This window comes from Octopus sinensis, linkage group LG10 (genome assembly GCF_006345805.1).
Source record: "Octopus sinensis linkage group LG10, ASM634580v1, whole genome shotgun sequence".
NCBI classification, from domain to species: Eukaryota; Metazoa; Mollusca; class Cephalopoda; order Octopoda; family Octopodidae; genus Octopus; species Octopus sinensis.
In genome coordinates, this window is record NC_043006.1 from 68,185,756 (window position 1) to 68,329,934 (window position 144,179).

Genomic DNA, 144,179 nt, shown 5'->3' on the forward strand with positions numbered 1-144,179 from the left:
TCTACTGTTCTCCATGATATGTCTATAATTCTGGATAGTTATAAAAGCATGGACACCCCAAGCAAAAAATCAGTCGGTGACGACTCAACGAGTCCAGTCACATGCTGACGACTCAACCAGGTAGTCACTTGGCGACAACGGAGCGAGGCGGCTCGTGACGACTCAACCAGTTAGTCACTTGGGTAACAACGAAGTCTGGCTGACCAGCTAGAACCTTGCTCAGGGGGAAAAAATGAAGTTTACTGTCAGCAACTATGAGACAACACCCTACAACTCTCACTAGCTCTAATTCTGTTCTCTTACAACATCATTCTCTCTCTCTCTGTAATTACTACTAAACAATGAAGAGCGCACAAACACAAACTTTACTTCGCATGCTTTGGATTTATCATAACCTGCCTGTCGAGGCTAAGTATTGTAACGTAACGGTAAATAAATATTTCCTTAAAACTTCATGCATTGTTCATCTTTCACATCCTACAACATGCAATTATAACAACAAATTTTTATCGTCACAGCTGCTGACTCCGACATTTCATAATATTGTTTACTAATCAATTTTACCCGTTACTATTGGTAACTGCAACTGTTATAAGTATGTCCGATCAAGGTTGGCATGGTGCTAAACGATAATATTTAAAGTTAATGAGAGAACCTCTCCGTAGTTGCTTTACTAGCAAGAAACAGTAGCCAGTCCTCCGTGCCGTCCTAAAAAGAAAAAGGAATGACATATTGGTAAGTTTAGTCGCTGATATAAAAAGGCAGGATGGTCATGACTAGAATACCTTTGCTCGTTGGGCAATGCATTTATAGTTGAGTGGGAGTAACGAACAGCTTCCTAGCTACATTTTTCTACCAGTTCCTTTCTTATTGTCCTCGGCTTTTCCACGTAGAAAATTATGAGTCAGTTCTATTGTTTAAGCGACTATTTCAAGTCAGACTTGAGTCAGAGGCAGACAAGAGACGGAAAATCCGTTGTCTAGCCTGACCTAATTTAGTTAAGAAAAATATAAATACAGAACCCAAAATCGGCTCTGCCTCTTTTCGCTTGACTCCTGGCCAAAGGAACACTTTACGTATGGCCTATCATCACGCAACTATACAACTTTCACCCTCTTTACTTGTCTAATTTCTTTTACTCTTTCTCTCTCCTTTTTCCATCCGTTCCCTTCAGCAAAAGATGACTTTAATCACCTGCAGAATGGGTAACAGAACGGCAAATAACCTGTGTATAACAACAACTCGAAAAAGTTGTATCTTACATTGTAACGATGAAGAAAAAAGGGTCATTTGAACGAATAATATTTTTCTTCCTCTTATTTATTTGCAACATACAATCATTACACTGGGATTAAGACAACCGTACGTTAAAATTTTTGTAAAATAGGTTTATTAATTTTTTTTTTTTCCAAAAGATACCCTCGGAGCATTGGTTGATCCGAAAAACATGCATGCAGGAGTTTATATGTTATAAATGTATATAGAAGAGTATGTTATAGGGTTGCATATTATAGGAATAAGTTATAGATTTTATATATAGGAGTTTCGTATAGTGTTGCAGATAGGAACATCTTATAGGGTTGTACATACACGGTATTCGGTCTAAATTTGACAGTTTGTATAAAAGTAAATTTTTTTTTTTTAAATCGAAACTATGGCAGGGAAATAGCAGTTTACGCATTGTTCTTCACTGTGTCTCTGGAAGACCTTCGAACACCTCCTTGATCTTAAAGCCAGCATTTGCGTTACTATCTAGACACAGTAGACAGTCCTCCGTGCCTTCCTAAAACAGGGTGGATGGTGTCTTTCTCAACTGCGCCCCACACATAGTAATCCATGGAATAACAACTGAGGGAATTAGGAGGCCATAAATAAGGGCTGATGAAGTTGTACAAATTCTCCGACAACCACTTCTGACTCTTTTCGGTGACATGGCATGGAGTCGAATCCTGCTGCAAATATATGGCCGTTCAGTAGCAATACTCTCCAGCCAGGAATTGATCACATTCTCCTCTAGGTTCACATAGTCGTCTAAATTGAGCCTAAGGCTCTGTCTTGTCGGATAAATTGCGGCGTGCGGATGTAGTCAAAAGCCTGCTGTATCTTTTCCTGCTGGTCACAGCTTCGTAGTCTCCATTGCAGCTGTCCATGTCACATCTTACAGCCTTTGGAATATTCACAGACCATTGGGTAGCAGTCATGATGTCGGTATTTTAACACCCAGTGCGAATCATCATGATAAAGGTAACTCTTTTTCTAATATTCAGATGGTTTCCAGTCCTCCATGTCAGCTAATTTTTTCTCAACTACAACTTTAATTTTTATGCTCTTTAAAGCCGTTGACCATTAAGCAACACATGAAGCTGTTCCTAAAAAAGAACGACATAAAAATCGTGAAATTTGGCCCGAACGCTCTGAAGGAGTATCTGATAAATATGAATATGACGTATCTTATAAACATTTATATATAGTATTGTAAAAGGCTGTATAGTGTATATTACGCGGATGTATACAGACTATCTAATACACCTACATATAGGAGTATCTTAATGAGTCACAAATGAGTCGATTCAAACTACTAATTATTGCTTCAAAATTTCGGAACAATGCCAGCAATTTTGGGGGAACGGTCACTAGCGTAGCTAGCGGGAGACGGTAGGGGCGGTCCGCCCCGGGTGGCACTTTTAAAGGGGCGGCACTTTTGGGTCTGCTCAAGGCAATATGTATTTTTTGTGGGGTCCGGAGGCGGCAAACAGAAGGGCCGCCCCCGGGCGGCACACACTCTAGCTACGCTAGTAGGAACGGTAGGTCGAATATATTGATCCTGTGCTCAACTGGTACAAATTCTATCGACCCAAAGGGTTAAAAGGCAAAGTCAGCCTCGGTGGAATTTGATCTCAGAACGTAAAGAGCTCAGACAAATAAGCAATAATATCGAGGAAACAGAGAGAACTACTGTAGGGAAGTTCTAGAAGAGGCCACACATATCCACCCAAGGTGGTGACACAGATCTAGGATCTGGAATCCCAAAGACATAACAGTACAGCATAACTTCTCCAAACTCCTCTCTCTCTCTCTCTTTCTCTCTCTCTCTCACGCTCTCTTTGTGTGTGTTTCCCCTCTCGCTTTAGGTTTATTAGACAAGGAAGACGAGGACCTGTTGGAAATATTGAGGGACTGGGATGAAGTCAAATTGCCGGATAGTTGGGATGAGGAGGAGTGTATGAAGGTGCCTTTAACGGGAAAACAAGTGAAAGAATTTGGGGCGATCCTTCGGTATAGGTACACACGTGACTTTGTTTACATTTCTGAAGATAAGAGAAACTCTTTTCTCCGACCCCTAACCCCCCCACCCATATATAAAAAAAAAACCCACTTTCTTGAAATGTATCCGGTACTTCCGGTACTTATACCGAAGTTATGCCAAAAAACAGTACGGGTTGACAATAGAGGATTATTTTTCGAAAGAAGAGGACATAGGGAAAGAGGACAGGTAAGTGATGTTATCCGATGGGGCGGGTAACATCACTTTCATCTTTCATTTTCACTCACTCATTTTATCATAAGTTTTGTTTTGTTTTTGCGTTTTATGTCCCCAATGTGTTATTTGTTTCTTATCTTTGTCGGCTTGTCCTGGGTAATAAAGAAATTGTGTGTGTGTGTGTGTGTGTGTGTGTGTGACTATCTTCCAGTTTCATTTTCTTTAAAAACATCGACTGCGATCTCACGAACCTGCATCAGTCAAAGATGTTCAAACATGTCTAGGGATTTTATTATAGACAGATGAACAATTTTCTGACAAAGACTGGCGATAGTGTGTTATAATTAATACAGTATTGTGTTATAATTAACGTAGCAATGCAAACGGAGAGTTGTGTAAATGTGGAGTGAAAAAAAAAAACCAAGTGGCTTAAAAAATATGACGTCAGTTAATAAGTGTCTCCGTCTAATTTTTTAACTGACACAGTTAAAATAATAAATACAGACGTTCCTGTAAATGACAGACTGGTTAACTTTAACGTATTGAGGGAAGAATGTAGAAAATTATATTTTCGTTTGCACGCGAGGAATCCGCAAAAATTTGTTGAATTTCAATCTCTGATTCACAGGATCTTTCCTTTTCCTCAAAACATGAGAACGCAAATTTCTGATGAGCATGTCGGGTGAAATGCTTAGCACCATTCCGTCCGTCTACTATCCTCCCTCCTCCAAAATTTCAGGCTTGTGCCTACAGTAGAAAGAATTATTATTGCTGTTGTTGTTCTTCTGCTAATATCGGTTAGATAACAAATACGTACCAAGCGACAACCAGTAGACTAGGGCAAAGATTGTAGTGTAATTTAATTGTTCGATACAGCTTCCGGTCCTGTTGTTTTTTTTAAAGAAAAATAGTGGCTTTCAGAATATAGATTACAAGGACCAAGGACTCGTAGAGTATGAGCCATATTCCCTCCCGCCGCTTCGGTCTTTGTTACTGTTTTTATTGGTTTCATGCAAGGTTAGTGCACCTCTGTCTTTCTGTGGGTAGAACTTATTATAATCTACCTTTCGGGATCGATAAAGTAAGTACCAGTTGAGAACTGGGGTCGATGTAATCAACTTACTCCATCACAGTTCTATATTTAAGAGATGAGGAATTATGTACATTATTTACATCCAACCTTCATCCGATGTCTTGGTGAAATTTCGAACCTGGGTTCGAAAGGTATTTTTCGATTATTATTATTATTATTATTATTATGATTATTATTCAAGTCACTGCCTGGAATCGAACTCGGAATCTTGGGGTTAGTAGCCCGCGCTCTTAACCACTACGCCATATGTCCACGGGCATATAATAATAATAATAATAATAATAATAATAATAATAATAATAATACACATCCCACGCAGAACACTTTCCATACAATAACCATCAGAGCATCACAACAAATCACAGCACATACCTAAGGCACACACAGCTGCGCTCGGTAGTGAAGTGAAAGCACGCTATAAAAATAAAACTACTGAATAATAATAATAATAAAATAATAATAATAATAATAATAATGATATTAATAGCAACAACAACATCGAAAAATACCTTAGGAATGAGAACCCAGGTTCAAAATTTCCCCCAAGACACCTGATGAAGGCTGGTGGGCATATCAGCCGAAACGTTGTGTTAATAACAAACAAGATGAGGACAAATATCCGTCAAATATAAATAATGTAAATAATGAACTTACCCCATCATTGTACCTGCTGACCGTGTGCCAAAATTTTAAACCATCATTATTATTATTACTACTACTACTACTACTACTACTACTACTACTACTACTACTGAAAGTCAGCTGAGTTCCCACGGCCCAAATACACTTCAACAACTGGCTCCCAGTCACACTGTTTCTTCTCCCTATATAACTCCTACCACTTCTATAATGGATTCAGCTAATCTTTTCTAGAAAGTTCTATGACAACTCCTTTCATACGACTTAACATATCCATCATGTCTCCCCCTACTAATCTTATAATACCTTATCTTTCAGTTCTCGTGAGCCCTAAGGTTCCGCAAAACGTTTCTAGGGGTTCCGCGAGAAAGAGTGAGATAAGCTAATGCTAATTTCATGATCGTAATATCACTATATATGCACAGCATATTGGTTATTGTAATATTGTAATATAGACATCATCCTATCTAACCTATTGTGTTATCAAAAAAAATATAGCAACTGTATATATATATGATATTTACCACGTGAACTACGATAAAAAAAATATAAGTAAAAATTTGGTATATAATTCCTTTTGTGCAGGGGTTCCTTGAGAAAAGATTGAGGAAAAAAGATTGAGAAACACTGATCTAATCTAAACCTTACTCCCCAGAAAAACCACCTTCTAGGATCTCCTTATAAAGACAACAATCTACAAGGGTTCAATCTACACCAATGCCACCATCTGGTCGATTCTTCAAAAGTCATGGCTATTTCGCTTTTTCATTTGAATGACTTCTTCCAACGAGGAATCTCATCTAAATCGTTATAATAACAAGAGTTATCTCAATGCAGATTCACTAAAATAGTTCTTTACTTCAATGTTATGGTATAATATTGTGGCCCTTACGTCTTTCTCGGGACAATTTGCCATTTCGGTGAACTGAAAGTCACCGGAAATCGAAACTGGCTCCAGACTCAAGATTTCCACTACACAGTAAGGAATAATAATTAAGCTGACTGAGCCTGTCTTTTCAATTAATCCAAGAGCAAAAGCGGAGCTGATTAAATGACTAAAAGACTGAATTCATCATCTGAAGAAATATTAAACAAGAAAGCAATGAAAAAATTTGTTTTAACTGTGGACATCTTACTTATGAAGTTTGTCTAATCTTAGGAAAAAGCCTAAGCGTCTTTTGTTACATTTTACAAACAGCACAGATATCAGAGACGAGAAAAGTTCACGTTGTTTATACTGTTAGGATACGTTGTAGACTCTGAGGAAAGGATGATTATCTCAAATTACAGATGTTCTCCGTTAATGCCAGGTCGTACGTTGTTTTTTTTTCTTTTTGCCCTCTTCAAACCTAGTAAGGCTCATGGGCCCAGTTTCCCGGTTTCTGTGGCGTATGTGTTCCCCCCAGCTGGACTGGACGCCAGTCCATCGCAGCATTACTCAAGAAACAGGAAGAGAGAGAGAGTGAGAGAAAGTTGTAGCGAAAGAGTACAACAGGGGTCACCACCACCCCCTGCCGGAGATTCGTGGTGTTTTTAGTGTTTTCACTCAATAAACACACACAACACCCGGTCTGGGAATAGAAACCGTGATCCTTCGACTGCGAGTCTGCTGCTCTAACCACCGGGCCATTGCGCCTCCACCAGGTCGTATGTATAAGCAGTTAATCAATTATAAAAAGAACAAGAGAATATAAAAACTGATACTAGTAGAATTCTTTGAAATTTATAATTGCTGAAGACCAATACGGATCAATATCTCAATTTCCAGCTTTCAAAATATTCTGCATTTCAGTAGGATCACAACTCAATCATTCCCGGAAGACACGAAACATCACAAGAAATAACAACAAATACTAACTTTGTAAGAAGAGAGATAAACAATAAAAATCAGTATTAAAAATATAGCATTTATTCCTAATAAAAAAATATGTTAAAATTCATCATCGTCTTCCTCTTCCCCTTCAAATGTATCAATACCAACTTCTTCATAATCTTTCTCTAAAGCAGCCAAATCTTCACGTGCTTCAGAGAACTCACCTTCCTCCATACCTTCACCAACATACCAGTGAACAAAAGCACGCTTGGCATACATCAAATCAAATTTATGATCAAGACGAGCCCAAGCTTCAGCAATTGCTGTGGTGTTGCTCAACATACACACAGCTCGTTGGACCTTAGCTAAGTCACCACCAGGAACACTAGTAGGGGGTTGATAATTAATTCCAATCTTAAAGCCAGTTGGACACCAGTCAACAAACTGAATTGTCCTCTTTGTCTTGATTGTCGCAATAGCTGCATTGACATCTTTTGATACAACATCACCACGGTATAACATACAGCATGCCATATATTTTCCACGACGTGGGTCACATTTGACCATCTGGTTTGATGGTTCGAAACAAGCATTTGTTATTTGGGCTACATTTAATTGCTCATGGTAAGCTTTTTCAGCAGAGATAATTGGAGAATATGTAGCCAACGGGAAGTGAATCCGAGGATAAGGCACCAAGTTAGTCTGAAACTCAGTCAGATCAACATTGAGAGCGCCGTCGAACCTCAGAGAAGCAGTAATAGAACTCACAACCTGAGCAATCAAACGGTTCAAGTTGATATAATTTGGACGCTCAATGTCCAAGTTTCTTCTGCAAATATCATAGATAGCTTCATTGTCAACCATAAAAGCACAATCAGAATGTTCAAGAGTGGTATGAGTAGTTAGGATAGCATTATAGGGCTCCACTACGGCTGTTGCTACACGAGGGGCAGGATAAACTGAAAACTCAAGTTTAGGTTTTTTTCCATAATCAACACTGAGACGTTCCATCAAAAGCGATGTAAAACCAGAACCAGTGCCACCTCCAAAACTGTGAGTAATCAGAAAACCTTGAAGACCAGTACATTGCTCTGACAATTTGCGAATTCTATCAAGTACAAGATCGACAATTTCCTTTCCAATAGTATAGTGACCTCTGGCATAGTTATTAGCTGCATCTTCTTTACCAGTAATAAGTTGTTCTGGATGGAACAGTTGTCTGTATGTCCCGGTACGGATTTCGTCTGCAAAAAAAAAAAATAAAGGGGAGAAGAAATTAACCCTAGTAGTTTCAGGGAATATTATTTATTGTTTCATATAGAATGGGAGAAAAATATCATAAAATTAGAGAAATGTCGCAATTAACTCCAGTGTCTCTGATAACATTTTTTTAGTCCTGTGTTCATAGCAATAGGTTGATGTGAAAAATCAATTTTCTGGAGAGAACGCTAGTCCAAATAGAAGCGGGTGATAATGCATGGAGCTTGAGACTGTTTACAGATGTTGAGTGTGTTTGTGTATGTTTATATATGTAACGGTTGTTTGTTTTGTAACGGGAGAAATTGATTAGTAAACAATGTCATGAAGTTTTAAGGAAATGTTTATTTACCGTTACGTTACAATAACTTGCCTTGACGAGCAGGTTTTGATACATCCAAAAGCATGCGAAGTAAAGTTTGTGTATGTGTCCTCTTCATTGTTTAGTAGTAGTAAATACAGAGAGAGATAGAATGATGTTGTAAGAGAACAGAATTCGAGCTAGAGAGAGTTGTAGGGTGTTGTCTCACAGTTGCTGACAGTAAACTTCATTTCTCCCTCTGGTCAAGATTGTAGCTGGTCAGCCAGACTTCGTTGTCATTGAGTCGTCACCGACTGTGACTAACTCCGTTGAGTCGTCACGACTGCGACGAACTGATTTTTGCTTGGGGTATGCTTGTTTATATAAAGAGCCAGAAGGGTAGATATATCATTGAGAACAATAGATTTAGTTGGTGGTCTTGTTATCTCTATTCTAGCTTTTGGTGAAGTAGAAGAGATTAGAAAGGGTCAAGTAGTGAAGACATTATTTCGGCCTAGCTAAAGGCATCTGGAAAATGAAAAACTGCTGTCAGAGTAAAACCTCTGTTCCCTCGTGGGAAAAGTTCTGTTGCAGCGTTGATTTGAATTTGGCTATAGTGGATGGAATCCACTTCATGCATGCAAGATTCACTATATATATATATATATAACAGTTGCAGCGTGGAAGGTGTTTGTAAGCCATTTAAGAAACACACAAAAGCCGTTCGATTCACTTCAACATTTAAGTTTAATTTGTCAAAATATTTTCGTCGCTTTAAGACCGCTACCGGTTCACTGACAAAAACCGTGCTGCAAGTACATCTCCGTAATATATATATATATATATATATATATTTATACAGAGAGGGAGAGAGAGCAATAAAAAAATGGAAGAGATCAATAGGTGGTATTCATCAACTTTTAGACATTATATTATGTCAATTTATTTATTTATTTCAAGAAATATTAGCACAACGACTTATCAAGTGTTAATTTTATTAAATTTTCTATTTTTTTTTTAATTCCCAAATATTCACCGTTCAAAATCAAAGATTAAAACACAATAAACAAATGAATCCATTCAACAATCTGCCTGTCGGTCTATCTGTTTTTTTTCTCTCTCTCTCTCGCTCGCTCGTTTTTGTCTCTCTCTCCCTCTCTCCCCCCTCTCTCTCAATATTGACAAGAAAATGTATATTATGGATCTCCCAAATTGAGTCATGATAGTAAAGTTTCGGGAAATACAGCTAAGTTGACTGAAGTATGCACAATTAGGTGAGTAGCCCCAAATCCTGCAGTAGAGATGGACATAGATCCTGTAAGTGTGTAGCAGTCTCATAGCTAATTTAATCAATTATTTCACGTCTAGGAAATGTGATATAATATAAATATCTAAAAACTCACCGACAACTGTAGGCTCGAGGTCAACAAACACAGCTCTGGGAACATGTTTTCCTGATCCTGTCTCACCAAAGAATGTACTGAAAGAGTCATCCACAGCACCCACTGCTTTCTCAGACATCAAGTAACCATCAGGCTGGATTCCATGTTCCAGACAGTAAAGTTCCCAGCAGGAATTCCCAATCTGGACACCAGCTTGTCCAACATGGATACTTATACATTCTCTCTGAAATGATAAAAAGATCACAAAATACAGGCATTAAAACATGCTTCAGACGGTTAGTTTTGGGTTAACGGGAGCTCAAATAAGAGTCAGGAAATATTTCATCTCTCCAGCGAACATATATATATGTAGCCTGTGCCGTTTGAGACGTTTGGAGGTCAGGCTCCCTCATTGTGTGACTGTAGTGTTGTGATTGTCGTTGCTTCACAGTCCCTAGTGCATATAGGCTACATTTTAATGTAGCATATATTTTGTTCCACTTGTTCTACTATCTCTAGTGCGCGTAGGTTATATTCCAACCGTGTGAACTTCGCATCTACATAAGGAGTAGTTAACCAAGGTTTGCAAGTTAAGAAGACGTTATCCAGTGGTAAAGATGCACATCTGTAAAATATATATTTATTTACAGAAACAATATAGATTGAGTCTAGACTTGTTAAATGTTAGGCTTTTCTTTCTCGGTCAAAATTCCATGCATATTTAGGATACTTTATAGATAGGCGCAGGAGTGGTTGTGTGGTAAGTAGCTTGCTAATCAACCACATGGTTCCGGGTTCAGTCCCACTGCGTGGCATCTTGGGCAAGTGTCTTCTGCTATAGCCCTGGGCCGACCAATGCCTTGTGAGTGGATTTGGTAGACGGAAACTGAAAGAAGCCTGTCGTATATATGTATATATGTGTGTGTGTTTGTGTGTCTGTGTTTGTCACCCTAGCATTGCTTGACAACCGATGCTGGTGTGTTTACGTCCCCGTCACTAGCGGTTCGGCAAAAGAGACTGATAGAATAAGTACTGGGCTTACAAAGAATAAGTCCCGGGGTCGAGTTGCTCGACTAAAGGCGGTGCTTCAGCATGGCCGCAGTCAAATGACTGAAACAAGTTAAAGAGTAAAAGAGTACTAGTACCGCCGTACTAGTACATTATTTTATCAATCCCGGAAGGATGAAATGATGGAATACAGTACTTAGGTTAATTTCAACATAGTTGATACAGTAAACATAAAAGAAGATGCAAATGGAAGTAATTATATGTTTAGGAATAGTCAACATCAAGTCATTATGTTGAAACCAGTGGCGAGCTGGCAGAATCGTTAGCACGCCGGGACAAATGCCTAGCAGTATTTCGTCTGCCGCTACGTTCTGAGTTCAAATTCCGCCGAGGTCGACTTTGCCTTTCATCCTTTCGGGGTCGATAAATTAAGTACCAGTTACGCACTAGGGTCAATATAATCGACTTAATCCGTTTGTCTGTCCTTGTTTGTCCCCTCTGTGTTTAGCCCCTTGTGGGTAGTAAAGAAATAGGTATTGCGTCTGTCTTTATGTTCTAAGTTCAAATTCCGCCGAGGTCGACTTTACTTTTCATCCTTTCAGTGTCAATAAATTAAGTACCAGTGAAACACTGAAGTCGATGTAATCGACTATTCCCCTCCACTCCGATTTCAGGTCTTGTGCTTATAGTAGAAAGAGTTATAATGAAATCAATACGTCGCGACGTTACGTTAATATTTCAGGGAGAGAATTCTCCTTTACGAGGCGAGTCCTCTCCCTTGGCTTAGAAGCTCATGAAATTCGATTATCTTGCGGTATTTCTTTTGACACGTAACCTTCAAAATTCAAGTTCGCGTGCTATCCTAAGTATTTCAGAAATAGCAGCCAAGGTACACCGCTCCAACGTTAAAAGATCCAGCAATGAACACCATCATTGAGAAAGAAGGCAGTTAGGTCGCTTGCATGTCGACGCATGATAACCACCACAGTTACATATGGACCATGCAATAATCCTGCATGACCACTGTGTTGTAGAGAAGGAACCAATGGAAGTGGTGGCATTGCTCCTGTCGATTCACGTATTATACATAGATTGTTCACAGGAAATTATCAGATTTCATTTTCATCATTTCCATTCAATTTACTTTACTTTATTTTATTTTTTTTTAGTCAAACCCCTAAACTACGTGTTAACCAAATAAAGTACCAGTCAAGCTCCGAGTTCCATGTAATGAACTAATTCTGTCCATCGAAATTGCTGGCCTTGCTTCAAAATTAGAAACGATTATTATTATTATTATTATTATTATTATTATTATTATTATTATTATTATTATTATTATTATTATTATTATTGAGTGAGAGAGCAGTGCATGCCATCAAAGTGACATTGAGGTAAAATATACAAAGCCCAGTATACCCATCATGACTACCCGTCTGATAAGAGTACACCAGGCACATGCATCACAAACATATGTGCACAACATGGTGATCTCATATCAAGATAAATAGCGCATGACCTTGTAGGTGGGGCCCAGTTAGAATTTTCTTCTGGTTGAGTAAGCCATACTGCTCAAAAAGTCTATTATTATTATTATTATTATTATTATTATTATTATATAAAGGATTGATGTAACTCCTCCTGAAGATATAGAGTCAAAATTAAGAGTGCTATTGTTATCTAGAGAACAATATTTCGATATCTTGTGTGTCTTCAACAGGTTCAAAAAATAATTTTGTCAATCTACTCCAGAAGACAATGTATTTTTTGAAATTATTTTTTGAACCTGTTGAAGATACACAAGAAGAGTGCCATTGTCATCTAGTGAAATATCGTTCACTGGATGACAATGGCACCCTTCTTTTAATTTTGACTCTCTATCTTCTGGAGAAGTTACCACAATCCTTTATATATTAACCAAAATGAAGTAGATTGACAAAATTATTTTTTGAAACTGTTGAAGACACACAAGATGTCGAAATATCGTTCACTAGATGACAATGGTACTCTTCTTTTAACTTTGACTCTATTATTATTATTATAGTGTTGAAATATTGTTCACTTGATTACAGTTACACTCTTCTTATTGTATTTTTGGTTCAGCTCAGGTTTGGTTTTATTCCTGGTAAGATTTATGTGGATAGTGGGTTACTACCTGTAACCTTGTGTATCCACAAGTTTTTAGCAGTCTTTCAAGTGCTTAGAACCCTCCTGACAATCCTTGCTATTCCTAAGAGATAAACTTTCTATAGGAGCTCCACTGGGCATTATATTTCAATTTCCTTCAGCCATTTATCCATATCCTTGCTTATTGTTCCCAACACACAGTTATTATAGGCATAACCTTTACTGTTTGTATACTCCAAATTCTTCCTATTTCAAATTTTAAGGGATTGTATGTTTTTTTTTTTGTTTTCCTTCCTCTTTTTTTACAATCCTGGAATCAAATAGGTATGATGCATCAATAAATAAGCAATTTCATTTTCCCTTATCTATAATTGGTTATTATTATCATTATTATCATTATTATGAAAGGTGGTGGGCTAGCAGAATCGTTGCATGCTTGACAAAATGCTAAGTGGCATTTCACCTGTCGATATGCTCTGAGTTCAAATTCCACCATGGTCGATGTTGCCTTTCATCTTTTCAGGATCGATAAAATAAGTACTGGTGAAACACTGGGGTCAATGTAATCAACTAGTCCCCTCCCCCCAAATTTCAGGCCTATAGTAGAAAGGATTATTATTATTATTATTTAAGGAGGCAAGCTGGCAGAATCATTAGCATTCCAGGCGAAATGTTTAGTGGTATTTTGTCTGCCCCTATGTTCTGAGTTCAAATTCCACTGAGGTAAGCTTTGCCTTTCATCCATTCAGGGTCAATAAATTAAGTACCATTGAAACACTTGTAATTGACTGCACCCCTCTCCCAAAATTTCAGGCCTTGTGACTATAACAGAAAGGATTATTATGGTTATTGTGGTAGTGAGCCATGTATATATATATATATACACACATACAATTATAAATAATAGAAAAAGAAAAAATTTTCTTTGCCATTATACTGAAATAGATACAAAATTGCTTGTTTAGAACCATCCCATGAAGTCCACTGCATGCACAAATCCACTTGTACACACATACACACACACACACACACACACATACATACATACAATGAAGTTGACATCACTTCATATCCCTCACAGGCACCTCTCTATTTGGACATGTGTCCTCTTTCAACAACAGCTCTTAACCATTATACACTGATAAATCACCATTCTCCAAGTGCCCTGAAGATATGGCTACCAGGGCCCTCTTGTTTTGAGGCCTTTCTTAGGGTTTGTTATTTCTAATCCAGAGGGACCTGCTTGTGCAAATCTAGTTAAAAAATGTTGGCCTGTGTGGTACTCTTGCTGTAGCCATTGCTGCAGTTGTCTCTGGCTATCACAATGAATATGTAATGATGGGGGGGTATTGCTGTTCAACAGAATCAAGAAGGTGTGGGTAAATGCCATTGCCTGTCGTTATCATACTGGTGTCATTATCAGCTTTAAACACTAATTCACTGAGTAATAATTCTTTCTACTATAGGCACAAGGCCTGAAATTTTGGGAGAGGTGGCTAGCCATTTACACTGACCCCAGTGCTCAACCGGTACATATTTTATTGACCATGAAAGGATTAAGGGCAAAGTCGACCTCAGCAGAATTTAAACTTAGAATGGGAAGACAAACAAAATACTGCTAAGAATTTCACCTGGCATGCTAGTGATTCTGCCAGCTTGCCGCCTTCACTGAGTAATAATAGTTACCCCTATATAACCAGCAAATGAGAAATATGGCTACCAGGGCCCTCTTGTTTTGAGGTCTTTCTTAGGTTTGTTATTTCTAATCCAGAGGAACCTGCTTGTGCAAATCTAGTTAAAAAATGTTTTCTCAGGAAAAATACAAACAATGTAATAAGATTTGAATTAATTTACATTAGTTAATTTGTAAATTATATGGATACAGTATGAACTCTGTAAATATCTGAAACATGTCAAGCTGATGAGAATTCCATACGTGTTGCTGTGTGGTAAGAAGTTTGCTTGCCAACCACATGTTTCCAGGTTCACTCCCACTGCATGACACCTTGGGCTAATGTCTTCTACTACAGCCTCAAGCTGACCAAAGCCTTGTGAGTGGATTTGTAAGATAGAAACTTAAAGAAGACCGTTGTATACACATACATACATACATACATACATACATACATACATACATACATACATACATACATATAAAGTTAATCCAAACAAGAAAGCACAAAAAACACAACGCGAGGACGTGGAACAAATATAGTATTATTGGACGCTCAGGAAAGAAAGAGGGTGTAACGTTTCGAGTGGAGCTCTTCGTCGGAAACATAGGAGAAGGAAAGATCCAGAGAAGGGAAGACAGAGGAAAAAAAATCGCCAACGGTACACATTTTGAAAATATATATATATATATAATATTAAGTATGTTTTAAAATGTATGGGCTATTTACAGAGTGCTCATAGAGAAACTGGCATTCCATTGGTTATGATGATGAGGGTTCCAATTGATCTGATCAATGGAACAGCCTGCTTGTGAAATTAACATGCAAATGGCCAAGCACTGTACAAACACGTGTACCCTCAACATAGTTCTCAAGGAGAATCAGTGTGACACAGCGTGTGATAAGGCTGGCCCTTCAAAAAACAGGTACTGCTCATTTTTGCTGGCTGTATGGACTGGAGCAATGTGAAATAAAGTGTTTTGCTCAAGGACACAATGCATCACCAAGAATTGAACTCATGATCATATAATCATGAGCTGAATACCCTAACCACTAAGTCATATGCCTTCACAAAGAGGGCTATAAAGCAGCTGGAAACATGCTAGATACCTAGTCTTGTTTTCACTCATCTCAGAACTATAAGTCTGTTAAAAAGACAAACTCAAGGAAAATGTACCTGCTCACTGTCTAGCAATTTATGTAGATGCTGCAGCCTCAGTGCACATCTACAAACCTATAGCCATGGCATACTGAGTCTTCTATACTGAGGGTGCTGGCAGTGTGTGGATTGCCTGATTATAGGAAGGGTGTTGGTAGCAGAGACTGTTGTATCACGAATTGTTATAATGATACTTTTTTACATTATAACTGTGTAGTAACAATAAATATATAATGAAGCAGGATAACAACAATGTAACAATCCAATAATTTCCCTGTGAACTATACACGAACCAGCAAATATTGGGTTCAAATTTTGGCACAAGGCCAACAATTTTGGGGGGAGGGACAAGTTGATTGCATTGACCCCAGTATTCAATAGATACTTATTTCTTTATTACCCACAAGGGGCTAAACACAGAGGGGACAAACAAGGACAGACATAGGTATTAAGTCGATTACATCGACCCCAGTGCGTAACTGGTACTTAATTTATCGACCCCGAAAGGATGAAAGGCAAAGTCGATCTTGGCGGAATTTGAACTCACAACGTAACGCAGACGAAATACCACTAAGCATTTCGCCCGGCGTGCTAACGTTTCTGCCAGCTCGCCGCCTTATTCAATAGATACCTATTTTATAGATACCTTATTCAATAGATACCTATTTTAGTGACTCCAAAGAGATGAAAAGTAATATTTGAACTCAGAATGTAAAGTCAGAAGAAATGCGGCTAAGCAATTTTTACCGGTGCAGTAACGATTCTGCCAACTCACTACCTTAATAGATAAAATTATAACTAAATATGTATATTACTACATGTGTGTATGTCTGTGTGAGTGTGAGTGACAGCTGTACTATAAAGAATTTATCAATATAATGTAGAAGAATTTCATGTTAAAACTTACCATAATGTTGGATAATATGAAGTTTACGAAGACGATTTAAGATGAAAATATGGGAAATATTCCTGTCAGTATAGTTGCTGATGAGGGAAGTTGGTGCTCACTCAGATTTGAAGTACCTTATGTGAGGTCAATCTGTATCTGCAATGCCTCCTGCTTGTCTCCCACAATATATACATGCACGCGCGTATGTGTGTGTGTGTGTTTTAACAAATTTATAACCCCTTCACCTCCCACCATCATTAGATATTCAAATGAAGTTAGTCATTTTGTCTATCTCATTTCTGACTCACCACCACCACCGCCATTAGCAATTTCCTGCCTTTCTGTCTTATCTGTTAATGAAGCTCAAAGTCTATCTATCATACCCGAGATAATCGTCTTCTAATTAAATATTTGAACAATTAGTTATCAGTTCCTACAAAAGGTAGATTGTTAGTCAGATGACAACACAGTCTTTAGCATTGTCTCAGTTCTGAGTTCATACCCCACTGACATCAACAGTGTTTCTGTTTTCCCAGGGTTGATAATTTCCTGGGGCTTCCACATCACTATACACCTCCACTGCCTAACAAACATTGCCACATGATTAAACAATCTGTTAATCATTATCAAACCCGTTTTGTATCTGTATGGATATATTTCTGGTGTCACATAAAAACACCCATTTCAATGCCACAAAAAAAAGCATCCATGTCAGTGTTACATAATAAGCAACAAGTAAAGTAGTTGGTATTAGGAAGGGTATCAAACCATAGAAATGATGCAAAAACAATTGGAACCTGGTGCAGCTCTCTGGCTGGCCAGCTTCTCTCAAACGTTCAACCCATACCAGCAGGGAAAACGAACGTTAAATGATGATGATGATATGCATGTTTATATCCATATAGATGTGAAGGGGAATAGCTCAGTGGTTAGAGCATCGTGAGATTGTGAGGTCGATTCCTGGACCAGGCTGTGTGTTGTGTTCTTGAGCAAGATACTTTATTTCATGTTGCTCCAGTTAACTCAGCTGTAGAAATGAGTTGCGACATCACTGGTGCCAAGCTGTATCAACCTTTGCCTTTCCCTTGGATAACATCAGTGGTGTGGAGGGGGGAGGCTGGTATGCATGGGAGACTGCTGGCCCTCTACAAACAACCTTGCACGAGGATGTGTGCCTTGGATGGTAACTTTCTAGGTGCAATCCCATGGTCATTCATGACTGAAGGGGGTCCCTAGATCTATGTAGATTTATGCGAATATCTTTGTATGGGGAACAATCTTACTTATAAACACACAATTATAACAGATTCTACACACTTCTAACACAGATGTTTATTAAGTACATTGTATTTTTATACACACACATGATGTAGGCTAGTGCCTTGGATGCAAACAATCCTAAAACAGTCTTTTATGACAAGCTTACACCCACAAAGTGACATAAAAACTCTCTGAAGAGAAATCTGATGACGAGTCATGTGAATGAAGTAGTGCCTTCCTTCACAGATTTAGCAACTGATCATGATAACTGGAGATCTCACTACATTAAGGGCATTACTTTAAAAAAAATGAATGCTCTCACTCTTTTACTCTTTCACTTGTTTCAGTCATTTGACTGTGGCCATGCTGGAGCACCGCCTTTAGTTGAGCAAATCGACCCCAGGACTTCTTCTTTGTAAGCCTAGTACTTATTCTACCAGTCTCTTTTGCCGAACCGTTAAGTTATGGGGACGTAAACACACCAGCATCAGTTGTCAAGCGATGCTGGGGAAACAAACACAGACACACAAACATACATACACACACACACACACACACACACATATATATATATATATACACATATATATGACGGGCTTCTTTCAGTTTCCGTCTATCAAATCCACTCACAAGGCTTTGGTCGGCCCAAGGCTATAGTAGAAGACACTTGCCCAAGTTGCCACATTGTGGGACTGAACCCGGAACCATGTGGTTGGTAAGCAAGCTATTTATCACACAGCCACTCCTACGCCTGAATAGAAAATAAGATAACATTTTATTTTTTCTTGGCCACTCTGTTGTCTGTACTTGTACTTACACACACACACACACACACACACACACATGCACACATGCACACACACACATACATATACCATCATCATCGTCATCATCATTTAATGTCCATTTTCCATGCTGGCATGGCTTGGATGGCTTAACAGGAGCTGGCAAGCCAAAGTGCTGCACCAGGTTCCAATTGTCTGTTTTGGCATAGTTTCTATTGCTCGATACCATTCCTAACACCAACCACTTTACAGTGTGTGTGTGTGTGTGTCTGTTAGTTTGTGTGTGTGTGTTGTAGTGAAAACACAATTGTGTTCTAGTTTTTATTTTTTGTATCAAGTTTTTTTCTCATATTTCCATTTGAGTTTCTTGTAGCTTGTTTGAAAGACTGAAGTTCTGGACCACATGGACATTTCTAGGCCTTCACAGTCCCATCTTCAAGATGAAGTGATGTTGCTGTCTCTTTATAGTTTGTAATCATCATCATCATCATCATCATCGTTTAATGTCCGCTTTCCATGCTAGCATGGGTTGGACGGTTCAACTGGGGTCTGGGAAGCCCAAAGGCTGCACCAGGCCAGTCAGATCTGGCAGTGTTTCTACAGCTGGATGCCCTTCCTAACGCCAACCACTCCGTGAGTGTAGTGGGTGCTTTTTATGTGCCACCGACACAGGTGCCAGACGAGGCTGGCGAACGGCCACGCTCAGATGGTGCTTTTTACGTGCCACCGGCACGGAGGCCAGGCGAGGCTGGCAACGGCCACGATCGGATGGTATTTGTTACGTGCCACCACCACGGAGGCCAGTCGATGCAGTGCTGGTTACAGCCACATTCAGATGGTTCTCTTATGTACCACAAACTACAAATTCCATTGATGTTGATCGATTTCGATTTTGATTTGATTTTTTGATTTTTACTTGCCTCAACAGGTCTTCACAAGTAGAGTTATGTGTCCCAAGAAGGAAGGTATACACAGGTGGACTGACTCCATCCCAGGTAGGGGCCATGGGTTATGGCCTCATTTGTCCTGCCGGGTCTTCTCACGCACAGCATACTTTCAAAGGTCTCGGTCTCTGGTCATTTCCTCGGTGAGACCTAAAGAGCGATGGTCGTGCTTCACCACCTCGTCCCAGGTTTTCCTGGGTCTACCTCTTCCACAGGTTTCCTCAACCGCTAGGGTGTGGCACTTTTTCACACAACTATCTTCATCCATTCTTACCACGTGTCCATACCAGCGTGGTAATGTCCATTGTAAAAAACTAAAACACTAAATTCTCAAAAATCTCTGAAATAAGATTTTTGAGAATCTTTCATACATGATGATACAGTGTTCCTGTTAGCATACCAAAGAGTAGGAATGTAATATGCTGGTGTGTTCCCAGTTTTTAAGGGCTCCACCTCTTGTTATTTTTTGGTGAAGGATTTTTGTAATCTCCAGTTGGTGAGTAAGGCCTGGCAGTAGGGTAGCTGGGGGAGGACATGGAAGGATTGTATGAAGGAGAAGGTCCACGCTAGGTGACACTTTTATTGGGGTGGCACATTTGGGTCTAAGGTATAAAACTGCATAAGGGACAGGTAGACAGGGGCTGTAGACACAAGATCTGTCTTGGGACATACACACATTCTAGCTAAACCACTGAAGCCTGGGCTACTAGGAGACCATAGTTGTGAGCAGTAATCCAACTGACATAGAATAAAGGATTTCCAGTGTCAACATCCTTGTCATGTCTTTCATAATAAATGTTTCAGTTTCCAGCCACTGAGCAGTTGACAGATTGTTGACAGACCATTAACATGTCTTGAATGATAAACATCTGCTAAGACAGGCCACAAACATATTCAGTTTATGAATTGTTTTCTGTTTAGAGCACTGTTTCTCAACTATATTTCACCTGTGAACCCCTTTGATTCCTGTTTTATGTGGGTGGACCCTCTTAACCATTCGATGTTTAAGAAAAATATCGTATTTTAATAATTAAATATTATTAGGAACTATATAAAAAAAATTGCTAAAATATTTTGTGTATTGTAGAAGTATACCCAATGTTATTGTAGATATTTTTAACAATAAAATCTTATATGGTCCCCCAAGGATCATATGAAGTCCAGTTGAGAACCACTGGTTTAAGGCAAAACAGACCCATTATTACCATATCGGACCCGATTTCAGAGTTAGTTCATAGGAACCTTCCCTTCATCAGTGATAAATGCGGCAAAGGGTATAGGTAAGTATTTCACTTATTTCTTTGCCACATTTATCACTGATGAAGGGAAGGTTCCTATGAACTAACCCTGAAATCGGGTCCGATATGGTAATAACGGGATTTTTCAGAAATTTCTGTCGGCTTTCTTCGAGACGCGTGCTTGTAGTGATAAATTACATGGTTATTGACGTTGTGTCTATTTTCGGCATATTTTGGCATTAGAAATTTTTTCTTTTGCCCTTACTTATAAATTATATATATATATATAATATATATATATATAATATATATATATATATATATATATATATATATATATTATATATATATATATACACACATACATACAGTATAATATAACCTGTTGACACATTTATATATTACATTTATTCTAAAATACAAATATGTCATACATTTTGTACTCTATGTCACACCCTAGTTGTCCTTACTATGTCCCCTCTACATCTAACTATAATCTTCTTTTGCAGTGCAACATTATCAAGAATGTTATACTACCTACACACTTTATCAACAGGCATGGCTGTGTGGTAAGAAGTTCCAGGTTCAGTCCAACTGTATGGTACCTTGGCACGTGTCAGCTACTATAGCTCCTGGCTGACTAAAACCTTGTGAGTGGATCTGGTACACAGAAACTTGATGAAAGTCAGTCGTGTGTGTGTGTGTGTAAAATTAATCAAAGGACCTATTAAGTATGTCTACCTGCTGGAAATAACAGTCAAAACTTTTATTTAAATCTTATTTAAATGATAGAGACTCACAACCTATCATCTTGAAGTCTGCACTACAACTGATTTGTTTTGCACCAAAATCATGGCAGCCACCAGTGTGAAAATAATCTCGATACAGGGGCAAACAATTTGCAAAAACGTGAGCTGAAGAACTATTTTTAGCTAAGGGTATTTTTGCCAGTGAAGAAACCGGTCCATGTGAGTTCAAATACTTAAATGTACATTGGGAGATTGTCTTAATCTGATTTGCCCTGAGTGTATTTTGGAGATTTAAATAAAAGTTTTAACTGTTATTTCCAGCAGGCAGGTATACTTAGTATGTCCTTTGATTACTTTTAATTCTTCAGCTATCTGATGCTTTTTTAGGGCCTGCAATTGCATATTATTTATTCTGTTATCATTTAAAAAAATACTTACATTGGATAATAACAAAATTAATATCTTTGCAAATTAAGTTTTCGTGAATTATTTTTCTTGTGAATTGTTTGCCCCTGTATATATATATATATATATATATATATATATATATATCGACCCCAGTACACAACTGGTACTTAATTTATCGACCCCGAAAGGATGAAAGGCAAAGTCAACTTCGGTGAAATTTGAACTCAGAATGTAATGACAGACGAAATACTGCTAAGCATTTTGCCTGGCATGCTAACATTTCTGCCAGCTCACTCTCTCTCTCTCTATATATATATTGTATGTATCTATGTGTGTGTGTGTGTTTGTCTCCCATGGCAATTGGATAACCAGTGTTGGTTTGTTTATATTTATGCACCTGTAATTTATTGGTCCAGAAGGAGAATGATAAAAAAAATGTACTGGGGTCAATTTGCTTGACTTGACCCTTCAAGGTTGTGCCCCAGCGCAGTTTCGGTATATATCTTTATAATGTAAGTTTTATGTACTAGATATAAAACCTATTAATTGCTATGTAAAATATATATCAAGTAACAGTTCCAAATAAAATTCTCAAACTTTAAACTTTGACATTATGATAGTCTAGATATGGGTCAGTGAATGACATAACAAGTAGAATCACAAAATGTTTGGTGCTATTTGGTTACATCCCTTCATATTTAAAACCCAATGAAGGTATGTGGCTTAGTGACTTGGGTGTTAGCTCACAATCCTAAGGTCTTGAGTTTGATTCCTGCCAACGCATTGTATCCTTGATCAAGACCCTTTATTTCTTGTTGCTTCAATTAATTCAGCTGGCAAAAACGAGTAGTACCTGTATTTCAAAGGGCTACCCTAGTTACATTCTGTATCATACTGAATCTCCCTGAGGTCTATGTTAAGGGTACACACGTCTGTAGAGATTGCTCGGCCACTTTCACATTAATTTCATGAGCAAGCTGTTCTGTTGATTGAATTAACTGAAACTCTCATCATCATAACTGATGGAATGCCAGTATTTATAACCCAGACGTGTCAACTTGATCTTTCATCTTGCCTCCATCAACAAAAGATTTAAGATTAATAAAAGATTTCTTTTACCCAAAGATTTAAGTGCTGGACTTAATTTAACTGCACCCACCCATCTCACAAAATGTTTGACTTGTGTTGATATTAAAAATCATGAAAATATTCTGGCTGCTTCCTGTGGAAACGGTATGCTGCCAACTTAAATAGAATCTAATCCAGTGCCCAATGAAGTCAGTTCAGTTTTAACAGTTGAAGATGTTGTATAGATCCAGGTCAGTCCTGAACCAGCAGATGTATAATTTAAATGCTTTCTAACTGTGACTATCTCATGTTATTTTTTTTTCCAGCATAATGTATTTAAGAATACATTATCCTATGTCCTACACCTTTTTTTTCAGACAGTAGATTGTGATTTGGGGGAAATTTGGCTGGCATTTTTATCAGGTCAAATAACTATTTAGAGGCGTCCCGGTTTTTATTGTTGCTGTTTAGCCCTGGACCAGCTTTGATCCAGCAGACCTAAGCTATATTTTCTTCAGAAAATGCATCTACAACTTCTAAGATGGTTGGAGTGATTTTAAGCAAATTTGGCTGTTATTTCTAAAAAACTGAAGTGAGCACACAGGAACCCTTACATTGGAATTTAGTAGTTTCATGATGTGCAGGTAGACTGTCCTAATATTTGAAGGTTAATGTAGTTGTTTTTATTTTTTATTTTTTATAAAATGTTCATCAGTGTACAACTTTCAAAGCTTGTTAGACCAGGAATATAAAGTACTCCAGATTAGACCAGTCTTACAATCTTATCACATCGCATTGTAAATATAAGATTAGAAATGTGTTCTATATATATATATATGTGTGTGTGTGTGTGTGTATATATATATATATATATATATACATACATATATATAGACACATATATACAAGGGAGTGCTGGAAAGTACTTGGCTTTAAGGGTATTGCAAAAGGCCTTGTTGGAGGCTCAACCTTCTGAGTTCTTTTACAGGGCTTAGAAAAACTGAAGGACTGCTGCAATAAGTGTATGAATCTGAGAGGAGAATATGTTGAATAAAATCATAATTAACTGTTCTGCTTGTATTTACTTTTATTCAAAGTTAGGAACTTTTCAGCAGCCCCTCATACACACACACACACACACTGTACTTCTGGTTAGACCCGTGTTGCATAAACATCACATATTTCAGGTTAGATCTGTCATAATATACAGTATATTTTATGTTAGATCCATATACTATGTATTGCAGGTTAGACCTGTCTAACATATATTATGTATTCCATGTTATCGCAGAACAGTTGCATTTCAAAGAGAATGATTAAATAAAATGTTTGCCCAATCTTATCATCACACAAGTGTACGTTGATTGTTTAATGAGATACCCCTCTATACAAACACCAAGGTACACAAAGTATATGTGTGTGTGTGTGTGTGAATCAGTTGTTTATATATTCTAAAATTTTGAAGAGTGATTGTTATCTCTTGCTATGACCTGATTGACTGTCTGTCCTTGTGAGTCATTGAAACGTTCTCACTGAAACAAATCTATTGTGATTCATTCAAATGATAGCAAAGAGTTATAGAGAACTTCCCGCTAAAGTAATGGATTCTGTGTGTGGTTAGAGCACTTATATTCCTAATACCAAGAATGCATGCAATAGAAAAAACAAAGATATGAGGCTTTCAAATATATTATATTTGAAAGACTCAGATAACTATAATTGATTAAAATTACCTTCCTCCTCTGTAGTGACGAGTAAAAATTATTACCTAAATGACTTAGTCATGAAAGACAGGGGAGATAACCCTAGAATTTCTAATGAACATAGACTATAGAGGAGTCTGAACCCTTAATAGTAAGGGTGACAACTCTGGACATGTTTCTATCTTATTAAATCCATCTCACCTCAACATCTACTGTATTCTATATTTAATCAGTTTATATTCTGGGGTTGTTTTCCCACTTCCCTTAATTAAAGTTAATCATTAAGCTACTTTTTTTTTTTTCATTAATGTAGCTGTCATTTTAATTAAAAAAAAGAAAGGTCTTATCTTCTTACAAATAAGTATTTACTATTAATATGGGTACTGCCATTGTAGATGAAAAATGTTTGCTACTACAAGGCTCAGTTCTTGGTCTTCAATTATATTTCCATTTACATCCAGAATATGTTATAACCATGATTTTTATAGAGGGAAAGAGCTCCCTCTATAAGAGAGGATTGAAAAGGAGACAGACAAATCATTGTGTTTCAAAGACAAAAAAAAAAGTTCAAGGTCATTTGAAGCATTTAAAGCTTCTTGAGTTTCTCGTTTCTTGTTTCTTGTTCAACAGTATGGTGATGAGGTGACTTGTGGTAGGATTGAGGTGTTCCTAGAGAATACAAATGTGATCAGACCCCTTTTATTTCGGGAACTCATATATGCTATACTGCTTTCTGACTGGCATCATTTAATTCATATACTGTTGTTTTATTAGAATTACTCCCTTTCATCTCAGATTTCTCATAGGCATTTTTATATAATTTTCTCTTTGTCAATTTATAAAATTTACTTTTTTTTTTATTATGGTGTCCCAGCATGGCTGCGGCCTTCGGGCTAAAACATTTTTAAGGATTTAAGGATATAGGTGTAGGAGTGGCTGTGTGGTAAGTAGCTTGCTTACGAACCACATGGTTCTGGGTTCAGTCCCACTGTGTGGCATCTTGGGCAAGTGTCTTCTGCTATAGCCTCGGGCCGACCAAAGCCTTGTGAGTGGATTTGGTAGACAGAAACTGAAAGTAGCCCATCGTATATATGTATATATATATATACATGTATTTGCATGTATATGTTTGTGTCTGTGTTTGTCCCCCCAACATCGCTTGACAACCAATGCTGGTGTGTTTACGTCCCTGTAACTTAGCAGTTCAGCAAAAGAGACCAATAGAATAAGTCCTAGGCTTACAAAGAATAAGTCCTGGGGTCGATTTGCTCGACTAAAGGCTGTGCTCCAGCATGGCCACAGTCAAATGACTGAAACAAGTAAAAGAGTAAAAGAGTAAAGAGTATAGTTTAAAATTATTGAAATAAAATTAATTTAATTTTTATTCTTTCTGAGTTTTTTTCATATTAACATTTGTTTTGGCTGTAAAATGTGTTGCCTGTTAAAAAAATGTGCTAGCAGGGAAAATGTAATAATATTCTTTATAAATTTAAGCTGGAAAAGTGCAGAGCAAGAAGAAATTGTTGCTGAAATAAGATTTGAAATAAAAAATATTACTCTTATTGTAACTAACCCCATGAAAAAAGTTCTTTGGTGGCTGATAGGAGGGGCTGGGTTTGAAGTCCTTATATTGATGAAAATGCAATCTGCCTTCCAAAATTTAAAATTTCTAACTATAGCTGAGCTCACATTTAAGAATACAGAAATATGAGCTCATTTAGTTTCTCTGATGCTGGTGTGTTCACGTCCCAGTAACTTAGCGGTTCAGCAAAAGAGACCAATAGAATAAGTTCTAGGCTTACAAAGAATAAGTCCTGGGGTCAATTTGCTCGACTAAAGGCGGTGCTCCAGCATGGCCACAGTCAAATGACTGAAACAAGTAACAGAGTAAAGAAGAAGGAAAAGGATGTACTCTAACTTGTTTATTAACAGTGAGGTAGGCTATTGTATCCTGTTGGCTGAGAAATAATGGTGTGGTGGTTTTAGTGAGATTTAACTTTCCCAACTGAAAAATGGAAATTCATTCCCACTAGGGACAAAAGATTTGGAATCTCTGTTCATGAAATTCTATAAATCAACACTATTGGACTCTTGATACCCACCAACACTCATGACTTCTATAAAGCTTCATCAACAAACCTCTTTTTTCCAGTGTGCTTAACAGTTATCTTCCTCAGACTCAGCATAAAACCATTGAGTATGATCTCAGTTAGATATGTTCATGGAAGGGCTCTAGGAGGTGAAAAAAGTGACCCTTGAAATCTAGTCACTTTACCAACATGCAGCTTAAGTACACATTAGTCTTCTCTTAAATCTCTTCCTTACTTTCTTCATCCAAAACCCACTTAAAGGCAAATTATTTAAATTCAAAATCCATTTTCAGTTGTAATATTTTTAAGCTTCCACTTTTTCTTGTTATGTATTCTTCCAGGTTTAATTAAAAATATTATCACTCCTGCATCTGCATTTTTCCTGCTTGTATAGATGTAGTACTTTTACAAGAAGAGGGGTGACAGTGACTTCAAAGTTTTTCTCCTACCCTCCCATCTTTGTTGTCCCACTCATTACAGCCATTCTCACCTACCTCTGCTACTATTCCTCGCCTTCCCCTCCCTCTCTGTTCTTACACACTGCACATCAGCCCCCTACTTTCTGATCTATCCACAGATTCATGATGTTGCTGATCTCCACATCTCTTGTACAGTTTCTTGTCATCTCCTTCTTCCTGAGTCAAGTCTATCTTTCTCACCTCCCCATCAACCACATCTCTACTCTTTTTATCATTCACTACATCCAACTCTGTGGAGGCGCATGGCTTAGTGGTTAAGGTGTTGAACTCATGGTCGTAAGGATGTGGTTTCAATTCCTGGATCGGGCGACGCATTATGTTCTTGAGCAAAACTCTTCATTTCACATTGCTCCAGTCCACTCAGCTGGCAAAAACGAGTAATCCTGTGGCGGACTGGCATTCCGTTCAGGTAGGGAATTTCTACACCACTGAAACTGGGAAACCAGCCCTTATGAGCCTGGCATGGCTTGAGAAGGAACATTTATTTTTTTTTACATCCAACTCTGGTCCCATCTCTAACCATCTGTCACTCCTCTCCCACTTTCCTATGAAATTTCCCATCCTTTCCCTTCCCCACTGATCTACAGGCTATATGTCTCTCACAGGTTCCCCAACTGTAAGCGATGAAGTTTTATTTTTGTAGTTTTATTTATGGTGCAACGTTGGGGTCGCCAGTTGTGACTGTTGGTAATGCAGTTTCAGAAGGCAGTGATTCTTTTGTTCGGGGTCACCAAATGTAACAGTTGAGATTGATATTAGTGTAGTTACCAATTGTAATGGGTAAGATTGATTGGTAAACAATATAATGGTATAATGGTGTTAGCAGTTGTGACGATAACAATTTGTTGCTATAATTGCTTACTGTAGGATGTGAAAGGTGAACAATGCATGAAGTTTTAAGAAAGTATTTATTTACCATTACATTACAGCTACCTTGCCCCAATGGGCAGGTTATGATAAATCCAAAAGCATGTGAAGTAAAGTTTGTGTTTGTGTCCTCTTCATTGTTTAGTAGTAAATACAGAAAGAGATAGAATGATGTTGTAAGAGAACAGAATTAGAGCTAGTGAGAGTAGTAGGTTGTGGGACGTTGTCTCACAGTTGCTAACAGTAAACTTCATTTCTCTTGCTGACCAGTATCTTTAGTAGCTGGATTCCTTGTGATCATGATTCTAGCAGTCTGTTCCCTAACTAATTGAGTTGTCACAATGTGACTAACTAATTTTTGCTTTGGGTATGCTTGCTTACATAACTATCCAGAAGGATAGATATATCATTGAGAACAATAGATTTAGTTGGTGATCTTGTTATTTCTATCCTGGCTTTTGGTGAAGCAGAAGAGGTTAGAAAGGGTCAAGTGGTGAAGATATTTCGGCCTAGCTAAAGGCATCTGGAAAATGTAAAACTGTTGTCAGAGAAAGACCATTGTTCCATTGTGGGAAAAGTTCTGATGCAGTGTTAATTTAAATTTGGCTATGGTGGATCGAATCCACTTCATGCATGCAAGATCCACTACGTGTATATATATATATATCTGGGTAGAAGTAGGGGTCCACCAAAGTTCAGCCCTCAGCCCCCTCTTATTTATCATAGTCCTCCAGGCAATAACAGAGGAATTCAAGAAAGGTTGCCCCTGGGAGCTCCTCTAAGCTGATGACCTGGCCCTCATAGCAGAATCACTACCAGAACTAGAGAAGAAATTTCGGGTGTGGAAGCAAGGTTTAGAATCAAAGGGCCTTAGAGTCAATATTGCGAAGACCAAAGTTCTAGTAAGTAGGAAGGTGAACACATCACACACCCCTTCAGGTAGGTGGTCTTGCTTGATCTATTGAAAATGGGTAGGTAGAAACTCCATAATATGTACCCAGTGTAAGCTATGGACACATATGAGGTGCAGCAACATCAAAGGAAGATTAACCAGGAAGATAACGTTTGTGTGCGGCAGATGCACAGGGGCAATAAACACCACAGATGCTCAGAAAACAGATTCCATCACATGCCAGGGGGAGAAACTAGAAGTAGTTGATAGCTTCTGCTACCTAGGTGACCAAGTCTGTAGTGGGGGTGGATGCTCAGAGAGTGTTACCACTAGAATAAGAATAGCCTGGGTAAAGTTCAGAAAGCTCATACGCCTACTGGTGACAAAAGGCCTCTCACTCAGAGTGAAAGGTAGATTGTATGATGCATGTGTGTGAACTGCCATGCTTTCCGGCAGTGAAAAATGGACCGTGACTGCTGAAGACATGCATAGGCTCGAAAGAAATGAAGCTAGCATGACCTGCTGGATATGTAATGTCAGTGTGCACACATGACAGAGTGTAAGCACCCTGAGAGAAAAGTTAGACATAAGAAGCATCAGAAGTGGCATGCAAGAGAGATGTTTGCATTGGTATGGTCATGTACTACGGTGGGATGAGGAGAGCTGTGCAAACAAGTGCCACTCCCAAACAGTGGAAGGAATCCAGGGTAGAGGGAGACCCAGGAAGACATGGGATGTGGTGGTGAAGCATGACCTTCGAACATTGGGCCTCACAGAGGCAATGACAAAAGACCGAGACCTCTGGAGATATGCTGTGACTGAGAAGACCCAGCAAATAGAGTGAGTTCACAGCTGTAACCTACACCAGTGTTGCACAATCAAGCCACTCAAAAGTACCTTGGATCGTAGGGTGACATGCCATGCTTGAGGAGTCAAGTACATCAAAACCAAAATAAAATGGATATTGTAGTTGTGATCCCTGTGCTGGTGGCACGTAAAAAGCACTATCCAAATGTGGCTGATGCCAGCGCCATCTTGACTGGCTTCTGTGCCGGTGGCATATAAAAAGCACCAACTGATCATGGTCATTGCCAGCCCCCTCTGGCCCCTGTTAAAAGCACCCACTACACTCTTGGAGTGGTTGGCATTAGGAAGGGCATCCAGCTGTAGAAACACTGCCAGATCAGACTGGAGTCTGGTACAGCCTCCTGGCTTCCCAGACCCCAGTTGAACCATCCAATCCATGCCAGCATGGAAAATGGACATTAAACGATGATGATGATATATATATATATATAGGCATGACCTTCGAACTTTGGGCCTCACCGAGGAAATGACTAGTGACCAAGACTTTTGGAAATATGCCGTGTGTGAGAAGACCCGGCAAGCCAAATGAGACCATAATCTCGTGGCCTATGCCAGGGGCGTTACCAGCCCACTTATGCATGCCTTTTCCTTCTTTGGACACTAAAACTCTGCTTGTGAAGACCTGTTGAGGCAAGTGAAATCAAAAATCAAAATCAAATTCGATGACTGGCGTCCATGCTAGCAGGGTGCAAAGAGCACCATACAAGTGTGATCATTGACAGATTGGCTAACCGGCTTCCATGCCAGTGACACTTAAAAGGCACCATTCGAGCGTGATCGTTACCAGCGTCGCATTACTGGCACTAGAGCCCCGTGCTAGTAGGGTATTAAGAGCACCATCCGAGCATGATCGTTGCCAGAGCGGCTGTTTGGCCTTCGTGCCGGTGGCACATAAAAGACACCATTCGAGCGTGATCGTTACCAGCATCACCTTACTGGCACCCGTGCTGGTGGCATGTGTAAATGATTCAAGCAAGGTCGTTGCCAGTGCTGCATGACTGGCCCCATGCCGGTGGCATATAAAAGCACCCACTACACTCTCGGAGTGGTTGGCATTAGGAAGGGCATCCAGAAACTCTGCCAGATCGAGATTGAAGCCTGGTGCAGCCATCTGGTTCACCAGCCCTCAGTCATACGTCCAACCCATGCTAGCATGGAAAGCGGACGTTAAACGATGATGATGATATATATACATATATATGTATATATATCAAAGAGTGAGAGATAGAGAACGAGTGAGGTGTTACTCATCTCATACCCTGAAGTTCGATGCATTGTCTTTATCTGTTTTCTGCTTCACCCCAGTCATTCCACTCCTCTTTTCTAAAATATGAGAAGCCATGTGGCTCCTCTCCAGGGAGAAACCTGTACTGCTCTGTACCACTCTCTCATACTATTGCCTAGCATATAGCTGCTCCTCTTGAGGTTCATAGTCTTACAAACTGCATAGTGGCATGATAAAGGAATCCAGTATATACTGTAGAGTGGTCAGTGTTTGGAAGAGCATCCATCCATAGGATCAAGATGATTGGCAATTTTTTGGGGCTTGAGAAGATCAGTCTGTTTCAGTAAAAATGAGGCCTTAAAAGTATATAATTCATATCTATGCCACTGCACCCAATCTGTCCCTTATGTGTCTCTTTCCCTCAACTTATCTTCCAAATATCCATCCTTCCATCACTCATGTCCATGGCACTATTCACTCAGCTGCTGTAATTATATAAGAGTGAAACAACACCAAGTTCTTCCTCATCTTCGTGTACTCTCACCCGTCCTCCATGGAACCACTTCTCTCTGTCTCTTGCATTCTCAGTGTCATCCATTATCATTTTATTTTCCACTGAACACCCCTTTCACCTCCATTTTTTCGCCTGTACACCCTCTCATTCTGCCAATGACAGCCCCCTCTACCTATGTTCAACTGATATTTCCACCCCTCTGTACCACTGACCTTATCCTTGGTACTGTGCATCTCTTGCACACCACCCACATTTCACATCACCTGTGCTACCTTCTATTACTTCCACCATCCCCACCATTGACCATGCCTCTATTCACTACATTCGCCTTATCTCTACCTCTATTCATCTGTCACTCTCCTTTTGCACTCTTGCAAACTTGCCTGCCAGTTCACCCTGTCCAATTCTCTGGACTACTCTTATATTCACTTTCCAGTAACTTGAATGTGTACCCTAACACATCTTAATCACCATCTCTTGTTTCTAACTGGTTAATCATGTGTCTCCTCTACTGGAAGACACGTGTCTGTTCCACTATCATACTGTAACTTCTCATCATCCATCAATATTACATGTACCTCAGTTGAGAGGGTCTTGTCTTGCAGTTTACTTGATCACACTAGTGCTGGTGACATTTAAATAATACCCAATACACTCTGTGAAGTTGTTGGTATTAGGAAGGGCATCCAGACAAAATAACCATGCCAGAGAAAAAACTGGAGCTTGCAGTCTTTTTGGCTTGTTCGCTTCTGCCGAACTGTCCAACCCATGCCTACATGGAAAATGGACGTTAAACAATTGTGACGATGACGACGATGATGATGATTACCTATCAATGTATCAACTATTTTCAAGTTTCACTACTTCAGTACATCTTTCATTATTACATTTTAATGTTATATGAAACCATTCACTCTGAACTATTTAATTCAAAAAGTCCCGAATTGAAATTTTAAATTTTTACTTGTTGCTGTCATACAACACGACACCGATATGTTGGATCACCACTCAAATATCTGTTTGCCTACTTCATCACACAACGTGTAAACAGCCAATGGATTAATAAACAGTCTTTCTTTAAGGCATGAATCAAATTAGACCAAAAATGGTTAATACGGTATTAATGTCTGTCAGAAATAATATCCACATGAACTTGAAAGTAGCACAGTAAATAATTTTTTTAGGAAGGTATAAGTGTTGAAAAAATAATCATATATGACAAATAATTATAATTAATATTTTAGTGCCATTAAAATGTGAATATAACTGTATAATTACACTAATTGATCACTGATAAATATATATTACTACATGTGATGTAATACGGAAAACGAAAATACGGCTAAGAATAGTTAGATAGAGTCATAACTGCACTCGTGTCTCCGAAGAAGTTTCTTTCACTCGTCTGTTTTGATCTTCATTCTTTACGCCAAAGTATTTCTTCCAACTTTTTAACTATTTCTGTTCTGGTAAGTTACTTAATTCTTATTGCCCACTCTTTGCTGCTTTATTTAGAGATTTTTGATATTCAGGCTACTCGAATATTCCAGTATGACAAGAATGATGTCTACCATGAAAATATTTCTTCAGAAATACCAAAGATAATGAGAGAGTTTAAGCTGCTTTGTGTATGTGTATATATATATATATATATGTATATATAGGTACTATTTAAGAAGAGCTATGTTTTTTTATTTACTTCTTAAATAGTACCTATATATATTAAATACGCACACTACGACACTCTTATTTTACAAAGAGTTTATCTGCGATGAAATATTGCACATTTCAGTAATATTTTCTCGGTTATACTTTATCTTTTCATGACTACCTAATATTCCTACATTTTTTTTCTTTTAATCTATTTTATTTACGTCGTTTTATATCATTTCTGTTACTCTCATCCTATTTAGCCCTTGGTCTGTTCATTTATATTAGTCTATATCACTGTCTAGGTAACAAGAGACGCGATACTTGTACAGACACAAAGTTCCTTTCTTTTCCCTTATTTTCCTTCAATAATTCTTCAAACTTCCCACTCCGTTTTTTACAAAACACTTCCTCTACAAAATAATAATAATAATAATAATAAATAGAAAGAAAACTCAAAATTCCATGAGTCATGTTTCACGACAATTACCTAATACGAAAGAAATGATTCCTCCGAGTTCGACCTTGCCTTTCCTCCTTTTGGGGTCGATAAAATAAATTACTAGTCTTGTACTGGGGTCGATGTTATCGACTATCCTCTTCTCCCTAAAATTACTAGCCTTGTGCCAAAATTTGACGCAATCATTAAAGAAACTGTTGTTCCTATACTTTTCAATCGAAATACTCCCCACACGCCTCAACAACCCTTGTTTATTGTAAATAAAGGGTCTCTAATCAGTTTTGATTGGGAAAGATCAATAGAGGAACATGTATTTGCTGCACTGCAACGGTCAATCTATTACGTCGAAGTTGTTTGTTTTGACCTGGTTTTGGAGCTGATATTGCACCACATTGGGAAATTTATGTAGACTTTGTTTGTTTGTGTTAGTCTGAGATGGTCGGGGCAGTACCTTTAATTGTTGTAAGTCCCTCATTGGAATTCTACGCCTAAACACTGCAATGTTAAAGGATAGAGTTTTAGATAAAAAAAAAAAAGGAGGTGGGGGACTCTTCCTTTACATTCTTTGCACCATTCTAGTTTCACGCAACACTATTTTTTCATAGACCTGAGGATCTTCCGCTTAACAATAATATATATATATATATATATAATGCAAAAATACCCTGCAGACTCCTATAGTCAATAAAATAGGGGGGGGGGTGTTCTTTCTCTGCCATGGCCGGGGGTTCCAGCTGTAGAATATTTTGTACAGTGTAGGTAAGAGTAGAGAGGAGGATTACTTCGAATGTTGTTTAGCCCCGGGTCAGTCCTGATTGAGTAGATTTATGATTAAAAGTATTCCAGTCGTGACTATCCTGCCTTGAATTATTTGGTACTTAAGGCCGGTGCACATAGTGAAATAGATTGCCAGAAATATTTGAATGTATTGACTTTAAAATAAAATAGTTAAAATATGGAGTTATCTTTCTTCCATCATCAATTTGTGCTTAATTAAAAAAAAAATGATTTGTATTGATATATCAAACAGCTTTTCGTTTTACAGCTGGTAATTACGGGCATTGATGTTTTTTTCCCTTTTCTTTAGTTTCATGCTTAACTGTCACAATTCTTTTACCAAATCATTCATTTATTTGTTTTGGTTATTGTATAGCCACAGGAGAGCATTTAAACTGGCCATAGCTGGGCCAAATATTCTACCTTTTTAATGTGAATGTGACCAAATCCAGCCTTTCACACTTAATGCTACAATGTCATTGTAAAAATAAACAATCACATCATCAAAATATCAAAGCTGTATGATAAAGCATGATTAAATGAAAACATGAATAAATATTATATTTGACAGAGTAATTTGAATGCTAGAGGGCTGAGTGAGAGTATTTTTTAAAAGTCAATCTTTTTTATACGGCATGTTATTACTAAAAGTAGTTTTGGGATTGTTTTGAACATCAGACATTTGTGATCAGGCAAATTTCCAAAAAAAAAAAATTATGCCACTTTCTTGTGTCTTATCTCGGTTGTAAGTATTCCCTCATTATTCTGGATACACTTCTTATCGTTGATACTCTGGTTCTCTCTCTCACATTCTCTAGTAATCCTGAACACTTCACACCTCTGATGCTTACATTGTAGGGTATGTGCAAATCTCTTCCCATCTGCCTTGCCCTAAACCAAGTTTATCTGTCACTTAACTGCTCTTCTAACAATTTGATAATGCTCTCTGCTACATCTTCCTTCCAGGCTTCCCAAATCTATCTCTTAACCTTTACTATTCTTTCAATCATATTATCTTCAGTCTGGCAGGGTCTTTGCATGTCTGATTTGTAGCCCTTAGGTTCTTTTCATAGAAAGTCTTGATTGTCATTGATGCTACAGGTATCTTTCTCTCCATACAGTCATATGCATCAAGCAGAATTTCTTTAGATCTATTCCCTCCTGCAAGCTCTTTTAGTTTTCATATCTTCCTTCTTCACATTGTCTTTTGCATCTGTGTCTTCCTGGCTCTGACTCTGAAATTACTAACCACTAATCTATGTTGCATAGTGCATTCTTCCCCTGGAAAGGTTTTGGTATTTACAATAGTCTCTCTCCCATTTCCCGGTGAAAATATAATCTATTTGACTTATGTGTTCACCAGATTGGTAGGTGATGAAGTGACTGGCTGGTTTCTTAAAGTGTGCGCTGCAAGTCGTCTTAAAGTGTGCGTTACAGAACTCTCAGAGCTTTACATCCTCCTTATTTCTCTCACCATAGCCTCTATGTATGTCATGGTGTTTTGGCTTATGTGACCCTTGAAGATGCCAGCCACAATAATGAAATTACTGTCATAATCATTGAGGTAGTTTCTTTCTTTTCATCTGTTGATCCTGCTTGTGGTGTGTATGCAGACGTAAATATTTCTGAGTTATCGCTAATTGGTTTCATCCTAATTGGAAGAGTTTGTGTGTCTTCAGTGATAAATCTGTTTGATCATTAGTTCATTACAGTCTGTACCTATGAAGAATTAGAAAAGTTGTGTGCTTTGTCAGCAGTTTGTAGATTTATACATGATTATTTTTTTCCTTTTCAGATGATTAACCATTCTTTCATTTTCCAATATTTGCTACATATGCTGCAATAAGTGCTGTTTAAACTGTTATCAGTAAATAAATGTGTGTGTGTGAGTACACACGCACAAACAATGTGCTATTGTGTGAAATTCGTTAAATTGCAGTAAACAACTCTAGGTTTTGATTTTTGTATTTGAATAATTTATTTATTACACAGTTTTTTTAGTGAATTCATATAATTTATCTATTCCAGTCGGTAGTTTCACCTACCAGTATGCCACTGTTCACTTGTATCTCTTGTCGAGTGGTGTTTGCTAACTCAGAACTACAAAAAGCTCACTACAGAACAGACTGGCATCGATATAATCTGAAACGTAAAGTAGCAGACCTGCCTCCAGTAACTGCAGTAGACTTTCAACACCGAGTTTTAGAACGAAAAGCACAGGTAAGTCTTTTACCTTTCATACAATTTTGTTTGTGAAAATTAAAAAAACTTCTATACAGCATGTGAAAAACATTTGAGCGAGGTCGTTGCCAGTACCGCTGGACTGGCTCCTGTGCAGGTGGCACATAAAAAACACCACTTGAGTGTGGTCGTTGCCAGTACTGCCTGACTGGCCCTTGTGCTGGTGGCATGTAAAAATACCCACTACACTCTTGGAGTGGTTGGTGTTAGGAAAGGTATCCAGGTGTAGAAACTCTGCCAGATCAAGATTGGGAGCCTGGTGCAGCCATCTGGTTTGCCAGTCCTCAGTCAAATCGTCTAACCCATGCTAGCATGGAAAGCGAACGTTAAATGATGATGATGAGACGAAACAATGTGCCATTTGTAATGGAACCAAACTAAATATGTGGATATTTTAGTAAAGGAATTGCAAGATGGATTCTTTAAGCTGAGCCAACTAGCTGGAGGCCAAAAACAAGGTGGTTTGATATTATCTACGGTCTTAGTTGGTCATGCTTGGGAATCAAGCCAGAACATCTAGGGATGGTTGCTTCTGATAAGACCCTGTTGAGGAGGTGCCTGAGAAATTGAACCCCCCCCCTACTTCTCCCAGGAATAGGGGATGGAGAGGACGGGTGAATGGATGTTATAAGATATCTCTGAGAAAGTCAGTTTAATTGATGTTTCTTCATTTTATGTTTATTTTCCATGCTAACATGAGTTGGAGACAGATTTATTTGAAGCAGCATCTAACAATCAGATGCCCTTCTTGTCACCAACCCATACCTGTCTTTCAAATAAGAATTTCTTTTTCATTCCACTGGTCTTTGAAAGTGCAGACTGATCAGTTACATTCTCAATAGGGAATGTAAACATCACATCAGTGTTTCACTCAAGAGGTGAAGACTGTAGACTTTGGAATGTCAGCATGCACTCACATTATGGGCTTCCATACAGTTTCTATCTACCAGTTCCACTTAAAGGCATTGGTTGGTCTGAGGCTCTTGTAGAAGATGCCCAGGATGTCATGCTTTGAGATAGAACTCAACACCATGTGGCTACAAAGCCAACTCTGTAGCCACTTAGTTAGGCCTATGGGAAGGTGGTACCATTTTGCAGGCTTATCCACACATGTAGAGTTGATGAATGAAGTAAAAATTGCAGAGGATCATGTATCTGAAGATGAAGTATTGAATAAAATGTCAAGTGTTTTGTGAGATAAAGTATGAAGTGGTGAGGTGTATTGTATAGAAAACTTACTGGTTTAGAAAAGCAGAAGATATTGTATTAAGAGTAGTAAGGAGTGATGTGAATGATTGCAGTAGTGGAACAGAGAAAAAAGAAACTCTGTGGTTTAATGGTTGATGTGTTTGTCAATCAATCGAATAACATTTTTATAGAGATAAGAATATTCCTGTATGCAGCAGCATCAGTGGCACTGCTGCTGCTGCCGCCGCCTGATGTAGGTCTTATACCAGTAGTAATAGCTCTACTACTAGAGACGTACTCTTTATTTAAAACTTGAATGTGCTCTGTTGAGGCCACAAAATGATCAGTATAACTCGTAACATTATAGTGATTACAGTTTACATGGGACTGCAGAAAATCTTTGTGCATCATTGGGGTCCTCTGTTACTAGGAAAGTCTATTTGAACTGGGTACCCACTCCCAATTATCCAGTGACTAGCATGGATAAATATAAGAGTGTATGTTTAAAAAAAAAATAATAAAAGATATTATTTTTAATGATTACTCTTCCTTAATTTTCAGATTTCTGAAGCTGGTAAAAGTCAAGGTAGCTATTGTAAATTGTGCTGTAAACATTTTGGCAGCACCAGAGCTTACGGCAACCATGTTCTGTCTAAGAAACATCAAGAGAAAGAGTTAAAAGAAACCCAAAGTCTTGTACAAAAGGAAAATGAGAAAAATACTGAGAAAGGAATTTATGAAGAAAATATCAAAGAGTTACCAAACAAGGCTTCAAAACTTGAAATAATAAATGAAGGTGCCAGCAGCAGCAGTGGTGGATTGGGCATGAAATATTGTGTACCATCAACAAAAAGTAATTTAAAAAAACCTGCTGATCCAGTAGCACAAGCATCTACATCAGCTGATGATGAAGGTATGATTAGTTGTTATATATGTTGTTCTGTAACTGATTAAACTTTTAATATGTAACAATTTGTCTTCGGCAGGTGAAGGGGTTAACCTATTTACCTTTTGTTAAATTCCTGAAACTTATATCGATGAAACAATATCCCCTGACCATTTAGATTGTTGGGTCACCTTTGATGGCTTCATTTTTATGAGGTTTCCTTTAATCATCTCTAGTTGGATTGTAAACCCAGTGTTGCAATCTTTATATATTACCTTTTTCATTAACATTCAATGGACTACCTTTCTTGGTAGCTATTTACAGCCATTGTCACCTAGATTACAAATAAGCACGTATACTCAGTCACATTTCCATGGGTTTTATAGATCTGTATTCTGTCTTTGAAACTAGTTTAACTCTTTAGCATTCGGATTACTTTGTCAAATGTAATGTTCATTTATTTATATTGTTTTAAATTATTATCTCGAAGCTTCAAGAGTTTGACCATGTGATTGAGTATTTTTAGAATAACATTGTAGGGCAGGGTACATGTGAGAGGCCAGATCTGTCTGGTCTGAACATAAAACTGGTAAAATGTTTGGGCTGGATATCATCATCATCATCATCATCATCGTTTAGCGTCCGTTTTCCCTGCTAGCATGGGTTGGACGGTTCTACTGGGGTCTGTGAAGCCAGAAGGCTTCATCAGGCCCAGTCAAATCTGGCAGTGTTTCTACGGCTGGATGCCCTTCCTAACGCCAACCACTCCGTGAGTGTAGTGGGTGCTTTTTACGTGCCACCCGCACAGGTGCCAGTCATAGCTGGTAAACGGCCACAAATGGATGGTGCTTTTTATGTGCCACCGGCACGGGGGCCAGGCGAGGCTGGCAACGGACGGCCAGTTTAAATACTAAAGGGTTAATGATTCACTCTCAAAAACTTTTAGTCGTTTCAAATTGCATCTTCTATTAAAGATTTATCAGTAAACACTTGTATCATTATCTGATACTCAATTGTCATCATTTAATACCTGCTTTCTGTGTTGGCATGGATTAGATGGTTTGACTGGAACTAGCAAGCCAGCGAGCTACACCAGGTTCCATCTGATTTGGCTTGGAACTGTCATTTTATTTCAAAGTCTAATACTGTGATGATTTTGAGGCAGCTATTCTGGTGATTATTTAACCAATATACCTCAGTGTTCCATCAGATATCACCATCTTTGTACTAATCACATTCATCCTTTTATTTACATCTTATTTCTGGTTGTCATTGAATGACTAAATGTTTAGCCCTATTGCAGTCATTTTTGACTGTAGAACCAGAGATTTAATTTTACATACTTTAATTTATTTTGTTGGGAAATTAGTAAGTTAGCTGCAATATGCTAGTGTCTTATCCAGGAGAAGCTATATTTAACATTTTATATTTCATGAAGCTTTTGCAGTTTATGAAAATATTGGCTCTTTTCAACTATTTCTCAACTAGTTTGCTATAAACAAATGTTTTTTAATTAATGTTTTCTTTTTATTAAATTTAAATTAGTCACCATCCATACATTATTTAAACATTATTTTCAATTTATAAATCTGTAAACAAAATTTGTTGTTTCAATAAGAGCATCACTACTTTCATGATGTTTTGTTTGAGATGAACAGAAAATGTTTTATGTTAATTTCTGTGTGTGTGTGCAATCTCAATTCTTTATATTACCTTCTTTCACTTACCCCATCCATAAAATAACTGTTTATATTCCCAAACTTTCACAGTTCTTTTAAGAGATGACATTTGATTTTGCCTCAATTTGTGATTGCTTTTACCCATTTTATTGTATACTTTCTCTTAGATTCTGATTGTGAATCCGAAGGCTCCTGGGAGAGTGTTGAGGGAGAAGCCATTCCTATTGAAGCTTGCCTTTTCTGCCCAGTGGTCAGTAAATCACTGGAGAAGAACATGCAACATATGACTCAAGCACACAGATTTTTCATCCCTGATGCTGAATACCTTGTTGATGTTGAAGGTTTAATTGCTTACCTTGGTAAATCACTTTCTTTTTTTCTCACTTTACCTCTCTCTTATCTACTCGAAATTTGTCTGGGACAGAAAAGGTTCTATGTAGTTTAGACTGGTCCATAGTAACGTTTCTGACTACTGTTCACTAAAAACGGTGTCTCCTGGTGATGATTGGGTTATTTATAATAATGCACTGACAAATGTCCATTAGAAATGCTCAGTGTTTGCAGCTGAAATGCCTCATATTGTCAATGTACAACAGTTTTAACTTTTTGAAATTTATCAAATGAAGGACTCAACACTTTATGAATTAACTTCCGAGATTCTAATATACTATAAATTATAAATTTGCTATTGAAAAGATTTAACAAGTTTCCATTAGCCAAACTAGAACCCTCTATCTGTTGGTTACCAGACAACAACATTACTAATTACACTAAGCACTGATTGTATTTCCTTCCTCCTTTTGTTAGTTTCTATAAATAGTTTTTGCTATTTTTATTATACCATTTTGTCACCACAATTATTCCTGAAACGAATTATTTGCTCATATTGTCATTAATAGTGTCTATAAGCAACAATACAAGACGACGTACAATTATAATCAATGATGTCTTCCTCATTTCCTTCTCACATTACTATTTATAATATCAAAGAGACTGTTCCTGTTTACAGGTGATGTGCTTGATTCATGTTTTATTCAGCAGATAATAATAAATTAATCTCCCCAAAATGGAGGCATTTAACTAAATACACTCTGTTGCAAGCATTCAAGCCAAGTCTCTGGCTCCTTTCTTTTCACCAGTCTCAGCGACCCTAAAAATACACTTGGATGCTACCCTTTCTTCTTTGCTGGCTTAGCCATAACAGGAAATCTGAACCAACAGAGTTTTTATTTTATTTTATATAAAATGATTTGGTCTAGTTGCTGGAGCATTGCTCACAGCCTTTACAGCCTCTCTGAGACCAGTTTAGTCTGGTGGATGGCATTGTGGTTATGGTCTTTGCAGAGCCTCTTAGACTGTTCCTATGCTGTGGAAGTTCTTTTTGAACAACTACAAGTATAGCTTGAGACAAAAACATGATCAAGGAAAGATTTCCCGAGGGGGTTACATTTTGGTTAGGAAGGATTGGGGATATTTGTACTATGCCTGGTAGAATGCTGCCTTATTAAGACATTACCAGCTCTGACCATCTCTAATTTTTGTATGTCTACAACTACATTATCCACATTCCTTCATATTTTTTTTTCAGACAGCAGTAATTTGAGGGAGATTTGGCTGCTATTTTTAGAAGGTCAAGTGATCATGTAGAAGCTCCCTCATTGGTTACTCATGTTGTGGAAAATAATTTCACTGTTACTGTAATGGAGTTGTGGGTAGTTTGACATTCACCTGTTGAGATTGAGGTTATTAAGAATTTACGAAGAAGGATTATGTCTGCTTTGCCATCATATTTTTGGCAACAATAGGCAAAAGAGGGGACGTTGACTGCTGCATCTTGTATGTTAATGTTAACTTTTTTTTACTTTTCTGTAGAGATGGTTTATACATCTGGTGCATACATAATGATATACTGTACTCCACACATATGGTGTGTATACATTGTTATATTGTGGTCTGCACATGTGATGTATAAACAATCTGTTATGATACAAGGTTTTCTGTTTTCAATTCACATTTATTTATTTGATGTGTCTGAAAGATTTAGGTAGGTCAACTTAGTTTTTGGTACATCTTCAGACTTGTTTATTGTGTTTGATGCATAAGTGAGTTCTTGTAGAAAATTTAATCCCTTATTTGCTGAAATTATTACAGCCTCTCTGTGTTCATTGAAAACCATTGTGCTGTGAGTGCAGTTTTAGATAGTAGTCGCACAACCTAGATGTCATTTCTGACTTGGTTTACATTCAGTCCCTGTCTGTAATTATCTGTTTTGCAATAAAAGGCTTCCTCCATACACAGAAACTATACTGAAGAGCTTGCTGAATTTTATCTGTAGCTAAAAACTTGAGAAAGGCATGTATGTAACAGTTTCCAGTATGTCCAGTTTAACACAGTGTTTCTTCTCTGTATTTTGTAGGTGAGAAAGTTGGTGAGGGGAATATGTGTTTGTGGTGCAATGATCGTGGTAAAACATTTTATAGCATTCGATCTGCCCAGCAACACATGACTGACAAAAATCATTGTAAGATATTACATGAAGGAGATGCTTTACTTGAATACTCTGACTTCTACGACTACAGGTAAGTTCTGATGACTTTCACTATTCTACCTCAGAATCTGCAGCCAATTTTAGCTCATTGTCTTATATGTAAAGAAACTATTATAATAGTTTTTAGTTAAACCAAAGCCTCTTACACTTTCATCATCATTTAATGATCACAGGTAAGTTCACCGCTGTCAATTCACTGAGAAAATATATCCATAGTATCTCACCATTAATAGTTTTAAATTATTTTATTGAAATTGAAAGGTTATGTCAAAAAATTTGTACAGTGCACTTTCTCTGTAGTGAATTGATGATGTTGAACTTACTGGACATGTCGTTTAAGATTCTCTTTTCTATGGACAAAGTTTAGTTCAGGTAAGTTTTCTGTGTCTGGATGGCCTTCCTGTTGCCAATCCTCACCTGTTTCCAAGCAAGGTAATATTTTTCCGAAGACAGACATGTTCTCACAGAATTTTGGAAATGAATGACACTGCATACAAGACCATAGCACTCATTTACAGTGGTCATGTGGTGTCAAGACAAGGAGACAAATACACACACACACACTTATATACATACAGGAGGCTTCTTTCAGTTTCTATCTACTAAATACACTCACAAAGCTTTGATTGGTATGGGGCTGTAGAAGACACTTGCTCAAGGTGTCATACAGTGGGATTGAACCTGGAACCAATTGGTTGGCACACAAACTTCTTACCACACAGCCATGTTTGTGCCAATTTGTTTATACTAATCTACATATATATCTCCCCTAATGGATTAAGTTAATCTACTGATGTTCCATGGGGGAACACCAGTTGTTTAACTGTAGTTCTTTTTTTCCTATAAAATATAAACCTATTTCAGTGCATAAATCTTGTTTTCATTGAGATGATTTTGTATGTCATCACTTCAGGCCAAGCTATCCTGATTATAAAGAAACAGAAGATGATGGCGATGATGATGACGAGGAGGTGAATATTGAAGAACTGGCATCAGATGGCTATGAACTAGTTTTACCTTCTGGTAAGTTTGTATTTACTTTATTGTATTTTTGGAGTTGCTTTATTGGGATGTGAAGAAGAAAGTCACCTTGTATGACTGTCTAATTTTTAACAAAACTTGCTCTTTTGTGTTGTAGGTGCAACTATAGGCCATCGATCACTCCAGGTATATTACAAACAAAATCTGCCACCTCGAAAATATACACAAACAGGAAAGTTATTACCACGGCTGCTGGCTCAATACAAATCACTTGGATGGACTGGTATTTCTGGTAAGTTCCATACAGTTTTAATATTTGACGGACAAAGCAGCCAAGAGTCAGAATATATACACTGCTGTATTTAGTGTTTACTCTATTCCAATTTGAAATTCTGTTGGAGTCAGCATTACCTTTCATCACCAGCATTATTAAAATACCTGTAATATGATAGTGTCAATGGTAATTGAATTATATTGTTTAAGTAATTTTTTATTCCCTAATTTTTAGGTCCTGCAGCACAGAAGAAAGCCAAGGATGTAGCATATGTCCAGCATCTTCGTTCAAGACAGCATCTCAAATTAAGTATAAAAGCCAATAAATTACAGAAACACTTCCGTCCGCAGGTGGTATTCTGAAGAATATTTTATTTCCATGTTACAAATAAACAAGTTTATATAAACATTTTTGCATATTGTTTGTATTATTTGGAGTATTTTTTCATACATTTCTATATAAAATGAAATTTAATATATAAAATTAACATAATTTTGGAATGTTCACATTACAGTTAGTTGACTGTTATTCAGAGATGAGCCACTTTGGTATGGATTTCCAAGAGGTCCTTCATTTCATTGAAAACTTCAGCAAGGAGGCTGCTGAATTTCTCACAGTCAGTACAGTCACTGTCTTTAAATGATGAAGAAAACACGTAGATTCTGGAAAAAATATGGAATTTTATCCATTTAGAATTAAAATCCAACATTATTAGATTTGTTTTACTAACAACATTGGTAACATTTTTCACACGTTTTCTCTAAAGATATTTCTACAAGTAATGTTATCTTAAACCCAACAGCCAAGTGATATCAGCTAGTGACATCCACAACTGATTTAAAAAAAAAAACTTTTCCTGTAAGTTACATACCCCCCCCCCCACATTACAATGTTTACACCTCCCTACCCTCTTAACACTACTTACATAGTACCCCATTCCTAGTTGCATATCTCCGTTTTTTCTATAACAAAGCTAAAATGAAAATGTCATTACTTACAAGTCTTCTTCAATGTGATAAAAGATTCCATAACCATCTTTAACCATGGGTAATGTCCCTCCTTGAGCTGTCGTGTAACCGAGGAAACTGGTAGACAGGTAGAAGTTACCACCACCACCGCTGAATTTAAAATTTTAAAGTTGAATTTACTCTTATTTAAAGCAATATATCTTTATACCCAACAATTAAAAATTAGGCCTTTTCAGCCATTAATTATATCTCACTTGAAAATTTAAATTTTTTCTTGTGAATTTGCATTTGTTTTGTTTTTTTTTAACCTCATCACCTTTGAGAAATGCTTCAACTTTCAAACAATTGTGCAACTAAGATACACCCACATAGTAAATCAGGTGGTATAGAAAAGTGTCTTGAGCAATAACTGGCCTAGCAGGGTCATTAGCTGCTAGAAGGGCAAGAAAATGTGTTAGAAGAAACTACACAGGTATTAAACTGCTGGATCAGATTATGAAAGAAAGTTAAGATGAAAATAACATAGGTGTGGTGCTGGTTTTGTACCAAGAAGAACTAATGCCATCTTTCTGGTGAGACAGCTGCAGCAGAACAATCTAACTAGGAATAAGTCTTTTATTTGGCATTTATTCATCTAGAGAAGGTCTTTGATACAGTTCCCTATGATAGACGGTCTAAACAACAGGTATACGCAAGAGATAGTGAATTCACAGGCTTGCTAACAGAAAAGGTAGACTACATATGGGGTAGGTCTATAGACTCAATCCAATGCCCAACCAGCTTTCTAAAAGTAGTTGATAGCTTATTTATAGGAGTAGCAATAGGTATTCTGAGAGCTTGTCAAATTAAGAACTGGTTCAAAAATACATTATTTACATTTGACGGATATTTGTCCTCATCTTTGTTGTTAACACGTTTCGGCTGATAAACCTTCCAGTCTTCATCAGATGTCTTGGGGAAATTTCGAACCAGGGTTCTTATTCCTCAGGTATTTTTCGATATTATTATTATTCATGTCACTGCTTGGAATCTTGGGGTTAGTAGCCTGTGCTCTTAACCACTATGCCATATGCCCATAGTTCAGGAAGCTATTATCTCTGCTGGCAATGAAAAGCTTTTCACTCAGAGTGAAGAGTAGATTGTGTTATGACTGTGCACTGTGACAAAGCATGATAATGATATGCAAGACTTGAATGCTAAAAGCTGTAGGAAGACTAGGAAAGAAATGAAGTGAGCATACTCTGTTAGTGTGTATGAACAATGGACCACAAATGGGCTGAGACGCCCCCCTCCCCCCAAAAAACTGAACCAAAGAAGAATGTGTGCAAGGGAGATGACTATTGGTATGAACGTGAATGATGGTCTATGTGTATAAATAAGTACAGAGTGGGCCAAAATCCATGCACAAAATATGTTCAAGAATTGTCAAAGACCTGCTTCAGTTTTTCTAAAATTCAATAAAATAATGAACGCACACATACATGAACAAAATAATAATAATGCAACAAATAAAATGTTTCTTGGCATGTGACTTTTGGCCCAACATGTATATTCAGTTTCTTTTGCACTGAAGGTGCTTACTGGTTAGGAGTGCTCATCTCGCAGTCATGGATTTGATTCCTGGACTGAGCAGCTCGTGTCATTCCATGGTGATCTAGATTACTCAGCTGAAAATGAGTACTAGCTGAGTGCTGGTACTGTCCTCTCCCTCCAACTGTCACATTTTCATGTTCCACTGGATCGAGGGCAAGTCTGCTTGTGAGTACAGGGACATGTAAAACAATTAGCAGAAACGTGGTATAAACTACCAGGTCATTGTTGCTTGCCAATGATGGCTAAGCTATTTTTATCTTTTTTAAGTTTTGAGAAACTGATTTTGGCTGCTACACAAACACCAATGAGCCAATTTATTTCAGTGATGGCCCACAACCCAAGGGGGTCAGTAACTTCAAGTATTTTATGCCCTATGCTGCTAACAGTAAGAAAGATTTCCTGATGTAAAGAATAAGCCAAGAGTGCTTGTGACCAGTTTCACAACATCTTTCAGTCATGTCTCAATGTCAACAAAGCTAGCCAAGGAAGGAGTTTCAAAATAGCTTTGATGGTATTTACATAAAACTTCTCATGGTATGAGTGCAAAACCAAAAACGAAAATTTATGAATGCATTCCACCTATTGTGAAGGCACATGGCTTAATGATTAGGATGTTGAACTCGTGATCATAAGATTGTGGTTTTGATTCCTGGACTGTGTTCTTGAGTAAAACAATTTCATGTTGCTCCAGTCTACCTAGCTGGTAAGAATGAGTAATCCTGTGATGGACCGGCACCCCCTGAGGGAGGAATATATATGCCAGAAAAACTACAAAACCAGCCCTATGCTCCTTACGGAGTGCTGTGGCCTAATCATTCCATCCATTACTATTGTCACTCGATAAAGAGTCGAGTTTACTGGCCATAGCTGTTGTACTGACCAACAGGCAATATCAGACATCATGCTTTGGAGACTGCTACACCCTAATAGAGGACTACATTGGTGTTACTAACAGAGACACACAACATGAAATTGAGGACCTCCCAAAACTAATAGTGGTGGGACAGATTCCTAGTGCAGCCACTTGAAGGAGATTATGTGTGTATATATATATATATATATATATATATATATATATATATATATATACACACACACACATTGACAAGTGTTTTGATGTAGCTACATTAGAAATCATACACAAGGTTCTGCCAGTTATTGAACAGATGACTGCAAACAACTGTTTAAAATGTAAAATTTTCATAGACAAATATATTATAAACTGACCTTTTTGTGAAAGCTGGGTCTGTATATATTGCTGGAATGTCTTCACCATTATCTCTTGCCAGAACATACAGTGCCAATAAATGCCTGTCACAACCTACGGTGGAATACAATGAAGAAGAGTCAACTGAATGCAGTCAGTGTTGGTGACATGTAGAAATGTAATGGATTTAGAAACCTCCAGAACTTACCTTCCAAATTCTGAGCTTCATTTCTCAGTGTGTTGTGTTTCTGTGCAGCTGCTAACATGAGGTTCAATTTTTCTGCTTTCTGTTAATAAATTGGAATCAAATTCAGAAATAGTGATGAAACATTTAATCAACTTCCTGAAGCAGCTCTACTTAACCTTCTAGTTTTGAATCCTGATTTATAGTTACAACGATTTATTAACATCATGCAGTTTGTCATCCGTCTTTGTCATCTACCAAAGGCTTGGTGACTATATTCTTCCCCTGTGATAGAGTGGAAGTAATTGTCTGAGAGTGAAAGGGAACTCGAACATAAATGCATATATACATACATATAAGAAAACAGATATATATATATATATATATACATATAAATATATGTGACTTCTAATCTGGAAAAAAGGCCATTTTCACTGTGGTTTGCCATAGAGAAAATTCTTGCTTTAGGCATAGGTGTCAAAACAACATCAGTCATCCCAGGGTCTCCTGGTTGATCAATAAATGCATTTGCAACTATTTGGTTATCCTCAGTATCAACTACTTCACAAGAGACACTTTGGAAGCTATAAGCTTTGTTTATAGAAGATCAGTGAAAGCTATTTGTTGATTTGAGTGATCACCTGCCAGGTTAGAATAAATTATATATTATGCATGCTAAGTAGTGTTGTGAACTAAAAAAATCTTTTAAATCAGTTCAGATATGATGGTGTTCTGAAACCTATTGCCTGAAATGAGAATTTTCTCCATGGCAGATCACAGTGAAAAATGACCTTTTTACGGGTCAAATATGTCACAAACATACTTGAACTGGTTTATAAGTTTATTACTTCACAATACTGCTTAGCATGCACAATATATAACAAAGCAGGAAAAAATACAGCAACACCCTATACACTTTTCTATGAACATGCATAAACAATTAGCAGTTATCCAAATTAAATAAAAATTCTCCATACAATTTTGCTACCACAACCTACAGCCTAACAACCATTCAACAGAATTCAGATTACCAGAGAAAATTTTAACTTAACAGTGACTATATAAAGCCAAAAGGAACTTAAATGAACAACATTCCAATGGTGGATTAGGTAACTAAAACTTCAAAAGTCACTGTCAATACTCTCCTTGTTAAAGAATTTATTTTTTATTTATATATATATATATATATATATATACATACATACGACAGCAAACCAGGCAAAATGCTTAGTGGTATTTCATCTATCTTTAAGTTGTGAGTTCAAATTCTGCTGAGGGTTTGATTAAAACAAGTACCAATTGAGCTCTGGGGTTAAAGTAATCAACTTACCCTCTCTCCTGAAACTCTTGGCCTTGTGCCAAAATTTGAAACCTCTCTCTCTCATATATATATATATATATATATATATTTCTTAATTGCTCACAGGGGGCTAAAAATAGAGGGGACAAACAAACAAGGACGGAAAAGGGGATTAAGTCAATTACATTGATCCCAGTGCATTACTGGTACTTACTTAATCAGCTATGAAAGGTGAAATCGAACTTGGCAGAATTTGAACTCAGAGCGTAACGTCAGACAAAATACTGCTAAGCATTTCATATATATATATATATCTATACATACATATATATATATATACATACATACAAATGTGCACACACATACATGTGAAATATTTCTTACCGAGACTTTAGCATCTAACATTGCTTGGCACCACTTGATAGCTTCCACAGAACAAGATCGGATTGTTTCTGTACGCCCATGCCAAAATACACGGATTGTTGCAGTTTCATATGTCGGAGCTGGCCTGAAATAAAAGCATTACGTGGCAATTATTACTAATTTGTGAAGTCTAAATTGTAATCATTAAGGTACTAGATCAATAGTTGTTATTCTAGAAGTTTAACACTTTAGCATTCAAACTGGCCATATTCGGACAAAATATTCTACTGTTTTATATTGAAACTGGCGAGGGTTCAGCCTCTCACACACATCCTACAATGCCATTCTAAAACTAAGCATCGGCATCTCTAAACTACAAGATAATGCATAATTAATTTTATACTATTTTTTAATTTTTTTTTTTATTTGTGTCAGTTATTAGACTGTGGCCATGCTGGAGCACTGCCTTTAGTTGAACAAATCGCCCCCAGGACTTATTCTTTGTAACGCTAGTACTTATTCCATCAGTCTCCTTTTGCCGAACTGCTAAGTTACGGGGACATAAACACACCAACATCGGTTGTCAAGCGATGGTTGGGGGACAAACACAGACACACAAACATACATACATATATATATATATGAAGCTTTGTAATTGAATTTGGTAGATGGAAGTTACTGCCGTTACTGCTGTGTGTGTATATGTGTATGTAGGTGCTTGTGCCTCTCCGAGATATATATATGTATGTATATATATATATATATATATGACAGACTTCAGACTTCTTTCAGTTTCCGTCTACCAAATCCACTCACAAGACTTTGGTCGGCCTGAGGCTATAGTAGAAGACACTTGCCCAAAGTGCCACTCAGTGTGACTGAACCCGGAACCATGTGGTTGGTAAGCAAGCTACTTACCACACAACCCCTCCTGCTCCTGTATAAACAAACATTACATTTGGCAGCATAATCTGAACACTAAAGGGTTAATAGTTATACTCACTTGCCATACAAACGGTAGTAGGTGTACTGCAATGCAAGTTGGACATGTGTATCTGGATGAAGATTAAAACTTCGCAGGAAAGTACGGCCATATTTATCATACCACAAAATGTTACATTTTATTGTCTTGGCCTGAAAATGACATAAAACTGTTACAGAGAAAATGTAGCAAGTAGAGCAGGCTGGTTGACTGAGACACTAATAAATTAATGGTTGAGCCATTCTATTGTCTCTTTAGTCTGGCTTCAGTCAACAAACTACAGAGAGATGACCAACTTCCAGCCAGAATTATCCTTTTATATGAAACCTTCATTGCTGTTTCCTAATCACAATAGATTATGGATCTCAACACCACCCTATGAGATAACGTCTAAAAAAATTTTAAACCTGATAGACAAGTTCTATAAAAAGAGACTTCAATATATATATATATATATAATATATATATATATATATATATATATATATATATATATATCATCATCATCATCATCCTCGTTTAACGTCTGCCTTCCATTCTAGCATGGGTGGGACAGTTTCACAAGAGCCAGTCAGGCAGAAGCCTGCGCCAGACTTCTGTGACTGTTTTGGCAGGATTTTTATAGCTGGATGCCCTTCCTAACACCAACCACTCAGCAGAGTGGACTTAGAGCTTTTTACATGGCACAACCACAGGCGAGGTCAGTTTTAGCAAGGTTTTTACAGCTGGATGCCCTTTTGAACACCAACCAATTTATAGTGTGGCCTAGGTGCTTTTAAGTGGCACCTGCACTGACAGGGTCACCAAGTACTTGCAAGCCAAAAAACAAAAAAAAATTTTAAGAGGGGAGGAGGCATTGGAGTAGATGATCTTGTTTTGGATGATGAAAGGCTAAAGTGAGACAGAGACACAGAAACAGGTGTCTTGCTGTAGAGGAAGAACAAGGTTACCTGGAGAGAGATCAGGAATGAAGGCAAAAACAGGTGCACTACTGCAAAGGAAAGACATGGTTACCCAACCTGAGGGAAATGCAGGAGAAGGTGCGAGAGAGTGGGAGACAGCGGAATAGAGATGGTGGTAAAATGCTGGGCATACTCACAAGGGACGGGGATCAGAATATAAATGGGACGATTGAGTAAAGGAAGAGAGGGATATTGATGGTGGTAAGTGCCAGGGCATACCCTTGAGGTTCGAAAGCCATAATATAAGTGGCAGGATATTGCAAAGGTAGTGTGAATAAAGAGTGCAGAGGGGGGAGGGTGGTGAAGACCTGGGTAGACATAGAGCCGGGTGGGGGCTATATATATATATATATATATATATATATTATATATATATATATATATATATATATATATATATATATATATATGCCTCTTGATGGTTGATCCTTGTGATGGAGGGCCTTGCATGGACCAATAACTCTGAGAGCGATGCTGACAGGAATTCTAAACTCCTGGTAGGGCCACCCTTGGTAGTAAAGTTGAAGATGGGGAACCAGGCTAAGAATGACCAACTCCCAAAGACTCCAATGGTGGAACAGGTAGATGATAATTACAACAGATCTCAATGGTTGAAACAGCAGATGAAGAGGGCTATGTATGATGGACATGCTACAGAAGGCACCACTCAAAACTGTAACTGAATCAGCAGCAGTCCGTTGCAACTTCATAACTGGATCTTGTATGTGTCATTCCATATCTGCTGCAGAGGAACGTCATGAAATTAAGTGTGTATGTCGCATCCTGACAAATTGAAGTTCACTTTAAACAAATCCACACCATTGGCACTTTCTTCTACTCTGTCTTTTACAAGTTATCTCTACAGATTTCCTATAGAAATTCCAGCCAGTGCTGAAAGTCACATTTCATATAAAATACATGTATGTAAACAATGTGATCTAAAACAGAAAAATAGGTAATGAAGGCAATGAATGTATATGCATATTCCATGAGCTCTTGCTCCTTCTTCAGTACCTCATTCAACTCATTGACCATCCGTGCTTGAGAAGACCTGGCAAGCGAAGTGAGACGATAACCATGGCCTATGCAAGTGTAGCATCACTGGCCCATTTAAGAGTACAATAAACTGTGCTTGAGAAGACCTCTTGAGTCAGGTGAAAACATTGTCGTGGCTGATGCTAGTACTGCCTAACTGGCATTCATGCCAGTAGCACATAAAAAGCTACCATTCAAGCATGGTCGTTTCCAGTACTGCTTCACTGGCATTCATGCCAGTGGCACATAAAAAGCACCATTCAAGTGAGGTCGTTGCCACTATTGTCTGACTGGCTCCTGTGCTGGTGACACATAAAAAAAGCACCATTCAAGTGTGGTCGTTGCCACTATCGCCTGACTGGCTCCTGTGCTGGTGACACATAAAAAGCACCATTCAAGTGTGGTTGTTGCCAGTGCCGGCTGACTGGCTCCCATGCTGGTGGCATGTAAAAAGCACCATTCAAACGTGGTCGATGCCAGTACTGCCTGACTGGCCCTCGTGCCAGTGGCATGTAAAAAGCATCCACTACACTCTCATAGTGGTTGACATTAGGAAGAGCATCCGGCTGTAGAAACCATGCCAGATCAGATTGGAGCCTGGTACAGCCTTCTGGCTTGCCAGTCCTCAGTCAAACTGTCCAACCCATGTCAGCATGAAAGCGGACGTTAAATGATGATGATAAGGAAATATAGTGTTCCTACCAGCAATTAATTAATATACTTGGTGGTATATTATGGTTGCAAGATGAAACACAGTGTCCTTACCAGCAACTAACATGTATGTACCAGTTGTTAGGAATGTGTCTAATATCTAAAATTAGTACATCCTATTGTGTTACTGTTAAATTTAGTTAGCTACTAGCCTACCTGTGACCTGTTTAAACACCAATTGTTCAAGGTACCCAAAATAACTGCATATCTTGAGAAACTGTGATCTGATTTATGCAAAACTTGTTTTATTTCCTTTGTATTCACATTTCAATGGTACCTTACTTTCAAAGCATTTTTGCAATTATGCACTGATTTGGCTATTTATAAAGGTACCCATAAAAACTGGATATCTCAAGAATCCATGGTCCTATTTAAGTGAAACTTGTCTTATTCTGTTTGTATTCCCATTATGCACTAGTTTGGCTATATTAAATTACAGACAGGAACACACAAGCAATCACAGACTTTTAGTAGTATATAGATATAAGTAATGTTTGTGGATAGTTACTGGGTTGGATGTGGTACTGAAGAAGGCACAAGAACTCTTGAAATATGCATATACATCCATTACCTATTTTTCTAGCTTTGAATGCATATTTACATAGATGAAAGTTTATATGAAATGTCAAAATGTTCAGTGCAGGCTCCAATATCTGTAGAAAATCTGTAGAGGTAACTTTAAAAAAAAGTGACTAAATTGCACAGCTAACACAGGTGGGACAGAGTATTGACTTATAAGCCTTCAATATACTTGACAGTATATGATGGTTGCATAATGAAATATAGTGCCCCTACTAGTAATGTATGTGTGTGTGTGTGTATATATATATTTATTTCAATACGGAGCAAATAATTCATGAGAAAAATAATTCATGGGAAAATAATTTGCGAAGATATCATCGACTATTATTATCTAGTCTAACAATTTAAAAATGATAATAACAGAATCAATAATGTAGGCAATTGCAGCCCCACCTCCCAAAGCTTTAAATAGCTGAAGGATTAAAATTAATCGAAGGACATACTAAGTATGTCTATCTGCTGGAAATAACAATCAAAACTCTTATTTAAATCACCAAAATATATGTATATATATATATACACACAGGCATACGCACTTTGCGTTTTATCCTTTTGAGATTGATGAAATAAGTACCAGCCAAGTGCTGGGGTTGATGTAAGCAACTTCCTCCTTCCCACGAAGTTGCAGGTCCTGTACCAAAATTTGAAACCATCATTATTATTATTAAGGTGATGAGCTGGCAGAATCGTTAGCATGGTCGATGAAATGCTTAGCGGTATTTTGCCTGTTGCTATGTTTTGAGTTCAAATTTTGCTGTGGTTGATTTTACCTGTCATCCTTTTGGGATCGATAAATTAAGTACCAGTGAAACACTGAGGCCAATGTAATTGACTCATCCCCTCCTCAAAACTGTTGCCCTTGTGACAAAATTTAAAACCATTATTATTATTATTATTATTTAGAGTAAACAACCTGAGCTGTGAATGCAGTAATTCTTCCTTAAAATAAAATGAAAATGTAAACTTACAGTGTTCAAATACATTTTTTTTGCATCTTCAATTCCTTGATAAATGCTTTCATTCAAGTGAAGTACAATTTCTTTTGGTGGTTCCAAGTCTCGAACAGTCATGTTTCCCTGCAGTGATCAAGTTATATATTTTACAGAAACAGCTGTTGGCAAATTATTGAGAGCAAAATGGAGTTAAACAAGAGATACTATGGAAGCTGGTCATTCCATCATAAATCAAACCTTGATGACAATAGTTTATTCAGTGTTAATGGAATGTAATGAGCAGAGAAAAGTTAATCAAAATTTCTTCTGTAACAAGGAAAACGAATCATTGGTTTCATGACTAATTTCTTTTTTTGATAAAGGTAACAACAACAACTCTAGAATTTAGATTTGAATTAACCCATAAAGCGCTGGGATTTGCATTTACATAGCATTGACTGCTGAGCACATTGTATGAAAATAAACCTACCATGCACACATAAAAAACAAAAAATAGTTAAAATATCTTCTAAGTATATAATGGTGGCAAGTTTTACATCATCCGAAAAGTCATTAGTTGAACTATTAGTCATTTTGCATTCTGGGGGGTATTGGAGTGTTTGAGTGACATTAGACCCCAACAAATGCTCATAAATTAAATGCATCTATCTGGGTTACAATCATGGCCTGTCATGCTTTATGTGTTAAATATATTTATGTGTGTGTGTGTGTGTGTGTGTGTGTATATATATATATACACACACACATACACCCATGCACACATATATATATATAAGTGTACACACACACACATTTATATACACATGTATATGTGTGTGTATGTATGCACATAAATATATGCGTGTGTGTGTGTGTGTGTGTGTATTTCAAAGTATACAGTATTATATATCCATTACAAATGATCTTGCCAATTAGTTTCACACTGGATATTAATTTTGGATAAGAGCACATGAGGCAGAAATAACATCAAAAGGACCACATGAGCAGCCAAATATGTGAATGTATGTGGGAGTGGCAGAAAGTCTCTTCAGGATCAGATTCGATACCCATAAGTCCCTCTTCAATATGCTAAAGAGATAAAATGTCACTGCCCTGGCCAGGCACAAACGGTCATTAAAGGAAAGTGCAATGGAATACAGGATAAAGTGAAAAATCTTTGAGAAGTGCAAGGCTTATTTTATTATTATTTTAATAGCAACACGAAATGCAGATTATGCTGAGCTGAGAAAGAAACCATATCAAAAAACTTTCAGGACCTTGACATCTATCTAAACTGCAGAAGTGAGATTTTTAGCCCTTGCCCACATGAAAGAAAGTATATTTCAACATAGCTACAGGCCCAATTATGACTATAGTTACTAATTCTGGACCTTCAGCTCTTTCACTACCATATCCTGAGAACCCAACAAAGAGTTTAACTAAAACACACAGATGTATATGCACCCTCATCCCACCAAAACATCTAATCATGTAAACCCCCACACACATTTCAGAAAACTTTTGCAGCCTAACAGCATCTCAGAGAATTTTCAGTTCAAGAGATATAACTCTTAATATAACCCTTGCTCATTTCAACGTCTTTGTTCACAGCACCAACAAACTGGATTTGATTTTTCACTTCCAATAACGTAGAGCAATTGCTATACATCTTTTCCATACTTGTTGGTTCTGATGAATATGTAGTATTATTTAACCATGCTGTCAACTAACATCCAGTTTAATATTCAGTGTGAAACTGATCTGTAAGATCAGCCATAATGGATATATAATACTTATATGTAATCACTATCGCCAAATATAAGTGTATATATTTTATAACTTACGGATTCTTACATAACTTTATATATATATATAACGTACATATGTATGTGTGTGTGTGAGTGTTTGTGCATGTTTGTATGGTTCCTTGTCTAAACATGTGGTATTTGCAAATGAAAATTAGTGTCTTACAAGTGAAGTTCTTAGTTCCCAGTCTTCTGTGAAAAACATATGGGAAAATATGACCTTGCTTAGAAGCAGGTGATGGTTGTTGATACATAGAATAATGCAGTCCAAGATACTCATAAAAAGACGGAATAGTCAAAATCATACTACTTTTGATCACATATCTACTGTCTTGATTTTGAGTTGAACAACAATTCCCTACTCTATGAGCAGCTAATACATTGACAGTCCATTACTGGGGACATTATTATTCCTTTTTACAATATTCCATTTACTGTGCTTTTATAAATAAAAAATATAAGATATAATGAAAATTTAATCACGGAATCAGCTTTGAAGCTTGGTGCATCAGTAGTAGTGGTAGTAGATTTTGTGGTTTCATAATAGTTAAGAGCCCTACTGTGCCTCAATAGCCAAAATTTAACTTGGTTTCAATAACAACTTCTTCAATAGCTATGGGCCTGTCTTGATCTCTGTCATACCATAAAATGTAAATTTGAATGTCAGAAATGAGTAAAACTTACTGTCCATTTTCCTTTTGACTCTTTGACACGGCAGTCAACATAATACGTCATGTGGACGGTGGTCATCCCATCAGAGGGTGCGTGCTAACAGAATAAAATGAAGAATAAATTATTTATAAAGTGAAATGCTACATCATATATGAGAAGTTGAAGGGCAAATAGTTATTTTCTACAGGCAATAAATGAGAAGGAAACAAGAATTAGATGTTTAATATAGAATTTGAAAACTTGAAGTATTTGAATAGGAAAGGAGCTTCTAAAGATAAAGGGGAGCACTATGAAATGGTGTATGTTATAATGTTGGAGGTGAGTATCAAAATAAGGTTAACAATAATGAGAAAAAGGATTAGGTGGCAAGCTACCAAAATTGTTAGTATGCTGGGCAAAATGCTTTCTGGTATTTTGTCTGTCTTTATGTTCTGAGTTCAAATTCTACCAAGGTAAAGTTTGCCTGTGCTTTAACTCAGGTGTTCTGAGGATCTGCATGTATACAACTATTGTTGAATCATATTAATGCAATACTGCATATAATATACATAACATTTAAAACAATTAACCACCGAAAATGATGCATTGAAACAATTATAGTGATTTGTAATAAAACCTGTTCAATCCATCTTCTCATATTAAAATTTGTTTATATAAAGATATATATATATATATAACAGTTATTGAGGTGTAGATAAAGATTGAGGTGGGATTGTGGAGTTGATGTGGCCACAGGAGAAATAGTGGAATAAATGTAGTCCTAGGAGAGATTGTGGCATAGATATAGACATGCCAGAGATTGTAAAGAAGTGGTTATGTCTGGTCTGAGAACTATTGTACAATCACATGGCCAAAGTTGATATAGTTGTTTGTCCAACAGAAATTAATGTTGTGACAATTTCTGTTGGAGTAGTTATGTCATAAATAAATTTATGAACATCACACCATGGTGAAAGTAAAGTTTAATTTTTATTTATGTAGCCAGTGACCCCTGACTGGTGGCACATAAAATACACCATCTAAATGCGGTCAAGGCCAGTGCCCCCCGACTGGCTCCTGTGCCAGTGGCACGTAAAAGGCATCATCTGAACGTGGCCAATGCCAGTGCCTCCTGACTGGCTCCCGTGCTGGTGGCATGTAAAAAGCACCATCCAAATGTGGCCAATGCCTCCTGACTACCTCCCGTGCTGGTGGCATGTAAAAAGCACCATCTGAACGTGGCCGGTGCCAGTGCCCCATGACTGGCTCCCATGCTGATAGCACATAAAAACACCATCTGAACGTGGCCAATGCCAGTGCCTCCTGGCAGGCTCCTGTGCTGGTGGCACGTAAAAAACACTATCCAAATGTGATCGATGCCAGGATAGCTTGACGGGTTCTTGTGCTGGTGATATGTAAAAAGCACCCACTACACTCTCAGAGTGGTTGGTGTTAGGAAGGGCATCCAGCTATAGAAACATTACCAGATCAGATTGGAGTCTGGTGCAGCCGCTGGCTTTCCAGATTTCAGTCAAACCGTCCAACCCATGCCAGCATGGAAAATGGACATTAAACAACGATGATGATGATGATGAAAATCAAAATGGAAAACAAAACTACTTACATCAAGGTTAGAACCAAAAAGACCATTTTTGAAACTGATAAGGTTAAGAGATTTATCAAACCATCTGTTAGTTGGATCACCGGCAATGGCTTTTGTAAACAACTGGGAAAAAGGAAGAAAGAAATAATGTTAAATAATATGGACAAGAAAATATTAATATCTGGGCTACCACTACCATCATCATCATCTTCATCACATTTATAGAGCAACATTGCTTATATAACTTCTTGCCAAGCACACAGAGTTTTTACATAATTCATTTTTCTTTTTCCTCCCTCCACACACATTCTACATCCAATACCTCAGTCCCACCACATGCACATATCTCTTGCTCTCTCTCTCTCTCTCTCTCACACAAATACACACACACACCACAATACATATACCATGCTATAACTGTGTATCATAATTCTCTAATGTTATCTAAGAGACACTAAATCTGTTCTGAAGATGAAAACAGGTAACATATCTTATCGACACCTACCAGTTATTATTTATGGATATCAATATTTATTTTCAATTTTTATATTATACTCTTGATGCATATATCTATCATATAAAATCCATTCTGTCTGTCTATGTGTGTGTGTGTGTGTGGCTTTTAGGATCTCAGGCATCCTCCATCCGATTGCGCTCAAATTTGATATGTAGATACTGACGGTATCAGGGCGTGTATAAGTCTTGAAAAAATTACAAAAATCGATTCCAGGTGAGAATGCGATTGATAAAGCCGTGGGAAATCGTTTTTCTTTGGAATAGAGAAAAAGTCTATCTTTATTTCTTCTTTTGCTGGTGTCTCAAATTTAGGTTAAATCAGTGTTTCTCAAAGGGGAGGCCTATGGAACGGTCAGATAAGTTGTTTTCAGAAAATTTGGCTTAAATGTTTTACAACTCAGCACCGTCCATTGGACAGGGTGTGTTTTGCTCATATATATATATATATATATATATATTATACAACATGTATTTATTTATATACATGAGTATATATAAATACATGTGCATGTATTTTAAGAAATATAAGCTATGGAGAATATATAAAGAAAGGGGAACATAAGTTCATTTCTGTTTATTTGTTACTTACTTACATGCACGTGACCATGCATGCACACACTGACTAATAAGGAAAAACTGTAGATGATGGAATGATAACTGAACCTTTATTGATCATCTATTTGCTATACATTGCATTCTTTCATTCATGGCTATTTCTCATCTCTCGATCACTCCCTCCTCAATTCTCACTCTCCTAAGCTTCTGATGTAACTGGTGTAGACAGTGGATCTCCTCTGCTCATTATGCATTGCTTCCACTCAGTGTAACTAAACATGCTACTGTACCTATTCTGACTCTTTTCTTCCTACCACTCCTTTATATTGCTCACCAATACAGGACCCATCTGCTTTCCATTTGCCATGTGAACACCTCCATTATTCAATCCCTTCAGCTCATCTCATCACTAAAGTATAAATGGCTACATTGGACAACTTCTGCCACTTGCTTAATCCTCCACTCTTTACTGCTTGTCATCATCCTCTGTCACTGCCTGCTATCTTATTCCTATTCTTTTTTTCCTAGATATACTGGTTCTCTGTCATTGTCTATTCCTTGGGTCCCATAACTTCTGTCACCTCTCTGACATCTCAGTCATGTCTCATATACACACACCTACCTTAAAATACTGAGCGCTACCATCACTCCTTTCCCAATCACACATCCCTCTCATCAATATCATTTTTGCCTCTGTCACTAATGTTTCTCACTCTGTAAAGAGGCTGGCAAACAAGGACAGATGTGGTTTTATGAGGTCCCTTTAGTGATGTTGTGACCATGGCTACCCCTCAAGTGCTGGTGTCATGAAAAAAGCACAGCCAGTACACTCTGTAAGATTGTGAGAATGTTTCGTTTTGTGAAGGTCATGACATCTCTCTAGTGTTGGTGCTGTGAAAGAAAGCAGTCAATATATTCTGTAAAGTCAATGTTAGAAAGAGCATCTGAAAGAGAAACCAAACTAAAAATGAAATGCAGCCATGAGATGAAGTCGCATCTAAAAATGAGGTGAAGTCAGCTGAACAGTCTAGATAAATAGACCCAATCACTACATGCAGGTATGGAAAGCAGATGCAAAATAATGATGATACCATTCAGATACACATTGCACACAAATATATACACTATGAACCGAACTACATAAAACAAAAAAGAATCATACCTCACTGGTGTCTTGAGGACAGTCTTCATCCAAAGAGACAGCCATTATGCTCTTCTGAACCAATTCCAGGGTGTGAAAGTTTTCTGGATGGATTGCTAGTAATTCCTTGTAATACTGAAAATACAGAAAGTAGTAATAGTAGCAGCAGTAATAGAAATAAAGATGTAGCTTGCTTACCAACCACATGGTTCCGGATTCAGTCCCACTGTGTGGCACCTTCGGCAAGTGTCTTCGACTATAGCCTCGGGCCGACCAAAGCCTTGTGAGTGGATTTGGTAGATGGAAACTGAAGGAAGCCCGTCGTATATTTATATTTATATATATCATCATCATCATTTAGCGTATATATATATATATATATGCATGTGTGTGTATATGTTTCTGTGTCTGTGTTTGTCCCCCCACCATCGCTTGACAACTGATGGTGGTGTGTTTATGTCCCTGTAACTTAGCAGTTCGGCAAAAGAGACCAAAAGAATAAGTACTAGGCTTACAAAGAATAAGTCCTGGGGTCGATTTGCTTGATGAAAGGTGGTGCTCCAGCATGGCCGCAGTCAAATGACTGAAATGAGTAAACGAATATATATATATATATAGTTTACTTTAGTATTTGTTTTACAATACTCCTGAAGTGAAATTGTCTGTTAATTAGACATTATTGTATTAATGGCAGGTTATTTTACCAATTAAAACACATGTACTGCTTGTAATTTTACTGCCTTCTATTATTACCAGTTAACATGTTAACTAATTAGCTAATAGACTGCTTGATTAATCAATCAGTTGGGTAGTCAGAATCTGTTCATTATAGCTTCTGATTTTATGAATGACACATGCTCATCCACTCATCTGTAACTTTGGCTGCAGCATTTTGTGTGTGTGTGTGTGTGTGAGTGAGTGAGTGAGAGAGAGAGAGAACTTAGTTGAAAGGTTTATACGAGACAAGAAAACTAACAAAATGTATTTTGAGGGCTGATATTTCACAGAGTTAAAAGGTCAAATAGATTTTTGTCTTGCAGATCCCTTATAAAGGATTTTGGTGAGCCTGTTCCTTTCAAAAATCAAATTGAAAAGTTAACTCAAACCACACACACACACATACACACAAAAGAGACAGATTATGTCACCTTTTGTAGATAAGTACCAGGAATAAAAATTGATGAAGAATTAAAGCAAACTTTGTCTTGTTTCCAAACCAAGAAATGTGAAGTGAAATCTTACCTTTGCCCAACTTGTTCTATCATGTGCTGTGAGTATCCCAACAGATGGTCCCGCTTCTTCGTTGATACACTTATCATAAATAATTTGAAGTTGTTTCTGCATCTCTGGTGCAGTGATCAGTTCATTTGTGTCATCAGTGATTCCCATTGTAAACATTCGACCACGACACAAGACCAAAATATGCTGGGGTGTCTCCCCTTCGCTCTCTAAAACACCAAAATATTAGAGCTTAACTTTAAGGTTATGGTCAAGGAAATTGTTATATTCAAACAGATTGTTGTTATAGAAAACAGAATAGAGTTGAAATGATGGTATTGCTGAATAACTGAGATCAGCATATCATACAGATGTATAATGTCAAAAAACATAGAAATATATCAGTAGCGGATGTCTATATGAGATACTTTGAGTGATGATGAAGATGATACAAGTACGTTGATGTTGGTATTAATAGTAGTAATGATGATGATAATAATAGTGACCCAACCTGTTTTAAAATAATGCAAAAGATGGTCCTTCTTTGTTCCAGGGATGCGACAGGTGGTAAATATCTTGTGGTATTGGTTCATACACAAGAACTGACCATTTCTGTTTGTCTGAGCTCGGAGAGTTTCACTGCAACAGTGGAAATAGATATATATATATATATAGAGAGATTGCTGTAGAAAGTGGGTTGAAGTGATGAGAGAAGAGGTATGAAAGTGAGAAGTGAAAATTTGTGGAAGTATATTGGAAATGTCATCATAGCATGAAATGAAAGACGACAAAGTGGACTCTTGAATGAGATGTTGTTGTTGTTTATTCTAGAATAGGAAAGCAGAAGATAGATTTAGCTGCAATTGAACCAAAATAATTTCACTTGACACTGTGAAAGAGTTAATAGCTGTTCAAGTACAGACTCCGGCTTTTGATATAAGCAGTTCAGAGAGCTCCCATCTCTTCTGGTAACAAAGGCCTCTCGCTCAGAATGAAAGGCATTATACCACCAAAGGTTTCAGTCACCTGTCATTGCCTCCTTGAGGCCCAACACTTGAATGGTGCTCAGAGTGAAAGGCAGACTGTATGGTGCCTGTGTGTGAACAGCAATGCTACACAGCAGTGATACATAGGCTGTGACTGCCAAGGACATGCGTAGGCTTCTAAGAAATGAATGCTTTGTTGGATGTGTAATGTCAGTGTGCATGCATGACAGTGTAAACATCCTGAGAGAAAAGTTGGGCATAAGAAGCATCAGATGTGATGTGCAAGAAGGACAACTATGCTGGTATGGTCATGTGATGCATATGGACAAGAACAGTTGTGTGAAGAGATGTTGCACTTGAATGGTAGAGGGAACCTGTGGAAGAGGTAGACCCAGGAAGACACAGGATGAGGTGATGAGGCACGATCTTCGAATGTTGGGCCTCATGGAGGCAATGACAAGAGACTGAGACCTTTGGTGATATGCCACACTTGAGAAGACCCACCAAGCCAAGAGAGTTGTAGTTGTGGCCGATACCAGTGTTGTGTAACTGGCCTGTTAAAAGTACCCTTCAAACATTGGGCGATATGCAGTGCTTGTGAAGATCTGTCGAGCCGAGTGAAATCATAGTCATGGCTGATGCCAGTGCCATCTGACTGGCACCCATGCTGGTGGAACATAAAAAGCACCATTCAAGCATTGGGTCTCAAGGAGGCAATGGCAGATGACTGAAACCTTTGGTGATATACTGTGTTTGTGTAGACCTGTGAAGCCATGTGAGACCATAGTTGTGGCTGATGTTGGTGTCAGGTTATTGGCACCCATGCCAGTGGCATGTAAAAATCACCCACTACACTCCCAGAGTTGTTGGTGTTAGGAAGTCTATCCAGCCATAGAAACCATGTGAAATCAGATCAGAACCTGATGCAGTTCCCCAGCTTACCAGTTTTCAGTTAAGCCATTCAACCCATGCCAGCATGGAAAGCAGACATTAAATGATGGTAATGATGATGGGACAATGGAGAAGAAGAAAGTGAATAAGGAGGAAAAGATAAGGAGAAGAACAGAAAGAGGAAAGCAAAGAAAATGGAGAAAGAGTAGATAAGAAAAAGTGAAGGAACAGATAAAAAAAAGTGAGAATGAGAAAAGGGAAGAGTGGTATGTGTGTGTGAGAGAGAGAGAGAGAACAATATCTTACCGTCTAAGAAACTGCCAAAATTCAAGAGAGTAATACAAACACATAGCACACCGCTCTATCTGGGTCCCTACTTTGGCTGGCCAGTAATGTCTGTAATAAGGTCCTTCTCCCCCAGTGTTGATCATAGGTGCACAGGGACTGCGAGTCTCTAGGTAAGCAAGGTCTTCCCACCATTTTTCCAACTGTGGAACATAATTATAGATTTATAAATTAATAATTCATTATTTCCTTAATTAGAAATATAAATTACTCTATGGTGATGTATACACATCATATACACTCAAATACTGTATATGCACATATCTACAGGCTGTGTATTCACATACATTTACACATTATATACACATATCTATACATCATATACATACACCATCTACATATATATCTATGCAATGTATATAAACATATATCTATAAGCTATATAAATAAGTAGATAGCTCTCAATAGGGTTCAACAATAAGTATCCAGTTGTTCAACCATCTCGACTATTTAATCACTGAAATATAGTGTAAGTGGCAGAGTATTCCACAGATAATTATAACATTAATTAGGTAGAATCTTGTCTCTTGGATCTCCATGAGTGGGTTCTTAAGCAAGGCACTAATTCGATTGATCCCTTTCTCAGCAGGCATTGAAATATGATGACCTTTTGCAAGTTATTATGAATGTGTAAGTTTATGTGTGTGTGTGGTCCAAAAAGACAAAAAAAATACACAAAGACAGAGTGAATGGACAAATAGTGTGTATTAATTTAACACCAAGGGAGAATGGAAGAAGTCTTCCTCTTTTTTTGTTATCTTTTCCATCATAAGGGAGTAAGGTTTAAACTGTGTTTGATTAATACCTAAATAATTCATGTGCTGTACTTCATGCTTTTCTCAAAATGGTATGTTAAGTATACAATTTTGAAAGACCACTGTTCAGAGAAACATAGACCCCATAAGTGTTTATGAAACAACATGATAACACTAGTCCAAATACATCAGTGTTTAACAATGGCAGAGGTAACACATTTGTGTTGTTGAAAATTACATCTTTGATTTTTATAATCCTGACAAAGTTTGTGAATTTTCTTTGTAACTTTCTTTGAACTTGTAGAATAAAATGAATCACTGCAAAATGTTAGAATCAGGAAGGTAAAAGAGGCAATAAGCATCCCCCACTTTTCATATAAACATTACAATAAAGACAAAATGTCTGAAGTATTAAAGATCAAAGTTAACTTACCCAATTATTCTCACTCTTAGCTTTTTTCTCCAAGAGACTATGTAGTCTGGGACCGGCATTGCTGGCAAATTCCTGCACAATTTCCGTGGTCTGCTGGTATTCTTCATCAGATACATGTGGTCGGACTAAAGACACAAACAATAATTCCTCTTTTATTTTGTAGAAATCACATTCTATTTAATAATATTCTGCTATGCAGGTAAATATGCCAGCCAGCATTATGGAGGTGTTCAGGGAGTCCCAACCTCCCTTTACCACCCCACTTTCATGGTATGTATGGACAGCTGCCAACTGCAACCAGCCAGTTCTACTATAAGCTCCTGTATCCACTTCTAGAAATGCATACACTTCAAACAAACCCACTGGCTCCATGCCCCTCCCATCAGTTTTCTGTAAGCACCTCCCTCTCCTTCCCTCCTTTACTATGTAATAAGTGAACACAATGATATTGGTTTCAAATTTTGACACAAGGCTAGAGATTTCAAGGGAGAGGATAAGTTGATTACTTCTACTACTGGTGTTCAACAGATGCTTATTTTATCGACCCTGAAAGGATGACAGGCAAAGTTGACTTTGGTGGAATTTGAACTTGGAACATAAAGACAGACAAAATGCCAGCAAGCACTTTGCCCAGTTTGCTAATGACTGACAGTTTGACAGCTTGCCACCTTAAACACTTAATAACAATACTGAGAGACATAAGTCATACTGAAAGCACCACAAGAGGAGCAGAAGCCCTAAATTAAGATTCTGTTTTGGAGGAGAGATGAACTCAAGAAGATGCAGGAAGGAAACATGTCTGAAGAGAGAAGTCACTTTGAATAAAATCTGACATAGTGCAGAGAGGGCAATTAAGTTCCATCAGACACACTTTTAGGGCTGGTGGCATGATGCAAAGCACAGTGTCTATGCTGTAAGGTGGGTCGTGATGGGAAAGGCAGCCAATCGATAAAACAAGGACAAAAATCCTGACAATCACAAATGAGACGTAAAACCCTAACTATATATAGAAGAAATGTACAACCTCATGTTGGTGCTGTCTGTGATAGTGGAGTAGTCAGGTGGAAACATCTGGCTATAATTAATAGCCCCTAGATCATCATCAAACAATTGAATAAATTGTCTTCCTTTCAGACACAAAGAATAGACAAATATCAACTTACCTACCACTGAAACCACCCCACCTATTCTTGTCAGCTCAGGGCTTCCACCATCAACATTGACATAATGAAAGATAGGTAAGGATTGGGGAACTACTAGAGCAGTATGCTGTATACAAGTGGTAAGATGGCGGGAGGCCTCAGTAGGATACTATGTGGGTAAGGACACAAGTACTCATTATTTTAAGTTGGTAACAGTAGTAGAATAAGTATATTATTGGGAAAAAAAAAACAAAAAAAAAACATTGGAAAAACCAATTATAGCAGCAACTCCATCAATTCCTAGGGATATCTGAAGAAGGAATTTTATATTCTGAAATATCATATCAGACTATGGATGATTAAATTACAACAGTTATTATAGTCCATTGTTGTACTATTCAAAACATTTTATTCTTTACAAAGGACAGATAATATAATTGAGGTAATCAGAGTATGTGACAGAATAATTAAACAAATTAGTCAATGAGCAACAGTTACCTCAGCTTATGTACCACAATTAGGACTAACACAAGAAAAAGGAGCATTTCTACAAATCTTTCTTGCATACCATCCCAGTAAGGAATGACTGAAACCTTGTTAGCTTGGCTGGTCATCACTGCACTCATTATAATTGTTATTGTTGCTGTTGTTATCATTGGAATACATCACCTTGGGGTTATATCTGATTCCTTATCTCCTCTCTACTGTGTATATATGTGTGCAATTGTATGTACATCTGCTTGAATATGTATGAAGGAGGACTGGCCTCCATTGCCCTCCCTGCATCAACTATTAATCTATCTCCTAGAAAAACCCATCATTCTTTTACTTTCTATTCTGTCTTAGCAGTGCTGCTAAATATAATTTGCATAGCTGGAATATACATAAGGACAGCATACCACCAAGCTTTGTATTTTTCGCCGTGAAAGTTGGGGAAATAATTATATTATATCTGATTAATTGTTTTGTGTAATAATGATAGTTGATTTACTAAAACAGGTGTAGGTTTTATAAAGCTAAAGATACTAATTACGTTTTCTGTGTTTATTATTTATATATATAATATAAGCAAAAAGATTAGGAGATGTGAGAAGCAAAAAGAGTTTAGATATTTCTGTAGTGGCTACAGCTGCTTCATAAGTTATGCTGGACTAGCTGAATTACCTGGCATTGCCTAGGTTACTGCTGTTCTTATTCAAATTAGTAAACAATAAATATGAAGATATATTTTTTTCCTCATAATTATTTCAAAATATCTATATTTTATTTAAAAATATCCAAATTGTAATGATAACAGAATTTAGAACTGAAAATCTGTCAATCTTGAAGCACCTCAAAGTAAACAATATTCATTGTGTAATTTTTTGTCAGTGTCCAAATAAATAAACTGTTGCTGCTTCCAACTCGTGAGCAACAACATAGAGTTGGCCGTGGGAGGAGTATGTAATAGAGAGATGAAGTCCAACTACCTTGAGGGATTGACTCTGAAATTTGTTAATTGAAATACCATAACTTAGTTTGACTGGGAACTGAAGCTTCTTAAATTCAAATGGAACATCTGTAGGTATGAGAGGAAATTTTGGTATAAAGACAACTTCTTCTTTGTGACTAGCTGATATGATTGTTGCCTGTAGGACATGGGCCTTCCTGGAAGTAACAATTAAACGAGTTCCATTACACAGGCAAGGTGGGTCAAAATTCCTAAACAACATAATAGGAGCATCCAACATTAGTGTGAAGTTATGCGGTGGTACTCCAGTGTGTTTAAGTGTGTTCAGAAATTCAACAGGGTATTGAACTGACAAATCTTGATCGACGGCTGTGTGGATTGACTGAAAAGTCATTTCTGACATATCTTAACTTTTGAAGCTCATGATTGAGCCAGTATAGCTCTTTCACAATAGCCAGTCTACAACAGGGTAATTGACAATCACACATAAATTCTTACATACATATACTTAGACACACACAGACATACATTTCCATAATGAATGTGCAAGCATTTGTGTCGTCATTGTCTTGGTATAAAATGTCCTTTACTATATCATATATAAAGAATGCACAAACGCACACACACTCACAGACGCATATACACTCATATTACAAAATGTGTTGTGGTGGTGATGATATAAAATGTCTTTTAGTATCTCATGTATCAAAAGTGCAAACACACACTCATATACAAAAATGTCATTGTCATGGTATAAAATGTCCTTTATTATGTTGTATGTAATAAACACACGCACATACAAAATGTGGTGGTGGTATAAAATGTCTGTACTATAATTGACTACAGAAAGATTATTTTCGAGAAAATGTTAAATTGTTTTAATGCAAATGAAAAACAAATGGTTAATATACAGTTTAACTCCCAGTCACCGAAACAAAAAAAAAAAAATCAAATAGGTGTAAAAAGATGTGTAGAAAATTAATATGGAAACAAAAATTTGTGCAAATAAACGGGGAGAGGACTTTCAGAAAATTAACATGACCCAATTTTTTCCCTCATAACTTTCATGAAAATGGATATCTTTTAATGAAATTTTATATAAATACTTTTCAAACAGTATAGATTACGATTATAAAGAAATTTGTGGGGAAAATGTTTTCCGAAGGGGTAGGGAGAGGACTGTCAGAAAATTCCTTTTTTTTATCATCGTAATCTATGCCATTCAAAAGGCCATGGAGAGGTTTATTTGAAATCGATCCTTCATTTCATTTCATTTCCGATATCGTCACATTTGAAAACTAGTGCTCGAGAATGGAGAATTTCAATATTTGTGAAAATTGTAATTTTGATTACTATGAATGCAAAAGCACTTTTCATTGTAATGATCAAAAGTCAGTTGAGTTCCTTTGTTCATACAGAGTATTACCAAACATAGTGATATGCCCACATGGAAACAATGATGAGAAAATACCTTGCTCTAACAATTTTGAAGATAGCACACATAGAAACATACACACACAAAACATTGAAAGACTTTCGAAAAACATAAAAGAATCAATCCAAAAACCAGGAATTCAATCAAAATATCTGCAACAAGATATTTATTTATAACTTCTCAACATGAAGAAAGTCAGTTGCACAAGTTCTTCATAGAGGCAACCAAATTATACCTTCCTCTCTTGAATTGTTGCTGTCAAATAATTACCAACCAAGATGAAGGTATATATGTTTGTGCAAATTTTTGTTTTCATTAAACATTTTTTTTTTTACACTAAGTAGACTGTTTCTTTTCTTTTTTGTTTAGTTTTGTTTTGTTGACTAGATCCTGAAAGTTATGAGGGATAAAAACTGGATCATGTGAATTTTCCCAAATCCTCTCACCACCCATTCGGAAAACATTTCCCCCCACAAATTTCTTTATAATCATAATCTATGCCATTTGAATAGTATTTCTATAAAATTTCATAAATATATATCCATTTTCCTGAAAGTTGTGAATTTTCTGAAAGTCTCTCCACATCCATCCCAGCTCGTTAACACAAATTTTTGTTTCCGTACTCTTTTACTTGTTTCAGTTATTTGACTGTGACCATGCTGGAGCACCACCTTTAGCCGAGCAAATCGACCCCAAGACTTATTCTTTGTAAGCCTAGTACTTATTCTATCAGTCTCTTTTGCCGAACCACTAAGTTATGGGATCGTAAACACACCAGCATCAGTTGTCAAGCGATGTTGGGGGGGACAAACACGGACACACACACATACATATATACGACGGGCTTCTTTCAGTTTCCATCTACCAAATCCACTCACAAGGCCTTGGTTGGCCCGAGGCTATAGCAGAAGACACTTGCCTTAAGTGCCACACAGTGGGACTGAACCTGGAACCATGTGGCTTGTAAGCAAGCTACTTATCACACAGCCACTCCTACACCTATATTCGTTTTCTACATATTTTTTTTACACCTATTAGACTGGTTTTATTTTTGTTTTGGTGACCAGGAGTTAAACTATATATTAACCAAAAAAATTACATGTTGACACTCACAGGTTATTTGATTTGATTTGGTGAAGCCTTTTGAGAATGCATAAGGAACAGACAGACAAAGAATTTTATATAGAGAGAGATTACATAATTAAACTTGAAGCCTGAGGTTAGTGATGTAACCCAGAGCAAATTATGAAATATTAAAACTCTTTAGCTCCTCACATCTCTTGTTTTTTGCTTTGCTTATTATATACCAGTGCAGGTGGCACGTAAAAAGCACCCACTACACTCACGGAGTGGTTGGCGTTAGGAAGGGCATCCAGCTGTAGAAACATTGCCAGATAAGACCGGAGCCTGGTGCAGCCTTCTGGCTTCCCAGATCCCCGGTCGAACCGTCCAACCCATGCTAGCATGGAGAACGGACGTTAAATGATGATGATGATGATACTCAACAATGGAGATATTACTATTAATGTATCTTGGGTTTTCAGTTGTATAGCCCTGTTAAATTACACAGTAATTTATTTAGTGTGTGAAGGTTTGTGTGTGTGTGTATAGACACACACATTTATAAGCTAAAAATTTGAACCAAGCTTACTTTCACTCGTTTAATATCTGTTTTCCTGAAAAGTCAGAGGAGGAGATATCTGAGGCAGAATTTTTAGGGTCAGATACACTTACTGCTGTCAATCTATACCCATTTTCCAAGTAAGTGATTTTTTTTTTTATTTAAGAGGATTTCAAAAATGCAAGCTAGCAGACAATATGCTAACAGGAAATATCAACAAATGTCATCAGTTCCAACCCAGCTACAAATGATGGCATTTGTAGCCATAACTCAGTAATGATTGTAAACATTCACAGACATACACATGCACGCACATACACACACATGCACACACAAGGACTTTTCCAGTATTCTGTCCATTATTGCTCTCACAAACCATAAGAATGTTGCTAGAAATAATTCACACACATTAAAAATTCAAAATCTGGGAAGTTGCCAGAAACTAGCAAAAAATTGTAAAACGTATAGCAGCAAAATAATAATTTTGGTGGAGGAGGGGGTTATTCTAATTTTTAAAAAACAGCTTTTAAATCATTTTTATCATAAATTCTTATAGGTGCAGGTGTGGCTGTATGGTAAGTAGCTTGCTTCCCAATCACATGCTTCCAGGTTCAGTCCCATTGTGTGGCACTTTGGGCAAGTGTCTTTTACTGTAGCCTCAGGCCAACCAAAGCCTTGTGAGTGGATTAAGTAGACGGAAACTGAAAGAAACCTGTTGCATATATATAGAAGGGCAGTGAGCTGGTAGAACTGTTAGCACGCTGGGCGAAATGAATACGTTCTAAGTTCAAATTCTGCTGAGGTTGACTTAGCCTTTCATCCTTTCAGGGTTGATTAAATAAGTACCAGTTACACACTGGGGTTATGTAATTGACTTAATCCCTTTGTCTGTCCTTGTTTGTCCCCTCTATGTGGGCAATATAGAAATACATGGATGTATATGTTTGTGTGTCTGTGTTTGTCCTTGACAATCGATGTTGATGTGTTTGTCTTTGTAACTTAGTGGTTTAGTAAAAGGGACCAAGAGAATAAGTATTAAGCTTACAAAGATTAAATCCTGGGGTCGATTTGTTTGACTAAAGGCTGTGCCCCATCTTGACCACAATCAAATGACTGGAGCAAGTAAAAGGATAAAAGAGAAATACTTCATTCTTAATTTTGAAGTCCCATACTTCACCTTGAGAAACACTGTGATAGACTTTATGCATACTACACACATTAACACATATACACATTAATATATTATATATACGAGGCGGTGAGCTGGCAGAAACATTAGCACGCCAGGCGAAATGCTTAGTGGTATTTCGTCTGCTGCTACGTTCTGAGTTCAAATTCCGCTGAGGTCGACTTTGCTTTTCATCCTTTTGGGGGTCGATAAATTAAGTACCAGTTGCGTACTGGGGTCGATCTAATAGACTGGCACCCTTCCCAAAGATTTTGGGTCTTGTGCCTAGAGTAGAAAAGAATATACTATATATACATACACTACAAGCACTAATATACACACAAATATACTATATTGTGTGATCACATGATCAACCAGACTATTGGATGTTGTTATATATCACTGGTCACAACGTGCTTTGCATTGTTTTAGCTTTTGAATGATGCAACCCCACTGGCTAGGTGAGCAAGCCAACATTCTCCCTGACCAGAAGGCTATTCTGTTATAGGGTCACTGAATGGACTGGAGCAATGTGAAATGAAGTGTTTTTCTCAAAAACACAATGCACAACTAGTCTGGGAATTGAACCCATGATCTCACAATTGTGAGTGAAACACACTTAACCACTGAGCTACATGCCTTCACAATATAATATAAACACACTGTACAAGGGGATGCTGAAAAGTTCCTGGCTTTGGGTAAAAGAAAATACACGAGGATCAGTTAATTATGATTTTATTCAACATATTCCCCTTTCAGATTCACACACTTTTGGCAGTGGTCCTTCAGGTTTTGTAAGCCCTCTGGAAAAACTCAGAAGGTTAGGCTTCCAACTAGGCCTTTCGCGACACCCCTAAAAATTCAGAAACTTTTTAGCACCCTTCCATATTACATACACACTCCGTTTCATATTCAGAATGAGAAAATGAGAGGAACTTTACCTGACTCCAAGTATTTCTGGAGAGTTTTGCTAAGATCTGGACATGGTAGAGGAGGCAATGTATCTTGATTCTGGAAGGTCTTCTCTTCTGTTGAAGTTACCTGCAGAATTGTCGCAGACATCTTTCTGTCAACAACAATTATAATAACAGATGCAATAATCCGGAGTTTAGTAAAGCAATATAATAAAGATTCAGAGAAGTACTAGAGAAAGAGATAGATAGATAGATAGATAGATAGATATAGATAGATAGATAGATAGATAGAGAGAGAGAGAGAGAGAGAGAGAGAGAGAGTGAGAGATGTATGACACACAGAACAACTAGGCATTTCTATGAGACACTACAGGCCATGGTAGGGTTCCAGACAGACAGAAAGTAACTTGATTGGGAAGCAATACAGCAGATAAAACCATTAAAGCTAAGAGACAAGCCTACAAAGACTGGAAGAAAGAGAGTAGCAGAGAATTATACCAGACTGCTAGAAGAGAAGCTAGATGTTAGGTCATAATCATTATTCAATGTCTGTTTTTCCATGCTGGTATGGGTTTGTTGGTTCAACAGGAGCTGGTGAGCCAGAGGAGAGAGAGAGCCAAGTTCCAATGTTGGCTTTGGCATAGTTTCTATGGTGGTGTGTAGCTAGCACAGCAAAAGAAAAAAACAGAAGTAAGAGTTTTCCAATGTTCTATGGCACTGAGACCAGAGGCAGGAATCCATTCTGAATTGCAAGACTGAATTGAGATGTTGTGGGGTGAGTGTATGGAATGATAATACAGACATTGTAAAGAAATAATCTTATAAGTGCTATAAAGAAAGGTTACAGGATGATGAGAAAGTGTTTTACCAGATTAGCTCCAACTAAGACACTGGCCATTCAAGTTGATAGCAGCACACACACACACACACACACTCTCTACTAATCTTTCAGTTTCTGTTAAACAAACCCACTCATCCCTCAGCTTCTATGCTACCTTCCTGTGTCTCTTTTATTCATCCTTCTCTCACTGCACCACTCCCTCCCTCCTTAACACACTACCCTCCCCCCTACACCTCTCAAATTCAATCTACACTGCCATTAATATAAAGTGGGATAACCCTGAATCTCTTCCAACTAACTCCACCCCTACCCACCGTTTTTATCTCTACTTCTCTCTCTCTTTACAATGATTGTGAAAAGAGGGGTCTTTTTCTTTACAATCACACTTTTGTTAGGCATCACATTCTCTCCTCCCCCAGGTTACCAACTGACACACATTATTCATCTCTTACCACCTCTGTTCCTTGTTTGGTATCTCTTCTTTGTCACAAAAGGATAGGGTGGTACCACTGGAAAAGAATCAATCAGCTTTCTAGTTGTCTGTTTCTTGAGGGGTCATTAATTTTGAGAACTGAGGACAAATAAGTTTCACGACCATCCTTGTCAAAACAACAGCTTCTGAGACCTGTTGTGGTTACTGATTCAGCTATTGTGTGCCCCTGCCTCTTTTTCACTCCCTACATTTCTAGTTTATCAAGGAGAGAAGCCCTCAAATGTAACTGCTATCCTGCCAGTCTCTTTTTCTTCCTACATCCAAGCTGTTCTAATTTCTTTAGGGTTCACCAGGATTCCACAGAACTACATGTCATTCTTGATTACTTGAACTGTTGGGCAAAACAAAGTAACCTAATTACATTCTAGGTAACTAATTTTACTTTTTCATTCTTAGTTCATTGTTGTCATGGGTACAACACTTCTAATCGACATATCAGTCTCAACAGATGACAAAATATCTCTAAAAAAAATGTGTAAATTATCTAAGTACAAAAACATGGAAATAGAATCAACAAGAATGTGATGATTAAAAGCAGTAACAATTCCTACAATAATAGGTGTCTTGGGAATGATTAAAACATGTAGAGAAATAGATAAACAAAACTCCAAGACCTATAAATATAGCATACTGAAAATAGTACAACTAGGCACTGTATACATACAGGTTAATATCTAGTTTAACACCTAGCTACCAAAACAAACAAAAAAAAGTAATAGGCATAAAAAAATGTGTAATAAATGAATCTGAAAACCAAAATTTGCTCAAACAACTTGGAAGGTAAGGAGAGGACTTTTGGAAAATTTACACGATCCAATTTTTTTCCTCATAACTTTTAGGAAAATGGATATCTTTTAATGAAATTTTATATAAATACCTTTCAAATGGCATAGATTACGATTATAAAGAAATTTGTGGGAAAAATTATTTCTGGAGGGTGGGGAGAAGAGTTTCGGATCAGGAAGACCACATAAGTTCATTTTTTTTTTACTCCCTTCCATCTCCCCTCCAGACCAATTTTGGCCAATTTTTTGCACTTAAAAACTATGGGAGGAGCTTTTATGATAAAAAAAGAAAGAAAATTGTAAATATTTTCAGAGGGAAAAGTGTAATTTAATGGAGATTTGGCGGTCATCTCTAGCACATCCCAAGACAACCCACCTTGTTTCTGCCTCACTGGTGCATGATTTGATGTTTTGCCATATTTTTCTCCATATAAACACATTTATGCTATTAAAAAGTATTTGAAAATTTGATTTTCAATCCTACTCCCTACTCCTGATTGTCTCTGATTATAATCTATAATAATAAATGCCAAAACAAATTTCTGTGTGTCAGTGTGTCACACTTTGATCCCCCCTCTCTCACTATTCAATAACATTTCTTCTACTCCTCTTGCTGGGATGAGAGTAATAGTAGGCATAGAGACAGTGAGGACAGTAGTACATTGACAGTTGAGATGGTAATGGGGTGATAATAGCATGAACTGTAGTTGTGATAGAGGCAGAGGCAACGGTGATGGTAGCTGGGGTGTCAAGGGACGTGAAAGACAGAGGTGATGGTGGTGGAGGGTAAGGTGGCAAAGTCAAATGTGTTGGTGTTGGTGGTGTCAGAAGTCTGAATGGTGTGTAGGGCAGTTGTGGTGGCGATGGTGGTGATACTGCTGATGGTGATGGTTGAAAACAATCAACAGAAAGAGAGAGAGACAGGTTAGACAGAAAAAAAAATGTACCTAAGTTGGAGGTAGGCCTTGAAACCGGTTTTATATTATGATCAGTAAAACCAAAACAGATTCGCCAAAATCGATTTTAATGCTTGCTGTTTCTATTTATTTTTTTTCGCAAAACATTTCTCCATTTTTTTCTTTTCATGAAATATCATTGAAACTGAACTAACTGAACTGTTGTCGGTTGCCTTTAGTTGAGAGTGCTGGCTGTTTCATTGAAACATATCGCAACATATCAATTCTCACCTTCTCTCCCCTTGAACCTTAGATCAGCACCTTGTCATTTCCTTCGCTGACTCTTTGAATTTGGAGGTAACAGAGTTTATTCATAGAAAGTCAAGGGGATGCTGTTAATCTTCAGTCAGTTGATCTTTCTTGTTGAGCATATGTAATAACCAGTTCTAGATCCATTTCAAGGAAGTAATACTAACTAAATTTTTTCTTAATTACTTTCATTAGCCCTAGCATGATAAAAAGAAAATCAACTGTTTGGAATTTTTTTGATAGGAAAAACAAAGATGAAGCTCAATGCAATAAGTGTGATAAGATCACGAAGTCTTCTGGAGGATCTACTACATCTCTGATCTTGCACTTGAAGAAAATTCATCAAATTGACATATATCAAGATGCAAACCAGCCTCCAGTGAAAATGACAAGAACAATGGAACACTTTTTAACAAAGAAATCAATGGAAGAAGAAATTTCAAAGTTAGCTGCTATGGATGGATTCTCTTTCAATTCAATCGCGAAAAGCGATTTTGTACAGAGAAATATCTTCATAGTCAGAGAGGCAAATATGATAAATTATAACCAACATCTGCAAACGGAGTCAGGAATATGGTAATGAATTATTACATAACCAAGAAAGAAGAACTTATTCATTATTTCGAAAGAGAAGTAGTGCTAGGGATTCGTTACTCATTGACATTAAATGAATACACATCAATTCAAAATAAACGATATATGAACATAAATGTTCATGGGAAAGACAATCATTGATCATTGGGTCTTATTGAGATCCATGGCTCCCTTAATAGCAGGAGAACAGAGCAATTTGTGAGAGGACATCTTCATGAATTTGGATTGGATTTGGATATACACATTGTTGGCTGTACGACGGATGATGCTTCTATGATGATGAAATTCAGAAAAGAAATAAGACCTGATCACCAACAATGTCTCACACATTGCATACATCTGTCTGTGATTGACATTCTCTATCAAAAAAATATTGAAAATATTGCCTCAACTGATGAGACTGATAAAAAAAGTGAAGAGATTGCTATAACAGACGATAGTGATGATGAAGCTGACATAAGCCAACAAGACATACTTTTTCAAACAGATTTGGCTCACGAAAATGCTTGTTTTCCCCAGCTAAAACCTGAATTTAACAAAGTTTTAAATAAGGTAAGAAAAATTTCAAAACTTTTCTGTAAATCTCCTACAAAAAATGAAATTTTGCAAGATTTTGTACGAGCGAACTTTGATAACAGAGAATATAAACTTATACTGGATTGCAGAACTAGTTGGAACAACACATTCCATATGATTGAGAGATTTTTGAAATTGAAAAGCTGCATTCCAAATGCTCTACGAGCAGTACTTTCCACAGATGCCGTAACTGACAAAGAATGGAAATCTCTTGATTTACTATATGAAATTCTGCATCCAGTAGAAATTATTTTGAAGGCTATTTGCGCTGATGATATGGATTTACTGAAAGCGGAATATTCTATAGAATTTTTATTGAATAAACTTAATATCGTCGGCAACCCTTTGGCTCTAAATCTTCGTGAAAGAATTATGCATAGATATAATAAGAGAAGAAATGTCAAAACCTTGACTCTCTTGAGGTATTTACATAACCCAAGGAAGTTTAAAGGTGAATCAATTTCTGGACCTTTTCTTTTTTTAACGAAAAAACATTTAAGGAAGAATGCTGAACAAACATATAGGAGATTATTTCCTGAACATGATGCTGAGCACACAACAGAATTATACAAAGAAAATGAAATAGGAGGGAACCTAAAAACAAGTGTTACTGTTGTCCCATCTACTTACAGAGGTAATGAACTCATGCATGAATACACAAGCGCAATGAAGAAAATGAATGAAGAGCCCAAGATAGTAACAGATGGATTTGAAATCTCTAAAGAATTTGAATATTTTGAAGCAACTTTGAACAGAAGTGAAAAGCTCGAGAAACTTTATATAGCATTGCTTACAACTAAAGCAACTAGTGTCCAGTCAGAAAGAGCTTTTTCAATTACTGGACTTTTCAACACAAAAATTAGGACTGGTTTGTCAGGTAAAACACTGAATGCATTGTGTTTTTTAAAAGATTATTTTGGAAGGAAAGTGAATCATCAAGCAAGTCAAGAAACTTGATTGATTCTCAAATGTACAATGACTTGGAAAAACGTTGCATTCCTGATTAAATAAATATAATACCATTATTTTTTGTTATTGTTTGTACATAGATACAGATACAGGCACCATCAACATATTTGTGGATATCAGTCAACCTGTTACTTTTTCTCTTTCTGTGTATTTATATAAACAAATTGCAATATACGACAAACTTCTTCATTACAGGGACACCACTCTAAATCCATGAAAACCGGTTTTGAGAATTACTTATACTTAAACTCAGTTTTGGGAATTATCGGTTTTTTGCAAGCCCTCATTGGGAGTAAAAATTTTAATTACCATTTTTTTGTTGATGCAACCAATGGAGCATGCATGTGGTCCATTGGTATCATCATTAAGCAGGGAGGGGAGTAAAAAAAATCAAATTTCCAAACCATTTTCTAAAGATGCTCCCCATCATTTTGAAGGCTGTGGTGAAAGCAATTGGAAAAATCCCTATCAAAACGGAGAAATTCCAACTTATGTGTTCTTGATCCAAAACTCTTCTCCCCACACCCTCAGAAAAAGATTTCCCCCTACAAATGTCTTTATAATTGTAATCTATACCGTTTGAAAAGTATTTGTATAAACTTTCATTAAGAGATACCCATTTTCCTGAAAGTTATGACGGGAAAAAATCCCCAAATCCACTCCCCACCCATTCGGAATTAGGAAAATGGGGTTTTTTCAATGAAATTTTATAGAAATACCTTTCAAACGGCATACATTACGATTATAAAGCAATTTGTGGGTAAAATCTTTTCCATGGGGCTGGGGAGAGGACTTCTAAAAATTCACAAGATCAGAGTTTTTCCCTAACTTTTAAGAAAATGGGGGTTTTTCAATGAAATTTTATATGTATCCTGGGATCGATATATCCAGTTATTTTAGCAGGTATGTAAAAGATATTTTGTTTTAAAACACTGACTTGCTTCACACAAACATGTTTTTTTTTGTGTCCAGACATCGTTACCACTAATTTTTATAACTTCAGCAAAGTGCACCTGTAAAAATTTAATGTGTCTGTGTATATATATATATATATATATAAATAATATTATGTGTGTGTGTGTATATATATATATATATATATATATATAATATTATGTGTGTGTGTGTTTATATATATATATATATAATATTGTGTGTGTATATATATATATATATATATATATATATATGTGTGTGTGTGTGTGTGTGTGTGTATAGATGTATATAATATATTCATATATGTATATCTCTCTCTCTCTCTCTCTCTCTATATATATATATATGTAGTTAGATAGATAGAGAGAGAGAGAGAGAGTAATAACGAGTGGATGAGAATAACGCCTGAATGGTTAAAAAAGTGTAAAAAAAACTGAAGCCAAAGCATTAAAAATTATCGAAAGTGGGTAGAAATAAACACTACGTAGTGTAGTAGAACTACGCTAGGGTATCTGTAGAAAGTTGAATGTGATTTCGGAATATAACGAGGAAAAATTCGGATGTTGAGAATTTTCCGAAAGTCCTCTCCCCTCCTCAAGATTTTCCCCACAAATTACTTTATAATCGTAATGTATGCCGTTTGAAAGGTATTTATAGAGAATTTCATTGAAAAAAAAAACAAAACAAACAAGATTTTCCTAAAAGTTACAAGAGAAAAACACCCAAAGAAGTTCATACAGCTGTATAGTCCGTGGGGTAGTAAAAGTATACAATACGTAATAATTGGTTATATTCCAAACTGTATAAAATATTGGGTGCATATAACTTGACTCCGGTTTTCATCATGAATCGATACATTTTCTTAGAGTCAAACGACTTAGTATATATTAAAAAAAACAAAAAAACCTTTTATAATCACATTTGGGCGGAGTTCCGGAATAGGCACTGTCGCTACTTTATTATTTTTAGGAAAATTTCCTTAGCTTTCCATACCTAAAAAAACTAAATAGTATTGGCATTGATATAATCGAGGATATCTCGGGAGATATGAACAAACGGCAACAAATGGGAGCATAGAGTGTATGACCGAGAGTCTCTTTCATTGGGATAATTAACAGAGAATGAATGGTATTGATTTCAGATAAATTAACGTAGTGAATTCAACCCATGATAACCTATATTGTAATAGGATTACATTGTCCGGTGATTTAAGGAAAATCTGACTGCCATTTCAATTAAGTCGAGCAATCTCGTTGGGTCACGAATGGTGTCAGGCCATTTGTGTAGACCTAGTTAAGGGTATTCGAGAGATGATCAGCAAATCTTTTTTAGAGGCATGTAGGACTAATTACACACAGTTTTTTTGTTTTGTTTTTTTGTAGATGATAGAATGATTTGAGAGATTTGGTTGCTATTTCTAGCAAGACGGCGACTATATATAGAGGCCGTCGCACATAAGGAATGTGTTGGGATGCGGCGAAATCAGTAGACAGGAAAGGCGGTGACCGTGATACAGACAGTGACACAAACAGTAACAGTGACACAAACGTACAGAAAGGAAATAAATAGGCAAGAATAAAAAGCAGTCAATAGGACAATGGGGGAGCATTTGATCATGTCAAATCGCACAATGTGAATGATTTAATGTTTGACTGCAGACAGTAGTAATTAAACAAACGAACAGATAAATGTATAGCTACAGACATGCACAAAAATACAAAGTATGAAAACAGATAGATATAGAGTTGCATGTTACAAACCTAGGAGGTAACTGTGTCCAATATTTGAGGTGTCGGTCTAGATATTGACCTATTCACGGGAGATAACGCCCATTGTTAAGTTGAATTGTTGAATTACCGTTCTTGATGGATGGTTCCCGACCGAACTTTTAAATATGCCTCTGCTTCGCTTCGGATCAGAGGTACTACAACAATAAAATAACTTTTAAAACGCAGAACAGGTTTGATGACGTTTTAATGTATCATTGGTTTAGATAAGCTTCATTAACTGCTCTCTCTATCTTTCTCTCTTACGCGCGCGCACGTACGTATGTTGCTTGAAGCTTAGGGATAAATAATAATAATAATGAAATTATTGTATACAGTGCTCAGGTGCACCACAACTTGTCAAAGGTGCGTATAAAGCACATGCAGTAATGTACAAATGTCTGGAAAGTGAACAGTCTATGAGTCGTAGAGTTGAAGCGAAGCAATTTTATCCAACGCTTTAACGTTTGATAAAATTACTTCGCTCTATTTCTTTTTTAGTTTGTGATGTCTTTCCATCGTCAATAAAACTTTACTTTCAACTTTTGGTAGTCAAGTATTATCTTTTCCACCTTGTTTTGCCCTTTTGTGTTCACATGTGTTGTGTTGCGCGCGCGTGTGTGTGTGTGTGTTTGAATCAATCTATAGGCGATCCATATGCTGTCAACACCCGCTAAATGGAGGGCTAGACATGCCGTGGTTGATGATGTGCAGACATGCGCTGAGACTGCGACATCTCCGACGCTTCATAGACCATAGACGACGGTGAACAGGTGTGGTCGCCGTTTGTGCAGCGCGCTTTCCCGCAGCTCGTCTCCTTGACCGAACTGCAGTCGTGGATCAAATAGAGGCCAAGGCTAGGCGAATGGCACAGCGAGTGTCGCGTTGCTCTCAAGTAACTGCCGTCCGGGATCAAATATTTGCGTTCATACCAAAATATTTACCAATTTTTGTCCTTCCATTTATTTTTTTCAGTTTATGGAAGTCAATATTTTCTCTGTTGATATCCACCTCAACGAGGTCATGGATCAAGTGGAAACACATCAATCAATGTTCCCTCTTAACAGGACAAAGACATTTTCTGCTGTCTTTGCAAACAACAGGCTGGTGGATTTTGTTTCAAATCCAGGCTGGGCCAAACGAGGTCCTACATGTTATTTATAATAATATGGGACGTTATATCGGGGTTGAAAGTATGGCGCGTACAATATTAAATATGCTAAGACAATCTGAAAACAATAGAAACTTTTAAACATTTATCGGTTTTTATGAAATTTTTGTGTTAAGGGGCTTGAGTTAACAGAAGCTAAATGTGACGGAAATTAATTAGTCTGGTAATGATTTTCAAAGTTGGCTTAAAATTTAAATCGTTAATGAAAATGTTAATTAACGAACTTACGCCCCTCTGTCTGTCTGTATGGGGTGATCCAAAAGTTCTGTTACATTTTTTAAAGTTCTTAGTTTAACATAAAAATCGTAGCAGTTTTGTTATTATTTTATATCGTTTTAAAGAATTTTTTTGTCTTCTTTCAGGTTCTGAACTCATCTTTAAGCTAAGAGATATAGTTTTGTCTAAAATTAGAATGGAACGTGAAGATCTGCGGTAGTTGAGCTATATCAAGCTGGCAAGTCGCCATCAGAAATTTTGAATCTTCTCAATTGGTCGAAAACGAAACGAACATTCATTTATCGAACCATCAATCGATTAAGGGACACTGGTGAAGTTTAAGATCGAGTGAAAATAGGACGTCCCAAGTCAATCAGGACTTCCAGGCTAAAAAAAAAAAATTCTAATTTCTCAGAAATCCAAAGTGCTCCATGAAAAGGATGGCGGTTGAACTGGACGTTTCAAGAGAATCTTTGAAGCAAGCTGCCAAAAGCAACATGGGACTTGCTTCATTTAATTACCGTAAAGTTCACAGCCTAACAACTGCTTCAAAGGGGAAAATGACTCACAAGAAGTCATGTACTACTTAAGCGGCTCGATACTCATGGCTTGGGCAATGTGCTCTTCACAGAAAAGAGTAGTTGCTCACTGTTGAAGGAGCTCACAACAGCCAAAATGATAGGATCCTTGCGGAAAAAGCTCAGTCATTGCCATATCCTAAAAATATTGAATTATTATAACGCCCACTTCGGTATACAGTATACTTATTAAACAAGTAAATACACAAGTATCTCAGACCGGCTACTACGTATTCTGATTCTTTATTATCTATAAAGGACGAAACATAGAGGGGAACGATACAATCGGGGGAACATAAAATAACAAAAGAGGATGAATAAAGACGACGAAATTAATAAAAAAAAGGAATTATGATAAGATGTTATAATGATGCGCAATGCCCACTCGATTCCTGAAATGGAGTGGTTACATTTGGTCAGTCTTTTCCCTTAACTGATTTTCTCATAGATTATCAATTTCACAATTACAACTACAGTTCGCAAAATTTACAAAAAAATAAATTTCACAAACAAAGTTTTTTTTTCCCCGACAGTTTTTCTCTTTTCTTTAATTTCAGATATAGTCTATCTTTTCAACTCGTCATAATCCATTACGAGAGACGGCCGATCCATCAACCGACACCTCTTGTCTTCTAGTATATTCTTTTTGGCGACCTCGATGAAATTGGCGTAACAGTCTGCATGGACTAAAACACCAATCTCATCTTCATCATACTTAGTTCCCATCCTAACCCTTGTTACTCCCTTCATTCTCGATAATTTTTTCTCTATTTCATAGGAGCTTTTGTAAATTACAAATGCTCCAGAAAATTCAACTGTATCATTACCTTTGTTTTCCGCTGAGTCTTCCATCGTCTTCGATCTTTTTCTACTTTTGGGACTGGTAGCTCCTTTGCTGTCTTCTTTTGATTTTTCTATTTCTCTCTTATTGTTGTCTTTTTTGTTTTCTTTCTCTTTCAGTGTACTGTTTTTTCCTAACTTTTTTCCTTCTGTTTGAACTTTCTCTTGTTGCTGTTGTTTCTTTTCTTCCTTTTCTGTTGTCTCTTTACCTTGTAAATTCATATAATGGACACTCAGTCCTTATATGTCCTCTAGTTCCGCACAGACAACAGTTGGGTCTCCTTCCTTCGACAATATTTATCGTTGGTCCATTTTCCACTTCTATCTGGAAGGGGATTCTCTCTATGTCTTCTGTTGTGGCCATAAGCCACATCTCGACACTGAATCCCCTCCAGTTCACTATATTAGTTTCGGTAACTATACCCAGTTCGGGTTCGTCTTTTGTAGAACCTAGAATCGCTATCACCAGCCATTCTGTTTTTATTTCCGGCGGTATTGTTCGGAATCTTAATCCTTATGCTTCTTTTTCCCTTATAAAAGGGTAACATTGTAAACCTTTCAGTTCTGAATATCGTGGTGGATAGCGAGGCCGCCCCATTCACTTGTGGCAAACCTCACCTCCACCGTACTGAACGTTTTCCCTCTGCTGGCGTATGTTGCTCTTTCCATTACGTCTCCAAGACACTTTTCTATTTCTTCTTCTGATATCCATGTTATTTTCTTTGTGTTGGTATATTGAATTTTATATATAATGGTCTTAATGTTTTTATCCTCTGTTGTTTCTGCTGGAGGGATCAACTTGGTGCTTTCTCCCTCCCTTCTCACGTGCTGTTCGCTTTTTTGTATTTCTTCTTTATCAATTGTAATAGTCTTTTTAAAACCCAGTGACGCGACACTTCTTGTTGCAGCAACCCTCGCATAGGTATCCATGACAGAGGGACGACGTCTTTTCTTTCACCTAAAATGAGAAAACAATAGAACGGTATGCAGCAGCAAGCGCCTGGCGCGATTCGTTCTCGTTACGACGTTTTTACAATTTTTTCACACACAAAAGACGCAACGTCTTCAACGCACGAGCTCAGGAGCTTATAAAAATACACGCCTTCTCCAGTCAACGCCTACTACGTATTGATTCTTTATTTTGGCACTCAGGCCACTTAACACAGAGGGGACACAACAAGGACAGACACAACACCACAGTGGGGACAATAAACATATAACGAATGAATATGAATTATATAATAATGAAAGCTGAATGGCCGCATGGGCCCCACTCCTCATACAGTACCATTAGAACGTTTGTACACACACTGTCTGTTGATCATTTTTTTCCCTTTGATTATCGTTTTTTTTCCTATTTCTTCAAACTTTTTCCTTTCTTTTTTCCTCTTTTTTTTTGTTCCTTTTAACGCCTCATATACGGCTCTAACTCCACCAGATCGATTGCCGGTAGCATCTCATTAAACTCTACCAACGCTCCGGCTGGGTCAGTCCTATTTCCACACATGTCCTTAAGCTTCCTGCATGTTTCTCTATCGACCACAATGGCCTTTACACTCTCTGGGTACACGTCAAGTTGGTAGCTTTACCCTTATGATGTGCTTGAATTTAACTATTTTCTTCTCCACCTCCTTATTCTTCAAATAGGTTACAAAATTCCATTGGTTCTTACATCCTCTCGGTCTTCCCCTTTCTTCCTTTACTACCTTTCCTAAGAACAGCTCCTCTATACTCTTCTCTGAGTCTGGTACCTTCTCTTTCTCCGTCTCCACCGTAAACAGCTTCTCCATCTCATCCTCCTGTAGTTGCGTTCCTAAGACCTCAGTCAAATCACCTGTACACGCTTCCTCCTTCTCTGACTCCTTGTCACACACCTTAATTATTTGATCACTTTCCTTTTCCGTATCCTCTTTCTTTCTCGTCGCTTCTTTCTTTTCCACCTCTTCTTTCTTTTTTTTTTTTTGGTTAGTCAGATTCGTATTTGAACTCTGTTATGGAGTTCGCAACATAGTCTGTCGAGAACACTTTTTCTGACTTTCCTGACGACTTCAGTAGTTGCTGTATTTATTGCTAATGTACTATGCACAACTTCTAAATAACACGTAGGAGATCGCTTGTAGCACATTACCTATTTAAGCAGCATTCCTGCTTAAATCAGGCTCTCTTCTCTAACTGCTTCTTCGAGATACGACAAGATCCACCACGACCTAGAGAGAGCCAGGGACATGAATTCGATATCTGATTACCTACCAATAGTTCATGGTATTGTGCCCATGGAAAGTTAATCTCGTAGCTTGATTTATTTCTATTTACTGAAAGTCATCATGGAGCATGGCAAGTTGTTCAAAACTTTTCTTCTTCCCAAAAAGCTTTATTGAACATTGTATACTCACTATACATGTTCATTTACACATGTTGGAATAAAACCTTGAACGTGAAGTTATTTGCACAGAATGAGCGTTGTCGTTATTCCACTGCACATAGGTATTTCATGGTTATTGGATTAATGATTCAGTCCACTTATTAAAGTGTTGACATTTTTATTAACAACTTTCCATGCTAAATTCTAAATCTCATTGTTCAGTAGCGGCTTTGAAGGGGTCTCTGCAGCGTGAATGGGATAAAATACCACTAGAGGTCTTGTGAGCCACTGTTGAACCTGGGCCTGGTAAACTTAAGGCTGTAATAAAGAAACAAGGCGGATTTACTGAATAATATTTAGCTGTAACATTGCTGAAAATGTTAAAAACTAGTGTGTAAGTAAATTGATTCAGATTTGGCTGAAATACATCGTTTAACCCTTGTAACCGAACTTTTGGGTCACCATGTATACATATTCTTTTATACTTTTATTTGTTTCAGTCATTTGACTGCGACCATGCTGGGGCACCACCTTTTAGTCGAAGAAATCGACCCCAGCACTTATTCTTTGTAAGCTTGGTAAACACACCCTCATCGGTTGTCAAGAGGTGAAAGGGGGGCAAACACAGACACACAAATATATATATATATAATATAAATAATATATAAATATATGCATATATACATACATATATGTACATACCTACATATATATATATACATGCATATATGGGCATAGGACATAAAAAAAACGTTGAACACAATGAGAACTGAAAACATAAAAATATAGAAACGAACTTTTTTTTCAAACAACGAAAAAAACCCGAAGAAACGAGACATACAACATAAAGAATATTCCCCTTTTTCAGTTGTCCCTGTTTCATCTACTCCGCGTTTCGAAGGTAAGGATAAGACGTGACTTCATTGAAACAGTCCTTCCTGCAAAGCAAATTAAATAAAATTTGGGATTTTTTTTGGACGGTGAACGTGGTAACAAGAACAGGACAGTGAAAACAAAACAGTAAAAGCAATAAAAAAGTAAAAACAGTAAAAGACAGAACAATGAGAACAAAACAGTAAAAAAAAAAACGATGAGGGCTGTTAGGCAAAGACGATGGAAAAATTATTATGAATGCTTAAGGAGACGAGCTTATGAAGAGACGGGATAAGCCCGTTTAGTCTTTGTGAAGGTAGTGGTTGGAAAGATAGCTTCCTTCTCATCACGTATATATGTACAGGAGTGGGTGTGTTAAGCAAGCTACTTACCAACTACATGGTTCTCGGTTCAGTCCGACTGTGTGGCACCTTGGTCAAGTATCTTTTACTATAGCCTTGGGCCGACCAAAGCCTTGTGAGTGGATTTGGTAGACGGAAACTGAAAGAAGCCTGTCGTATATATATATATATATGTATGTATAATGGGGAGGCACAATGAGTAAGATTTACTGCATTTTTTACTTTGAGAAAAAATATTTTATACAAATGTTCACTACCTTTGGAGAAGCAAATGATCTCCAAATGCATTAAAAACACTATAACATATTCTGAACGCTATTTCAGAAAATTATCTGTTTTCATTGAGTATATAAAAGACAAATTTGGGTGAGGCAAAATGAGTGAGACAAGATAAACTAAATTTGTTTCTTTAATTCTCCAGAATTACATTGGAGAAAAGACTCAACCACATCAATATTGATCCTTAGACAACTGGAAGGTCAGAAATTCAATGAAAATTTTAAATAACATGGTCAAATTGAAAGAGGATCGTGGAAAAATGACACATGGTATGAAGTTAATGAAACCTGACTAAATCTAAAAGCTCAACATAGAATATTCTCTATGATTTGTCAGAGTGACTCTCTTTATGTGATATGCAGTTAAGAAAAGTGACTGAAATTAGCTATTACTCATTTTGCAATGCTACAGCTAAATATTATTCAGTAAATTCGCCTTGTTTCTTTATTACAGCCTTAAGTTTACCAGGCCTTTGTTCAACAGTGGTTCAGTTTAGACATTTTGTTTTTACATCAGTGTGGGAAAATTGGCTTCCAACAGAGAAAAGAATATTGATTGTTAAACACCAAAAACTATCCAGATTTTTATCAATAGTTTCGCTTACAATTGGGTCAAGATTGAGGAAAAATTTCTTTAAAAAAATGTACATGTAACCTGTTTCAAACTCTCTCAACTTCAACAACTACAATTACGTTGACCAACTTTTGCTCCCTAAGATGATGATAACAGTACAAAATGATAGTGCAATATTTGCAATGTAATATCTGTGGGACTTCCTTCTTTTCCTCCTTTTCTATTAAAGACACAAAGTCTGAAATTTTGGGGGAAGGGACTAGTTGATTACATCAACCCCAGTGTTTCACTAGTACTTAATTTACCAGCCCCGAAAGGATGAAAAGCAAAGCTGACCTCGGCAGAGTTTGAACTCAGAATGTAGCGACTTCACCTGGCATGCTAACAATTCTGCCGGCTTGCTGCCTTTATGCTTGTGAGTAATAATAGCATTAAGAGTTCAAAAATGAATTGAACATTGAATTTTCAAAAGTATTCACACAAAGGAGTTCTCTTAAAGAGAAATACTTGAACTGTATCAGGTAGCTTGATAAGACGACTAGTTTTTCTGCTTATCACATCTTTGTAATAATACTACCTTTTTTTCTTTGAAGTCTTTCCATAAAACTTACTAATGATTGAATATACGGATATCTGATTGGTTGGGTCATTTTATGAAAAGATTTTACTCCAGCATAAACAGTTGAGACCACTCTGATTTATTTTTAGAGACACAGCTATTGACACAACAAATAAAAAAACATTAACCTCAGTAAACGTTTTTATATATTATATCAATCCAAGTTTGATTGCACAATTCTGTAGCCTTGAGTTGACAAACACTTAGACTGAATAACTTGGTTGATAGAAACCTGTTATACAGGAGTAGGTGTGGCTGTATAGTTAAGTAGCTTGCTCCTGAACCACATGTCTTGGGTTTAGTCCCACTGCATGGTAGCTTGGCCAAGTATCTTCTACTATGGCCTTAGGTGACCCAAGCCTTTTGAATAGATGGAAACTGAAAGAAGTATGTATATATATTTATATATATACATATAATGAAGATTCAGTTGAATTAGGTACTTAAGTTGAAGCACCAAGTCAGTCTGGTATTATCCGTACAACCCAAAGTAAGGTGAATAAAATAAAATAAGCAACAGGATATCATGAAGTGATGCAGTACAACCGTTTCAAGCAGCTCCGTTTAATTGAACAACGCAATCATTACATCAATTTAAACGCAGAGCTATCCTTTGCTGCACAAATAAATAAATTAAATTTTAATCAGTCGGACACATTAATATAATTTTACTCAAATACTCTAACAGAGCAAGAAGATAGAAAAAAATCATGTTGCCACTAATGTAGCTAAGAATATACTACATTTTCAAGAAGTTTGTTGGGGTCATAGCTTGTAAAAGATTTTGGTTCATTTTAATTTATTAATCTTTTTTTATCAACTACTAAATTTAAGACTGTGTCTGTTTAGAATGGAAGGCAGGAATGAGTTGACAGCTCATAGCTAGGTATGGTCATAAATATTGTCAAGAATTTAGGAGTAGTATAAAGTAACTGTCTATAAAGGAGGCTGGGTAGGGGAAGACTCCCAATCAAGATGTTAATTACCAATTAAGGAGGCATGATGCTAATAAAACCTATGATGTTAATACAGAGTAAAAATTTTATCATGGGGTACTATGGGTGATTGTTTATAAACAATTCTGATATGTTGTATAAAGATAAAATTTAAGATTATCAAAAATTATATCATAACCAAAATATATAAAATGTGTATATATATACCAGAAATGGCGGTGCCCCAGCATGGCCACAGCTCATTAGCTGAAACTGGAAAAATCAAAAAATCAAAAAATCAAAATCATACCAAATTTTCAACATTACATAGAAGATTACATAGAATCAGTTTAATATTCATGTACAAAAATATTTACTTATTAGGTGGTTTCTATAAAGACTGCTCTGGGTATTTACTTACGGAATACTGGAGAGATAAAACATGCTATCTATATAATAATTATAAGTTAAGAATCAGATAAAAAAATGTTGTGTACAGATACATACACATATTCATTTATGTGCACACATGCAAATATACACAAATATTTATACGTTATTATGGATATGTCAATCAACTCAGACTTAAATAACTAGAAAGTATGTATCTCTAAGAACAGTAACAACTTAAAAGGGATAAGAGCATATAAGATAAGATATAGGTAAGGATATCAAAAATAAGAAAAAAACGAAGAATTTATAGAGAATAGTATAAAATATATCTAACTTACATTTAAAGAGACAAAGTATCAAAATTTGAGGAAGAGATAAAGAAAACTCCAAAGAGGAATAAAATAGGTTATATATATATATATATATATATATATTATATATATATATATATATATATAGATAGATAGATAGATAGATAGATAGATAGATATTGGGTTGTCCGCAAAGTGCATGCCAGTGTTTAAAGGAAAGAAAAAGGTCAATAAATACTTGCCATTACATTTTTAATCAGCCAAATACGAACCATTCTTTTTACGTCATCCAAGGAATTGAAATTTTTACCATTAAAACTATTTTGCAGAGACCTGAATAAGTGGAAATCCGAAGGAGCAATATCTGGTGAATATGGAGGGTGGGGTAACACATAACAGCCGAGCTGCATCAATTTTTGTCTGGTTCCCAAAGAAACGTGCGGTCTTGCAATTATCATGTTGGAAAACAACACCCTTCCTGTTGGCCAATTCTGGACGTTTCTCTTGAATTACTGCTTTTAACTCATCCAGTTGTGTGCAGTATTTCTCAGAATTAATTGTCTGGTTACTTGGGTGAAGCTCATAGTACAGAATTCCTTTCCAATCCCACCAGACACAAAGCAAGACTATTTTAGGGTGAAGACCCGCTTTTGGAGTGGCTAAGGGTGGCTCATATCGCTTACTCCAGAATCGCTTTCTCTGAACATTTTGGTAGATAATCCATTTCTCATCACCAGTCACAATTTACTTTAAAAAAGGCGCATTTTCCTTCTGTTATTAAGCGAATCACAGATGGAAATGTGATCCAAAAGGTTCTTCTCACTCAACTCATGTGGTACTCAAACATTGCAGCGATTTGTGTACCCAAGCTTTACCAGGTGGTCATGAATGATGGATTTTGATAGGTTGAGGCTTTCTGCCAATTCTTGGGTTGTGCAATGTGGGTTATTCTCAATTAATGACTTGATTTGGTCATCATCTGTAGTGGATGGTCTGCCTGATTGCTCTTTATCAATAAGTCTACAATCTTCAGATCAAAACCATGCGAACCACTTCCATATAGTTCTTTCGGATAAAGAAACATCACCGTAAACTGCACATATTTCTTTGGTTGCTCATGAGGTATTTTTCCCTTTACATAAAAAGAAAAGCATCAAGTGCCGAAAATGAACTTTCTTATCTTCCATTTTAAAGGGTTACAGAATTAACACTGGTTATAGGAACATAGACCTTCTTCCGCAAAAAGATAGCTTAAACTGTGGTCTAAATGGAAGTGTAGTCAAATCCTATTTTATGGACTCAACTATGTTCTAAAATAAGTTGAAAGGTAAGCTACTATAAATCGGCACGAACTTTCCGGACAACCCAATATATATATATATATATATCAATATGTGGCAGTGTGTGTATCATTGGCGATTTTCTTTTTCCATCTTCCCTTCTTTGGAGTTTTTCTATATTTCTGACGAAGAGCTCCACTCAAAACATGAAATACTTTTTCTTTTCTTTCCTTTCCTGAGCGTCCAATGACACTGTACTTGTTCCATGTCCTTGCATTGTTGCTTTTTCTTGCTTGTTCATGTTTGGATTAACCACACACACACACACACACATATATATATATATATATATATATATATATTTTCAGTAGTTTCAGATTAGAGCTGTGGCATGCTGGAGCATTGCCATTTTACTACACTGTTTTTACTGAGAGTCTCCTCTAATATGTGGCACTTGGTGAAGAATGGAGTTTGATGTAGCTAGCCTTATTTGCACCTCTTGCTGTGATGTAGGTTCATCTGGAACTCTTGACAGGAAGAGGTCCAGCCTTGATTTGAAAACGCCTATATCCACTTTGTGTAGGTTCTTCAGGCTCTTTGGGAGAATATTAAAAAGCTGTGGGCCCTGAAACCCAGGCTGTTGCAGTAACTGGTCCTGAAGCACGATGGTATTGCTGGGATCTTTGGTACTATGCAGTGTCAACCTGTTCTAGCATTAGTGTAGCTTTCAATGCCAAAATTTGGCACAGTTCCTTCCAGGATCTTCCAGATATATATTACTGCATACCTCTCCTGCCCTCTCCCCAGGGAGTAGAGCCTTAGCTGTTTCAACCTTTCTCAGTAGATGAGCTGTTGCAAAGAGATGATCTTCTTTGTGAAGCTTCAAGGTCCACTGTTAATTTTACACTGTTGGGTGCCCATAGCTGGAAGCAGTAATCCAGGTGGCTGAGGATGAATGTCCTCCAGAGGACTATCATGGTTTCCTTTTCTCTGGTTATGAATGTTCTCAGGATTCATCAAGCCATCAAGCCAGTCATCTGCACTTTATCACCATCCTGGTAATGTGCACTTGGAAAGCGGTATCGTCACTCATGTTGATACCCAGGTCCATCAGTGATTTAGTCTCTGGGATTGTAATCCCCTGTGAACCAGTGTACCCTGTAAGTTTCAATTTCAGTTTAGGATGCTGGTAACACAGGGCTTTGAATTTTTCAGCATTAACCTGCATGTTATTATCCTCAACCCATCTGTAAATTGAATCCAACTGCTACTGCAGGTGCGCAACATTGCTGGAGTTCTGTAATTACAAAGGTATCAAATTGTTGGATCAGGTGATGAAAGTTACAGAGAGGGTCATAGCTCAACTAATTAGAGAGAGAGTTAATCTAGATGAAATGCAGCTTGGCTTTGTGCCAGGGAGAAGCACCACTGATGCTATATTTCTGGTAAGGAGGCTGCAGAAGAAATACTTAACCAAAGATAAACCTCTGTATTTGGTTTTTGTCGACTTGAAGAAAGCCTTTGACAGGGTCCCCCGATCTGTTATCTGGTGGTAAATGCAGAAACTAGGGATAGACGAGTGGTTGGTGCAAGTTGTATAAGCCATGTACAGGAAAACTACCAGTAAGGTGAGGTTTGGCAATAAGTAAAGCAAAGAATTCAGGGTACAAGTAGGGGTTCACCAACAAGTAGGGGTCCTCAGCTCCCTATTGTTCCTCATAGTCCTCGAGGTAATAACAGAGGAATTTAAGACAGGTTGCCACTGGGAGCTTCTTTATGCTGATGAGCTTGTTCTTATTGCTGAATCACTACCAGAACTAGAGAAGAGGTTTCAGGTATGGAAGCAAGATCTAGAATCAAAGGGCCTTAGAGTTAACCTTGCAAAAACCAAAGTCTTAGTAAGTAGGAAGGCAGACAAATCACAAATCCCTTTAGGAAGATGGCCCTGCTTGATCTGTAGAAAAAGCATAGGTAGAAACTCCATAAGATGTATGGATACATAAGAGATGCAGTAATATAAGAGGAAGGTTAACAGGGAAAATAGCTTTTGTGGGTAAGCCAGAAGAAGTAGATAGCTTCCATTATCTATGTGACCAAGTTAGTAGTGGAGGTTGATGCTTTGAGAATGTAGCAGTCAGTGACAATAAGAGCAAAGTTCAGAGAGCTCCTACCTCTGCTGGCAATAAAGGGCCTCTCCTTCAGAGTGAAAGGAAGATTGTATGATACCTGTGTGCAAATAGCTATGCTATATGGCAGTGAAACAGGAGCTGTGACAGCTGAGGATACGTGTAGGTTTGAAAGAAATGAAGCTAATATGCTTCGCTGGACTTACAATGTCAGCGTGCATGTTCGACAGAGTGTAAGCATATTGAGAGAAAAGTTGGGCATAAGAGGCATCAGATGTGATGTACAAGAGAAACAACTGTACTGGTATGGTCATGTGATGCGTATGACTGAGGACAGCCGTATAAAGAAGTGCTTATTTCTAACTGTGGAGGGCATCTGTAGTAGAGGTAGACCCAGGAAGACATGGGACAAGGTGGTGAAGCATGATCTTCAAACTTTGGGCCTGGCAGAGGCAATGACTGGTGACCAAGACTGTTGATGACATGTTGTGCTTGAGAAAACCTGTCAAGTCAAGTGAAATCATAGTTGTGGCTGATGTTGGTATCACATAACTGGCACCTGTGCTGGTGGCATGTAAAAAACACCTTTCGAGTGTTGAGCTTCACAGAGGCAAAGTGGCTGGTGCTGGTATCACGTGAAAACTCCTTTTGAATGTTGGACCTTACAGAGACAATGACTGAGACCTTTGGCATTATGTCCTCTAGCTTGCCAGCCCTAGTCAAATCTTCCAACCCATGCCAGCATGGACAATGGATATTAAATGATGATGATGATACACAAACATACATAATATGGGTGATATTTTCAGCCAAGTCATTATAATCATATCTTATTTTTCAAGTGTTCCAATTCTGTGTATGTACATAGATTTGCTAGATTGCTGACAATTATTAATAGCTTTCCCCATTGTGTTGATGTGCCATTTTTTATCATTAATAAAACTGTTGGCATTTTTGCTAACATGGGGATGCTAGTGTACGTGTGTGTGTATATATATATATATATATATGTACATATAGAGGGAAAGCAAGAAAAATAAATGAAAATGCACATTGTGATGATTTGAACCAATCTCAGCAGGAAGTATTTTTCTGCAATATACACATGACCATGTCAACACTTCTGCTCGGAGTCGTTTACCGTCCCCCAAATTATCGCCAAGACGCACAGCTTTTTGATATCCTCAGAGCTGCTGCCATGAAAACAGCCACATATGTGTATATTGCGAGCGACTTCAATTTCCCTGAGATTGACTGGGAGGCCTTCCGTTGGCCGCAAAGTGCAGACGATTTCCTTGAACTGGTGCTGAATTCAAATTGGTCCCAAGTTGTTACCTCCCCCACAAGGGGTAACAGCACTTTGGATCTGCTACTTACCGCTTCTTCTGAAACAATCATTAGTGTCTCTACCGAAGAACCTTTAGGTGACTCTGATCATTCCATGATCATGGCCGACTTGTCTCTGATTGGTTGTTACAAAAAACACAACCATCTTCAGACTGCCCGCTTTGACTGGAATAAAGCAAACTGGAGCTCTTATTGTACTGAGCTGCAATGCCCAAACTGGCACGAATTTTATGCCTCTGGAGATGTGGACACTATACTCCATAACATTCTGAATTCAATATGGGCAGCATGTGCAGCATCAGTACCATGTGCAGCATCAGTACCATGCAAGCACAAAAAACCACCCAGGAAAGAACGCCGTAATGCTGAACAGGAATACAAATTGCACAAATCAGAGAGCAACAGGAAAAAGTGCAATAGGTCAGCCAACCACCTCAAGCAGGTGACAAAAAAGGCAGTGCTTGAATTTGAATAACGCATTGCAGCTAACCCTGACAGCAAAGTGTTCTGGAAGTATGTGCACTCAAAGCAGAGACCCCACTCTCCAGTTGGTCCCCTTCGCAATCCCCACACAGGACAGATTACTGGCAATCCCGAAGAATGTGCAGAAATCATTGCTGGATGCTATGCCGGCATCTTTACTGTGGAAGACCAAAATGTTCCATCTTCATCACCACTGACATCGGACTCAATATCTACAATGCAATTTACACCAGCAATGCTGCAACGCCACCTTAAGAATAAACGCAATTATGCCTCTCCTGGTCTCGATGGTGTTACATACCTACTTCTCAAACGTGGTGGGTACTTTCTTCTAAGCCAACTTTCTCTATTCTTCCAATTCTGTCTTGACAATGGTGTTACTCCAGAACAGTGGAAAACTGCCAGTGTCATCCCTCTGTTCAAAAAAGGCGACCGCACATTGCCTGTCAACTATCGCCCCGTCAGTCTTACTAGCTGCATCGCAAAACTGATGGAATCCTGTATCAGAGAAACACTCTGGAACTTCTGGAAGTCTCACAGCCTCATCCAGCCGTCACAATTCGGATTTATTCCTAACTCCAGCTGCTGTAATCAACTCATCGAGTTTCTTGAGGACGTTACCTAAATCACTGATCGCGGATCCTGGGTGGATGTTGTTTACCTGGACTTTGCTAAGGCTTTTAACTCTGTGCCACACAAAAGACTTATGGTGAAGCTTTCTGCGTTGGGTGTAAGAGATGAACTCTATAACTGGTTGAAGTCCTTTATTTTTGGCCGAAAAGAGGTTGTCACAGTTCTAGGACAGCACTCTTTGCCCTATGAGATGACATCTGGTGTACCACAGGGATCTGTTCTTGGCCCCCTTTTATTTGTTGCATATGTTAATGACATAGATGCCAACTTAAAGAATGCCACAGTGCTGAAATATGCAGATGACATCAAGCTGTACCTCGAAATAAAGAGGTCAAATCCTGTACACTATAGATCTCTATTGCAAGCAGACCTAGACACAATGCAGCAGTGGATCATGGACTGGCAACTCAAGCTGGCTGTGGACAAATGTACCACCATGCATTTTGGGAGGAGAAACCCAGCGTTCACCTACTCCCTCCACAACACTAGTCTCAAAAAGTCTTCATGTGAACGTGACCTGGGTGTTATTGTCGACAGTGATTTGCGTTGGACAAAACACATCACTAAAATTGTCAAGAAGGCTGAGGGTGTCTTGGCATCACTCACCAAATCCTTTGTGAGCCACTCTCCGGCTATCTATCTGCGGCTTTATATAGCTATGGTAAGACCTCACCAGGAATTTGCATCACCGGTCTGGAACCCCTATCTTGCCCAAGATATCAATCGTCTGGAAGCTGTTCAGCGACGTGCAACCAAAAGAATACCCTCCATCAGGCATTTGCCATATCCTGAACGCCTTACTTCCCTGGGCATGGACACATTGAAACTCCGACGTCTGGCAGCTGACTTGGCAGACACTCATAAAATTATCAACCATCGTACAAACAATAACTCTGAGCACCTTTTCAAACTCCACCCATCTAACACCCGTGGACATATTTACGAAGTCAGAAAACAGCACAGCTCCCATGACTTCAGGAAACATTTTTTCATGCTGAGAGTTGCTGAAGCATAGAACAAACTGCCGGCATCAGTTGTTAGTTGTCGGAGCACTGCATCCTTCAAAACTTCCATGCTTTCTGAGATTCGCCAACACTACACTTGATTTTCTCCCCTCCATACACACACAAGCATGAATCTGACTCATACATTACATTACTGCATGTACTTTATATGCACTATCTGACAAGTTGTGGTGCACCTGAGCACTGTATACAATAATTTCATTATTATTATTATAAATCAAGAGAAGAAAAGGCTTTTTATGAAAAGTAACGATAGACATATACAATTAGAGGAATTGAGGAAGTAATAAAAGTCATTATTGTGAATTGTTAAAGAGATTCAAGCATACTGGTTTTGTATGTTACAAATCATTGCTTTGAATACAACTATTCATTGCTTTGAATGAATAGCAATGAATAGTGTAGAACATTTTGGTTGTTTTGCTAAATTTTTCTTGAGAACATTTCTTAGTGGTAAGACCATAGCGGATCTATTTCTAGCATAAGGGTGTCCACATAGTGGTCTCCCTCCAATATGTATATAATACAATTTTACTGAACATTCAATTTTTTTATATGCTAGACCACTGGTGTGAAATCGATGTTAATTAAATTAATATCTAATTTCTCACCGTCATTTTAAATTCATATATATATATATATATATATATATAAATGAATGTTTTTATATATAATGAACGTGAAATACAGGAAGGGACGAACACGGAACACAGACAAATCATTCGAAGCCTTCAACCTTCAGTCAGAAACCGAATCATCATAGCAAATTTCGGCTGTTCAATTCTGATATTTGCTCCAACTCGGCCAGCCCCAAGAAAAAAACTAAGCTGTAAGCATTAGATTTCTTGGTAGAAGACAGGAATGTGAACACACAAGACGGATGTAAATACAAGAGACGAAAACGAAAAAATTGAAAACAAGAGACGAAAACGAAAAAATTGAAAACAGTAATGAATAAACAAAATATATATAACGGTGGTTGTCATACGACTTTAGACCAAATGAGACAAAACAACAACAACATAGCAGCTGGCGTAGAAATAATTACCGTTTCGGTAGCGGGGACACGTGTTGGTCTATTTCTTTATTACCCACTAGGGGCCACGAAGAGGGAACATTACAAAACATGGGGGACATAAAACAATGCGATTAAAATTATGATTAAATGAATGTTAAAATGAAAAAATGATAACATGAAAGCGATGCTAACGGCCCCCTCCGCCAGCATCACTTACCTTTCCGTTTCCTATCACGATTCCAAGTTTTTCACCTCACCTTTCATTTCTCTCTCATATCTCTCTATCATATCATCCTTCATAAATGCTGATAAACAATTTATACGTAGTTCATTGCACTTGCTCATCGAAGAGCCCATGAGTTCAAAATCGAATACCGCATAGCTTCCGTCCTCATACTCCTGCCATACATCGTCTTCAAAAAGCCTTCTTGCGTTCTCAGTATCCCCCTTCCCCACAACACATAAAAAGTAGGACTGGGGCTTTTGTATGTTCTGTGTGTCTGTTTTCGTTTTTCTTGTAGGCGGGGAGTGGGTGGGATTGCTGTTTGCAGGGGCAGGATGGGTCTCCAAGGGTGTGGGTGGTATTGGGGTGGGTTGGGGCTTCGCACAGTTTTTCCTTTTCTTTCCTTTTCTCTTCTTTCTGCCCTCCTCACACTCTTTTTGCATCTCCTCCTACTCTGTCATTTCCCTTTCCGTCTGCTTCTCTTTAATTTCTTCTTCTTTTGGGGCCTCCTCTTTTGGAGTTTCTTCAACGATTTCCTTTTCTCTTGGTGGGGGAGGGCAGAAGGCTACTTTCTCCTCGTGGCCGCTGATCACAGCCGCCACAATCCACTCAGCCTCAACGTTTGGTGGCACTCCCTCCACCCTTACTCGTGTAATCCTTCTATTCAAGTACATTGGTAAAAGTGTTACCTTTTCTGACTTCACTGTCTTCACCGCCATCTTCCTCGCTGCAGTCTCGCTTTTAAAATGTACCACTACAGTACCGTACTTCGATCCTCGAGTCAGAAAAATGATTTCCTCCTCCGATCTTCTCAGGGCCTCCTCTATCCATTCCATGTTTATAATTTCTATTTTCTTTCTTTCGTTCGCGAACACCCTGTAAATTATGGTCCTTTTATTGTACCATTCCTTTCTCTTTGGTGGTGGTTCCAGTTCCACCTCGCCGCTGTCCTTCCTCATATACCTCTGGAAACCTGGCAATTTTTCTAGGTTTATTTCTTTTTCCTGTTCCGTCTTCTTTTTTGCAACTCCTGCGTACGTTTTCCTGTTTTTTGTCTCCACATTATTTACATCACCGATTTGCTCGTCTTCAGAGTTCGATGTCTCCGACAAGCTCTCAAATATCCATTCCTCCTCCGACTCCCCCACTAGGGAGTGGTCATCCATTTCCTCCTGTCTGACGGGCCGAAAACGGCCGCCAAAACAGAAAAAGTGTAACGCGCAGAACCAGCGGAACGCGAAACCGCTTCAACGCCGTTCAAAATTTCCACAACAACAACAATTCTTTTTGATCTTTTTTACCGAATTTTACGAGCGTAAAAAAACACGACCGAACTCAAACTGACGAACAGACAACTGATCCGCGGGGACACATGTTGGTCTATTTCTTTATTACCCACTAGGGGCCACGAAGAGGGAACATTACAAAACATGGGGGACACAAAACAATGCGATTAAAATTACGATTAAATGAATGTTAAAATGAAAAAATGATAACATGAAAGCGATGCTAACGGCCCCCTCCGCCAGCATCACTTACCTTTCCGTTTCCTATCACGATTCCAAAGTTTTTCACCTCACCTTTCATTTCTCTCTCATATCTCTCTATCATATCATCCTTCATAAATGCTGATAAACAATTTATACGTAGTTCATTGCACTTGCTCATCAAAGAGGCCATGAGTTCAAAATCGAATACCGCATAGCTTCCATCCTCATACTCCTGCCATACATCGTCTTCAAAAAGCCTTCTTGCGTTCTCAGTATCCCCCTTCCCCACAACACATAAAAAGTAGGACTGGGTCTTTTGTATGTTCTGTGTGTCTGTTTTCGTTTTTCTTGTAGGCGGGGAGTGGGTGGGATTGATGTTTGCGGGGACAGGATGGGTCTCCAAGGGTGTGGGTGGTATTGGGGTGGGTTGGGGCTTCGCACAGTTTTTCCTTTTCTTTCCTTTTCTCTTCTTTCTGCCCTCCTCACACTCTTCTTGCATCTCCTCCTCCTCTGTCATTTCCCTTTCCGTCTGCTTCTCTTTAATTTCTTCTTCTTTTGGGGCCTCCTCTTTTGGAGTTTCCTCAACGATTTCCTTTTCTCTTGGTGGGGGAGGGCAGAAGGCTCTTATGTGGCCCCTCAGGCCACACTTGTAACAACGTGGAGCTCTGCCCTCCACCCACACTCTCATAATCACGTCTCCTAATTTAATGCTCTCCGCCAGGTCCACCTGTACCTCGCTCTCCGCCTGCACGTTTAGCTCCACTATTACGCCTCTCCAGCCCTGGGTCTTGACCGAGGCATGGAGAATATCTACTTTCTCCTCGTGGCCGCTGATCACAGCCGCCACAATCCACTCAGCCTCCACGTTTGGTGGCACTCCCTCCACCCTTACTCGTGTGATCCTTCTATTCAAGTACATAGGTAAAAGTGTTACCTTTTCTGACTTCACCGCCTTCACCGCCATCTTCCTCGCTGCAGTCTCACTTTTAAAATGTACCACTACAGTACCGTACTTCGATCCTCGAGTCAGAAAAATGATTTCCTCCTCCGATCTTCTCAGGGCCTCCTCTATCCATTCTATGTTTACGATCTCTATTTTCTTTCTTTCGTTCACGAACACCCTGTAAATTATGGTCCTCTTATTGTACCATTCCTTTCTCTTTGGTGGTGGTTCCAGTTCCACCTCGCCGCTGTCCTTCCTCATATACCTCTGGAAACCTGGCAATTTTTCTAGGTTTATTTCTTTTTCCTGTTCCGTCTTCTTTTTTGCAACTCCTGCGTACGTTTTCCTGTTTTTTGTCTCCACATTATTTACATCACCGATTTGCTCGTCTTCAGAGTTCGATGTCTCCGACAAGCTCTCAAATATCCATTCTTCCTCCGACTCCTCCACTAGGGAGTGGTCATCCATCTCCTCCCGCCTGACAGGCCAAAACGGCCGTCAAAACAGAAAAAGTGTAACGCGCAGAACCAGTGGAACGCGAAACCGCTTTAACGCCGTTCAAAATTTCCACAACAACAACAACAATTCTTTTTGATCTTTTTTTACCGAATTTTACGAGCGTAAAAAAACACGACCGAACTCAAACTGACGAACAGACAACTGATCCGCGGGGACACATGTTGGTCCATTTTTTTATTACCCACTAGGGGCCACGAAGAGGGAACATTACAAAACATGGGGGACACAAAACAATGCGATTAAAATTATGATTAAATGAATGTTAAAATGAAAAAATGATAACATGAAAGCGATGCTAACGGCCCCCTCCGCCAGCATCACTTACCTTTCCGTTTCCTATCACGATTCCAAAGTTTTTCACCTCACCTTTCATTTCTCTCTCATATCTCTCTATCATATCATCCCTCATAAATGCTGATAAACAATTTATACGTAGTTCATTGCACTTGCTCATCAAAGAGGCCATGAGTTCAAAATCGAATACCGCATAGCTTCCATCCTCATACTCCTGCCATACATCGTCTTCAAAAAGCCTTCTTGCGTTCTCAGTATCCCCCTTCCCCACAACACATAAAAAGTAGGACTGGGTCTTTTGTATGTTCTGTGTGTCTGTTTTCGTTTTTCTTGTAGGCGGCGAGTGGGTGGGATTGCTGTTTGCGGGGGCAGGATGGGTCTCCAAGGGTGTGGGTGGTATTGGGGTGGGTTGGGGCTTCGCACAGTTTTTACTTTTCTTTCCTTTTCTCTTCTTTCTGCCCTCCTCACACTCTTCTTGCATCTCCTCCTCCTCTGTCATTTCCCTTTCCGTCTGCTTCTCTTTAATTTCTTCTTCTTTTGGGGCCTCCTCTTTTGGAGTTTCCTCAACGATTTCCTTTTCTCTTGGCGGGGGAGGGCAGAAGGCTCTTATGTGGCCCCTCAGGCCACACTTGTAACAACGTGGAGCTCTGCCCTCCACCCACACTCTCATAATCACGTCTCCCAATTTAATGCTCTCCGCCAGGTCCACCAGTACCTCGCTCTCCGCCTGCACGTTTAGCTCCACTATTACGCCTCTCCAGCCCTCGGTCTTGACCGAGGCATGGAGAATATCTACTTTCTCCTCGTGGCCGCTGATCACAGCCGCCACAATCCACTCAGCCTCCACGTTTGGTGGCACTCCCTCCACCCTTACTCGTGTGATCCTTCTATTCAAGTACATAGGTAAAAGTGTTACCCTTTCTGACTTCACCGCCTTCACCGCCATCCTCCTCGCTGCAGTCTCACTCTTAAAATGCACCACTACAGTACCGTACTTCGATCCTCGAGTCAGGAAAATGATTTCCTCCTCCGATCTTCTCAGGGCCTCCTCTATCCATTCCATGTTTACGATCTCTATTTTCTTTCTTTCGTTCACGAACACCCTGTAAATTATGGTCCTCTTATTGTACCATTCCTTTCTCTTTGGTGGTGGTTCCAGTTCCACCTCGCCGCTGTCCTTCCTCATATACCTCTGGAAACCTGGCAATTTTTCTAGGTTTATTTCTTTTTCCTGTTCCGTCTTCTTTTTTGCAACTCCTGCGTACGTTTTCCTGTTTTTTGTCTCCACATTATTAACATCACCGATTTGCTCGTCTTCAGAGTTCGATGTCTCCGACAAGCTCTCAAATATCCATTCTTCCTCCGACTCCTCCACTAGGGAGTGGTCATCCATCTCCTCCCGCCTGACAGGCCAAAACGGCCGTCAAAACAGAAAAAGTGTAACGCGCAGAACCAGTGGAACGCGAAACCGCTTTAACGCCGTTCAAAATTTCCACAACAACAACAACAATTCTTTTTGATCTTTTTTACCGAATTTTACGAGCGTAAAAAAACACGACCGAACTCAAACTGACGAACAGACAACTGATCCGCGGGGACACATGTTGGTCTATTTCTTTATTACCCACTAGGGGCCACGAAGAGGGAACATTACAAAACATGGGGGACATAAAACAATGCGATTAAAATTATGATTAAATGAATGTTAAAATGAAAAAATGATAACATGAAAGCGATGCTAACGGCCCCCTCCGCCAGCATCACTTACCTTTCCGTTTCCTATCACGATTCCAAAGTTTTTCACCTCACCTTTCATTTCTCTCTCATATCTCTCTATCATATCATCCTTCATAAATGCTGATAAACAATTTATACGTAGTTCATTGCACTTGCTCATCGAAGAGCCCATGAGTTCAAAATCGAATACCGCATAGCTTCCGTCCTCATACTCCTGCCATACATCGTCTTCAAAAAGCCTTCTTGCGTTCTCAGTATCCCCCTTCCCCACAACACATAAAAAGTAGGACTGGGGCTTTTGTATGTTCTGTGTGTCTGTTTTCGTTTTTCTTGTAGGCGGGGAGTGGGTGGGATTGCTGTTTGCGGGGGCAGGATGGGTCTCCAAGGGTGTGGGTGGTATTGGGGTGGGTTGGGGCTTCGCACAGTTTTTCCTTTTCTTTCCTTTTCTCTTCTTTCTGCCCTCCTCACACTCTTTTTGCATCTCCTCCTACTCTGTCATTTCCCTTTCCGTCTGCTTCTCTTTAATTTCTTCTTCTTTTGGGGCCTCCTCTTTTGGAGTTTCTTCAACGATTTCCTTTTCTCTTGGCGGGGGAGGGCAGAAGGCTCTTATGTGGCCCCTCAGGCCACACTTGTAACAACGTGGAGCTCTGCCCTCCACCCACACTCTCATAATCACGTCTCCCAATTTAATGCTCTCCGCCAGGTCCACCAGTACCTCGCTCTCCGCCTGCACGTTTAGCTCCACTATTACGCCTCTCCAGCCCTCGGTCTTGACCGAGGCATGGAGAATATCCACTTTCTCCTCGTGGCCGCTGATCACAGCCGCCACAATCCACTCAGCCTCAACGTTTGGTGGCACTCCCTCCACCCTTACTCGTGTAATCCTTCTATTCAAGTACATTGGTAAAAGTGTTACCTTTTCTGACTTCACTGTCTTCACCGCCATCTTCCTCGCTGCAGTCTCGCTTTTAAAATGTACCACTACAGTACCGTACTTCGATCCTCGAGTCAGAAAAATGATTTCCTCCTCCGATCTTCTCAGGGCCTCCTCTATCCATTCCATGTTTACGATCTCTATTTTCTTTCTTTCGTTCGCGAACACCCTGTAAATTATGGTCCTCTTATTGTACCATTCCTTTCTCTTTGGTTGTGGTTCCAGTTCCACCTCGCCGCTGTCCTTCCTCATATACCTCTGGAAACCTGGCAATTTTTCTAGGTTTATTTCTTTTTCCTGTTCCGTCTTCTTTTTTGCAACTCCTGCGTACGTTTTCCTGTTTTTTGTCTCCACATTATTTACATCACCGATTTGCTCGTCTTCAGAGTTCGATGTCTCCGACAAGCTCTCAAATATCCATTCTTCCTCCCACTCCTCCACTAGGGAGTGGTCATCCATCTCCTCCCGCCTGACAGGCCAAAACGGCCGTCAAAACAGAAAAAGTGTAACGCGCAGAACCAGTGGAACGCGAAACCGCTTTAACGCCGTTCAAAATTTCCACAACAACAACAATTCTTTTTGATCTTTTTTACCGAATTTTACGAGCGTAAAAAAACACGACCGAACTCAAACTGACGAACAGACAACTGATCCGCGGGGACACATGTTGGTCAAGATACGATGGCCAACAGAATGGTTAAGAATCAGCAGGTTGCAGGAGAAAGAGAGACAGAGAGAGAGGGAATCAAAGAGGGTGGAAGGCAGGGGACAGAATCAGTGACCAAGAGAAAAGGAGAAAGAAGGGATTAAGGAGGATGGGAGGAAGAGGGGAGGAGGATGGGAGGAAGAGGGGGGAAGAATCGTAGGGCGCCAAAATAGTTTGGTGAAGAAGCAATGGCGGGTAGGAAAGACAGTGTGTATAGAAGTCGTGCAGGGTTTAAAATTGGACAAACAAACGGGGGGGGGGGGGTGCACGTAACGCCGCAATAATATAAGAATGAATGTTTTTATATATAATGAACGTGAAATACAGGAAGGGACGAACACGGAACACAGACAAATCATTCGAAGCCTTCAATCTTCAGTCAGACACCGAATCATCATAGCAAATTTCGGCTGTTCAATTCTGATATTTGCTCCAACTCGGCCAACCCCAAGAAAAAAACTAAGCTGTAAGCATTAGATTTCTTGGTAGAAGACAGGAATGTGAACGCACAAGACGGATGTAAATACAAGAGACGAAAACGAAATTGAAAACAGTAATGAATAAACAAAATATATATAACGGTGGTTGTCATACGACTTTAGACCAAATGAGACAAAACAACAACAACATAGCAGCTGGCGTAGAAATAATTACCGTTTTGGTAGCGGGGACACATGTTGGTCAAGATACGATGGATATATATCTTCTTCTTAATCCTTTTTGCCCCTTGTGGACCATAGGGCCTCAACAGTTGCTTTCCACTTTTTGTGGTCATTGGCGTGTTTCTTGGCTGCTTCCCATGTCAGGCCAGTGGTACTGAGCTCGTCCAAAATACTTCATACTTCCATGTCTGCTTCGGGCGTCTTTGCTTCCTTTTCCCCTGCAGGTTCCAGTCGAGTGCTTGTCGTGTCACATTTGAAGGTTCTTTCCACAGTGTGTGTTCGATCCATCTCTATTTCCTTCGTCTAATCTGAACATGTATGTTCACACCACCTGACAGACATGCAAGACATATATATATGTATGTATATATACATATGTGTGTGTGTGTGTGTACCCCATCCATCATTTGAAAACTTAGCGGTTCAGCAAAAGAGACAGAGAGAACAAGTTCTAGGCTTACAAAAAATAAGTCCTGGGGTCGATTTGTTTGATTAAATGACTGAAACAGGTAAACGAGTATACACACACACATGATGAACTTCTTTCAGTTTCCATTTACTATATATAATTGAATGTATATGCATATGCATGTATATCTATGTGTGCATGTATTTTGGGATTGTGTGTTGTTTGTCATCCACCACTGTTTGACAACAGCTTTAAATTAATCATGCATTATCTTGTGGCTTTGAGATTTCAATATGTTTGTTTATTTTCAGAATAACGTTGTAGGATAGGTGTTAGAGGCTGGATATAGCCATTTTCAACATAAAACAAGTAAAATATTTGGACTGGATATGGTTGGTTTAAGCACTTAAGGGTTAATAATAATTTCTGTTTCACCACACAACTAATTTCAAGTTGGTCATGAATTAGATAGTGCACAGAAGTCAATACCATTGAAAGTATAATTCTGTAGCATTCATAAATAGTTGATTATAGGTGCAACCACACCATGACTTAAATTTTATAATCCAACAACTTGATTTTGAGTCTAATAATGTTTGTTAAGTTTTATTGGACAACCTAAACCAAACCTATTCCACTTTCTGGTAACTACAGTCATAATGTTGAATTTGAAAATTATTTAGACTTAAAATGAGATTCCCCAATTACCATTCCAGAAAGGGGACATCACTATGCATAAACGATATATCAGGAGGAGATTATTCTGTAGTTACATCTATTTTAGAATCTTATCTTCCAGAAACCTTGAGAAGTTTGTCAGTAGAATAGGAGTTATTTTTGGAAGAAGGAATATATATCTAATTATCTTTAATCTCAATGGAGTTCAAAGTCGAATTCACTTGGTGAATTAGACAACAAAGAGCTTATGAAATACCTCTTCTTTTCTTCTTTAATTATGGCTTTATTTTCATAGGGAGCTTTTGGCCGTTCAATAAATAAGTCAATAAAAAAGCCTATATATGAGGTATAGGAAACCTTTTTCAAGAAGAAGGCTGCATGAGACATGGTTCATCATCTGACAGGTCATTTACTAACAAATTTTAAGGTAATATTTTGCTAGGTGTGATATTTAGAAAATCCTGCAGGCCACATATCATTTGTGGGACTTTCCAAATCAGTGGTTCTCAATATTTTTAATACTTGGGCCAGATTCCAAACCTGGATTTTTTTTAGGGGACTGCACCAAAAAAGTAAAACAACTCAAAGAAAAATTTACTATATCTATAGAGGGAAGACCATTGAGGACGAATGCAATACTGGGAGCTGAGGTTGAGAACCACTGTTCTAACAGCCAAATTTTCTTTGAACTATCAAAAACAGAAAAAAAGGGGGAATCTGGGATGCAATATTCCTAAAAATAAGATCGGACGATTATAATTAGGAAGCTTTTTGACCAGGACAGATTTAAAGATTGAACAACAACAAACATTAGTTGAAATACCTTAGGTGTTGATAATGAGATGTGTAGTCACAACTAAAAGTACAAAATGAGTGTTATGGTTGAAAAGTTATAAAAATATGCTTTACACATAGCAATTAATCTCAGAAGAAAAGATATTGATTTTCTTGTAAAGATATATTAAAATGTGTTTATATTAACACTTTCGTTACCAACCCAGCTGAATCTGGCTTTGAGTACAAATGTCTTGTTTTCATAAGTTTTGAATAAAAAATCTTCCACCAAACCTTAGTCACAATTTATGTTCCTAACACTAGCTGAATGATAATTAAGCTATTTTACTAAATTCTTTGTGATATTTAAAGTAATTGAAAGAAACACAGAGCATCTCAAAATAAATACAGTAATGAAAGGGTTAACATTAGGCTCATCAGGATGGTGGCAGTGACCTGATATTCTGACCTTATAAACTGTCTCTCTTTAGGGTGAACTGGATTGTTAAGAGTTAGCCATAATAGGATAGAACAGACAAGTTTTCTCAAAAAGGAGGCTGCATAAGACCTGGGTCATCATCTGGAGAGCCACATTGCTAAAGCATTCAAGGTAACTTTTTGTTAGGTGTACCATTCAAAAGTCCCAGGTGCCACAAGTTACCTATGACAGGATCATAATGATGACTGGGGAAAAATACTCAGGTAATGAGTGATAATTTTAGACATGATTTTGTCTTATTAGACACCTCAGTGTTTTATTGTTTACACAGATTTTTCGAGAACTACATGACATTACCATTGTACTAACAAAGACTCACTTCCCAATAGATTTTAGATTAATTGCTGGTGTTTTCTTTCTGAAATACACATTTATTTAATCAAGCAGTACATAACTCAGTATTCTTTTATTCATGTACTTGTTTCGGTGATTTGACTGTGGCCATGCTGGAGCACCACCTTCAAGTATAGATTTCTTATATAACCTCTCACTTGTTTGACATCATATGAAATACCAGAACCAGTAACTTGAGACATGTAACTTATACATTCAGCTTGGATTTTATCATACATAAGTATATGCAGTATTGTAGGTCAAATTCAAACAATGAATTGAATTCAGACTTAAGAAGAGTCAAAACATGGACACCTCTATTACTCTTTTATTTGTTTCAGTCATTTGAATGCAGCCATGCTGGAGCACCACCTTTAGTCAAACAAATCGATCCCAGGATTTATTCTTTGTTACGGGGACCTAACACACCAGCATTGGTTGTCAAGTGATGGCGGGTGGACAAACACAGACACACAAACATAAATCTATATATATATATATATATATATATATATAGTTAATCCAAACATGAAAACACAACAACATGAGGACGTGGAAGAAGTATAGTATTATTGGACGCTCAGGAAAGAAGGGAAGGAGGGTTTAACGTCAGTGGGTCTGAGCCTGGAATCACATAGTTGGTAAGCAAGCTACTTACCACACAGCCACCCCTGTGCCTATGCTATGTTTTATCTATTTTCTTTTCTAATTTGTCATTAGATTATTTTAATTTGAACTAGAAAATGTATAAATGCATTTCTCTCATGCATACTGAAGCAATTGTCTACAAAAGGTTGGTTACACACACACATTCTTATTTCATCCACCATTTTGATGTCCACTTGCATGGACTGGATGGACTTTATTGAAGTGGAATTTCTACAACTGGATGCCCTTCCTGTTGGCAACCATCACCTATTTCCAAGTAAGGCAATGTTTCCCCCATAGCCAGACATGACCTCACAGAATATTGGAAATGAGCATGTTTTGTATGAGACAATTATTTTACAACTATTATGCAATATCAAGACAAGGAAACACAAACATACATACATACATGCTGGTTGTCTACTCCTTATGCAGAGTTTGACCACCTCTTGTACTTACACCTTAGAACCATTATAGCATCTAATGTGGCTTTTTAAACCAGGCAATGTTCTGAACAGACACTCACATAGATTGCATATCTGATTTGGACTACCAAGAGCTGCAGATAAGTTCTGATCTTTGTAGATCTTAAAATGTCTTTTGAGGCCTCCATTAGATTTGCAAACCTTCTGGCATACATTGCATTCATGCATGCATGCATACATGCATGCATGCATACATGCATGTATGCATACATACATACTTACATACATACATACATAGTTAAAATTTACAGAAAAACAAAAGATAAAGACAGCTGTATGAACAACAAACAGGTGTATTAGTTTGACGCTTGGGAAAATGAAAATGTCTTATGTTTCAGGCCTATGCTTTTTAACAGAAAGGAATAAGAGAAAATAAAGAGGGAGAGAATGAAAAAAAAACTTGTAGATTTAGTAGTCAAGCATGGCGAATGATTAGAAAAAAGTTTGAAAGAAGAGATTTTATCCTGCCTAAAACTTTCTTCTCTTTGGACTTGTATATCTTAACCACTTCCTGAACTTTTTGCATCTCCCCTCATCTACATACCAGCACACCACCCAGATTACCACTGGATATACTGAATCTACTTTCATGGATTTCACTGGATTTTTTTTTGTTGATATACACACACACACATACATATATAATGGGATTCTTTTTTTTTTAGTTTCCATCGACCAAATCTGCTTACAAGGTCAACCTGAGGCTATAGTAGAAGACACTTGCTTAAAGTTGCTGGAACCATGTGATTGGGATGCAAACTTCTTGCCACACAAACACACCTGTGCCATTGCAGGCAAGCTAATGGACAAAATTTTAAAAAATTCAGGAGAATAACAAAAGGTTCGATCTCAACTATTGAATTTATTCACCTGAATTGCTGCTTTTATAGTCACTTTCACCAGTTTGCTTGCCTGAATCACTCTATTTGTCCATGTAAGAGTAAACTTGTTGGAATTCTTGCTCACCTTTGGCCAAAGAATAAATATCATCAATAATTTCCTCCATTATAAAGAGATCAGGTTTAGTTTGTTTATCAGACAAAGTGCTGGGTTCATCACATACTTGTTTCAATGCAAAAAAAAAAAAAAAAGTTTTTTCTTTTTTTATTAAAATCATAAATAAACAACTGTTATGGGAAATGCTATTAGCAATGAACACACTTAACTACAAAGCCACATAAACACACTTAACTACAAAGCTGCAATGTGATCAGTTGTCTATTTTTAGCATTTTATCATATTTCTTTGTGATGTTAATTACCACTTCAGTTACCAGCAGAGATTATGTATTCCTGAGTGAGTGGGAACACAACATGACAGGGTTAATAAGACAATTGTTATCTAGCAAAAACCAAATGTGTTTTAATAAAAATTTGTGCAGGAGTGGCTGTGTGGTAAGTAGCTTGTTTACCAACCACATGGTTCCGGGTTCAGTCCCATTGCATGGCACCTTAGGCAAGTGTCTTCTACTATAGCCTCGAGCTGACCAAAACCATGTGAGTGGATTTGTTAGATGGAAACGGAGAGAAACCTGTCATGTGTGTATAAATATATATATATATATATATATATATATATATATACACACACTGTAAAAACCCATGTAATTTATGGAATTTTCTTTGCAAGAAACAAAAATAAATTTTCAGGGGCGCGTAAATTACATGAATAGATCATTTCCAGAATTGTTTTAGAAATTTTTTTGTTGAAAAATGACGTACAAATGTAAACATTCATACTAGAAGTTGGCTCATTTAATGTCAGAATAGGCTTTTACAGAAAAAATATAATGAAGTTGACTTTTATTTATGCTGGATGGTATAATGTTTACTTTTTCTGTATAAATTTATTAAAGTAGTTAACCATAAAATGGTTAACTACTTTTTGAAGTTTGATATCTATACTGGTAATCATGGTCTGGGCCATATTTTATATTGCTTGGAGTTTTTACACAATGGAGCCCTTATATAGATCAATTTTTCTCCGCTTAAGAAGTCTAGCTTGCGTTTGCCTCCAGGAAGCTATTGCTTGCTTTCTCCACATTAGGACAATGAAATTCATCACTGCCGGCATTGCCACTGACATCATCATAATTCATCTTTGCACATGTAAAATCACTAAATGAATATGACTTAGCGTTGCTAAAGAAACCTTCATTTACCTTATACGATGTTTAATATCATTTCACATTCATGTTGAATTATGCAACAATCTTATGTTCTCTTCATAGAACACTTGTAATGTATGTATTACCAGTTCTTTTGGTATAGTAGATTTTTGCTATTCTTGTTTATGTCTCCTCACAGACATATATATTCTAACAAGTCACTTCTTAAATTTCGTGCCTCTCTTGTTCAATAAACACTGAGTTAAACTTGCAAAGCTGTTTATTTTCTCCTTTCAATTTTTAATGTTTATTTTAGTGGGTTACCAAACTATCAGTTTGGTCTCCTGGCTAAAACGGTAATTACAAATTTTTAAGTTTGCTTGACATTTTTATAAGTGTGAAAGGGATTAAAATTTCGATACTCCATACCAAAGGTTCTGAGGCAGAAAATCAGCGCTTGAGACAAGAAGACACTTTTGACTAATCAGAATTCTGTTTACATAATCAGTTTGATCAGTTAAGATCCTCTGTCGGTTGAGTGAGATTGTTGAATGGTCTCTGTTTTGACAATGCTCCACAGGACTTAAGTCTGGCATGTTTGCTGCTACATGATAAAGACTGTCTGACATCTATTCTTGGGTTTGTGGGCTTTGTGAAATGCTGGGTCTTGTTGAAAAATGTACAGCCTTCCACAACTTCAGTCATTGAGAGCTTAACAACTGCCTCTAGCATCTCAATATATCCAGTGGTATTAATTCTAAGAGCCTTTCTAAAAGCATCACAGTTGCTAAAAACAGAGTGCATCACTCTAAGGACATCAGAAGGATCTGCTCACAATCATCTGTAGTTTCTCCTGTAAGACTTTTGGTCTTGGTTGAAGTTTTTCTCATCAGAGAAGAACCAAAGCAATCCATGATGGTGAAAGCTTTTTACCTTGTTATGTAATCACTTGACATGGATCAAACAGTTTTCTTGCATCTTTGCAGTCATTAATTGGCCTCTTATCAGTATGTATGACTTGTATTGAATGCCATCATGCACCACAGTTTCAACAGGCTACTCTGACACTGAAAGTTCTTTGGCAATGGCCCTCATTGATTTTCCAGGATCAACATCGATAAGTTTTTGAAACCATTGGACGAATTGTGGTGTCCTTATAGTGTCCAACCGTTTACAATTTTATTTTTCACTTTGAGACAGTTGAAACATTTCTGCCAGGGGCTTCCAATTTAATGTACATAAGATCTTGCAAAATTTAGAAAGTTGGCAATTTCTGAATGACTGTGCTATTCACATGTGACAACAATGACCGGATGTCTTCTCATTTCTAGTGTTAGCATCTTATCTACCATGGGAGATCTGAAAGAAATAAAACGTTTTGATTAGCTTGAAGAGAGTAATATGCTAACAAGTGCCCTCAAATAGCCCTTACCTCCTTTGTGTGTGTCTTACTGCACTACTTGGAAACAACTTTAGGTTATACTCAAGTAACTGAATGAGAGTTATTAGCCATATCTAGACCTATAAAGCGCCTATATCAAGGCATCTACACCAAAATATCCATCTGTCTAATCACTAAAATAATATAATTATCTCATCTTAAATTCTACTTTCTTTTGCAATCCTCCACTTCATCAGTTTCACATTTTTCTTCACCTCCGTCTATTTTACTTGATTCTGTACAAAGCTATATTTAATACACACACACAGGAATTTTGTGTAGTTCAGAAGTTTATTTTGCAATCACTTAGTTCAAGATTTGACCCCCTCCCCCAGTGCACAGGACCTTGATCAAGTATTTTGTACTTTGACTGCATGCTGACAAACGGCTTGTGAATAGAATATTTAGATGGAAACCGTACAAAAGCCTGTCGCATATCTGTGTGCATGTGTGTGTAATCAATGATCAACAAAAATGAATAAATAAAGCACTTGAAGGTTTTACTCCAGCATGGACATAGTCCAGTAATTGAAAAGAATAACAAAGAGTACATTTGTGCACCAAGTGGTCCCTTTTAAAGCTGAGGAAGTGGAGTTCTTCACCTCTTCCTTGCATGCAGAATTCTACTTAATGTATAAGTCACACAACTCTATACTTGATTTTAATTGCAAAAACTGGGGTTGCAACTTATACATGGGGCAAAGCTAAAAGAATGAAAAGGAAAAAAAACCTTGTATCAAGATTTAATACTAAATTAGGGGTGTCTTAAGTAAATAGTCACTAAAATTTCAGAGTTGTCTCCCTTACCTGGAAAAAATGTTAATTAACCCTTTTGCTACGAAATTAAATTTCGTGTTTATTCTGGTAATGATGTTAAATACCTACCAAAAAAAAAATAGAATGGGAATTTTCTTCAAGCCATGTTGTCTCAATAAACTTTCACATATCTCAAAAGCAAATAATTTCAAATATGACATTCCACAACAAAAAAATAGATTGATCATCATCATCATCATCGTTTAACGTCCGTTTTCCGCGCTAGCACGGGTTGGACGGTTTGACCGGGGTCTGGGAAGCCAGGTGCTGCTCCAGGCTCCAGTCTGATCTGGCAGAGTTTCTACGGCTGGATGCCCTTCCTAACGCCAACCACTCATATATATATAAAACTAGTTTCTGCAGTTAAGGGCAATGAAGTTTTGAGTGGATATATCTGATTTCTGTAGTAAAAGGCTTAACATTATTTTTGCTCACTACATTAATTACATTATCATTCACTTAATTATTTTATAAATGGATTGACTGAGATTAGCAAATTAATGGCAGAAGCAAGTTTTGAACTGCTGACATTGTTTTTAGTGGACCACAAGCACTATCTGAATCACAAATCTCCACACTTGCATACATTGTAAACAATGACTGACTCACACAAACACAAACATACACATTCTCATAATTCTTCTAGACATAACTACAAGAGAAAATAGATGTCATTGATGGGTGTGGAGACAACAATTGATAGTGAAGCAGATGAGCAGTAGATGAAGGCAATGAATGTGGAAATGATAATGATGATGCTTAAGGTGATGGTAGTGGAGGTAGTGGTGGTGATGATGATGAAGGTGGTGATGTTAGTGATGATGATGATAATAGTGATGATGGTAAGTTTCTGACTTTGGCACAAGGCCAGCAATTTCAAGTGGTTGGAGTTCATTGATTAAACTCTATCACTTGACAGGTACCTTATTTCATTGACCCTAAAAGGAAGAAAGCAAACTTGACCATGACAGGATTTGAACTCAGAATGTAAAGAGTCAGAACAAAATCCACAAGGTATTTTTTCCGACTCTATTCTGCCAGCTTCAAGACAATGAATTACAAATGTGAAAGCAAGAAGACAAATTTTAGAAGCAGAAGTTGTAAGAAAGAAAAAAAAAAACAACAAAAAAACAAAACAAAAAAAACCCAGACAAATATTATTATTATAATTATTATTATTATATTGCATTTTTTTTTTTGGTTTGCTTTGTTGGCAGAAATGTTTCAGAAATATACAATATTTTCTTCCCATTCATGCTCTCCTGACAATCTCACAAACTCCCATTGACAGAGACCCATCTGCTTTTTTTCTTTTTGTTTTTCTTTTTAGTTCTATAAAAAGTCATCAGCCCCAAAATTGGTTTTATACATGCGTAGGTTTTTGGAGTTTTCTCGTGGAAGTGGGGGAGACATGGAAAGGGCTCTGAAATATTTTTTCAAAGGAACAAATATATATATACCTTTCTCAATTATTTTAGGGCTATTAATGTATATATATGGGAATGGGATGAATCAGTGCAGGATATATACACTTTTGTAGGTATGTAAAATATGTGTGGATGCTTGTGTATGTATGTATATAATTATTTACTCATTTGAAGAGTAGAAATTTGTATTTTTAAATTAAAAAAGGACAACTTGCCCATTAATAGTCATCAATGCACTCTGTATGCATATAAGGGTGGGTGGGGACAGAGTCTTCTGCTGGCTCATAATGGTTCACTTTATAATTACAATGCCAGCCTTATTTCCTTAAAGTTTGCTCAATAGCTGGTTGAGCAGAGAAAGACGAATCTGATGAACCGGTCTGAAGACTGTAGGCCTGTAACCAGGCCAGTGGAGAATAGTCATGAACCTCTTTGATTTTAGGGGTGGGTTGAAATGCTTCTTTTAAAATAGCACGACTGGGGTCATCCTTGCGCTGTAATAGCAATACCAGTGCGTTATAATGTTCACTACCCCCAACCGTGTGTCGTCGCTTGCCTCGTACTTTCCTCCTCGCTAAAGGGGGTGGGGAATTGGATCGAGGTTTCGCAGCTGTGTTCACTTTGGCCATTACTGTAGACCGTGGTGTCCACAACTGTTGACCACTAGCGGAATCTCTAAAGTTTTTTCGTGTATTTTCAGATCTGTAGCCACCATTGAAACAGTTATTTTTGTTACAAGATGACTTTAAGTTTTTTTTTGAATGGCAATCTTTTGGAGGTGAAGAACTTGCTGAAGGGGACAAAGAATATATTTTACCTAAATTAGAAAGTTTAGAGTCTATATACTCAGTACAAAGTCCACCACCATTGCTACGTCGTTGGACCAGTTCCGAAGATGATGCTAAATGACTGGCAGCTATTGGTGCAGCACCATGCGTTATTATTGCCCGCTCACCCAAAACATGTGCAGTCGGACTGGAGTTACTGCGTGTGAAACGAGAAGCAATACCTATTTTTGTCTCTGGTTTCTGAGAACGATGTAAACTGGGGTCACGGAAACTATCAAAGACATCTGTATTCTTTTTTGCCTGTCTACTATATGCCAAACCAAGGTTCAACATACGTGTACTCTCGGCCTGGGCCAACTCAAGACTCTCACTGGTACAGTCATAAACATTGCTGTTCGAAGGGACAATTTCATTGTTTTTCATAGCTGAATACGGTGACACACCTATGTTAGATGGAGGCCGTGGTCTGGAACTACCATTTAATTTATATTTAGGATTTAATAGGATCTGCAGTTTCTGATCAAACGTTGAGGTTAAGCTTGTTAATAGGTCAGAACCATCTTCAGAATCAGTTGAAGCCCAGGACAAACGATTCTCTTTCTTATCATAAAAGTCTATCATTGAATCTAGAGAACCTCTCCGTAAGCTATTTCTCCGTGTAAGGCCCAAGTCAGAATCATTTTGTGGACTTAGCTCTCTGTCTTGTGTCTTACGAGCAACTATTGACAATGGAGATGGCCAAACTTGACCCGTGTCAATAATTGTCTCAAGAGAATTTGACCTCTTTGCATTATCAAATCCTGTATTGAGGTATGATGTTCTGTCAGAGATCTTGCTGTTTCCAACACTAACAAAATACTTTCCACCACTAACTGGTTCAATTGCTTTAGAAGTTGACCAGCTCTTGCCCTGTAATTGATAAGAGTCTAATGAATCATAAGGCTTGGCATACACAGCATTGTAAGGGTAGTTAGTAGAGTACCATATCTTTCTTGGATTTAATAATTCTTCAAGACTATGTTTATCTTCCAACTCCATCTCATGCTTAGTACGCAGATATTCCTGGTCAAATTTCTTTGACTCTTTTTCTCTCACTTCACATTCTCTTTTATGTTGTTCCTGAACTTTCTTGAGAAATTCCTGTTTACTCTGAAGATTTGATTCGAGGCTGTGGCTGAAAGTTTTCTGGAGACCATATGAGAATTCCAGTTCATCACTTTTCTCCAATAGGGATTCGTCTGAGAACTGACGAGCAAGATGAGGGTTTGAAGACTTGGAGAACACTTCAGAATCAGTGTAATCATCGAAGCCTATAGACAAGGAAGACACAGATGCCTTATGTTCACTGGTGAGACGACTACTGTAAGAAATAGTATCCAGTTGGCTTTGAGAACCATCAGACTGTAGTTCCATTGAGTTAGCCAGAGCTTTGTTAGAATGAAATTTAGCAATCTCTGCATCAATATTGCGTTCTTCATATTTGGGACCAGGTGGTGTTGAATCTGTTTCATCAAGACCTTTGGTTTTCTTGATACGATTCTTATTCTTGGCAGCAGCAATCATATCAGCAACTATTTCCAACGGATTTGTTTCTTCAGATTCATCTGAAATGACAAAAATATATTTTGTAAACATATAAAACGAACATAATTACATAGGCACAAGGTTATACATCTGAAGGGAGGGGCTGCAATCAATTATATCTGCTACAGGGAGTGGAAAGATAAAGAAAATAGTGTTACTTTGGCATGTGATCCACAACTTAAAGGGAGATTACTTTAGGTTACTTTTTAGTTTATTTTTCAATTTCTAAAAACACTTAAGATGTTGGCTCAAGATTTTTTACAATAAATTCTTTTGTACATTCTTAGCATTGTAAATGTATTTTTTCAGAATTCTTACTATTTTAATAATCAAACCATATTTCATTTATGTCTTAGTAAATAATTAATAAAAAAACAAAACAAGAAAAACAATATAATAATTAAGATAAGCTTGTAGCTCACAGTTTGGTAGCTGTGAATTTTACAACGTAAAGAAACAGAAAAATTAACCTAAAGTAATCACCCTTGAAGTTGTAGATTGCACACCAAAGTAGCACCAAGAAAATCTTGGCAGAATTCAGACCCAGAATGTAAGGGTATAATTTAATGCTCTACAAGTCAACAATTTACTGTTTCTGCAAGAAATAATCTTCACCCCATCCTCTCTTACACTTTAACAAAAACAACGATAATAATATAGGCAAAAGGCCTCAAATTTAGAGGGGAAAGAATAAGATTTTAAACAATCAACCCCAGTACTTCACTTATACTTAATTTTATCACTTTCAGAAGGATGGAAGGAAAAGTTAACTTTGACAGGATTTGAACTCAGAATCTAATAAGGAGCTGGAAGAAGTATAGCAGAGTGTTTTTCTGATACTCTAACAATTCTGCTGGCAATACTAATAAAAATCCTTTCCATTATAGGCACCAGGTACAGACATTTTTTTTGATAGTAGGGCTAGTCAATTACATCAACCCTGGTGCAGAACTGGCACTTATTTCAATGACCTCAAAAAGATAAAAGGCAAAGTTGACCTCAGAGGAATTTGAACTCAGCTGCTAACAATTCTGCCAGCTCACCATCTTGATATGTAATATTAGAATAACAAAGTCTGAGAAAGGGCAAGAATAATTGATTTCATTTGGCCCTAAGACATAATAGGTATTTATTGAATGAAGCCCCCTTCCACCGCCCAGAAGGAGTGTGTGGGTAAAAGGCAAAATTTGTTGAAACAAGGTTATTTTAAAAATAATTCAGTTTTATCTATTAATATTTAAATGTGAAATTATGAATGCTAATGTTAGATATGTGATGTATCAGTAAAATTGCTAATTTGCTGGTAATGAAAGAAAGCTGACTGAATATCCAGAAAAAGAGGGTGACCAAACCTGTGAAAAGGGAAATCCAAAATAAGGGAAATATCTATCGCTTGTGTATGTATGTGTTAGTAAACCTGTGTATGAGTGTGTGTGATCACTTACCAAGATCATCATCAGGAGTGGATGCTTGTGCCATAGGACTGACCGTTCCTGTAGGAACCTCAGCAGCTCCATTCTCATCCACAGGAACATGATTGTCGACATCCCATGAACTGAAGAACCAATCGGGCTGAAAACATCAAATAAAAAAAAAAACTGTACATGTATGTATATGTGTGTGTATATATATATAGAACAATATTTAAATTTCTCTCATGAAGGATTAGTGTTCTAAATATCAAAACTCTTTCTCTTTCTTTTAAACATTAAGCTTATACAAACATGGTGTTTTCTTTTTTGTTCATTGCCTAATATATATATATATATATATATATATATATATATATAATATATATATATATATATATATATAATATATATAGATAGATATATTTGAGCATGTGTGTGTATGCATATGTATGGGTTTGTTTGAGGTATATATGCATACATATTCACATACACATGAATATATGTCTGTATAGAATGTATGAAAGTAGTCATATGTGGATGAATGGAATTATATACAAAAATTACCTACATGGAATGTGTATGTGTATATATAAATGAGTCGTGTGTGAGTATGCATATATAAATACACACACATTTACATACATGTGCATGTCAGTATGAGTTATACACACACACTGTATTCATATGTGTGTATGAATAAATATATATATGTATGTATATGTGTGTGGTGTATGTATGTATATATATATAGCTAATATGTAGATATATGTATATATGTGTGTATGCATGTGTGGTGTGTGTGTGTATATATATATATATATATATATATATATAGAGAGAGAGAGAGAGAGAGAGAGTGAGTGAGAGAGAATTATAATTTTAACAGCTCATCTTAGGTATTACAATGAACAAATAATAAAATATGAGAAAGAGCTAGACTGGCAATGATAGGTTAATAGAACAGACACTATGCTATAACAAGGTTAACATGACAGATATCAACCCATAAGATAAATAACATGAAAGCCATCAAGTTAAAAGAAGGTTGTCAGATCAGACATTCAATATTCAGAATAGTAAAAAGTTCACACAATAGACATTTTGAATTCAGGGGCTAAGAATGAAACAGCAGGGTTTGATGTTGGTAGAAGTTATTAAAGAATATATTACTTACATGAAGAATGACACTTTCAATAATACGACATTGATGAGACATGTCAATGGCCATTGCTTGTACGTCTTCATCATGGCGGCGCACTAAAGTTGGACCAAGAACTATGGCCAGGTTTCGGGCACACATCTGAAACAGGAATATATATAGTAGAGATATATGAACATACACACACAGACACACATGCTTACAACACTTATAGTCACATCACCAGGATAATGTCTATACTTACAGTCACACTAATAGAACAATATAATTAGTTACACCAATAGACGATGTCTATAGTTAGTCATGCCAATAGACAAGGTCTATATTTACAGTCACACCAACAGGGCAATGTCTATACTTGGAGTCACAACACTTGGAGGCTGTCCTTACCTTGTTGATATAGCTGTGGTCAGCTACTTTGCGTAAATGAAGCGCCAAATGACGAAATGTTTCAAAGTGGACATCTGGCAACTGATGAATAACCTTCTTCAATGTCAGCATCCTTTTCTGTGGATTTTCTATCTGGTTAGCAGTGATAAAGCTCTGGTATAACTCTGTAACAAATGATGATATAGTGGTATGCATAAGCTGCAGATAATGGAGTGACATACATTAAGATGATGACATAATAGAAGCGTACATGATGTACCCTGTGCTGTGTACAATGTAATTACAGTAGAATGTTATACTGTGAATGGAAGGCACATGGCTTAGTGGTTAGGCGATTCAGCTTACAATCACAAGGTTGTAAGTTTGATTCCCAGTGGCACTTGTGTCCTTGGGCAAGGCACTTTATTTCTCATTGCTCCAGTTCACTCAGCTGGCAAAAATGAGTTGTATCTGCAGTTTAAAGGGCCAGCCTTGTCACATTCTGTGTCATGCTGAATCTCCCCAACTACATTAAGGGTACACATGTCTGTGGAGTGCTCAACCACTTGCACATCAATTTCATGATCATGTTGTTCCATTGATTGAATTAACTGGAACACCTCATAACCAAAGGAAAGCCAGGACATACTGTGGAGGTGTACAGTGTCTGTGAGGTCAGCTCATATCAGCCTGAGGTGGATAATATTTCTATACCTGGGGCTTAAACTCCAATGGTGGACACAATAAATATACTCAGTCTGGTAAATTTCAGTTCAGCAAAGGAGACTTGTAAAGACTCTACCTCTCTTTCTCTGTGTCTTTCTCTCCCCTTCTCATGTTACATTAAATAAATAGTTAGTGGTAGGAATAACATTAACTTGTAAAATACCCAGCCATCATCTAAATTAAACACTGTAGTCTAAAAACATCAAAATGCTTCAAAAGATTCTTCAAAGGGTGCACTGATGCTGTGTTTAGTGGTATTGAGATCAATAAAAGATTGCTGTTCTGTGAACATCTACAACCTTTAACTTGATTATGAAAATGATGTGTGAGGTATTTTACAATGTCTAGAGATAGATGCAATATGTGTGTGTATGTGTATTTGCACATACATATATATACAGAGTGATTTGGAAATCATTCAGTATTCATATATATATATATATATATATATATATATATATATATATATATATATATAGTCTAATCTAAAGACTCTACAGTTTCCCAAATGTGCAACCAATTTCTAAGACTGAGGTATAAAATAAGGTGAATATAATCTACTGGATGTATGATATTAGACTAAAAGAAAAAACTGGGTATAAGTGTTTGATTTGGTTTTCTGAAAAGAGTAATAGTTTAATAAAGAAGTAGCAAGTGATTTCAGAAGAGGGAACCTACAAAAAAACACACATATATAGCAATGCTTACTCACCATTGGTAACTAATGGTTCTGGAAGTTTCTGGAAGAAAGACTTTAACAAACTACTGATTACATTCACATCTTGCCATTTTTCGTTTTCTTGGTTGATGTATTCTAGACCCTGTAGTGAAGAAGAGATAACAAATAACAGTGAGGTGAGGATTTATTGTGGCCCTTTACAGAAGCAGACAGGCTCTGTTGGGTACAAGATGGGGTGTCAACATTTGCAAAATGAATAATGAATTCTGTTGTTAAGAAAGGGCCACAATGTTGGATTATAGTAGAAGGTTAAAAAAGGTAGATCAAATAAAAAGGACACAAAAATTTACAAAAACAATGATATATCAACATGACCTCAGGTTATGGGGAGAAACCATCACCCAGGGTAATTTGTAGTACTCCACACAAAACTCAACATGTCAAAGGCAATAATTATAATAATGGTAATAGTAATAATAATCTTTTCCACTATAGGCACAAAGTCTGAAATTTTTGGGGTAGGGGGTAAATCACGTCAACTGGTACTTATTTTATTTGAAATGACAAAAGGCAAAGATGACCTTGCAGGAATTTGAACTCATAATGTAAGGTTGGAAGAAATGCCACAAAGCATTTTGTCAAGCATGCTAACAATTCTCACAGCTCTCTGCTGTAATAAGGGTTTCGAATTTTAGCACAAGGCTAGCAATTTTGGGGGAGGGAGTAACTCAATTACATCGACTGGTACTTTATTTTATTGACCCTGAGTTCAAATGCCACCCAGGAATCACTTGAGCTGTTAGAAATAGCAGTCAGCTCTCCCACTATCCTACTCTACCATGTTAAAGATGCTACATTTGAGCAATGTTGTTTCTTATATATAACAGGATGGATGGTCATAATTAGAATCACTTTCATCACAGGTCTCTAAAATCAGGGCTGATCTGGAATTATGTGACAACAAATGCATGTGTGTGTGTGTTAGTAAAAAGTACAAACCTTGTTGAATTCCTCTTGCATGTTAGAAATAACCAACTTGTTGCCAGGAATTCTGTAAACACCAATAACCTTCAGTCCTCGTGTTTCAACAATACTGGTGCAGAGATCAATAACGAAGGGGATAGACTAGGGAGGAGAAAAACAGAAAAAAAGGGGGTCAATACTGAAGTAATAGAGGACAGTATAGAAAAGAGAGAAAACAAAAATGGATTTGGTGAAACTAAAACTTTATAATTTGAACATTTCTTAAATGTATTTTGGTAACATTTAATAATTTAACCCTTTTGTATTCAGAATAATTACTCAGTCAAATTATAATATAATACTTTTTTATTCACATTATTTTGAATTAATTATGCATTATCTTATAGCTTTGAGATTTTGATTATGTGATTGCATTTTTTAGAATGACATTGTAGGCTAGATGTGAGAGGCTGGATCTAGCTGGTATAAACATAAAAAAATTGTCCAGATATGGCTAGGTTAAATGCTAAAAGGTTAAGTTAGAAATGTGATAGTAGTGGTAGTAGTGATGGTGTATGTAGTGGCGATGGAGGTGGTGATTGTGGTGGTGATGATGATAGCGATGGTGGCAGTAGTTGTGGTAATATATTATGAAGGTAATATGATGATAGTTTTGTGATGATGGTCTTGCGATATGATTAAAGAAAACAAACTCTAAAAACAAGTGTCTACTCACTTCCTTATAGGGAGAAGGGGTACACAGCTCGAGATGGACTCCAAAAGAACCAGTTGCTTCTTCAGGGGCCGGTGGTTGGCTATTTCCCTTGTTTTTAAAACGAATCTTTTCTTTCCAACTCTTTGACTTTGTACCATCTTCTGAAAAATACAGCACCATGTAGACAGGGGAAACAAGAATTTATTGATAACATTAGTGCACACAAAAACTATTTGTAGCTGATCAATACAAGTACTGAGTCTATTCTCCACCAACAATAAATTGAACAACTAGATATCATATGGGGGGAATGTCCCATAGAATTAATCTCAAATTTTGGCACAAGATCAGCAATTTGGTGGGAGTGAGGGTAAGTTGAATACATTGACACCAGTGCTCAGCTGGTACTTATTTTATCGACCCCAAAAGAATGAAAGACAAAACTGACTTTGGTGGAATTTGAACTCAGAACATCAAGACAAACAAAAAGTCACGAAGCATTTTGCCTGGCACACTAATGATTCCACAAGCTCACCACCTTAATGCCCTGTAACAGTGAAGACCTAGTTAGAAGAGATTTCAAATCATTCTAGAAATGTTAAAAGTCTGAAGGAAAATAAAGTTTTTAACCTTTAAGCATTCAGATTATTCAATCAAACGTAATGCTTATTTATTCACATTGTTTTGAATTAATCATGCATTATCTCATAACTTCAAGATTTTGATCAGATGATGTGATTGTATATATTTTTAGAATGACATTGTAAAACAGGTGTAAAAGGCTGGATCTGGATAGTTTAAACAAAACTGGTAGAATATTTGAGCCAGATATGGCTGATTAAAATGTTAAAGGGTCAAAGAGTAAACACCATCTTTTACAATATTTGGTTTGATTCATTTTGTGTTTGATTGTTGGATACCAGGTTGGTTATGTTTATCAGTGAAGGACAGAATTGAACTAATTAACCTTTGTTTCATGGAGGATTCATTGTAAAGATAAAGCTGTCCTTCAACTGCTGCTGATTACAACTCAACTCAAATGTAGGTAAATAACAACAATTTAGTTATTGTTTAGACTCAGACCAATCCTAATTTAACAGATCAATGTGATTCCAATCATGTCCATCTCACCTATGACAACATTTTCTTTTAAAGTGGTGGGATGTGGTGAGTTAAGGTAGAATTGGCTGCTATTTCTAACAGATTGAACTATCATGTAGATGTCCCTTCCTTGGCTTATCAAGTGTTAAATAATACATATATCCAACTAATTTAGGCAATTTATTTATCTCTGGACTTGTGCACCCTTAATATTTTTAAAACAGCCCCAAATGTCTGTTTAGCATTCTGTAACTTAAATTTCAATTAGGCAATTTTTTTTTTAATATTCTGGAAACTGAAGAATGCAGTAATGAAGAAGTTGATTTAAGATATTATATGGACCAACACGGACAGACAAACAGTTACACACTCATATACATTCAACATTTTATATATGTGTGTGCATGTGTGTTACTATAAGATCTTTGCCAATAAAAACAGATTAAGTAAATTCCATAACTCTAGTTACCAATCTTTTTTCTACAGAATTTATTACGAAGTATGTCTAACTGTAATACACACGTTCTAAATGCCAGCAATACTACGATAGTCTATGTTAATATAAAGCGATAACAGTTGTACATCTGGCAACAATATACATGTAATTATTTACAATGTTACCCCTCACTGTGTCAATAGTTGTAGATTATCAAGGTTGCCTCAACCATTCAGCAGTACAGCAACTACCTCTGCCCCCCCCTTCCCCACCACTACCATCACAGCAACAATTGATGAAGGTCAAATTGTTCAGATTACTTTTTGTTTTGGGTTTGTTCTTTAATATAAACAAACTGTTAAGTGAAAGAAGCAAGGACAAGTGCAACATTCAAAAGAAGGTATTTCTTTTTTAATCAGAATATAGCCTGTATGTCAAACAAAAGCTACCTCCATGTTAAATAGTGTCCCTGTCCTTATGTCAACCACAAGGTGCCCCTGTATCAACCACAAGGTAACCCTGTGTCAACCACAAAGTGCCTTCTGCCAAATATTGTGTTTTATGCCAACATAAAGATGCTCTAAATCAGTGGTTCTCAACCTGGGTCTATTGGCCTGTGAGGGTCCTCAATGAAATAGTAAATTAGGGATCCAAAATGATATTTTTAAGGACCCCTGAAAAAAATTTGCTTTAGATTATGTAATGGTATGCATTGCAAGAAACAGTTAGGCTTTTCTTTTACTCTCACAGTTTACATAATTTAATCTACACAAATTAATGTGTGAAAAACAAAATGGGAATTTTGAAAGTAGTTTCTATAAAGCTAGTTTTTAAACATTGAATGGCTATGGGGTTCAACCAGAATAAAGTAGTAGTTAAAGGGGTCCATAAATAAAACATGGTTGAGAACCCCTGCCCTATCAACCTTATATAGACCATTAGGTGTACCTGTATAAAACACAAAGTAACTACATATCAACCCCCAAGGTACTCCTATATCAAAATCAAAGACCCCTGTGTCAGTCACCATGTCAATTCCAAGCTGAATGTGTCAATACAAAAATGGTCTTATGTCAAAAACAAACTCACCCTCAAGGTTCACCTCCCACCAGTAGAATTAACTCGATACTTGAAAGGACTTACCATTAGTTTTTCGTCGGCGAGTACTTGGGGAATGTGTCATTTTATGTCGAAAAGACAGCACTTGCAATTTCTTTGAACTTTTCACTGGCATCTGTGGGGAGCTTTTTACGTTAGGTACAGAGGTGGGTGTTGTTTCCTGTCAAAAACAAAATATTCAATAATTAATTGTAAAAGATTGTTAAGTCATTATAAATGATTTTATACTGATTAAAGTTTCTGTACGAAGCAGACTAGTCTCCTTCAAGAGTTCCAAAGATGTCCCCCCACCCAATCCATATCACATAGAAATAAAATATCAAATTAACGGTATGTACACTCACTCACCCTCAATATATACTCTCACACACCATTAACATTGTATCAGGACAATTCCCCCCAATGACAACTAACCACCTTGGTTAATTACCTCATCTCTAATATATTAAGAAGTCTTAAAGGTGGCAAGCTGGCAGAAATGTTAGCACGCAGGGCAAAATGCTTAGCAGTATTTCGTCTGCCGCTATGTTCTGAGTTCAAATTCTGCTGAGGTTGACTTTGCCTTTCATCGTTTTGGGGTCGATAAATTAAGTACCAGTTATGCACTGGGATTGATGTAATCAATTTAATCCCTTTGTCTGTCCTTGTTTGTCCCCTCTATGTTTAGCCCCTTGTGTGCAGTAAAGAAATAAGAAGTCTTAAATCATCATCTGTTGTCCTCAGGGTAATTGTTTTTGGTGGGTGGGTGTTATTCATCGTGGGGGGGTAAATGTCCTAGACTCCTCCAACACAGACAACACACTGCAAATGCTAGAAACTGAAAATATTTACAGTATTTTCTGGCATACAAGTTGTGATTTTCAGACCAAAATTTACAGTTAAAAAAGGTAGGTTGACTTATACACCAAAACGATGTTGGAGGATGAGAAATTCCATGTGAAATGCAGCAAGATTCAAAAACATAGTGATGATGTTTCAATGTTTATATTATATACTATGTTGATTTGTATGTTGGACAATACAGTAATAAACATTTCCACCAGCCGACACATTCTTCATATTGTTAAGTGTTTATCGCAAGAACTGGGCTTCAGTCTATACACCACTATAACATACTTCAATATTCAACAACTCTTGATTCCTTCGTATAATACCCTGACATAGTACATCTAGCAGCTATATGCACATACCACAAGGGTGTATCTGTTTCACCAATCTGGGACATCAAAACAACTTCAGATTTATCATTAAAATCATTAGGAAATGTATTAATGTCACAATATTCCTAAAAAGTTAATTACTAAAAGATAGACAATTCTGAAAAGTAAAATAATATATACGGAAATAGAATGAAAGTGGTGATGTTATATTCCCTATATGTCTCTATACAATCTCTCAGGCTTCTCACTTCTAGGTTCTGATTCCAGCTTGGGAGCTTTCCCTCTAATTTTCCAACTGATTCAGCAATGATTAATGAGAAGTAGATCACTGTTATACAAAAGCTTTCACTGGCAGTCTTGTAATATTCACTATACATACATGCTACAAATTATATAGACATATATGCTTTGGCGGACTGGCCAGATTGCCAGCTTGCCTGATGGCAAGTGGGCCCCTGCACCATTAGAATCTATATTATGGGGCCCAATATCTAAGAGGCCCATCTCCTCAAATTTGAGAATTTTTATTCACTCCTGGAAGAATGCATTCATTATTTCAGCTTGGCTGTGTTTGTAGATAATTGAAAGGAATACTTTTAACAAAAAAAAATAAATAAAATAAATGATAGCATTGTAGTTGCAGGTGGGCCCCTTTAGTCTCCTTGGAACCAATATTTTTAGACCCAGTTTGCCACTGCATCATCATCATCATCGTTTAGCATGGGTTGGACGGTTCTACTGGGGTCTGTGAAGCCAGAAGGCTTCATCAGGTCCAGTCAAATCTGGCAGTGTTTCTACGGCTGGATGCCCTTCCTAATGCCAACCACTCCATGAGTGTAGTGGGTGCTTTTTACGTGCCACCCGCACAGGTGCCAGACAGAGCTGGCAAACGGCCACGAACGGATGGTGCTTTTTATGTGCCACCGGCACGAGGGCCAGGCGAGGCTGGCAACGGACACGAACGAATGGTGCTTTTTATGCTGCATATATGTATATATTATAGATATGTAAGTGTGTGTGTGTGTGTATATATATATATATATATATATATAGGGACAAAGAAAGAGATATTTAGTTATTCTTTTATTCTTTTAATTGTTTCAGTCATATGACTTGTGGCCATGCTGGAGCACCGCCTTTAGTCGAGCAAATTGATCCTAGAACTTATTCTTTGTAAGCCTAGTACTTATTCTATCGGTCTTTTGCCGAACTGCTAAGTTACGGGGACGTAAACACACCAGCATTGGTTGTCAAGCGATGTTGGGGGGACAAGCAGACACACAAACACCCACATACATATATATACATATATATGACAGGCTTCTTTCAGTTTCCGTCTACCAAATCCACTCACAAGGCTTTAGTCGGCCCAAATATATATAATCATCATTTAATGCCCATTGTCCATGCTGGCATGGGTTGGATGGTTCGACTTGTACACTGGAAGGTTGCATCAAGCTCCAAACTGATTTTGCATGGTTTTCTACAGCTGGATGCAATGCCAACCACTCCAAGAATGTAATGGGCGCTTTTATGTGCCACCGGCATGGGTGCCATTTATGTGGCACTGGTATCTGCTATGACTGCAATTTTGCTCAATTTGATGGATCTTCTTCTCAAGCATGACATAATGCCAAAAGTTTTGGTCATTGCCTCCATGAGGCCCAACACTCAGAAGGAACTCAGCTACCTCACCTCCATAAGGCCCAACATTCAAAAGGGATTTAGCTACTTTGCCTCCATGAGGCCCAATGCTCAGAAAGAACTCACCCACTTTGTCTCCTTCAGGCCATATATATATGGACTTCTTTCAGTTTCTGTTAACCAAATCAACCCACAAGGCTTTGGTTGGCTGGAGGCTAAAGCTGAAGACGTTTGCCCACGGTGCCATGCAGTGGGATTGAACCCAGAACCAAATGGTTGAGAAGCAAGCTTCTTACCACACACCCATGCCTGCACCAATCAACTGTATTTTTATTTCATGGTGAATTAATGGGAAGTAATAGAATTATTTTTGGGGTTATATATTATGTGTAACACAATGAAATCTGCATACCCTTTGATACAAAGCAATGATTAACTTGAAAAGCTGTGTACTTACATAATCTATTTCACTATCACTAGAGGATCTGAGGGCCTGAATCCAGGACCACATTGTTTCATAGTCCTCAGCCTGAAAGAGAAACTCTGACGTATGATTGTTGGTGGTCAGACGAAATACATTCTTCTTCTTGGTATAATCTGTGGCCACATCCACTGAAGAAGACTTTATAGACACAGGCTGATCAAACTCAGAGTTCTGCAGAAAAATAAAAAAGACACAGGATGATCAATATTTGAAAGTTTCAGCAGAAAATTAAATAGAAAAATCACTTAATATTTAAAGAAATATTTTGATTGTCTTTGGGAGATTGGGTTCTACAAGAATTTCAGTGTTTCAAAGGATTACCAATAGATCAGCACAGATAAAAGCTATTTAGAGTCCTCAAGAGATTAATCTTCAGTTGTTATCTCATATAATCTGGGACTATGGACTGGTCCCTTACTATGAGTGAACATAATTGAGAAACAACTACGCAAAATTATGTAAACAACATTACATTTTCAAAGAGACAATATTTCTATGAATTAATGGCTAAAAATTGGTGTTAATAGAGGCAATATCTTTCTGAATTTTTCCCCATTCTGTCCTTATTCTAACTACGATGTTTTTGTAACCCCCATTTTCAATTGCCAATCAGGTTTCCTTAGTACAGAAATCTTTAACTACTTTATGCAAGTTTTTTTTTTTTTTTTTGTGCAATGAGCACATTCCTTTCTTGGGTACTAAGTGCCAACTTCTGTGCATCTATTATATATGAAATGTTTCTCTGTTAGCCAAACCAGCAAATTTCAGAGTCACTGGAGTCATTGGAACATAGGATAGAATGCCTTATGGTACTTGCTCAAGTTTTGAGTTCAAATCCTACATGAGTTAACTTTGCCTTTCATCCATTCAAGGCTGATAGACAATAAAACAGGACAATAGACTAGAAGAATTTTAGGAACATTGAGCAATATAACTCATGGTACCTAGTCCAGTTCTTTGTGTCATGTTCATAGACCAGTCTATATATGATTTCATGAGAAATCCTTTAGAAAGTTCCCAATTATATTTTTCTGGCTTATCACTACTCTCAATGTTGGCACACTAGGGAAGAAAGGGGGTCCAAAGAGAACTAAACATTAACGAAAGAATATACAGATTTTAATGTATCATCTATCATTTGCTTGTTTCAGCCATTGAACTGTGTCCATGCTGGGGTACCACCTTGAAAAATTTTAGTTGAATGAATCGACCTTGGTACTTCAGTGCTTTACTTTCTTTTATTTTAAAGCCTGTTATTTATCATACTGATCTCCTTTGCTGAACTGCTAAGTTAGGAGGTCACAAACAAACCAACATCAGTTGTCAAGTGGTGGTGACACACACAAACACAGATACAATGTGCATCTTTCAGTTTCCATCTATCAAATCCACTCACAGGCTTTGGTTGGATGGCACTATAGTACAAGACACTTGGCTAAGGTACCATGCAGTGGGACAGACCCCAAAACTATGTGGTTGGGAAGCAAATTGGTTACCACACAGCCATAATAAGCACCAACTTGAGACAGGAAAGAATTGAAAGATTTCAACCTTAATATTGATGATACTGCTCAGTGCTTGCTATTAGGGCAACTTTCACCTTGCTGAATGTTTCATTAGGAGGACAGCAGCTCTCTGTCCACTAAGATGGTTCAGCATGTAGCTGGGCTGCCTCCTTATGTAAGTTGCAAATAAACTTCGAAATTTCGTTGATGTCATAAGAATTTCTATAAACTTCAAGAGAACATAAAATAATTCTCTTCTGGAATGTTAGATCTTGAAGCAGTTAAGCTATAAATAATAGCATGTAAATGATGGGTTAAAAATCCCTATACATGCTATAATTTATTGCTTATCTCCTTCAAAATCCAACATTCCAAAAAAGAACCTTTGAAACAAAATAACACACTCTGTCTTGAGATGTGTGGGGCAGTTTTTGATTTGCAGACACCTTAGCTGTAAGACTAGGAATATCTGTATGTATGCATGTACAAATCATCATCATCATTTAACGTCCGCTTTCCATGCTAGCATGGGTTGGACGGTTCAACTGGGGTCTGGGGAGCCCGAAAGCTGCACCAGTCCAGTCAGATCTGGCAGTGTTTCTACAGCTGGATGCCCTTCCTAACGCCAACCACTCCGAGAGTGTAGTGGGTGATTTTATGTGCCACCGACACAGGTGCCAGACGAGGCTGACAAACGGCCACGCTCGGATGGTGTTTTTTATGTGCTACCGACACAGGTGCCAGACGAGGGCCACGCTCGGATGGTGTTTTTTATGTGCCACCGACACAGGTGCCAGACGAGGCTGGCAGACGGCCACGCTCGGATGGTGTTTTTATGTGCCACCGACACAGGTGCCAGACGAGGCTGGCAGACGGCCACGCTCGGATGGTGTTTTTATGTGCCACCGACACAGTGCCAGAAATAAAGCTATTATGAATGTGTGTGTGTGTGTGTGTATGTATATATCTATATATATATATTATATATATATATATACACACACCCACACACATATCTACATATGGTGTGGGGGTGTGTATATATATATATATATATATATATATATAATATATATATATATATATACATACACACACACACACACACATTCATAATAGCTTTATTTAAGCTTTAACCAATGAGAGGTTAGTTGATGTTTTACATAATGTCTACTTTGAATAATCTCTTTATTTTCTTATAAACAAAATTATTACACCCAAACATATCTCTGGCTACATAGGGTGGGAGACTCTAGAATGCTACCAGGTTTTCTTGACTCCACACACCAAACAGAAACCAAGATGTAAAAGTCAATCGTAAGAGAATCATTCTTCGTCAAATATTCTTTTGAATAAGAAACCATTATCTTTGATATGTAAGGAAAAAGCTTTAGCTTTAGAGACCAAACAGCTGAATGGCCTGGTGTGTCACAAATATTGTATTATAGAAATGAAGGACTTTGGTGGTGTTGTGTGAAATTAGTGATATGAGAGGTCAGAGATGAAAGAGAAAAACTCACAACTGAATTATTGTCCTTGCGTTTGTCACTGAGATAGAGTTCTTGGCCTTTCAGCAGCACCAAACATGGTTTCCAGGAGCGATCACTAGACCTCTGTAGAGAGACAGAGAGAGATAAGTAGGTAGAGATAGATGTAGTTAAATAGAGAAGCAGATATAGATAGGTAGAAACATATAGATATATAGAAACATATAGATAGATAAATAGTCAGACAGACAAATAAATAGATAGATATACATAAAAAGAGATAAATAGACACATATAAACAAAGAGACAGAGATAGAAAGATAGACAGATTACATCCAGTACTCTTTTACTCTTTTACTTGTTTCAGTCATTTGACTGCGACCATGCTGGAGCACCGCCTTTAGTTGAGCAAATCGACCCCAGGACTTATATTTTTTGTAAGCCCAGTACTTATTCTATCTGTCTCTTTTGCCGAACCGCTAAGTTACAGGGACATAAACACACAACCATCGGTTGTCCAGTGATATTGTGGGGACAAACACAGACACACAAACATATACATATGTACATATATACAACAGGCTTCTTTCAGTTTCTGTCTACCAAATCCACTCACAAGGCTTTGGTCAGACCGAGGCTATAGTAGAAGACACTTGCCCAAGGTGCCACACATTGGGACTGAACCCAGAACCATGTGGTTGGTAAGCAAGCTACTTGCCACACAGCCACTCCTGTGTCTATTTATGTTTTCTTAGTTATATATCATTATTGCACATGTAAGTATAAATACATAGACCCATATGTTGATTTAGAGGTAAAGATACATACATCCACACACAGAGTCTCCTCCACATATATAAACACACATGTAACTAATCCTTTTTAACAGTTGGGTGCACACCCACATACATAAATACAAACAACAACACAAATATATGTGCACACGCAGCTAAGATAATAGCTTTATTTAGCAAGAAAGAATACAGACAGCTACTGCCATCTGGGAACTACTCATTCTTGATATGCATAAAAAGACTAAGCAGGAACTCTACACAGTGTCCTCAGTGTGGGCAGAAAAGCTATAGTAGAATCACGGGCAGACTGACAGAGAAGAGGGACTTTCTATGTAGCAGCTACTGCATAGGGGTGGTTAACAGTTAAAATAACATGGAATAAATTACTTTAACTACCCTGGGAGTCTGGATGGTAGATAATTTTTTTTTTTTACTTTGATGACTATCAACAATGAAAGTAAGCATTCCAAAATCATTGTGAGAACATCCTCATCATCATTGTTTAACATTGGTTTTTCCATGCTGGTATGGGTTGGATGACTTGACAGGAGCTGGCCAACTCAGGAGCTGTCCAGACTCCAGTTGTATGTTTTGGCATGGTTTCTACAGCTGGATACCCTTCCTAACAACAACCACTTTGCAGAGAGTGCTGGGTGTTTTTAATGTAGGACTGGCATGGGTGCAATGACACAGTACTGGCATGAATGCATCACATGTGGCACTGGCACGAGTGCATTTTATGTGTGGACAAATTTCATGCAGCTGCTAACAAAAGGGGTTCTTTCTATAACTGAAGAAAAATTGAAGGAGGTTTCTGTATGACATGTGGTACTGCACTGCAACAAAATATGCTATTGGATGTGGTGGATAATGTGCATGAATGGAAAAGGGCAGGTAGTCTAAAAACACTGCAACAATTATGTGCAGGTAAAGATGACTGACCCTGAGTCTTTTGTACAAACTTGTCTGCTTTTTAGGATTAACTGACCCATGTTTGACTACCACTGGTATAGAATCCTGCTCTATTTTGTATTTGTGTATTTTGTCCAGATCTACTCAATCAGAACTGAGTAGGATATACACAACAATAAATCAACACCAGTTAAGTCAATATTTCTTGATTTGTTCAATGCAATAGCCAAATACTCTTCAACACACTGCATTATAGCCAGAAATACTGATCAATATTTCACTGGCACCACTGAATCAGTTGGGTTGATCCAAAAGTGTTTTAGCAAGATATGGAGGCAAGAAAAGATTTTATGCTTAGAATTCTTTAACACCACCCTCATTACTGTTGATGTTGGTTGGGATATCTATAGATGTCTGGTTAATGTTACATTTGTTGTGTTTCCGTCCTGTGCGTCCCTATCAGACAGTCATAACCTGCCTTCCAACATTTTATGCAAGTACTCTCAAATGTTGACCTACTACTAATAACTTCACAAACTCAGAGCATCAGCTTATAATACTTCAACATATAACAGTCACTCACATCACATGACAACATGTCACTACATCAATTGGCTATAATGCACACATCACATGACCACACAACAACACCAGTCATCTCTCTTGTATTAAAAAAAAAAGTGACAAAGTCTCAACTGACCTTTCCATCAATGATGGCATTCTTGCAGGATAAACATCCTTCTTTCTTTGCTTCTTTCGGTGGACTAGACGATTGCGATGGGGTGAAGTCACTTCTGCTTGGTTCTTCTGCTATTGAGGAATTAGTCTAAAACAAAAAAGGGGAAAAAACCCATTCAGATTACTTTTGATTTAGCCACAGAATAGTTTTAATGATATCACATTAACTCCTCTTTTAATGAGGGTTAAAAGGGAAAGTGAAGGAGACAGAGGCAAGGAGAGAGGAGATGAAGGAGAGAACCAAAACAATTGCTGCAGTTATATCTTTAATGAGCAGAGTTTAAGTGAAGGGTACTCAGTAAAAACAAAATCTGAGAATAGCTTAAAAGTCACCAGTATATCTTATTAATAGATAATCACACAGAAGGTTCTCAAGTCACCAGTCATCAGTTACTAAGAGCATGAATAAAGGAAGTTTTCTAACAAAGAGATAGATGAGTGAAGCCTGAGTGAAGGCTATCTCTTAAGAAGACAGATTATTAGAGACTTAGTGTAGTCTGACAATAGTTTGAATGAAGTTTGCTTTTTGAGTGCAGGCATGACTATGTGACTATGGTTTTGGGTCTGATTGTGTAGCCTCACATAAACCAAGATCTAGTGAGTGAAATTTGTGAGGCAAAAACTGTGAAGTCTATCATAAGGGCCATTCCCACTTGGGGGTCTTAAATTGAATCCCTTGCGTAGTTTAATACCACTAAACTGGCTTCTGACTGCCTTCAGTGGAGTCCAGTCTACTGCAAACACTTGTGTCAGCCTGAGGGTAATGCCCTTTCTTTTCTTACTCCTACCATTCATGGAAGCACTGAAAAGGGTCGTGGGTGCACTCCTTCCTCCTCTGATTAAACCACAAAAATGATTTCAATCCTGGATAGCAATTCACATTTCTCTCTATATTAGATAGGAGTGGGGAAAACAGATATTTCTGCTTAAATTACTTTACCTAAAATTAATGAGTAATTAATTAGTACGATCACATCTTTGTTTACAATGAAGAGGGCATAAACAAAACTTACTTTTTCCTCAATTAGAATGGAAGACTTTAATTTCTTGGACTGAACTGTTTGTGAGGAACTGTCATAAATAGGTAAGGATCTGCAAAAGACAAAGGTAAAAACTTTATACAAGGAATATAGTAACTTTCATGATGAATATTAATATCATTGAGGCATAGCTTTGTGATTAAGAAATTCGTTTTGTAACCATGTGGTCCTGGGTTTCATCTAATTGTGTGGTACCTGAGGTGTCTTCTACCATGGCCTTCAGGAAAATCTAAAACTGGAAATCTGTTTTCATATATATATATGAGAAGAAAATGGATGTAATAATAAGGGGAAACTCATGGTTTTCGCTCGTATGCCTTTAATTTAATTAGATAATTGTTATCTAATTAAATTAAAGGCATATTAGTGAAAACCACAAGTTTCCCATTGTTATTACATCCATTTTCTTCTCCTATATAACCTAAACTACAGTCTGCCAACCAAACCACCTGCTACCGTACAACTTTACAAAAGACTGTACCTAACCAGGTAATAACCAGGAGCGACTTTGGATTTAATTATCCCTTAGAGGTATTAAACCCCTCTAACTGATACCTACACTGCACTGTGTATGTATGTGTATATATATATATATATATATATATATATATTGGCACGTAAAAGCACCCACTACACTCTCAGAGTAGTTGGCGTTAGGAAGGGCATCCAGCTGTAGAAACTCTGCCAGATCAGATTGGAGCAGCCATCTGGTTCACCAGTCCTCAGTCAAATCGTCCAACCCATGCTAGCATGGAAAACAGACATTAAATGATGATGATGATGATGATATAAACAGGTTTACTGAGTCATATCTTTTATATCAAACATATTTGCTACAATAAATGCCAGACTGAAAAATGTAATCAAAGAATACACACATAAGGCTATCTAGATAAGATATATGGAAGTATATCAGTGTATAAATGTGTTGTAAGGTGCTGCACTATTGTGCAGTACAGTGTGTCATAGTATATATATATATAGTGTTAATGTGCCATTGTATACATAGTGCGCCATAGTATGTATGATGTGTCAATGTGACATAAGGCACACTGCTGTGTAATAAAGGGTATCAATGACATGATACTGGGCAGCAGATAGAAATACTTACAGTTTATCTGGAGTGATGGAATTGAATTTGTTGATGGACTGCAACGGTGTGTTGAGATCTGAACGTTCTTTAGCGGTGGCCATAAGATAGGAGGTACGTCTCTGTAACTTGACAGCATCTTGTTCCGGGGACAAATCTGCAGAATCATAAAACAGTTTATTGACATTTTTGGAGGGGGTAAAAGTTAATGATTGATTGCTAGGGGTAAAGATTGAACGAGTGATTAGTTAATGGTTAATGATTGGTGGAACAAAGGTTATTAATTTCTAGTTAAATAGCATAAGTAATTATCTGATACTTGTGTCCAAAACAGACATTAGTTATGAGGGGACAGTGCTCTTCACCTCCGCTGGCTGGTGAGACTAATGTCAAGTGACATTTACCACGAAAGGCATCAAGCAAATTTTGGATATACAGAACTAGGATTTTGGTTCTGAATTCTACATTTATGTTAAGAAACATGTCATCATTGAACTCCAAGTAATGTACCATGTTATAGGTGTTAAACTCCTGGTCAAGTACTATATTATTAACAGTGCAGTATGGATTAAGTACAATGCTACCATGTCAGAGTACTAGGTTAGAGATGGTGAGTATTAGGTATGAATACCACAACTTCTACTTCACAGAGTCAATGGATACTTCCAATTATAGTAGAACAGGTATGAAATATGATACTTTTACGAATTAGAAAACATTTAGCAGATCAACATTAATGTAGAGTATTGTTTAGTCACAAGACATCTCTAATAAAAGAGGCCTATGATCATGACATATGAAGGATGAAAGGCAAAGTTGGCCTCAGCAGGATTTGAACCAGGGACATGCCGTCTAGGTGAGCAAGGTAGGCAGTGCCTATCTTGGATAAAATAGATTGATAGCAACATTTTCCTCTCATGGCAAAATATGTACCTAATTCAATAAAATTATGAAGGTTACTCTGATTACTATGCAGAAAATGCAAAGTATTTTATTTTTTTGTAGATTAGGTAGGCATAATTCGCTTCTGCTTTTCAATCTCAGTATTTAAGCCACACAAGCTGCGTACACTCCTCCAACACAGTTTTCTTTACATGCTATAAATCTGCCTTCAACTCAGTCGCATGCCTATGTTTTGCTTATTTATTTTTGTGTTTTACTACACATAGCTCACCAACTGCCTACCCTGAATAATTACTGATGGCACGCACCTAATTTGAACTCAGAATTTAGATACCAATACAGCCACTTTCTTCAGAGTTCTGATTCTGCTAATCTACCACCATTGCAGCAACAATAATAATAATAAATCCTTACTTGCTTTAGGCTTGAAATTATGTGGGTGGGAGTTAGTTGATTACATTGACCCTAATGCTTAAGGAAGAGGGGAGAGAGAGAGAGAGATAAAGAGGACTCTCACCTTCAGTCTTCTTACGTAGAGTGACTTGGTCTGACTCAAAGGTGCTATGTGAGAAGAAACTCTCTTTGTTTTCTGCACAACTGGACATGTTGAGCAAAGTGCTGTCAGCTGCAATATAAATAACATTAATAATGATAACAATAACAACAATTACGCCAGTAATGGTGAAATTTACATAGCAATTCAATGGTTATTAACATAAGTTGTATATAAAAATTCCAGTACAACAACAGTAGTAGTAGTAGTAGTAATAATAATCCTTTCTACTATAGACACAAAGCCTGAAATTTAGGAGGAGGTGTTAAGAAAATTATATTGACCCCAGTACTCAACTGGTACTTAATTTATTGACCCTGGAAAGAGGAAAGGCAAAGTCGACCTCAGTGGAATTTGAACTGAGAATGTTGCGATGGGCGAAATACTGCTAAGCATTTTCTCCAGTGTGCTAACAATTCAGCCAGCTTGCTGCCTTAATAATAATAGTAATAATAATAATGATGATGATACTACTACTACTACTACTACTAATAATAATAATAATTAATTCTTTTATTGGCCACAAGGGCTGACAAAAATTAATTAAAACATAAAGGGACAAAACAGGATGAAAGGTTACAAAGTGTTTTGTCCGTTTGTAAAAAACCATGTAAAAATTCCAATTCCCAAAAGGGGGAGGCGCTTCGAAAGGTTACTCGTGGAAAAACCCATAAAAGCCATGGATAATAATAATAATGGAAGATACTTGGCAAGAAATGAAAACAAAATTGAAAGAAGAAGAAAAACATAATAATCCTTTCTGTTATAGGAACAAGGCCTGAAATTTGAGAGGAGTTGGACGACTTGATTACATTGACCCCAGTGTTCACCTGGTACTTAAAAGACTTTGAAAGAATGAAAGGCAAAGTTGACCCTAAATGGGCCTTTGCATGCAATCAAAAGATCATACATAGGTGACCTCTAAAAGTAAAAATAGTGCCGCTTGTTAGTGGATTGAGGGGTTGTCTTAGGGTCTATATGCCATAGAAGGGGCTGACTCAGAGCAAGAGATAGATGGATGCATGTATGTGTGTGTGTGTGAGAGAGAAAGAAAGATAGAGAAAGAGTGTGTGTGTGTGTGTGTGTGTGTGCGCGCGCAAGTAGGGCTGTAGAGTTAGTAAACAAAACCTTCAACTCTGATTCCAATTCTGACTTCTCTTTTGTAATTTTACTAATTCTATACAAATTAAAAGCACACAACATACATGACCAAAGGTGAATAATCAGGCTACTTTTTAACACTCTAACCTGTCAAAATTTAGCATTGCTGGCCTATAACTATGCTGTTTATATTTTTTTTTGTTATATAATAAAGGAGTTACAAACAAATATAACACAAAAGTAACAAACTTAGAAAAAAAGAGACTGTTTACATCAAAAGGCTATAACCATTTTGTTGTGGAAAGATATCCACCTTAAATTTATTTACTCTTAACTGTGGAAAGAGGTTTATATATCAATCTATCTTTTGTTGAAGAATGTCATGTTTGTTGAAATATGTCAAGTTTATTGAGGAAACATGACTTGCAGAAAATACCATTTCTATTTTTTGGTAGATATTTAACATCATTACCAGAATAACCATGAAATTTGATTTCACAGTTAAAGGGATAAGGTAAAAGAATTTTCAAAGAAATAAACTATAAAAATATTTTAAAAGAAAATCTTTCAAGCATTTTTGTTCAACCAGTTCAAAAATCTAAAATACATCAAAGTTAAAACTAAAAATCTGAACACCCAAAGTAACTTATCTCTTTAGCATTTAAACCAGCGATATGTGTTATGTTCAAACTAGCCAAATAGTCTCTTACAACTATCCTACGATGTCATACTAAAAGTAAATACAAGATAATGCATGATTAATTCAAAACAATGTGAATAAATAAGCATTACATTTGACAGAGTAGTTTGAATGCTAAAGGGTCAACAAATGACTATTTTAAAAGAAATAAACTCAATGAGATACATAACCCTTCCTTTTTGAGATTAAAGAATCGCTTTGAATAAGTGAAATGAAATGAAATGAAATAAAAATTATGTTGTAAAATACTCAAAAATGTATCCTTAGGAAAATGAATTGTAGAATCACTGTATATAGAATACAAGGTTAAAAGTCACCTGATAGAGCAGCTTTTAAGCTAGCTCCTTCATGCATTGAGTACATATTAAGTTTTATTAAGCTTGACCAATATTTTTCAAGTAATGAACCGTTTTCATCAAAACAATGATACAATTTGTCGACTTGGAACTTATTGCAAAACTGCATGATAAACAACATTTTTTTTATCTTCCCATTCGTGGATTCACTACAAATTTTTTTTTTTATCTAACCTCTTTCTCTCTCTCTCTTTCTGTTGATTGTTTTCAACCATCACCATCATAAGTACTACCACCATTGCCACCACAATTGCCATACACACTCCATTCAGACTTCTGAAGCCACCACCATCAATACCTTCGTTTTGGCATTTATTATTATAGAAGGGTCAAATACAAAATCCAATAGTAAAATTGTCTAACATCTTGTTCTTAGAAGCAGAACTGTTTCTAATAGAACTTTCTTAACTCTGATATGATCATTTTCATCCCAGAAAATAATCAAATTAATATCTGTGGAATTGGACATTTTTTGGTGCTTTATATTATAACTTACACTTAGTTTGAGTCAGAGTCAGTAAAAAATGTACTGACTCTGACACCCAATAATTGCTTCCAGTTCTACAGCCATGAATGTGTGTAACAGAGTGGACAAATATTTGTTTTAAAGTTTACAAGTTGTGTATGTGAGCATGTATAAATGCGTGTGTGTGTACACTAATATGTAGAAGTGTGTGTGCACTAATATGAGCATGTGTGTGTGTGTACAAATACATGTGTGCTCGTGTGTGTGTGTGTGTGTGTACAGATACATGTGTGCTCATGTGTGTATGTGTCCAAATATGTGTGCTCGTGTGTGTGTGTGGTTTCTGAGGAAACAAGATAAACCTCTCTTACATACAGAATTACTTTTAACAAATAAAAACCAGTTCAATATTTTATGTTTCCATGTCAATACAACTTGAACAAGGGTCACCTGGTCTGACCCTGTCTCCACAATAACAACGACAGAAAAACAAAAAAACAAAACAAGTAAAGCTAAGGTGTATGCAGAACCAACTTACCCCAGAACATGTGTAAAATACCTGAGGGATTCCACACCATTATGACTGAAATTGTTGTTGAAGTGTTGAAGGATGAATGTAATGTGAAGTATCAGCACTGCACACATTGAGGTAGTGGTAATAGCTAGCACAAGAAATCAATTCAACTACGAACATCCAGGATGTGGTTTGCAAGTGGGACAGGAATTTAAGGAAAAAGTGGGTCAAATAACAAAGTCCGGATATCATACAGATGTTAGGAGATTTGGTTCAACAAGACATTTATATTTTGATCACATACACAGACAGAGATTCTCACGTGCACACAGACTCACATACACACAAACAGAAAAACATGTGTGGGTAGAGAGACAGAGCTGATCCTGATATACAAAAGATGGAACAGTCACAAAATTTCAGTCCCAAGATTTGCTGGATCAAGGTTAACTTGAGACTAAACAACAACACACAAATAAAAACAGTTTGTGAAATAGGTTATAAATATACTGATTTTAAATAATATTTGATATTCAGTTTTACTTAAAATGATTGTTAATTATACATGGGAGTACATATGATTATATATGGGATGTATATATATATATATATATATATAAATATATATATATGAAGGCAAAAATAAAACTGGTTCTCTATGTTATTGACTTTGTGCCATGATAGAGATCAAATAAACATTTACTGCTAATCTTCACACGATTTTGAAACAAAAAGAAATAAAACTGCTGTTTGTTTTATGAATCATACCCGTATGATAATAAATTTATGAATAACAAGTTTTTCAAGACAACCAAATCAAACATTAATAAGAATTTTCCAAAGCTTTAAATTATACTTTTTAAAATGTGTGGTGCAGCCAAATATTTCTTGTGCACTGCTTCAGAACACACTGATACAGACAGA

General features: G+C 37.4%; 4 protein-coding genes across 14 annotated transcripts in view; 1 reads left to right on the forward strand and 3 right to left on the reverse strand.

Moving 5' to 3' along the window:
* Positions 1-7,100: 7,100 nt before the first annotated feature.
* LOC115216829 (tubulin alpha-1A chain-like) lies at positions 7,101-17,002 on the reverse strand. Its single transcript, XM_029786417.2, has 3 exons — positions 16,841-17,002; positions 9,988-10,210; positions 7,101-8,270 (listed from the first exon to the last, which is right to left on the reverse strand). Exons 1-3 carry the CDS (start codon positions 16,841-16,843, stop codon positions 7,144-7,146), a joined length of 1,353 nt encoding a protein of 450 aa, XP_029642277.1. The 5' UTR covers positions 16,844-17,002; the 3' UTR covers positions 7,101-7,143.
* A 16,222-nt stretch (positions 17,003-33,224) lies between these two features.
* On the forward strand, positions 33,225-45,008 carry LOC115216452 (zinc finger protein 622). 2 transcript variants are annotated; one of them, XM_029785793.2, is made up of 8 exons: positions 33,225-33,380; positions 36,827-37,018; positions 38,789-39,140; positions 40,960-41,151; positions 43,209-43,371; positions 44,254-44,363; positions 44,479-44,613; positions 44,830-45,008. In XM_029785793.2, exons 2-8 carry the CDS (start codon positions 36,848-36,850, stop codon positions 44,955-44,957), a joined length of 1,251 nt encoding a protein of 416 aa, XP_029641653.1. In that variant the 5' UTR covers positions 33,225-33,380; positions 36,827-36,847; the 3' UTR covers positions 44,958-45,008. The 2 variants fall into 2 exon arrangements, with proteins under 2 accessions (XP_029641653.1, XP_036362655.1); XM_036506762.1 differs by having other exon boundaries at positions 33,241-33,375.
* LOC115216450 (peroxisomal carnitine O-octanoyltransferase) lies at positions 44,964-82,364 on the reverse strand. Of its 2 annotated transcripts, XM_029785792.2 has the most exons (16): positions 82,203-82,362; positions 74,071-74,195; positions 66,314-66,438; positions 65,087-65,268; positions 63,415-63,542; positions 62,928-63,133; positions 61,707-61,820; positions 59,495-59,596; positions 57,904-57,987; positions 55,451-55,558; positions 51,214-51,344; positions 50,232-50,355; positions 48,572-48,650; positions 48,384-48,477; positions 45,594-45,713; positions 44,964-45,257 (listed from the first exon to the last, which is right to left on the reverse strand). In XM_029785792.2, exons 2-16 carry the CDS (start codon positions 74,189-74,191, stop codon positions 45,125-45,127), a joined length of 1,851 nt encoding a protein of 616 aa, XP_029641652.1. In that variant the 5' UTR covers positions 74,192-74,195; positions 82,203-82,362; the 3' UTR covers positions 44,964-45,124. The 2 variants fall into 2 exon arrangements, with proteins under 2 accessions (XP_029641652.1, XP_036362654.1); XM_036506761.1 differs by lacking the exons at positions 44,964-45,257; positions 45,594-45,713; positions 48,384-48,477; positions 48,572-48,650 and adding an exon at positions 49,936-49,958 and having other exon boundaries at positions 50,168-50,355; positions 82,203-82,364.
* A 34,121-nt stretch (positions 82,365-116,485) lies between these two features.
* The window catches only part of LOC115216751 (rho GTPase-activating protein 21-A), a 402,000-nt gene continuing 374,306 nt past the window's right edge, over positions 116,486-144,179 (reverse strand). For 8 of the 9 annotated variants that reach the window (XM_036506766.1, XM_036506767.1, XM_036506763.1 and 5 more), the window contains 14 exons: positions 140,083-140,190; positions 138,684-138,819; positions 137,546-137,624; positions 136,495-136,620; positions 134,122-134,214; positions 131,070-131,267; positions 127,833-127,968; positions 125,174-125,313; positions 124,474-124,599; positions 123,508-123,616; positions 122,091-122,254; positions 121,716-121,841; positions 120,575-120,701; positions 116,486-119,149 (listed from right to left, as the gene is read on the reverse strand). In XM_036506766.1, the coding sequence (XP_036362659.1) occupies positions 117,075-119,149; positions 120,575-120,701; positions 121,716-121,841; positions 122,091-122,254; positions 123,508-123,616; positions 124,474-124,599; positions 125,174-125,313; positions 127,833-127,968; positions 131,070-131,267; positions 134,122-134,214; positions 136,495-136,620; positions 137,546-137,624; positions 138,684-138,819; positions 140,083-140,190 (3,743 nt within the window). In that variant the 3' untranslated portion in view covers positions 116,486-117,074. The remainder of the gene's footprint in view (positions 119,150-120,574; positions 120,702-121,715; positions 121,842-122,090; positions 122,255-123,507; positions 123,617-124,473; positions 124,600-125,173; positions 125,314-127,832; positions 127,969-131,069; positions 131,268-134,121; positions 134,215-136,494; positions 136,621-137,545; positions 137,625-138,683; positions 138,820-140,082; positions 140,191-144,179) is intronic. The other variant, XM_036506764.1, reaches the window with a different exon arrangement.

Bases quoted from the DNA above. Each gene is read 5' to 3' on its own strand.
- LOC115216829 (XM_029786417.2), bottom strand. The intron at 8,271-9,987 runs GTGAGTTTTTAG...TTTTTTTTGCAG, and splicing joins CCTCGAGCCTACAGTTGTCG to ACGAAATCCGTACCGGGACA.
- LOC115216452 (XM_029785793.2), top strand. From the start codon at position 36,848: ATGCCACTGTTCACTTGTATCTCTTGTCGAGTGGTGTTTGCTAACTCA. The intron at 37,019-38,788 runs GTAAGTCTTTTA...CTTAATTTTCAG, and splicing joins TTTTAGAACGAAAAGCACAG to ATTTCTGAAGCTGGTAAAAG. The intron at 44,614-44,829 runs GTAAGTTCCATA...CCTAATTTTTAG, and splicing joins TGGATGGACTGGTATTTCTG to GTCCTGCAGCACAGAAGAAA.
- LOC115216450 (XM_029785792.2), bottom strand. From the start codon at position 74,191: ATGTCTGCGACAATTCTGCAGGTAACTTCAACAGAAGAGAAGACCTTC. The intron at 63,543-65,086 runs GTAAGATATTGT...CCACTGTTGCAG, and splicing joins TTTTGGCAGTTTCTTAGACG to TGAAACTCTCCGAGCTCAGA. The intron at 59,597-61,706 runs GTATGATTCTTT...CCTTTTTCCCAG, and splicing joins GTCCTCAAGACACCAGTGAG to TTGTTTACAAAAGCCATTGC.